Source organism: Haemaphysalis longicornis, unplaced genomic scaffold (genome assembly GCF_048455015.1).
Source record: "Haemaphysalis longicornis isolate Haplotype H1 unplaced genomic scaffold, Haemaphysalis longicornis Haplotype H1 scaffold_2, whole genome shotgun sequence".
Taxonomy (NCBI): domain Eukaryota; kingdom Metazoa; phylum Arthropoda; class Arachnida; order Ixodida; family Ixodidae; genus Haemaphysalis; species Haemaphysalis longicornis.
Genome location: NW_027526295.1, coordinates 84,106,337 through 84,237,089, shown reverse-complemented (window position 1 = coordinate 84,237,089; position 130,753 = coordinate 84,106,337). Strand labels below are relative to the sequence as shown.

At 47.9% G+C, this 130,753-nt stretch overlaps 2 protein-coding genes and 96 non-coding genes across 98 annotated transcripts; all 98 read left to right on the top strand.

The window, feature by feature from the left end:
* The first annotated feature begins 34,396 nt into the window (after positions 1-34,396).
* Trnan-guu (transfer RNA asparagine (anticodon GUU)) lies at positions 34,397-34,470 on the top strand. The gene has a single exon. It is a non-coding gene; the product is annotated as a tRNA-Asn (tRNA).
* Positions 34,471-35,586: 1,116 nt separating this feature from the next.
* On the top strand, positions 35,587-35,660 carry Trnan-guu (transfer RNA asparagine (anticodon GUU)). Its single transcript has one exon. It is a non-coding gene; the product is annotated as a tRNA-Asn (tRNA).
* Positions 35,661-35,897: 237 nt separating this feature from the next.
* On the top strand, positions 35,898-35,971 carry Trnan-guu (transfer RNA asparagine (anticodon GUU)). Its single transcript has one exon. It is a non-coding gene; the product is annotated as a tRNA-Asn (tRNA).
* Positions 35,972-36,255: 284 nt separating this feature from the next.
* LOC144168122 (uncharacterized) lies at positions 36,256-37,425 on the top strand. The gene has a single exon (XM_077697179.1). The coding sequence runs from the start codon at positions 36,259-36,261 to the stop codon at positions 37,423-37,425; it is 1,167 nt and encodes a 388-aa protein (XP_077553305.1). The 5' UTR covers positions 36,256-36,258.
* Positions 37,426-41,051: 3,626 nt separating this feature from the next.
* Trnan-guu (transfer RNA asparagine (anticodon GUU)) lies at positions 41,052-41,125 on the top strand. The gene has a single exon. It is a non-coding gene; the product is annotated as a tRNA-Asn (tRNA).
* A 235-nt stretch (positions 41,126-41,360) lies between these two features.
* Positions 41,361-41,434, top strand: Trnan-guu (transfer RNA asparagine (anticodon GUU)). Its single transcript has one exon. It is a non-coding gene; the product is annotated as a tRNA-Asn (tRNA).
* Positions 41,435-41,674: 240 nt separating this feature from the next.
* On the top strand, positions 41,675-41,748 carry Trnan-guu (transfer RNA asparagine (anticodon GUU)). The gene has a single exon. It is a non-coding gene; the product is annotated as a tRNA-Asn (tRNA).
* A 5,123-nt stretch (positions 41,749-46,871) lies between these two features.
* Positions 46,872-46,945, top strand: Trnan-guu (transfer RNA asparagine (anticodon GUU)). The gene has a single exon. It is a non-coding gene; the product is annotated as a tRNA-Asn (tRNA).
* Positions 46,946-47,182: 237 nt separating this feature from the next.
* On the top strand, positions 47,183-47,256 carry Trnan-guu (transfer RNA asparagine (anticodon GUU)). The gene has a single exon. It is a non-coding gene; the product is annotated as a tRNA-Asn (tRNA).
* Positions 47,257-47,495: 239 nt separating this feature from the next.
* On the top strand, positions 47,496-47,569 carry Trnan-guu (transfer RNA asparagine (anticodon GUU)). The gene has a single exon. It is a non-coding gene; the product is annotated as a tRNA-Asn (tRNA).
* A 237-nt stretch (positions 47,570-47,806) lies between these two features.
* Trnan-guu (transfer RNA asparagine (anticodon GUU)) lies at positions 47,807-47,880 on the top strand. Its single transcript has one exon. It is a non-coding gene; the product is annotated as a tRNA-Asn (tRNA).
* A 237-nt stretch (positions 47,881-48,117) lies between these two features.
* On the top strand, positions 48,118-48,191 carry Trnan-guu (transfer RNA asparagine (anticodon GUU)). The gene has a single exon. It is a non-coding gene; the product is annotated as a tRNA-Asn (tRNA).
* A 7,103-nt stretch (positions 48,192-55,294) lies between these two features.
* Trnan-guu (transfer RNA asparagine (anticodon GUU)) lies at positions 55,295-55,368 on the top strand. Its single transcript has one exon. It is a non-coding gene; the product is annotated as a tRNA-Asn (tRNA).
* Positions 55,369-55,605: 237 nt separating this feature from the next.
* On the top strand, positions 55,606-55,679 carry Trnan-guu (transfer RNA asparagine (anticodon GUU)). Its single transcript has one exon. It is a non-coding gene; the product is annotated as a tRNA-Asn (tRNA).
* A 237-nt stretch (positions 55,680-55,916) lies between these two features.
* Positions 55,917-55,990, top strand: Trnan-guu (transfer RNA asparagine (anticodon GUU)). The gene has a single exon. It is a non-coding gene; the product is annotated as a tRNA-Asn (tRNA).
* Positions 55,991-56,226: 236 nt separating this feature from the next.
* Positions 56,227-56,300, top strand: Trnan-guu (transfer RNA asparagine (anticodon GUU)). Its single transcript has one exon. It is a non-coding gene; the product is annotated as a tRNA-Asn (tRNA).
* A 237-nt stretch (positions 56,301-56,537) lies between these two features.
* On the top strand, positions 56,538-56,611 carry Trnan-guu (transfer RNA asparagine (anticodon GUU)). Its single transcript has one exon. It is a non-coding gene; the product is annotated as a tRNA-Asn (tRNA).
* A 237-nt stretch (positions 56,612-56,848) lies between these two features.
* On the top strand, positions 56,849-56,922 carry Trnan-guu (transfer RNA asparagine (anticodon GUU)). Its single transcript has one exon. It is a non-coding gene; the product is annotated as a tRNA-Asn (tRNA).
* A 236-nt stretch (positions 56,923-57,158) lies between these two features.
* Positions 57,159-57,232, top strand: Trnan-guu (transfer RNA asparagine (anticodon GUU)). Its single transcript has one exon. It is a non-coding gene; the product is annotated as a tRNA-Asn (tRNA).
* A 236-nt stretch (positions 57,233-57,468) lies between these two features.
* On the top strand, positions 57,469-57,543 carry Trnan-guu (transfer RNA asparagine (anticodon GUU)). Its single transcript has one exon. It is a non-coding gene; the product is annotated as a tRNA-Asn (tRNA).
* Positions 57,544-57,779: 236 nt separating this feature from the next.
* On the top strand, positions 57,780-57,853 carry Trnan-guu (transfer RNA asparagine (anticodon GUU)). The gene has a single exon. It is a non-coding gene; the product is annotated as a tRNA-Asn (tRNA).
* Positions 57,854-58,090: 237 nt separating this feature from the next.
* Positions 58,091-58,164, top strand: Trnan-guu (transfer RNA asparagine (anticodon GUU)). The gene has a single exon. It is a non-coding gene; the product is annotated as a tRNA-Asn (tRNA).
* Positions 58,165-58,401: 237 nt separating this feature from the next.
* On the top strand, positions 58,402-58,475 carry Trnan-guu (transfer RNA asparagine (anticodon GUU)). Its single transcript has one exon. It is a non-coding gene; the product is annotated as a tRNA-Asn (tRNA).
* A 237-nt stretch (positions 58,476-58,712) lies between these two features.
* Trnan-guu (transfer RNA asparagine (anticodon GUU)) lies at positions 58,713-58,786 on the top strand. The gene has a single exon. It is a non-coding gene; the product is annotated as a tRNA-Asn (tRNA).
* A 237-nt stretch (positions 58,787-59,023) lies between these two features.
* Positions 59,024-59,097, top strand: Trnan-guu (transfer RNA asparagine (anticodon GUU)). The gene has a single exon. It is a non-coding gene; the product is annotated as a tRNA-Asn (tRNA).
* A 237-nt stretch (positions 59,098-59,334) lies between these two features.
* On the top strand, positions 59,335-59,408 carry Trnan-guu (transfer RNA asparagine (anticodon GUU)). Its single transcript has one exon. It is a non-coding gene; the product is annotated as a tRNA-Asn (tRNA).
* A 237-nt stretch (positions 59,409-59,645) lies between these two features.
* Trnan-guu (transfer RNA asparagine (anticodon GUU)) lies at positions 59,646-59,719 on the top strand. The gene has a single exon. It is a non-coding gene; the product is annotated as a tRNA-Asn (tRNA).
* A 237-nt stretch (positions 59,720-59,956) lies between these two features.
* Trnan-guu (transfer RNA asparagine (anticodon GUU)) lies at positions 59,957-60,030 on the top strand. The gene has a single exon. It is a non-coding gene; the product is annotated as a tRNA-Asn (tRNA).
* A 237-nt stretch (positions 60,031-60,267) lies between these two features.
* On the top strand, positions 60,268-60,341 carry Trnan-guu (transfer RNA asparagine (anticodon GUU)). Its single transcript has one exon. It is a non-coding gene; the product is annotated as a tRNA-Asn (tRNA).
* Positions 60,342-60,578: 237 nt separating this feature from the next.
* Trnan-guu (transfer RNA asparagine (anticodon GUU)) lies at positions 60,579-60,652 on the top strand. The gene has a single exon. It is a non-coding gene; the product is annotated as a tRNA-Asn (tRNA).
* Positions 60,653-60,889: 237 nt separating this feature from the next.
* Positions 60,890-60,963, top strand: Trnan-guu (transfer RNA asparagine (anticodon GUU)). Its single transcript has one exon. It is a non-coding gene; the product is annotated as a tRNA-Asn (tRNA).
* Positions 60,964-61,201: 238 nt separating this feature from the next.
* Positions 61,202-61,275, top strand: Trnan-guu (transfer RNA asparagine (anticodon GUU)). Its single transcript has one exon. It is a non-coding gene; the product is annotated as a tRNA-Asn (tRNA).
* Positions 61,276-61,512: 237 nt separating this feature from the next.
* Trnan-guu (transfer RNA asparagine (anticodon GUU)) lies at positions 61,513-61,586 on the top strand. The gene has a single exon. It is a non-coding gene; the product is annotated as a tRNA-Asn (tRNA).
* A 237-nt stretch (positions 61,587-61,823) lies between these two features.
* On the top strand, positions 61,824-61,897 carry Trnan-guu (transfer RNA asparagine (anticodon GUU)). The gene has a single exon. It is a non-coding gene; the product is annotated as a tRNA-Asn (tRNA).
* Positions 61,898-62,133: 236 nt separating this feature from the next.
* On the top strand, positions 62,134-62,207 carry Trnan-guu (transfer RNA asparagine (anticodon GUU)). The gene has a single exon. It is a non-coding gene; the product is annotated as a tRNA-Asn (tRNA).
* A 237-nt stretch (positions 62,208-62,444) lies between these two features.
* Trnan-guu (transfer RNA asparagine (anticodon GUU)) lies at positions 62,445-62,518 on the top strand. Its single transcript has one exon. It is a non-coding gene; the product is annotated as a tRNA-Asn (tRNA).
* A 236-nt stretch (positions 62,519-62,754) lies between these two features.
* Positions 62,755-62,828, top strand: Trnan-guu (transfer RNA asparagine (anticodon GUU)). Its single transcript has one exon. It is a non-coding gene; the product is annotated as a tRNA-Asn (tRNA).
* A 237-nt stretch (positions 62,829-63,065) lies between these two features.
* On the top strand, positions 63,066-63,139 carry Trnan-guu (transfer RNA asparagine (anticodon GUU)). Its single transcript has one exon. It is a non-coding gene; the product is annotated as a tRNA-Asn (tRNA).
* Positions 63,140-63,376: 237 nt separating this feature from the next.
* Positions 63,377-63,450, top strand: Trnan-guu (transfer RNA asparagine (anticodon GUU)). The gene has a single exon. It is a non-coding gene; the product is annotated as a tRNA-Asn (tRNA).
* Positions 63,451-63,688: 238 nt separating this feature from the next.
* Trnan-guu (transfer RNA asparagine (anticodon GUU)) lies at positions 63,689-63,762 on the top strand. Its single transcript has one exon. It is a non-coding gene; the product is annotated as a tRNA-Asn (tRNA).
* Positions 63,763-63,999: 237 nt separating this feature from the next.
* Trnan-guu (transfer RNA asparagine (anticodon GUU)) lies at positions 64,000-64,073 on the top strand. Its single transcript has one exon. It is a non-coding gene; the product is annotated as a tRNA-Asn (tRNA).
* A 237-nt stretch (positions 64,074-64,310) lies between these two features.
* On the top strand, positions 64,311-64,384 carry Trnan-guu (transfer RNA asparagine (anticodon GUU)). Its single transcript has one exon. It is a non-coding gene; the product is annotated as a tRNA-Asn (tRNA).
* A 237-nt stretch (positions 64,385-64,621) lies between these two features.
* Positions 64,622-64,695, top strand: Trnan-guu (transfer RNA asparagine (anticodon GUU)). Its single transcript has one exon. It is a non-coding gene; the product is annotated as a tRNA-Asn (tRNA).
* Positions 64,696-64,933: 238 nt separating this feature from the next.
* On the top strand, positions 64,934-65,007 carry Trnan-guu (transfer RNA asparagine (anticodon GUU)). Its single transcript has one exon. It is a non-coding gene; the product is annotated as a tRNA-Asn (tRNA).
* Positions 65,008-65,244: 237 nt separating this feature from the next.
* On the top strand, positions 65,245-65,318 carry Trnan-guu (transfer RNA asparagine (anticodon GUU)). Its single transcript has one exon. It is a non-coding gene; the product is annotated as a tRNA-Asn (tRNA).
* Positions 65,319-65,555: 237 nt separating this feature from the next.
* On the top strand, positions 65,556-65,629 carry Trnan-guu (transfer RNA asparagine (anticodon GUU)). The gene has a single exon. It is a non-coding gene; the product is annotated as a tRNA-Asn (tRNA).
* A 236-nt stretch (positions 65,630-65,865) lies between these two features.
* On the top strand, positions 65,866-65,939 carry Trnan-guu (transfer RNA asparagine (anticodon GUU)). The gene has a single exon. It is a non-coding gene; the product is annotated as a tRNA-Asn (tRNA).
* A 237-nt stretch (positions 65,940-66,176) lies between these two features.
* Trnan-guu (transfer RNA asparagine (anticodon GUU)) lies at positions 66,177-66,250 on the top strand. The gene has a single exon. It is a non-coding gene; the product is annotated as a tRNA-Asn (tRNA).
* A 236-nt stretch (positions 66,251-66,486) lies between these two features.
* Trnan-guu (transfer RNA asparagine (anticodon GUU)) lies at positions 66,487-66,560 on the top strand. The gene has a single exon. It is a non-coding gene; the product is annotated as a tRNA-Asn (tRNA).
* Positions 66,561-66,797: 237 nt separating this feature from the next.
* Trnan-guu (transfer RNA asparagine (anticodon GUU)) lies at positions 66,798-66,871 on the top strand. Its single transcript has one exon. It is a non-coding gene; the product is annotated as a tRNA-Asn (tRNA).
* A 237-nt stretch (positions 66,872-67,108) lies between these two features.
* Positions 67,109-67,182, top strand: Trnan-guu (transfer RNA asparagine (anticodon GUU)). Its single transcript has one exon. It is a non-coding gene; the product is annotated as a tRNA-Asn (tRNA).
* A 237-nt stretch (positions 67,183-67,419) lies between these two features.
* Positions 67,420-67,493, top strand: Trnan-guu (transfer RNA asparagine (anticodon GUU)). Its single transcript has one exon. It is a non-coding gene; the product is annotated as a tRNA-Asn (tRNA).
* A 237-nt stretch (positions 67,494-67,730) lies between these two features.
* On the top strand, positions 67,731-67,804 carry Trnan-guu (transfer RNA asparagine (anticodon GUU)). The gene has a single exon. It is a non-coding gene; the product is annotated as a tRNA-Asn (tRNA).
* Positions 67,805-68,041: 237 nt separating this feature from the next.
* Positions 68,042-68,115, top strand: Trnan-guu (transfer RNA asparagine (anticodon GUU)). The gene has a single exon. It is a non-coding gene; the product is annotated as a tRNA-Asn (tRNA).
* Positions 68,116-72,113: 3,998 nt separating this feature from the next.
* On the top strand, positions 72,114-72,187 carry Trnan-guu (transfer RNA asparagine (anticodon GUU)). Its single transcript has one exon. It is a non-coding gene; the product is annotated as a tRNA-Asn (tRNA).
* A 237-nt stretch (positions 72,188-72,424) lies between these two features.
* Trnan-guu (transfer RNA asparagine (anticodon GUU)) lies at positions 72,425-72,498 on the top strand. The gene has a single exon. It is a non-coding gene; the product is annotated as a tRNA-Asn (tRNA).
* A 237-nt stretch (positions 72,499-72,735) lies between these two features.
* On the top strand, positions 72,736-72,809 carry Trnan-guu (transfer RNA asparagine (anticodon GUU)). The gene has a single exon. It is a non-coding gene; the product is annotated as a tRNA-Asn (tRNA).
* Positions 72,810-73,046: 237 nt separating this feature from the next.
* Trnan-guu (transfer RNA asparagine (anticodon GUU)) lies at positions 73,047-73,120 on the top strand. The gene has a single exon. It is a non-coding gene; the product is annotated as a tRNA-Asn (tRNA).
* Positions 73,121-73,357: 237 nt separating this feature from the next.
* Trnan-guu (transfer RNA asparagine (anticodon GUU)) lies at positions 73,358-73,431 on the top strand. The gene has a single exon. It is a non-coding gene; the product is annotated as a tRNA-Asn (tRNA).
* Positions 73,432-73,668: 237 nt separating this feature from the next.
* On the top strand, positions 73,669-73,742 carry Trnan-guu (transfer RNA asparagine (anticodon GUU)). The gene has a single exon. It is a non-coding gene; the product is annotated as a tRNA-Asn (tRNA).
* Positions 73,743-73,978: 236 nt separating this feature from the next.
* On the top strand, positions 73,979-74,052 carry Trnan-guu (transfer RNA asparagine (anticodon GUU)). Its single transcript has one exon. It is a non-coding gene; the product is annotated as a tRNA-Asn (tRNA).
* Positions 74,053-74,289: 237 nt separating this feature from the next.
* Trnan-guu (transfer RNA asparagine (anticodon GUU)) lies at positions 74,290-74,363 on the top strand. Its single transcript has one exon. It is a non-coding gene; the product is annotated as a tRNA-Asn (tRNA).
* Positions 74,364-74,600: 237 nt separating this feature from the next.
* On the top strand, positions 74,601-74,674 carry Trnan-guu (transfer RNA asparagine (anticodon GUU)). Its single transcript has one exon. It is a non-coding gene; the product is annotated as a tRNA-Asn (tRNA).
* Positions 74,675-74,911: 237 nt separating this feature from the next.
* Positions 74,912-74,985, top strand: Trnan-guu (transfer RNA asparagine (anticodon GUU)). The gene has a single exon. It is a non-coding gene; the product is annotated as a tRNA-Asn (tRNA).
* Positions 74,986-75,222: 237 nt separating this feature from the next.
* On the top strand, positions 75,223-75,296 carry Trnan-guu (transfer RNA asparagine (anticodon GUU)). Its single transcript has one exon. It is a non-coding gene; the product is annotated as a tRNA-Asn (tRNA).
* Positions 75,297-75,533: 237 nt separating this feature from the next.
* Positions 75,534-75,607, top strand: Trnan-guu (transfer RNA asparagine (anticodon GUU)). The gene has a single exon. It is a non-coding gene; the product is annotated as a tRNA-Asn (tRNA).
* A 236-nt stretch (positions 75,608-75,843) lies between these two features.
* Positions 75,844-75,917, top strand: Trnan-guu (transfer RNA asparagine (anticodon GUU)). The gene has a single exon. It is a non-coding gene; the product is annotated as a tRNA-Asn (tRNA).
* Positions 75,918-76,153: 236 nt separating this feature from the next.
* Trnan-guu (transfer RNA asparagine (anticodon GUU)) lies at positions 76,154-76,227 on the top strand. Its single transcript has one exon. It is a non-coding gene; the product is annotated as a tRNA-Asn (tRNA).
* A 236-nt stretch (positions 76,228-76,463) lies between these two features.
* On the top strand, positions 76,464-76,537 carry Trnan-guu (transfer RNA asparagine (anticodon GUU)). Its single transcript has one exon. It is a non-coding gene; the product is annotated as a tRNA-Asn (tRNA).
* Positions 76,538-76,775: 238 nt separating this feature from the next.
* Positions 76,776-76,849, top strand: Trnan-guu (transfer RNA asparagine (anticodon GUU)). The gene has a single exon. It is a non-coding gene; the product is annotated as a tRNA-Asn (tRNA).
* A 237-nt stretch (positions 76,850-77,086) lies between these two features.
* Positions 77,087-77,160, top strand: Trnan-guu (transfer RNA asparagine (anticodon GUU)). Its single transcript has one exon. It is a non-coding gene; the product is annotated as a tRNA-Asn (tRNA).
* Positions 77,161-77,397: 237 nt separating this feature from the next.
* On the top strand, positions 77,398-77,471 carry Trnan-guu (transfer RNA asparagine (anticodon GUU)). The gene has a single exon. It is a non-coding gene; the product is annotated as a tRNA-Asn (tRNA).
* A 234-nt stretch (positions 77,472-77,705) lies between these two features.
* Trnan-guu (transfer RNA asparagine (anticodon GUU)) lies at positions 77,706-77,782 on the top strand. The gene has a single exon. It is a non-coding gene; the product is annotated as a tRNA-Asn (tRNA).
* Positions 77,783-78,018: 236 nt separating this feature from the next.
* Positions 78,019-78,092, top strand: Trnan-guu (transfer RNA asparagine (anticodon GUU)). Its single transcript has one exon. It is a non-coding gene; the product is annotated as a tRNA-Asn (tRNA).
* Positions 78,093-78,628: 536 nt separating this feature from the next.
* On the top strand, positions 78,629-78,702 carry Trnan-guu (transfer RNA asparagine (anticodon GUU)). Its single transcript has one exon. It is a non-coding gene; the product is annotated as a tRNA-Asn (tRNA).
* Positions 78,703-78,937: 235 nt separating this feature from the next.
* Trnan-guu (transfer RNA asparagine (anticodon GUU)) lies at positions 78,938-79,011 on the top strand. The gene has a single exon. It is a non-coding gene; the product is annotated as a tRNA-Asn (tRNA).
* Positions 79,012-79,248: 237 nt separating this feature from the next.
* Positions 79,249-79,322, top strand: Trnan-guu (transfer RNA asparagine (anticodon GUU)). Its single transcript has one exon. It is a non-coding gene; the product is annotated as a tRNA-Asn (tRNA).
* Positions 79,323-79,558: 236 nt separating this feature from the next.
* On the top strand, positions 79,559-79,632 carry Trnan-guu (transfer RNA asparagine (anticodon GUU)). The gene has a single exon. It is a non-coding gene; the product is annotated as a tRNA-Asn (tRNA).
* Positions 79,633-79,869: 237 nt separating this feature from the next.
* On the top strand, positions 79,870-79,943 carry Trnan-guu (transfer RNA asparagine (anticodon GUU)). The gene has a single exon. It is a non-coding gene; the product is annotated as a tRNA-Asn (tRNA).
* Positions 79,944-80,180: 237 nt separating this feature from the next.
* Positions 80,181-80,254, top strand: Trnan-guu (transfer RNA asparagine (anticodon GUU)). The gene has a single exon. It is a non-coding gene; the product is annotated as a tRNA-Asn (tRNA).
* Positions 80,255-80,493: 239 nt separating this feature from the next.
* On the top strand, positions 80,494-80,567 carry Trnan-guu (transfer RNA asparagine (anticodon GUU)). Its single transcript has one exon. It is a non-coding gene; the product is annotated as a tRNA-Asn (tRNA).
* A 238-nt stretch (positions 80,568-80,805) lies between these two features.
* On the top strand, positions 80,806-80,879 carry Trnan-guu (transfer RNA asparagine (anticodon GUU)). Its single transcript has one exon. It is a non-coding gene; the product is annotated as a tRNA-Asn (tRNA).
* A 237-nt stretch (positions 80,880-81,116) lies between these two features.
* On the top strand, positions 81,117-81,190 carry Trnan-guu (transfer RNA asparagine (anticodon GUU)). Its single transcript has one exon. It is a non-coding gene; the product is annotated as a tRNA-Asn (tRNA).
* Positions 81,191-81,427: 237 nt separating this feature from the next.
* On the top strand, positions 81,428-81,501 carry Trnan-guu (transfer RNA asparagine (anticodon GUU)). Its single transcript has one exon. It is a non-coding gene; the product is annotated as a tRNA-Asn (tRNA).
* Positions 81,502-81,738: 237 nt separating this feature from the next.
* On the top strand, positions 81,739-81,812 carry Trnan-guu (transfer RNA asparagine (anticodon GUU)). The gene has a single exon. It is a non-coding gene; the product is annotated as a tRNA-Asn (tRNA).
* A 234-nt stretch (positions 81,813-82,046) lies between these two features.
* Trnan-guu (transfer RNA asparagine (anticodon GUU)) lies at positions 82,047-82,123 on the top strand. Its single transcript has one exon. It is a non-coding gene; the product is annotated as a tRNA-Asn (tRNA).
* Positions 82,124-82,359: 236 nt separating this feature from the next.
* On the top strand, positions 82,360-82,433 carry Trnan-guu (transfer RNA asparagine (anticodon GUU)). The gene has a single exon. It is a non-coding gene; the product is annotated as a tRNA-Asn (tRNA).
* A 535-nt stretch (positions 82,434-82,968) lies between these two features.
* Trnan-guu (transfer RNA asparagine (anticodon GUU)) lies at positions 82,969-83,042 on the top strand. Its single transcript has one exon. It is a non-coding gene; the product is annotated as a tRNA-Asn (tRNA).
* Positions 83,043-83,277: 235 nt separating this feature from the next.
* Positions 83,278-83,351, top strand: Trnan-guu (transfer RNA asparagine (anticodon GUU)). Its single transcript has one exon. It is a non-coding gene; the product is annotated as a tRNA-Asn (tRNA).
* A 237-nt stretch (positions 83,352-83,588) lies between these two features.
* On the top strand, positions 83,589-83,662 carry Trnan-guu (transfer RNA asparagine (anticodon GUU)). The gene has a single exon. It is a non-coding gene; the product is annotated as a tRNA-Asn (tRNA).
* Positions 83,663-83,898: 236 nt separating this feature from the next.
* On the top strand, positions 83,899-83,972 carry Trnan-guu (transfer RNA asparagine (anticodon GUU)). The gene has a single exon. It is a non-coding gene; the product is annotated as a tRNA-Asn (tRNA).
* Positions 83,973-84,209: 237 nt separating this feature from the next.
* Trnan-guu (transfer RNA asparagine (anticodon GUU)) lies at positions 84,210-84,283 on the top strand. The gene has a single exon. It is a non-coding gene; the product is annotated as a tRNA-Asn (tRNA).
* A 237-nt stretch (positions 84,284-84,520) lies between these two features.
* On the top strand, positions 84,521-84,594 carry Trnan-guu (transfer RNA asparagine (anticodon GUU)). Its single transcript has one exon. It is a non-coding gene; the product is annotated as a tRNA-Asn (tRNA).
* Positions 84,595-84,833: 239 nt separating this feature from the next.
* Positions 84,834-84,907, top strand: Trnan-guu (transfer RNA asparagine (anticodon GUU)). Its single transcript has one exon. It is a non-coding gene; the product is annotated as a tRNA-Asn (tRNA).
* Positions 84,908-85,145: 238 nt separating this feature from the next.
* Positions 85,146-85,219, top strand: Trnan-guu (transfer RNA asparagine (anticodon GUU)). The gene has a single exon. It is a non-coding gene; the product is annotated as a tRNA-Asn (tRNA).
* A 237-nt stretch (positions 85,220-85,456) lies between these two features.
* On the top strand, positions 85,457-85,530 carry Trnan-guu (transfer RNA asparagine (anticodon GUU)). Its single transcript has one exon. It is a non-coding gene; the product is annotated as a tRNA-Asn (tRNA).
* A 548-nt stretch (positions 85,531-86,078) lies between these two features.
* On the top strand, positions 86,079-86,152 carry Trnan-guu (transfer RNA asparagine (anticodon GUU)). Its single transcript has one exon. It is a non-coding gene; the product is annotated as a tRNA-Asn (tRNA).
* Positions 86,153-114,450: 28,298 nt separating this feature from the next.
* Positions 114,451-116,565, top strand: LOC144168121 (uncharacterized). Its single transcript, XM_077697178.1, has 3 exons — positions 114,451-114,595; positions 115,525-115,677; positions 116,185-116,565. Exons 1-3 carry the CDS (start codon positions 114,578-114,580, stop codon positions 116,563-116,565), a joined length of 552 nt encoding a protein of 183 aa, XP_077553304.1. The 5' UTR covers positions 114,451-114,577.
* Positions 116,566-130,753: the final 14,188 nt, after the last annotated feature.

The window sequence follows — 130,753 nt, the reverse complement described above, 5'->3', positions numbered from 1 at the left end:
CATAACATTTTGTCAAAAAACTTGCTCCAAATATTTTTCTCTCTTTCTTCGTCGTTACATTCTTTGTGTGTTTGAATAGTATCATTTGAACGACGTCGCGGTTAGTAAACGGAATATTTTTAATTGCAGCGATTCACGTTTTTGATGAGTATTTAAAAATCACAGCAGAAGGAATGGAGAAGCTGGAAGGCGTCTGAGCTGCGGCGACAACATCGAGCCGTTCCGGTGAGTGCCGGAGATGACTGCAGGCTGACTCCTGGCGTACTTTTTTCTTTACAAGACGAGCACCAGGGGTTGATCCGCTGCAGAATGAGCACGTGGTATGCCACGGTCTTGGTAACACCCACCGTCGCCCGTCGTGAATCTGGACGCCCAGACAGATGTGCAGTGTAACATGTTGCTTGATATTTCGGTTGGTGCAATTTGAAGGTAACTTAACGTTAAACGTACCTCAGTGAGACAATGAAACGTTGAGCCTAATATTAGAGCCCTGCGTTTAATGTCATGTTTTAAGGTTTAACATGAAGAAGTGCCAATTCTACTGGGCGTGCTTTGGGTTTATGCAATAGTCACGCTGCTCCGGCAAATGCACGACAGTTGCTGCGGTTAAGCCCCCAAAAGAACAAACACTTACCCAGCCACACCTGTTACTACAGACAGGGCTCTGGAATGCTGCAGATGCTCACCGAATTAAGCGATATTAATCAAGTACTTACCGATGAAGAATTACAGTGCCGACCAAAACAAACCTCCGCTCAAAATCTGAATCTTTTATGCTTGCTCTAGAGCACAGCGAAGCAACCATCGGGACAGAACAGCTGATACCTAACTACAAATGGTGCTGGACAGCACTTAAGAAGCAGGAATGTACACTGTCTGTGTGTAGTGCATCAAAGCACGTGCGAAGCATTCTACAGGCTTAGGCGTAGCTGACGACCACTGATTTAATAATCACTAAAAGATTATTCTTAGCTTTGGTGAGAGGCATCGATATACATAAAGTGGACAACCGTTCCACGAAGGGGTCGTGACACGTTACATGTAGTACTGCATAAACCGCTACTAGTACTTTATAAATATAATTCTAAACCCGTGACCTTTTTTAAGTGCAGAGCAATATATGGCCGCTCGCCTTGTCGTCGTAGCTCGCTTACGCTCGATGTCAAGCGACTGCCGGACACATGCGCCGCAGCGAGATAACCGACCCAAGTAGAGGCTGTTGTACCGTCGTCAGGTAGTCACGCTGAGGCTTCGAAAATTACGCGGTGTAAATGGTCATAACCATTCGAACCTCGTGAACCACTGGCCCTTGTCATACTTCTCACCGTTGTTTACTGCAAAGAAAACTGCGGGTACAGTTCAGGCAAAATCTGTGTATATAAGCGGCAGCCCCCGCGTCGATCACTTAGTGAGGAACGGTTCTTGGGTTGGTTTTCACGACAGTAAGCGAAACTGCGGCCGCGTAAGAAAAAAAGGGCGCGTTCGAAATGACACAAAAACGCTCCAGCCGCACAAGAAAAAAATTACGTGTACGAAATGACGCAAAACAGCTACAGCATACAAACTTAAAGCAAGCTCAAAAAGAACAAGACTCCCGTTGGCGCAGTTTCAAGTTGGGGGCGCCCGAGCACTGCGAAGGCGGGAAATCGGAATTGAATATTCATCAAGGGAGGAGTGAGACAGGGCGGCGAAGAGCGTGATGGGTGGCAGCAGAGAGCCTATAACGGCTGCACCACCCATTACGGCGAATCACTGCTCTGCACTTCCGACAGCTTTCACATTGAGTGGAAGTGCTTTAATTTTTCAAAACGTCGACATTTTCCCGTAAAAAAATTGCCAGTGCCTCTCAACAGATCCATGGCTTGTACATACTAACATGGGAATAAATCGAATTTAAATTCTCACATTATTCCTGCCTCCTCAGCCCTACAGCTTGGGAACACACTGGCGAGTTAGGCAACCGGCTGTTCCAAAGAGAGGAGGATGACGCGAGCAACGCCATTACCGCAGGGACACGTATTTCCGAACGCTTCCCTGCACAGCGCCCAACGTGACATCTCTCTTGGGGCAAGGCAAAACTTTAATTCAGCGTAATCGTATTCCGTGCCAGGAAACTCAAGCAACCGAGAGGATGCAAAATCACCATTTTAACAAGGACAACCCGAACAATTAGGTTTACAGAAAGAAATTTTCAATAAACATACAAAAAAAAAAAACAACCGCTTCGGTTTGAATCTAGGCCATCATCGTCAGTACCATGAGCTCTACCTCGACGCCACAGAGTCCTAAAGGCGGGCTCCTTTTAGCAGGAGATCAATAAATAACGCGCGCGCAGTGATATCACACAAGTCAGGTGGGGGTGCTGTGCAGCGGTAAGATGATACGTCATCACCCAATTTCGAAAGAAATGCCAGCAGAAATAATTCCATCATTTGTAAACACGCTACCGGGACGCTAACGACCTCTTTCGCGCCCCTCAACCGAACCTCGTCCAGTGTAGCTCACGCTGCAAAAATCTGTCTGTCTGTCTGTCTGTCTGTCTGTATGTCTGTATGTCTGTCTATCTGTCTGTCTGTCTTCTGTCTGATTGTCTGTCTGTCTGTCTGTCTGTCTATCTGTCTGTCTGTCTGTCTGTCTGTCTGTCTGTCTGTCTGTCTTCTGTCTGTTTGTCTGCCTGTCTTCTGTCTGTCTGTCTGTCTGCCTATCTGTCTGTCTGTCTGTCTGTCTGTCTGTCTGTCTGTCTGTCTGTTTTTACAGGCAGCTTTCCAAAAGTTGATATAGTTCTACATAAAGCAGCTTATATAGACAGAACCATTCCAAACTATTAAAGCGTCAGGCGTAATTATGCATATCTCCATCATTTATCGAAAGGACCCCATAGGCATATATGATGCAAGATGTAAGGGCGTAATTGGCAGTGTCCGTGTGGTTTTATTTCAGAATATACATCACGTGTATTACACTGGCATACCTTACAAAGAACAGTTAAAAAGTAGTTGCCTCTAACGCCACTTCGTTTTTGGTACTTTCCGGTAGCAAGTAAAAAGTGCCACACCTTGTGACATGTTTATACTACCTGCACTCCAAAGTGTGTGGAAGACCAGGATGGCTTGGAAAAACGCACATGTGAACGCCCGCCCTATGCGCAAAAACTTCATTGGGAGGATTGCGCATATCCGCTATGTTTCTTTGACTCAAGTGAAGCCGCTTAAGTTGAGAAAAAGTTTGGATTTCGTCGGTCTGACAAACGTTTGATGTGAAGAATAAGCCGAAGATAAGCTGAAGGGTTCGAGTTGAATTTCTATATTTAGTCGCAAGCAATAAAAAAGACTCCGTGGAGCAAACGGCTAGCGCGGTCGGCTCTTAACCGAAAGGATCGAGGTTCAAGCCATCGCGAGGGCGACAACAAGGCTACTTGCCAGAATGTTTCCTTTTTCTGTGATTCCTCTCACCCTTTTTCTGAAAAAGAAAATATTTGGTTAATTCATTTCTCGGTATCACACTCCAGGTGATTATGGAAGCCGCTCGTCCTGTCACCCTTGTCTTCATCCTCGTCTTTCACACAGTATTATTCCTTTGTATGTTGTCAACCAACTACCCAGCATCTTAGTCCTATAATATATTTTTCCAGTTGGCCGTCCCGTGCCGCCGCCATGACGCAATCGGCTAGAGCGTTCGGCTGTTAACCGATAGGTTGGACTGTCGAGACCTCCCGGGGGCGAAAAGAAGGCTGCTGGACAGCGTGTTTTCGTTTTTTCATAAATATTCCCACGATATTTCTAAAAATATATTTTATGAATTGATTTCTCGGTATCAGACTGCACGTGAGTATCCAAGCAACTCGTCCGGTCACCCTCTGTCTTTTCACCCCTGTCACCACTTTCCCGCAATGTTTTTCTTTTGTATGTTGTCAGCCAACTAGCCAGCAGCTTAGTACCATTAGGTATTTTTACAGTTAGTCGTCCCGTGCTGCCTCCGTGGCGCAAAGGATTGCACTTATGGCGACCATATCTGACGCACGTGGTATGTGAACCTCCGCAATGGGGTCGTATTTGCGACCCAGCAGGGCCATGGTAACAGGGTAATGGAAAATTCTAACCAGAATATTCAGGTTCTTTTGCCATCGCTGCCATCAGGTATGGCTGTGTTGAACACCGTATTTGTACGTACCGACAATAAATCCAGGTCATATAGAGTCGAACATTTCAGGGACGCGCTCGTTAATTTGGAAGTGTTCCAAGACGTCCTCGCCCTTGCGGCTTGCCACATAAACCACGTTTGAGCTGTAACTTTCAAGGACGCTAAAGGAAAGAAGAAGATCATCTCTGCTGTGGTTGACCCGTGGTTGACCCGTGCTGTGGTTGACCTTGTGGTTGACCCGTGCAACCAGGAGACCCGCCTGAAGTTACACTGGGTGCTGCACAACATTCCCGACGACGAGGTGCGTGCGGCTGTAGCTCCTTATGGGAAGGTTACGGAGCTAACAAGGGAAAAGTGGGGAGCTCAGAACAGCCCCGAGAAACTGTCAACCACCCGCTCCATATCCCTGAAGCTCAAAGCGGGCCTAACTGTGGACGACCTCCCGCACCAGCTGCGAATAGGCCCAGACTTGGCGCTCTTGGCGGTGCCAGGGAAGGCGCTGCTCTGTTTGCGCTGCCATGGCACCGGAGATATTTGGCTAGAATGTAGGATCGCGCGTGGCGCACATTGCCGACGGCTAGGTCATGAAGGAATCAGTATGTCAGGACTTACGCCATCGCTTCAGGCCCCACCTTGCGCGAGGATATCAGCGATCACATCATGGATGAAGCCGACACCGGGGAAACGGTGGCAATGGGAGACAGCCGGGCTGCCGATGAGGCAACACCGGTAGTGGCCACGCCTATGGTCGCTCCCACCAACCAGGCCGAAAGAGCAGCAAAAAGTTTAAGGGGCTTCACCGCAGCAGCGAACGAGCGGAGATAAGCCACAGGACGACGTCATTCCCACCACACTTAGCGAAACTCCTGTTTCGGTTCCCGTCAAGGCGGCCGAGAGCATGGAGCCGCTCCATGCTCTCCGTCGGATTTATCGAAAGAGCTCTTCGTCAGATTCGTCCGCTCCCTTGGAGCGGACAAATCCGATGGGGGTACAGCTACGGTTAAGAGGACAAGAAAACCAAACTATAAGGACGCAATGCCAGCGAGACCAACGGGAAGGAAACGCCCCCCAAGGCGGTCCAATCGCGGCTGCCCTTGTTCAAACCAAAGACCAACATACCCCCGGAGCGCACCCCAAGCATGACGCCGCCCACCTAGCGTTGAAGGCAGGATTCTGCTGGACGTGCATCTCACTTGTGCGAGTCTGTTGTGAAACGAGAGACGCTTTCGCCGGGAAAGAAAAACTCGCTTGGGCCCTGTCAACGTGGATTGCACTGATACAGTGAGTTGGTCACATTATGTTATGAGAGGGTTGGCAAGTGGCATTGTGCACTGAGACGTAAATGGCAGAAAACTTACAAAGAGCTCTTCTTATTGCCACGCTGCATGTGAGAGGCCTTTCGGCTAAACGACAGCAGTATCAACTAAGTCGGTTGTTTTTGGAAAATGATGTGGACATAGCAGCAAACAGGAAACAACGATAGAAAGTCAAGAACAAACCCATGGTATGGTGCAACCTTTTGCGTCCAGGTGTAATGTGCTGTTCAGTCATGCTGTGTGAACATACGAAATTCCATTGGAATTGTAGAACAGAGTGTCATCGTGAGTGAAATGAGTCAGGTAGCCACCTGTGACTTTTCCTTTTTTGAAACGCGATGGAGGATTGTGTGTGTTTATGCGCCACATAGAGATAACGAGCGCGCCGTCTTTTTTGAACAGATTGAATCACCCATGAAAACCGACAGATACATCATTCCGCTTGGAGATTTTAGTTGCGTCTCTAATGTAGAAGATAGGTATAAAAACTTACCTGTACGACAACTCAGTTCAAATACTTTGAGCGACATTACGCAGGATTACCATTTAGACGATGTTGGAAAGGCTTTATCAGACGGCAACTGCCCTCAGTTCATTCACTTTCAGCATGATAGCCACGCTAGGTTAGGCAGAATACACGTTTCGATGAAACGTATTTCGACGTGCAAGAGCTACGAAGAGAAGCCAGTATCGTTCAGTGACCACAGCTTAGTTTTATGCACGCCAGGAAACAAGAAGACGAAACCACCCTTCAACTGGGATCTCTGGAAGTTCAGCACCTAACTGCTTGGTGGAAAACTTTTTGTTAATAATGCAAGATAATGCGTGAAAACACTGCTTACTTCCGACAATGAAACTGATATTGAAACGTGGGAGCAGTTCAAACAACAAATAAAAATGACTGCTATCGAAAGGGCATGCGGCTTACGGAGGGCAGAAAGAGCAAAAGAAAGGGAACTGATTGGTCAGCTCCAGTTTTAGTTCACAGTAGATAGCGCCACCAGGAACGTTCGCGAAACAAAAGAGGACGTGAAGGGTGAACTAGAGACGATGGGCGAGCAATGTATAGAGGGGCAGGCGTAGGCGCGCGCAATGAGCACATTTGGTGCGGTGAAAAACCTAATAAGCGTGCACTGGGAGACGTGAAAAGATATGCATCGAGGAACAAATAAAGCAAATTAGGTATGGCAATGCCATCTCAGGCGACGCGAAAGTAATAGAACGGAAATTTTTGTAATACTATAGCGCACTGTTCGGACATAAAAGCCCAGCACAGGTAGGGTACGACAGCGACCTCTTGGCACATATGACAAGGTTAGAAGAAGTCAAAGGCAGTCTCGAAGCACCGATAACAGTAACAGAGAATGCAATCGATGAACTTAGCGTGGGGAAGACCCCGGGGCCCGATGGTATTGTTGCAGCCTTCTACAAAACCTTTAAACGAGGAGTAGCGGAGGCCTTGCACAGGGTTATCGCACGAGGGTATCGGTCAAAGCATGCCCCTCCTTCTTTCAGGCAAACACACATAGGTGTAATACCGAAACTGACGATCCTATTAACTGGATATTGCCGTGAACCATGCATTGGGTTTGTTTATTTAGGTTTGGCTTTTACCGCCCGGCTGGGCCGGTCTGTGTTATCTATTTTATCTGCGTGCCAAGGCAAGCGCGTGTTCAATTCTTTCTTTCTATACCGCATGCGTTATCTCTTCTGATAGGGGGAGCGTTCCGATCTAACGTGAACAGCCTAGAATAATCTTTTTTGGTCTGGATGTAATATGGTAGCGCCATCTGGGGGGACTGACGGTAAGCAAGGCTGCAGAGCCTAATGGTGCACTGGAAGTTCGTTTGAACACTCGACCTTGTGTCTTCATGGCCGACGATAGGTTCGCGCCACGCGAGAGAAGATATGCTGACGATGATTGGGTAAAGAGCGCGCCAAGGAAAAACTGTTTTATGAAGGCGAAGGGATACTAAATATAAAGAATTTACTATAAAGCGCGAAATGAGATAAAAGACAATAAAGATGACTGGTGTAAAGGGCAAGGTTGTCAGCATGCAGGGTAAGTTGTACGTGTTTTGTATTGGCGCAAGGGGGACTTTGCCAAAAAGCGCCAAATACCAGGGTTTTGTATATTCCTTTGGGGGTGTATTTCGTAGGTAAAATGATTAAAAAACGGTGTGGGGGGCCATTTCAATAAGAGGAACCTGGTCGTGTAGATGAGCGTACTGCTAAGAAGTAGAAGTAGAGAATAGAAATGCAGTTCAGCTTTCAGCGATTGATGATGATGATGGCTTGATTTTTGTGGGGCAATGCCAGCTACGGCAAAGAGCACCACATCAGTGGGTACCATCACGGTCACACTTAGTGGGAACACGGGAGCACGTGGCCCGAGCTACTACTAGAGCTTCCTAACAGCGCCGCGCGGAAACAGCACGCATGCGCGTTGTGAGGGTCCAGAGAGTACACAGCACATCGCGCGCATCGCGTCACCGGGCGGCAGCGCTCCGTCTGCTACGAGCTGCCGGCGCTAAACGAGCAGCATGTGTTGCCAGCGGCCGTGAAACGCAGTAATAAACAACTGCAGATGTCTAGTTTTTTTTTTGCAGATAAGAATTGTCCCCGCGAGCTCCGCAATATTTATTTATTTATTTATTTATTATACCCTCAAGGCCATGGGCATTGAAGAGGGGAGTGGGTATAACAAGATGTACAAATCATAAAAGCAGTGCATGTGTTCAAATACAAAAACATAGATTATCCTGATTATACAATGCTAGCTAATGCTAGATGAAACAGATGATTATCGCGTATGGAAACAATATCGGCGGGAAGGTGGTTCCAGTCTCGGGATGTTTTGGGAATGAAAGACTCAGCAAAATATTTTGTGTTAGATGAATCAACTCCAACTTTATGATTATGGTCAATTCGACATGATATGTACTGAGGCTGTGAAAGCAGTTCAGCATGGAGAGAAGAATGGTAATAAACTTTATGAAACAAAGTTAGGCGAAAAACGTGACGTCGTGACGCCAAAGATGGGAGGCCAATACTACTTTTCATTGTCGTTACACTTGCAGTCCTGTTATAATTTGATAGAATGAAACGGGCTGAATTATTCTGAACAAGTTCAAGTGCGGTAAGTAAATTGTCATGACACGGATCCCATACTGGCGTGGCGTACTCTAGTTTTCATCTGATTAGTGTTTCGTATAGAAGAAGTTTTAAAGAAGACGGGGCTGAGGAAAAGTTCCGCCGCAAATAGCCTGGCATACGGTTTGCCTTGTTAATAATGTATTCGATGTGTTGCGTCCAAGTTAAATTTTTAGTAATATGAACACCTAGGTACTTATAAGAGGAAACGATTTTAAGTGGTATTTTGTTCAGGTAGTATACAGGCATACTACTAGTAGTTCTTGAAACACGCATTACTTTACATTTAGTGGCAGTAAGTTCCATTAACCATTCTTTGCACCAGTTACTGACGCTAGTTCGATCTGATTGGAGATAGTAGGAGTCGTAGTCAGTTGTTATTTCCCGAAAAATAACGCAGTCGTTGGCAAACAAATGAACATTAGAGGATATAAGAGAAGGCAGGTCGTTAATGCAAATAAGGAACAAAAGAGGGCCAAGAACAGATCTTTGGGGGACCGCAGAGGAAACCTGGCTGAGTGAAGAGTTATGATTATTGGCTGAAACAAATTGCGAGCGATTATTGAGGAAAAATTCAATCCACTTCATAATGATGTCATCAAGTTGCAGTTTGCTTAGTTTGTGCAGTAGCAGTTTGTGGCACACCTTGTCAAAGGCTTTGGAAAAGTCTAAATAAACACAGTCAGCTTTTGATGATTGGTCTAAAATGCGATGTAACTTGTGAGTAAATGATATTAACTGTGTTTCGCATGACAGTGATTTGCGAAAACCGTGCTGCGCGGATGTAAAAAGCGAATTTGATTCAAGGAAACTGACTAAATTTGTGAAAATGATATGTTCCAGTAATTTACAGCAGGTACTAGTTAAATAAATCGGGCGGTAATTGGCGGGTGATGTTTTTTAGGCCAAATTTAAAGAGTGGAACCACCTTCCCTATTTTCCATTGTAGAGGTAGCGTAGATGTGTTAAGTGATTGCTGGAATATTTTTATTAAAATAATAGAACTAAACGAAATTGTATTCTTCAAAAACTTAGAGTCTATTAAATCGTAACCTGGAGAAGTGTGGTATTTAAGTCCAGCAATTAACTTAGCCACACCTGGCGCTTCAATAACGATTGAGGACATTGCAGGAAAATTGTATATTTGTGCACAAGGAGCATTAATTGTGGAAGCAACAGAAAAGTTTTTCGTGAATGCATCATTCAGCACAGCCGCACAATCACTTGAAGGAATGGAATTACCCGATGCGTCTTCTAAGTAGATACTGTTATCATGTGACGGATTAATTACTTTCCAAAACTTTCTAACGTTATATAGGCAGAACCACAACTTTGCGAACTTTGTTTGAAGGTAAAATACATTTTGTATGCTTTTCAATGTGAAAATGTATCAGCGACGGGCTTATCGCTTACGCGAGCACGCAAATTATTAACAAATTAAAAAGTAACAAATGTGCTGCAAAGTAAATGGCCGAGAGAAACACTTTATTTAAAGCTTTTCTAATAAAAGACGGTGGTCTGGGCCATTAAACAATAATAATGAACCAGTTGAGACCCCCTTCTAGTGCGTCATGTGGCCGTTGACTTCCACGACAGCAGACATTTCTGACGGGTGCGATTCGTAGAGCGCTGTCACAAGTGAGGTGTCGCTTGCCAGCCGCTGCCATTCGGCGAGCACTGCGCCCCACAGCTCGTCCTCAGTGGCCGAAGGCATGGGGGTCCGGTTCAGCGCCACTTTCACGCGACCCCAAACATTCCCGATGATGTTGAGGTCGGCTTCCTTCGGCAACCATGCCAGCTGCTTGATGCCGGTCTGGTGAAGGTCGTATGGGCGGGGGCCAGGCCAAACCCCGGGCAGTGTGGCCTCGAGGTGCGTCCCGGGTTCGGCCTTCGTAGCGGTATGCTTGGACAATCCTATTCACCGTATGCAGGGGCCTACACAGGAGTTCCCTGATTAGTCGCTGGCAGTAGCCCTTCTTCGACAATTCGCCGATCCGGCACCTGTCTTGTTCACGAACTCTTGATATGTTGAGATGCTAGGGCCCTTCCGTCACTGGTGCGATTGTGCGCGCATTTTATAGCGTCTCTTAACCCAAAGAACTTCCAGAAAGCAGTGGCAGTTTGTTGATGAAGTAAAAACATCCACAAAAGAGATATTTGCGCAGATCCCTACATCACTGTCGTAAAACGAATTTCAACATGACCGGCGTTTCGGGCATATTTACGCCCGCAAAGACAAAAGTTTCCTTAAAGATGACACCCCCACAGACGATGCGGGCAGTGGCCGCGCATAGCCAGTGTGGTCACGCATCAAACATTCATCAGCTCGCAGTGACAATTCTTGTTTGTGAACGCCAAGGCGGCAGAATAGCGGTGCGCATCTGAGGAACGAACCGCGATGTGATCTTGATTTCCAGCAACAAATTGCTGCGTATCTGCAAATGCGGTTCACGGCCGCTGGCAACGTCTGATTAAGGGCCCGGGACCTTACGTCTGCTGCTCGTTTAGCGACGGCAGCTCGCATGTAGCAGATGACGTGCTGCCGCCCGGTGACGCGATGCGCGAGATGAGCTCTGTACTCTCCGGACCCTCACAACGCGCATGCGTGCTGTTTCCGCGCGGCGCCGTTAGGAAGCTCTAGTAGCAGCTCGGGTGGTGGGAACACGCGCTCCCGTGTTCCCACTAAGTGTGACCGCGATACTACGTATGAGGAGTGAAGATGTAACTATTCAAATCGTTCAATAAGGCCAAGAGTAAAAAAACGAAGTTTCCCTCACTCCTTCGAAGCATCAAACAAACTTCAGGACAGCAACGTACATGCGAGAACTTTAATGCAAGACCGCGGCATCTCCCTGTACTGTATTGGCTTCTAAAAAATCCCCCTCGCGAGGGGCACGATCAAATGCAGAGCATTTCCGGGGGTGCACGACGTTAAGTAGTTTGCGTTACGTTAATGTTGTTGCACTTGTTGCTGTTGGTTGTTTTATTGTAATTAAATGAGGAGACGTAATTACGTGGTCACGTGACATCATTTATTAGCAGGTGGGTACGATTATTATTCTTCTCTTCTCTCTCTTTTCTTCTGTGGCTGTTGTTGTTGCGTCGCCGACGTCTAGATGCCTCAGGTTGATTTAGTCCCCCCATTCGAGGGAGTCGATGGGAGACGTCATTGTTGAAGTTGTTCTTGTTCTTGCTGCTGCTGTATCAGCAGCTTCTTGACGTAGTTTGAATGAGTCAAGGATATAAGGCGCGTTCGTGGCCCTCCATTCTGTGTCGGCTTTGTGGCGCAGTGGTTAGAGCACCATGTACCTTGCATTCCACCCGCAGAGTCGTGGGATCGCAACCAGGCGCCGATAAGTATTATTTTTTTATATAGTGTAGGGGGAGGGGTGCGGACTACTACGGACAAGTAGAACAGGTGACATCGTGAGTTAAAGAAATGCTCTGAATTTAAAACAGTTGAAGACAATGGTGGTGGCTGGCGTATTGAGCTCGCATATCATGTGTAATTTTGATTACACATGATAGGAAATGAGGGTTAAAAACTTTATATCTCACAAATACTTAGAAACACATTTGACAGTGGCCATGGCATCGTCACCCAAAACACCGATGGGTGGAGTGGAATGTGTTGTCTATAGAGTTTGGGAAAGTGCTTGTGTCGTGCTCTGTCAAGTGCCTTGCATTGAATGAGTATGTGGACTACGGATAGGGCCTCTCCGCACCTGCTGCACAGGGGTATTGAAGATCCCGTGAACAGACACGACTGTGTTGCATTTGTGTCCCCTATCCATAGCCCAGCCAAAACGACTTCTGTGTATCTGTTGCGTGTGTCGGTGGTGTATGGTCTCAAGTGTGGTTTAATTACGTGTAACGTATTGTCTGTCTGTTCACTACAGTCTGCTTGCCATGTTTTACGAAGTGGTCTGATTTGTAGCTTCATGTCAGTATACGGTACTGTTGTTATAACAACTGTGGCTTGTAGTACAGTACCGGCAGCCATTACATCATCAACCTCATTCCCGACGATCCCACAATGGCCTTAAACCCAGCCTATAGTTATATCAAGGTTTGCGGTAGATGCGGATAAACTAGCCTTAAAAATAAGAATAACTGTATAGTTTTTAGACTGTTTGTCAGAGGTGAGCGCACGTACAACTCTGAGGGAGTCTGTGTACACGATGAACTTTAGAAGTTTGTGTTGGACACTGTGATTTAAATGCATTAGGATGCCGTATGCTTAAGCCGTAAAAATACTGTTCAGGACATTCATCGTTTGACAGGCACGAAAGTTCTCTCCGTGCGCCGCAAAAGACACAACGGTAGCAATCTTTGACGCATCACTACAAAATTCTGCACACCGGTATTTATTTTGCAGAAACAAGAAATGCTGCAGAATCGCAATTCTTGGTGCCCTGTTCTTGTCAAGCTGCGTAAAAGACAGGTCACAGAACACAGGGTGCCGGTTCCATGGTGGTGTAAAATCAGTGATGGATGTCTTGTGAATGTCTAAAAAGGGGACTTTGAGCTCAGAGGCTTCCTCTCTTACCCTAAGTGAAAGAGGAAAAGAAATGGCTGGAATGAAGCTCACAGATGGACACATTGCATGATTTAAGAGATACCTGGACGTCGTCTACCTACATTGAATGAGAAATTGCAGGCGGCAATACCCTCCCAAGAGAGTTCATCTTTGCTGTGAACAGAGTGCAGCTTCGAATCCACCTTGCGAACGCTTTTTTCTTGCACATGAACGGTTGAGAGTGCGGTACCAACTCTGACACGAAATAGTCTTTCGGAAAAATAACTAGCAACAGTGTTCATCATGTTGCCTGGGACACCAAATGACTTCAGGTCACTGAGGTTCCCGTAGCGCCAAGGGGTGTCATAGGCCTTCTCAAGATCAGAAAACTGTTTATGAATAAAAGTATCCTTCATGTAAGACTCAAGCGCGACGAGTTGATCGTTCGTGGATCGCCCTGCCCTCAGGCCTGCCTGGCAGCTCTCGAGAAGACCATTGTACTGAAGAAATAAACGAGTCTCCTGTTTATCATCTTCCCGAGAAGCTTGCCAATCAGCTTGTCAAAGAAACGCGTCGATAACTAGAAGGAGAGGAAGGCTCGTTCCCTTCCTTCAGGAAAGCCACTACTATGGCCTCCCTCCAAGAGCGTGGAATGTGCCACGAAAGCCATATTTTATTGTACAAATGTATAAATGTTTCAAGGGTGTCTGAGCGTAGGGGTTGTATCATGGCGCATGTAATTTTGTTTGCACCTGGAGATGAAGGCTTACATTACGTCAGAGCAGCCTTCAGGTCATGAATTGAAAACGAATAATTGCAGGAACTGTGCCACTTGTTGCTATCACGTAGGGGCTTGTTTCGTGGCGATGTTTTGTGTTTTATGAAATTGTGCAGTGTGCTGAACTGGACACGTGTCCGAAGTGTTGTGGGAGTGTGTTAGCCTGGTCTTCGAGGGTGTCCCCTGTTGTACTAACCAGAGGCAGGCTGTGTGTTTTTTGTCCTTTGAGCTTGCGTATGTGTCCAGACTTCGTGTGTATCCGTACATGAGTTTATGGATGTAAGGAAGGCACGCCCACTCTCCCTCCTTGCGCACGGCGCATGCGCCTCCCACGGGCCTTCGCCAGTTTGAAAGATATCACGTTGTCTGAAGCGGGGCATCGACGAAGGATACCCCACGCCTTGTTCTGCGGATCTCGTGCCTGTAAACAGTCCTGGTTCCACCAGGGCCTCCTTTGGTTTCGAGGTACACGGGAGGCCTAGGGAATGGACCTTTCAGTGGCGTCAAGAACGTGCGCCGTGACCAGTTGGGTTGCCTCCTCTACTGGTAGGTGTGCGATGGACGTGTAGTGTAGTTTAGATGTTTCTGTGAATGTATTCAAACTAGCTCTCGCTGCATTGAACTTTTTCTAAAAAGGGGAACTGTTTTGGCCTATATATGATAATGACGTAAGGATGTGGTCACTGCCATACTGGTTCGTGTCCACCTCCCATTCCAGAGAGGGAAGAGAACTGCTGAGCCAATAGCTACGTCTAGGTGTGAGAAAGTGTTGCGTGCTACGTTATGGTAAGTAGGCTGTTTCTTGTTAAATAGGCATGCTCCTGATGAGGTTAAGAAGCTTTCAATGAGGCGACCCCGCGCATCTGTGCGAGAAGTGCCCCAAATTGAGTTGTGTGCATTCAGGTCAGCTAAGAATATGTATGGTTCAGGTAACTGATCTATCAGTCTTTGAAAATCAGACTTGTTCGCCGATAACCAGGAGGGTTGTATATGGAGCATGTTGCCGCGAACCATGCACGGGCTTGTTGATTTATTGTGTCTTTTTACTTCCCGGCCGCGCCTGGCTGTGTTAATTGTGTCCCAAGCGAAGTGCGTGTTGCATTCTTTATTTTTGAGCTGCACGGGCTATCTCATTCAGTTTTAAGGAGACTGTTTCGCTCTAGCGTCACTAGTCTGGAATAATCTTCTTTGATCTACAATGTTCTGGATACAAATCGACGGTTCGAGAACCACGCGCGCCGAAAGATAAAAAGCCCGCAGAGCAGACGCCGCGGTATTCGACTCACCGACGCTCGCTTGCATGTAACTTTGCTAACTGTTACTTCGCGGCCTGTGTATTCTTTGAGTTATGGGAGCGCAAGTTCGGTCGGATAAACTTGTTTTCCTTGAAGACAACTGCTTCGTCTTTGACTTCATGACATCTGGTAAGGTACTGGGTACATGCAGCCTAAACCCTCTGCATGTTGCCAAGCAAGTCCCACTTGTACCAGCCGCCGACAGCAATTCCTCCCACCCGAGCTCGGTGTACTACCGGAGAAAGTGAAGAAAGAAGACGTCGTGACCAGCGCCATGGTCAACCGAGCCAATCCTCCCGTCGTTCTGCAGCAGCCTTGGGATCAACCACCATTCCGAGGATCCCCTGGTGAAGACCCGGAAGAGTGCCTCGAGAAGCTGGAGCGCGTCCGAAGTTTCAACCGAAGGGGTGATGAAGAAGCCCAGAGGCAAGTGTTTTCCTACCTCGGAGACTCGGCTCAAGTCTCGTTTGAAAATCACGAGAGCTCGCTAACATCTTGGAGCATGTTCAAAGCGGAATTTTTGTAAACGTTCACAACTGTCGTGCGGAAAGAACGAGCTGAGATGTTGTTGCAGACGCGAATCCAACACCCCAACGAAGGTTTTGTAGTGTTCGTTGAGGAGATGAAGATGCTGTTCTGACGAGTGGACCCCGAAATGGCAGAAGAGGAGAAGTTGCGCGTTATGATGCGGGTGTTCAACAAGGGCTCTTCGCTGGACTCATTCGAAACCCCCCAAACCGTCGCTGAGTTCGTGACCGCAGCTTCGATGATCGACAGGACCCTGGACATGCTTTCGAGGCAGTATGATCGACCACTCGACGCGTTTTTGGTGAACCCCGTCAACGCCCCTGCATTTGCGACGGAAGACTTACGGGAAACAATCCGTGCCGTCGTTCGCGAAGAACTGAGGAAGTTGGTTCCAACCACGCCGCAACACCATGTCGCCTCCCTGACCGACGTGATCCGCGAAGTCCAACACGCACTGGGGAATTCTACGCCGTCAGGAGTACGCTGTGAACAAGCGATGACCTACTCCGCGTCTGTTTGTCGCCCCCGCCCTGCTCCAACCTGTCATCCCGAGGCCCCGCCGTACCGCCGCCCAATGTAGCCCGCCCGACCCCCTATGGTCCAAAATCAGACGCCTAGGAAGACGGACGTATGGAGTACTCCCGATAATCGTCCTCTGTGCTACCACTGTGGAGGCGCCGACCACATCTACCCTGGCTGCCCCTACAGGAGGCTTGGTGTAGGAGGGGTCTGAGTCGACGCACGCCGCCCCCGACCCGGGCAGCGCCCATCGGATATCGAAGAATACCTGTCCAATACCAGCCGTATACCAGCCCGTTTCGACCGATCGCCGTCGCCCTACTCATACCAGTCGCGCAACCACCGTAGCAATGCTGATTTCGCACGTGGAAGGTCCCCCAGCCCACGAGGAGGAAACTAAAAGCAGCAACTTCTGGAGGTAAAGTTGCACGACCGCGGAAAAAGGAAAACCATCCAACGACGCAACGACTAGCGGAAGATGATGATTCCCGACATGCCCTTAGGCCGACGAACCGATTTCACCCGGACGTAACTCGTGAACACGACGACACCAAAACGGCGCGACGCGTACCTGACATCACCGAACCTGCCGCTGATAATACGACGAACACAACGACGCATACTGCCCGACCGTCAACACGTACAAGCCGAGATACGACGCCCCGACGCACCAGAAACTCGAGGAAAGCGGCGTCCGATGTCCAGTGTTCCATCGACGGCTTTGACGTAGTCGCCCTCATCGATACGGGAGCCGACTACTCGGTAATGAGCGGCTCATTCGCGTCTAAGGTGAAAAAAGTTACGACAAGATGGGACGGTCCGCATGTATGCACAGCAAGAGGTTATCTCGTAACGCCAAGTGGAACGTGCACATCACGCGTCAACATAGGCGGCACCACGTACCCTGCTGAGTTCGTCATTTCGCCTAACTGCTCCCGCGACGTAATTCTCAGAATGGACTTTTTGACGGACAATGTCGCAATAACTGATCTGTAGACCAAATCGATAACTTTTTCTTCCGAGCCCTCCAAGACGCCGCAGCCGAACACCGATCACCGTGCTGCTGTAAGGATCGTCGACGATCACGTCACCCTGCCACCCCGCGCAAGCTTCATGATCGCCGTCTACTGTGAGGATGCTACTCCTGAAATCGACGTTATCATAGACAGTGACCAGGTGTTCCTTCTCAACCGCGGTGTTTCCGTATCAAGAGGCTTTATGCGCTTTAAGGAATGCAAATCCAACGTTTAAGTCACCAATTTCGCCGAGGAGTGCCAGCATCTAAACTAGGGCGCCGCAACTGCGTTCCTCGAAGAAACACAAGAAGCAGGTCAAGGGGTCGCGGCCGCCAACTTTAAATGCGGATCCGCAGATGCATGAAGATGCCGCATCCTTTCGACGTGAACCTGGCGCTGCCGCAAGAACATCGGGACACATTATTGGATTTGCTGGGTCAGTACAGCGAGTGTTTTTCAAGTTCAAAATTACGTCAAACACCCCTAGCGAAGCACCGAATTATAACCGGAGATGGAGCCCCACATACCCGACTGTCACCTTAGCGCGTCTCTTCACACGAGCGGGAAGCCATCTGAACTCAATTCGACGACATGCTCAGCGCCGACATTATACAGCCATCGAAAAGCCCTTGGGCTGCGCCAGTCGTACTCGTAAAGAAAAAAGACGGCACATTAAGGTTCTACGTTGACTACCGGCGATTGAACAAGATAACAAAAAAGGACGTGTTCCCCTTGCCACGAGTCGACGACGCCCTCGACCACCTCTGCCATGCTAAGTACAGTCGGTAAAAGTCTTGTCTATAACTCTCGAGCGGCGTGCGCCGGACTGCGCGGGAGACATCTAGTGATAGCGCCTGGTTTGAGACCAGGGAGTGTGAGCATGCGCGACCCGCATCAGCGCGATGGCCGTGTCTCTGCTCGCTGTGCCCGTCCCCTTGTCTTCCGCACCTTCTTTCGCCGTTGGAAGGGCTGCCTGCGGGGCCGTGCCGGGAAAGCATATCGGAGATCACTTGCGTTGAGCGCGCCGCGTTAGTTTCCCGTCTGCATTAGCTTTGGCGCACAGTTTGCCATTGCGTCATTGTTCAGCCAATGCGGTGCGTGGTATCGCGTGCACCATTGTCGGGTATCGGCGCTCGGCTCTGCGCGTCACCGCCGATAGTCCAACCTCAAAAAAACTCGAGGGAGTGGGCAAGCTGTCGTTGACCGATTTCCAGACACTGAAAAACACCGTCATCGAGTCGTTTTGGCAATTTTTGCTTGTTTTTCACACCTAGAAACTGTCAGAGCATACTGAATTTAGTTATTTATTCAGAACCAAACAACTTCTCGGAATATGGTAGCATAAAGAACATTGAAAAATAATGTAGGCTCGCACAAAGAAAATAAGGACCGGATGATTCCGCCCTGTGGGTTCTAGTTGCTAAACGTCACACTGTTAGCCTAACCCCCAAGGCTGATCAAATTAACTATAGGTTCAAGCTTTCAACTTTGATAAAAAACCTAAATGCAGTCTGAATATTTCTGCAAGGTCCTGAGCTGACGTCAGCGCTCTGAAGAAGCGGGGGTAGTCGACTGGCTGATGTCTGCGATGACTTGGGTTATACAGTCCATGCACCCGCTTGCAATACAAGTGCTCAGGACGTCGCGCTAGGCATGGCGGTGATACGAAAAACTTAGTGCCTTGTTTGTGCTACACGAGCCAGCTTTACGCTCTGAATCCTTCCGGGAAGAGAGTCGTAGAACGCGTCCACGAAACTCGGGTCAGTGCGGCGACGCTCCCAATCTCTCTCAATGGAGATCCACAGCTCGTCGGAGTCTGAGGTTTATTGGCCAGGTTGTTTACACAAATTGTTTACACAAATTGGTTTTGGCGTTGGCCTATCGGCCAACGCCAAAAAAACTCGAGGCAGTGTGCAAGCTGTCATTGACCGATGTCCAGACAATGAAAAACACCATCAGCGAAGCGTTTTCGACAATTTTTTAAATGCAGAGCATTTCTTAGCCTCGCCTCTTCCTGCGTCGGACGGCGTCCACAGCTTCGCGTCCGCAGCAGTGCTCCTCTCCTCCATCCCCCCTCTCTCTCAACAGCAGCGTCGTAGTCAGCCCGTTCGCTCCGTCACGGTCTCGGCGTAACAGGTGCGTGATAGCAGCGCGGTGGGGCGTGGAAGGGCGCGCGCTGCTTGCGCATGCGCGCTGTCCCCCCCCCCGTACTGCTCTCCCTCTACTGCGCGCGCTGCAAATATAAAGTGGCTAGCGGTCGCTCCTGCTTCAGTCACTGCCAGGCCAGGCAAGCTTGGACGTTCCCTGGTTTCCCTACCTATAGGCGGCGTAAAAATCGACGTTCCACGTCACCAACCTACAGCGTAGTTTTCGACCATCAATTCCACCAGACGGCGCCAGCGAAAGGTTACTTTTGGTATAGAATACAAAACATTCATTGCGTGACTCAAAGAGCCAACACAGTTCGCTTACAATGTGTTGTTTAAAAAAATTATTAACAAGTTCTGCATCAGACATTCGTTGAGCAAAAATGTACGCAACTTTTTACGAACAGCCGACTGGTGCACCACCTCCTTTCTGAATTCGCAACCACAAAGCCGCCAATTCAAATTGAAACTGCTGCAACGGCCCACCGGTTCTATGTGCGCGGAGAACTGGTTTCGTGACTGTTATTGCTGTTATGTGCTTTTGCGTCCACCAGTTGTTGAGAGGACTGGCAAAACACTGGAATTGAGTGCTTGTGGAGTGACAAATGTGGGAAATTCCGCATCGGGAGACAGCTGTCGAGGGCAGAATATTTTATTCTTTCTACAGAAGGTGAGTGTTATCCACTCCTCTAGAAAGACGGTGCAAACGAAACCCTTGTCGCCGTCAATACCTCATTTGTGCCCTTCGTTCGAATTCTTAGCGCAAGTGAACGAGTTATGGCAGAAAACAAATGTTGTCACGAAAGCGATCGAAATGAAATGATGTCCTCGCCTCTGTAACATTGCGGATGTCAATAAACGATTTGTTCTCACTTGCTGCTCACTGTGGTCTGTGCCAGTCGAGGCCATCTGGTCAGCTGGGGTAACATCACTTCACTGGCGCGAGGCAAGTAAACACGCGGCCAGCGTGCCAGCCAGGAACCAGCCGGAGCAGCCACGGCCGGACTCGACGCTCCTTTCGCGCGCGGGAGGAGGAGAGTCGAGTCCGGCCGTAGACCAGCGAGCCAGCGGCCGCCGTGCGAAGGCAGCCATGTTGTTAAGGAGCTCAAGCGGCCTGTGCAAAAAGCATCTGCCATGTTTACAAAGCCGTATTTACAGCGCCATCAAGCGGGCGTGTTCGGTAATTCACGACGCAGCCACAACGCTTTTTTTGGCACTACTGGCAAAGCTAGACCTTTGCTTCTCTAAAATCCTCCCTGTTCTGTGCCACTGCGTTGCTCCTTCCTTCCTTCGTTGACGCTCGCTCCCACGTTTACTCGTGTCTGCTACTCCAGCATCACGGAAGACGCGATAGAAACAACACTGCCTTCAACCAGTACTGAGGCACGAGCCAACATCAGCGTCCCAGCAATAATAATAATGAATGATGCATTCAGCCCTATATACACTCTCGTCTCGCTCTCCTCTCTCTACCCCAAAACAACACCAACGCAACTACGACCCAACTACCCAATCTAACCCGACTTTACTCTCCTCTCTCTACCCCAAACCAAAACCAACGCAACTACGACCCAACTACCCACCCTAACGCGATTTTACGCGGCGTGAACGACCCCCAATGCTCTGCATTTACTCGTGTTCCTCTCGCGGGAAGGCGCGGGAATTTTCCTCGCCTCCTCGCATACAGAAAAAAACTCTCCTGTATAAATTGCGTTTTAAACCTCGCTGCTATGTACCCCGGAACACGATTGCAAACTAAATGCGATTAAATAGAGTAGAACACAAACTGAAGTTTTGAATGATTTTTTTTATAATTTAGGGAGAAACTGACATCAAAAATTACAAATGAACTGTTTGTGGGCTACAACCTTTTCGTCCGAAGACGACAGGTTTCGTTCCTACTTCAGTTGCTAAGAGTTAAAAAGCGGCTGCTCATGCAGTATTCCTTCCGGCCATAGCGAGATGGGGGTTTAAACACTGCGCTCCCCCGTGATTAGGAGCGCCAATAAAACTGACGAAACCTGTGCCGACAAAATTTTGAAGCGGTACGAGTTTTGAGAGAGCATGAGGATGGAAGCCTCCTCGCGGCATTGACGAAGGATTTTTAGAGGGGGGAGAGAGAGAGAGATGAAACGTTTATTATTAGGAAAAAAGCAGGTGGCGCGATTGTCTTTAGGGGTGGTGCCCTCCTTCCAGGGCTCCAGACTCTTCTGCTCCTCGCCGGGCTCGAAGAATTAAGTCCTTCTGAATCCCGAAGTCGGAGCTGGCCAGAGCTGCCTCCCATAGCGCGACCGTATTTGTGGGGTTGTTTCTTGAAGGCCAGATGATAGGGCAGGCCCATGTTGCGTGAAATAAGTTGGAAGGGTTTCCGCATTTATTGCATGCTTCTGTGTGTGTTTGAGGGAACATTTTGGATAGCCGGGATTTGTTAGGATAAGTGTTCGTCTGGATTTGCCTCAGCGTTTGAGCTTCTGCGCCAGAGAGGTTCTTGTCCGGGTTGGGGAAAAGGGCTCGTTCACCTCTTTGGATAGTGAGGCGTTCGCCAAAGCCACTTGGGAGGGGCTGCAGAAGGCTAGGACTGTTAGCCGCGCGGTTTGTAAGATCGCGCGCAGCCTGGTCGGCCCTCTCGTTTCCCTCCAGCTCCTTGTGTCCCGGAGTCCAGACAATGCGGTGGAATTGATTCGACATTTTCGGGTCTAATTTTTTAAGTCGCTTGTGAATTCTTCCATTGATAAGGTTTTGCGTGGCCTTTTTGGAATCTGTGACTATTTGGAGGTTTTGGTTCTGATGCTGCCCATACCTGATTGCCAGGAGGAGAGCACCAGTTTCGGCTTCGTCGGCAGTGGTATCTTTTAGCGTGAGGCAATCCTTGATGGCTTCTTCGTGATCAATTATAACTATGGAGGCATTTTTCCCGCTGTAGAAAGCAGCGTCGGTGTAGATGACATTTTTTTTTGTTTTCAAGTTGTTTCCGTAGGAAGGCTACTCGTGCTATTCTTCTCTCTTTGTGCAGGCAGGGGTCCATGTTTCGAGGTAGGGGGAGCACTTTCAGTCGTGTTCGTACTTCTCTGCTCATGTCCACTTTGTCAATAATCGAGTGTACGTCCGCGGGGGACCCCACTCTTTGCAGGATAGCCCTGCCAGCTTTTGTTTTTTCCAGGCGTTGTTTTTGCGAGATGAGAAGTGCCTCTCTGATTTCTTCAAAGGTGTTGGATACACCCAAGCTCATCAGCTTTTCATTTGATGTATAGTTTGGGAGACCGAGGGCTGCTTTGTAAGCCGTGCGGAGTATGACATTGGCTTGATCAGTCTCTTGTCTGTTAAGGCAGTGGAAAGGCAAGCTATATGCCAGGCGGCTGACTACCAAGGCCTGCATAATGCGCAGAGTTTCTTCTTCCTTGAGGCCGGCTCTGTTTTTAGTTATTCTTCTCACTATTCTTGCAATTTGCACAGTTGACTTCTTTATCCTTTCTATGGTGAAGTTTGCCTTGCCATTACTTTGTATAAACATCCCTAGGACTCGTATTTGATCTTTTTCGGGTATTGGGGTATTGTGTAATCTCCAAGCTTAATGTTTATTGGCCCTGGGCTTACATAGCGGGTGCCGTGGATTCGGATAACTTCGGATTTTTCTGGTGCGCATTGTAACCCATTTTGTGCAGCCAGGTTTTCCACCAAATTTGTAGCCTCTTGAAGTACCTCTTCTTTTGCAGCCAGTGATCCTTTAGTAGCCCAGATTGTTATATCGTCGGCGTAAAGGGTAAAGCCTATGTCGGGAATGGTTTGCAGTTTTTTTGCGATTTTGATCATGGTAATGTTAAAAAGCAGGGGGGAGATTACGGAGCCCTGCGGCGTCCCTTTGTTGGGCATAGGAAAGGGATTGGATCGAATGTCTCCTTTTCCTATGGACGCGGTGCGATCCGATAGGAAGGCTTTTACATAATTGTATGCTCGCTCCCCACAGTGCAGTTCATTTAGTGCCTCCAAGATGGCCTGGTGTGAGACATGATCGAAGGCACCTTTCAGATCTAAGGCTAGAACGAGGTGTTCGCCTCCCTTGGGGATGTTTTGCAGCACTTCCTCTCGGAGTATTAGGAAGGCGTCTTGTGTGGAAAGTCCAGTCCTAAAGCCCAGCATGCTAGGCGGTATCATGTTGTTATCCTCTAGATAGTTGACTAGTCTGTTCGCGACGATCCTTTCAAACACCTTCCCCAAGCAGGACGTAAGGGATATGGGCCTGAGAGCATCAATTCCTGGTGGTTTTCCTTGTTTCGGAATTGTGACTACGTCCGAATGTTTCCATTCCGGCGGGACTTCGCCCTTTGTCCATAATTGCTCGTTGAGGTACTCAGTCAGCTCCTCCACCTGGCGATCGCCGAGATTTCGGATCATTGAGTTTGTTATGCCATCAAAACCTGGTGTCGTGTTCTTCTTCGCTGCTAACATTGCACTGTAGACCTCTTCCTTTGATATTGCCTTATCTAGAGGGGGATTCACGGGCCTTGTATTTAAATTTAGGCTACACTGATGTCATCTTATCGGAAATCAAAATACCCTTCTTCACCATATCCAGTAGGAAAATTATAAGATTCGCCTTTTCGAGGTTTAATAATATTAACAATAATACAAGTATTCCATTCATTCATTTCAATCAAGATATTGTGCCTTGTATATATCGCACCGACATCCGCGCGTTGTGGTGACTCATGTGGAGCGATATGTCTTGAACATTATTGTCAGGACAGCACTTATTTTGAAAACATTCTTTACCCCAATTGAGGCATAAAATGCAATATTGCCCACCTAAAAAGTAGCGAAGTAAGATGGAACTACGAGCATTTAAGCATTTATTGAATGGAACGACACAGTCGGGGCAAGCAGGCACAGAACAATTTCAACAAAATGGCGGTAAATGTCTTTTCGAAACACGTCCGGTCACAAAGAATGTTTGCTCAGGTAAAGATTTGAATAACCTGGAAAACAGGCAGTATCTGTTGGCTTATTACGTCCAAGTTCACACTTGATCCGCAACTCTGCCGCTCTTCGCGCTGGGCAGATAATCTGGCGCTGGAGGTCACCGATCCTGGTAACTGCACTTGGGGCTGTGAAGTTCTGCGATGCGCAGAAGTTGAAGGCGCTCCCAGCGAATCCTTTATATATACCACGCTATTGAATCTGTGCTGCAGTGAGTGTTCCGACGATGGCACCACGCATAACTATTCCGGAAAGAAAAGCCATCGCTTTGATGGGACGCACGATGTCCCAAAGAGCCATATCTGCGGCAACAGGGCGCCCATTGCCAAATGTCAATACAATTGTTAAGGCTTTCACTAAAGAAGGACGACTTACCGATGCTCCCGTTTTAGGCCCCCTAGAACGACGACCCACGAGGAGGATAGGCTGATAGTAGAAACGGCAGTAGACAACCCTTTCCTCAGCGCTAGCGAAATTCGAGACCTGCTAGGGTTGGACATTTCAGCCCACCTCATCCGGTCGAGACTTCACGAAGCCGATAGAAAAGCAAGGATGGCTGCACAAAATGCCCAACTGGAAGCAAAGCACCGGTACCAGCGGATGGAGTTAGCTTCTGTTGTAGAAGACTGGACCGCGGATAACTTTCAGTGATGAGGCAGCATTTTGCACCCCCTGGGACCAGCAAAAATGGGTGTGGCGTCCTGATAAATGCCGGTAAGAATACATTTTGCCTACTGATATAATTGGCCAATTGGGAGGTTTAACTCGCCGAAGATTCTAAGGCGATGGGGCGCGCCGTAGTAGAGCGCTCCTATGGATTAATTTTGACCACCTTAAAGGTGATCTTTAACGTGCGCCGAAAAAAAAAGTTCCTGCATTTTTGCAGCCGTCCCTTTCCATAGGGGCAATTTCCCGTGCAAGCAGGGTGAACTTCTAAAGCGTTGTAGTCCCACACTAGGGCCGGGCGCCACGCCGGGGAGCCGCTTGTACGTATTTTACCGGTAGGTGCATGGCGCCACCAAGGAACCCGAATTCACATGGTGCCTTCCACAGCCACGGTGGAAGCTCAACTCGCAACCGCCGGTGGCAGGAGATGCCGCCAGACTCTTTCACCCCCGGCAATGGCGCAACGCGGCATGATTTCCGGGGGCCCCGCCAGACGGACAAGGGTCAGCGGCCCCTGAATAGAGTAAAGGCAGCTTTTCAGGCGTGGATTCCTCTTTCAAGGGTCCGCACTCGACCAGGGACGCCTGTACCCATTAAAGAAACCGGTGGGTGCCCGGCGGCACCAGGATTTGAGCCCAGTACCTTCCGCATATGAGGCGAGTGCTGCACCTCTGAGCCACCGTTGCGGTGGTTGACCGACGGCGATGGTCGAGTGGTAAAACACTCGTATCATAATCGGGAGGTACCAGGTTAGAATCCTAGGCCGCCGGATACCCACCGGTTTCTTTAAAGGGTACAAGCGTCCCCGTACCGTAGCTTGTCTCGACGGTGGAAGAAACGCTTGGAGCTTGACCACCAGCAGCCATGGGAAGTCATGTGCTAGGTCCCTTGAACCCCTTCGGGCGGGGTCTGGGACCTCTGGGCACCCACCAGTTCAAAGGGCACAAGCGCCCCCTGTCTCGGCGGGGGATGAAGGGCTTGGACACGCACTACCGCTGCGGCAGACGTGGTAGGCTCCTCTGGAGCCGCTCGTCACCCACCAGAATAAAAATGTGGACAGGCGCCCCCCGTAGGGGGGATCCAGTGTAGTGGAAACCGTTCCACCACGTCGCTTTGTACCATGGGGTACGAGACCGTGGCAGGTACTTCGCTACCGCTGGGCACCAACCAGTAAAAAATTGGTACAAGCACCCCCTGCCCAGGGGATCTAGTGCTTGGGAAGTTACCCGACTTTGTCGGGAAATGCCCCGGTGGAAGGGGTCGTAACTTTTGGACCGCAGCGGTGGCTCAGAGGTACAGCACTCGCCTCGTATGCGGAAGGTGCTGGGTTCGAAGCCTGGTGCCGCCAGGCACCCACCGGTTTCTTTGATGGGTACAGGCGTCCCTGGTCGAGTGCGGACCCTTGAAAGGGGAATCCACGTCTGGAAAGCTGCCTTTACTCTATCGAGGGGCCCCTGACACTTGTCCATCTGTCGGGGCCCCCGGCCATCATGCCGCGTTGCGCCATTGCCGGGGGTAAAAGAGTCTGGCGGCATGTCCTGCCACAGGCGGTTGCGAGTTGAGCGTCCATCGTGTCTATGGAAGGCACCATGCAAATTCGTGTTCCTTGGTGGCGCCGGGAACCTACCAGTAAAATAGGTACAAGCGACTCCCCGGCCTGGCGCTGGGCTCTTGTGTGGGACTTCAACGCTTTGGAAGTTCACCCGGCTTGCACAGGAAATCGCCCCAGTGAAAAGGGGCGGCTCCAAAAACGCAAGAACTTTTTTTCCAAGTGAAAAGAGCAGTCCCAAGTGAAAAGAGCAATCAATAAAAAGAAACGTCTTTATTCTAAAGCAAAGTTGTCGAACTCGCATCGTGATTGGCAGCGCTATCATGAACAATCGCACAAATGCAAAGCGGACATTGAAGCGTCTAAAGACAAGTTTTTTAATGGTGACATATGTTAATTAGCAATCCAAAAAAGTTTTGGAAAGTAGTAAATCCCAAACACGCTTCGCCATCAACAGTTCCAATAGTCAATAACGGTGTGCTGCTCTCACCATCTGAAGCTGCGACGGAATTAAACTCATTTTTCATCTCTCTATTCACAAAAGAAAACCTATTACCGCATGATCTTGTGTTTCCATCGATTAACTCATCTATGAATGACGTCATAATCACACCGAAGAGTATAGAACGTGCCATTGATCGTCTTTTAAACAACTCAGCACCCGGTCCAGATGGCACCTGTCTAAAAATACTTAAAATGACAAAGCCTGAAATATAAATCATACTAGCCGCACTCTTTCAGCAGTCACTCGATACAGGAATCGTACCAGACGACTGGAAGATTGCTCGCATTACTCCTATACACAAATCAGGTGACCGATAGCTGCCCTCAAATTACAGACCAATTTCCTTGACTAGCATTCCTGGTAAATTACTTGAACAAATAATATGTTCTTCAGTTATGGAATATTTAGATCAGCATAATTTTTTTATTAATCAATATGGATTTCAACGGGGACGTTCTCGTGAAACACAATTATTTGAACTCGTTACAGACCTTCACCAAGCTATTCACGACTCGGTAAGTATTGATGACATGTTTATTGACTTCAAAAAAGTGTTCGATAAAGTTCCTCACACTCGCCAACTGATGAAACTTAGTCGGCTCAACTTACATAGCAAAATTATTAACTGGGTTTCAAGTTTTAAATGCAGAGCATTTCTTTAACTCACGATGTCACCCGTTCTTGGCGTCCGTAGTTGCCCGCATCGCTCGCCTCGACATGCCCGGCCCAGACGTTTCGCCATCGGCGTGATCAACATTCGATAGCGCGCCCAGGCACGTTTCAAGGACGCTCACTCCCCTCTCTCGGACTCAACGTGCGCCGAGGCTGCCAATTTTACTGCTGACGAGCGCTCTCTCGTCAGCAGTTGCCACATGTGCAACAACATTAACGTAACGCAAACTACTTAACGTCGTGCGCCCCCGTAAATGCTCTGCATTTGATCGTGCCCCTCGCGAGGGGGATGTTTCACTGCGTCGCCATGCGAACAGTTTGCCACGCTTTAGTTTCAGTTCCGTATCTCCCCGCCGCGGCCGTGGAGAGAAGGCGGCCGGCCGCGACTCTTGCCACCGCGGCGCTGCGGTTGGGAGTTGCGCTAGGAAAGCGAGCGTCGTCTGCTAGCGGGGAGCGGAACGCGTTCCGCTCGGCATCTCCGGTCTTCTCCTCTTCTGGCTATTTATCTTTTGGCGCGAGTGTTTCTGGAACCGTCGATTCACATCCAGATCATTGTAGATCACAGACGATTTTTTAATCAATCGCTACCAGTTCGTTTCCGTAAAGAACCAGTATTCCGCCTTAGCACAAGTTAAATCTGGTGTTCCGCAGGGTTCCAAACTCGGACCAATTTTATTCCTTATTTAAATTAATGATGTCAGTACCAACCTACATTCAACAGTTAGATTGTTTGCGGACGATTGCGCTCTCTACAGACAAATTATTCTTCCTCAAGATACTAACATTTTGCAGGCAGATCTAAACAAAATTTTCCTTTGATGTGAGCAATGGCAGATGGACATAAACCTTTCGAAAACTAAAACGATGTCATTTACTAGAGCTAGCAACGTTCAACTCAGCTCATATTATACAAACAACATGTGCATAGAAAATGTGCCTACATTAAAGTATTTGGGCCTTCACCTATCCTCTTACCTTACATGGAATGACCATATTGACGATGTAATGTCAAAAGCAAGTAGAACACTTGGCTTCATTAAACGACATTTGTATTTAGCAAATCAATCGACCAAACTTTTAGCTTACACAGCCTTAGTTCGTTTGAAGATGGAATATGCCTCTTTAATTTGGAATCGAAATCAGACGCACCTAATAAACAAACTGGAATGCTTACAGAACAAAGCAGCACGCTTTGTCACTAAAAATTACTCCACGGCCTCCAGCATCACAGCTATCAAATCATCCCTCCAATTACCCTCTTTAGAAAAACGACGACTGCTGGCACTGCTCTCTCACTTCCACACATTGTATCACACCCAATCATCCTTTACAGCATCCCATATCAAGCCCGCGAATCTCATTTTTCCTCGACTCGATCATCCGTTCAAAGTCCGCCCCATGTCTGCACGCACAAATCTTCTACAGTCGCCGCTATTTCTTGCCATTTATCATTGGAATAAGCTGCCGCAACAAATTGCATGTATTAAAGGTCACGACTCGTTTGTCAACCATTTGAAGGGCAATTTAAACATGCTTGTTTAGGAACGTAGTGTTGTGCTTTTTTTGACAAGATGCACTATGTGCTTTGTATTGGGTGATTTTTCATTCTTGTATTTCGTTTGTTAGTGTTTGGTAACTCCCACTCGGTGTTCAAATTTACGCTTGCTGTTTATTTTGAGCAACTGTGTTGAAATTTTTGAGCTGTTTTGTAACCCCCCCCCCCCCCCTATGTAATGCCTGCAAGGGCCTTTAGGGTATTTGAATAAAAAAAAATCTCAAACACACGGGCGTTCTCGCTTCTATTGATATACGATCGCTCTTTCCTGAACTTAATGTTCAAATGCTAGACATGCATACCAGTTCTTGCTGGTATAATAGGCTTTTTACCACCATCACGCAGGTATGACGACAAATATGTCTGGAAGGTGCGCTCCAGCGGGCGGACAACAGTCACCGTGGAGGGGGGGGGGGATGCATCAGCTACAGAGGCCTAGGACCGCTCCACAGGGTCACAGGACGGATGACGGCAGCAGGCTCCGCCGACATAATTTAGACTGTCTTTGTGCCATACGTGCTGGATGGACCGTTCCCGGATGGGCTGTATCATTTCCAACAAGATGTCGCGCCAGTTCACACCGCCAAAGCAATTCAAGATCTCTTCGAAAGCCTTGGAATAACAAACTTGCCATGGCCTACCAGAAGCCCGGATTTGAACATAATAGAAAACGTGTGGGGGTTGATGAAAACCAATTTGTGTAAACAACCTGGCCAATAAACCTCAGACTCCGACGAGCTGTGGATCGCCATTGAGAGAGATTGGGAGCGTCTCCGCACTGAATCGAGTTGCGTGGACGCGCTCTACGACTCCCTTCCCGGAAGGATTCAGAGCGTAAATCTGGCTCGTGTAGCACAAACAAGGCACTAGGTTTTTCGTATCACCGTCATGCCTAGCGCAACGTCTTGAGCACCTGCATGTCAAGCGGGTGCACGGACTGTATAACCCAAGTCATCGCAGACATCAGCCAGTCGACTACCCCCGCTTCTTCAGAACGCTGATGTCAGCACAGGACCTTGCAGAAATATTGAGACTGCATTTAGGTTTTTCATCAAAGTTGAAAGCTTGAACATATTGTTCATTTGATCAGCCTTGGGGGTTGGGCTAACAGTGTGACGTTTAGCAACTAGAACCCACAGGGCGGAATCATCCGGTCCTTATTGTCTTTGTGCGAGCCTACATTATTTTTCAATGTTCTTTATGCTACCATTTTCCGAGATGTTGTTTGGTTCTGAATAAATAACTAAATTCAGTATGCTCTGACAGTTTCTAGGTGTGAAAAACAAGCAAAAATTGCCAAAACGACTCGATGACGGTGTTTTTCAGTGTCTGGAAATCGGTCAATGACAGCTTGCCCACTCCCTCGAGTTTTTTTGACGTTGGACTGTCGGCAGTGACGCGCAAAGCCGAGCGCCGATATCCGACAATGGTGCACGCGATACCCACGCACCGCATTGGAAGAACGATGACGCAATGCACAACGGTACGCCAAAGCTAATGCAGACGGGAAACTAACGCGGCGCGCTCTAACGCAAGTGATCTCCGATGTGCTTTCGCGGCCCGGTCCCGCAGGCAGCACTTCCAACGGCCAAAGAAGCTGCGGAAGCTAAGGCGACGGGCACAGCGAGCAGGGACACGGCCATCGCGCTGATATGGATCGCGCATGCTCACACTCCGCTGGTCTCAAACTAGGCGCTAACACTAGATGCCTCCCGCGCAGTCCGGAGCACGCCGCTCGAGCGTTATAGAGAAGCCTTTTACCGACTGTAGAGTGTTACACCCGTGACGTTCAGCGACCATTGCCTAGTGTCGTTCTCGATTGCCATGAGCAAAGATAAGAATAAGTTCAACTCGGACTTATGGAAAATGAATAGCTTGTTGTTGAAGGATGAAGAAATCTAAAAAGAAGTTAAAAAAAAGATTACGAACCTTCAACAGCACACATGTGACTGGGCCTCTGAGCGGGAGAACTTCAAAGCAGAAATCAAAATGGCAGCAATGAAAAGGTCGACCACTGTAAAGCATGATAAAAGAAAAAATGAAGCCGTGCTTAGAGGGAACCTGGAGACGCTTTCTGCGCTAGAGTGCCAGTCACCTGGACTGTTCAAGGACAACATCAAAATTTTGAAACATCGGATAGAGGCTACAGAACAAGGTAAATATCATGGCGCGATAGTGCGAGCCCGCGAGGAAAAGTTCATCTTAGGGGACGCCCCTACAAAGAGAGCATTTAGATCCGAGAAGAGATACGCTACCCGCAACTCGATTGCGGAAATAGAATACAAAGGGCAGGTCCTCGGCGAACAAGAAGCAATTAGCAAAGCTTTTTGTGAGTTATATGATGGTTTGTTTTCCTACCAACCTGTTAACTTGGAATGGTTTAAGGACAACTTTTTAAGATTCTGGTCTGCGATAGATGATGAGACAAGAGAAAATTTCCGGGAAAGTCTAGAGGGCCGGACGGGTTGTGCAGGGCGTTATACAAAGCATTCCGCAATGACTTAAGCCCAGTATTGTGTGGCCTGTACAAAGAAGCCTACACGCAGGAAAGACTGCCGCCCTCGTTCTCACAATCGCACACTGTTCTCATACCGAATACAGACGTAAGTGAAGAGCTAAGAAAATTTACTGCGTATAGGCCAATATCTTTAACGAGTGTTAATTATAAAATTTAATGAAAGTTTTAACAAAGACATTACAGAGTGTGATAACGAACATAGTGGGTGAACACCAAACATGTGGTATAAAGGTTGATTGATTGATTGTGGGGTTTAACGCGCCGACGCAACGTAGGCGATGAGGCGCGCCGTAGTGGAGGGCTCCGGATTAATTTTGACCACCTGGGGATCTTTATCGTGCGCCGAAATCTCGTACACACGGGCGTTTTTGCTTTTCGCCTCCATCAGAAAAGCGGCCGCCGCGGCCGGGAATCGAACCCGCGACCATGTGGTATAAAGGGAAGATCTATCACAAGCAATATACACATACCATGGAGCATTCTCGAATGTTGTGATCGCATGAATGACGTCGTAGCCATGCTACAAATAGACCTGTAAAAGGCCTTTGATAAGGTCTCGCATGAGCTACTCTATACTATTTTGGAAAAAGTAAACCTCCGGAAAGTAATAATGGAGGGCGTGAGACTGGCGTATAAAAATTGTTCGACAAGGCTGGTAATAAATCGGTCAGTGAGCCGACCAATAAATGTCACCCATTCAGTACGGCAAGGATGCCAGCTGTCCCCTTTACTGTTTGGTTTGTAATTCGAGACATTTTGTGCTAGCATCATAGACAGCAACATTATACATGGTTTCTAGTTGCAAGCATGTGAGCTACGTGTATTAGCATATGCGGATGACATTACTTTATTTTGTAGTGACAGAAAAAGCATCAGTGTTGCAGTTGCGTTGCTTAGAATATTCTGCGAGTATACTTGGAGCTCTGTAAATTGGAGCAATTGCTTGGGTCTTTGGCACGGCAACTGGGGCGTAACCGCTAGTGTGTTTGAAGGTATGAACTGGCAGGTTATGCCGGCCAAATACTTAGGCGTTCCACTGGAAATCTACCGAGATAGCGACCCGTACTGGCGAAGCCAGACGACGGCGCTGCGTGATAAAGCGGAAAAGTGGGAAGGCAAACGGCGTGTGCTGTTGATGTTTGCGAGCGTGACAGTGTGAAACATGTTTTTGTTTACAAAACTTTGGTACGTTTTGCAAGTGATCCACTGTTCTCGCGCCAATGTTCAGCGACTACACCGCGTTTGTGCTATTTTTGTTTGGGGCTCGTCTTGGGAAAGGACGAGTAGGACGAATCTTTTCCGAAGAGTACGCGAAGGTTGGTTATCGGTCCCGCATCTTTTTTTGAGACAAGTTGTGAATCGTTTTTATTTCTTGCGCGAGGTAAAGGACCCCTTCCTGCGCACTGCTCTTCAAGTCAGGTTAGGCCGACTATTTCCCCAATTCATTGTTACGTCATGTCGAAGCTAAGACGGAGGAGTTCACGGGTATTTAAAAGAAGTTGTACAAGCGACACAAATTCTTTGCGTACGGTTCTCGATGGAGTACTTGAGTGCCGTGTCGAAGAAAAAGTTGTATAAAGACCTTGCTGATATCTGTTTTCCGGTTCCTTTATACCTATCCATGTTTCCGGTGGGCCCCGGTCAGAACGTTTTGAAACGGGTAAAAGCTATGGCCATTCCCCCTGGTGTAAAAACTTTTTTCCTTAACCTCCATGCTGGAGTGTTACCATTTAAAACATGGATGTCGGAGAAGGGTCTGTTTGTGCCATGGGGTGTAGACTGTTCTTTGTGCAAAAATCCCGAGACGGTGGAACATTTCTTTTTGGATTGTTCGGATGGAGCTTTTTTGAGTGACGTTCTTCATCGAACCATAAAAAAAGGAGTTTCCATTGAGCCCTTATGACATCCGGTTTTTAGCGGTGGAAAACGATAATGGCGTGCCTTATGACCTAATGATGTTGCTCGTCCTCTATGGAATATGGAGGTCACGAATGGCGGCTCGGTGCTGTGACATTGATGGAAAGCCGGCAAGGCAGTATTTCTGCGAGTGTGTTCAACGTATTGTAGAAATCTGGAAGAGTCAACAAAGTACTCCTGAATGGTTGCATGAATTCGGAAAGGTATTATCTATGCCCCGTTTTTAGTCACGTTACGCTCGCTTGAGTGAAGTCAGCGCTTTTAATATATGTACCGCTGTTTCTGGATTATGTCTGAAACCGACAATAAAGAAAAAAAGCCTCCGTGGTGCACTCGGCTAGCGCGTTGAGCTGTTAACCCAAAGGTTGGAGGTTCGAGCCCTCTCGGGGCCGAAGAGGAGTCTGCCAAGATTTCTTTTTTTCGTGTTCTTCGCACCCTTTTTTCCATAAACATGTTTCATGAATTCCTTTCTCGGTATCACCGTCCAGGTGAGTATCCAAGCAGCTCGTCCGGTCACCGTGTGTCTTCATCCTCGTTCTTCACGCAGTGTTAATCCTTTGTTTAGTTGTCAACCAACGAGCCAGCAGCTTAGTCATACTAGGTATGTGTAAAGTTAGCCGTCTCGTGCCGCCTCCGTGGCGCAATCGGCTAGCGCGTTCGGCTGTTAACCGAAAGGTTGGAGGTTCGAGCCCTCCCGGGGGCGAAAAGGAGTCTGCCAAGATTGCTTTTTTTCGTGTTCTTCCCACCCTTTGTTCCATAAACATGTTTCAGGAATTCCTTTCTCGGTATCACCGTCCAGGTGAGTATCCAAGCAGCTCGTCCGGTAACCGTGTTTCTTCATCCTCGTTCTTCACGCAGTCTTATTCCTTTGTTTAGTTGTCAACCAACGAGCCAGCAGCTTAGTCCTATAAGGTATATTGAAAGTCAGCCGTCCCGTGCCGCCTCCGTGGCGCAACTGATGAAAGCGATCCTTTTTTGCGCCATGTTATTCAGACAAGACTATCACACACTCTCCCTGAGTTTGTTGTGTCAACTAGTGATGCAAGACCAGTGTCTGGGAGAGGGTTTTTGAGTGAAGTTGTGCGTGCCGTCAAACTCCTCAAAGTGGGATTTTCGACAGAATACCTGAGTGTTGTAACGCGTAAACGTCTGTAAAAAGATCTTATTGATGTATGCCTGCCCGTGCCAATATACCGGTCGCTGTACCCAACTGGAAAATGCAAAGATGTTCTTCAAAGAATTAAGAAAATGCCAGTTAGAGCGCTCTGCAAAACGTTCTTTTTCCAGTTGCATAGTGGCACTCTTCCTGTGAATCCTTGGTTGGAAGAAAAGGGGTTATTTGTCTACGGGTCCGTATACTGTCGTTTGTGCAAAAAAATAGAAACAGTTGAACACATCTTCCTGGATTGCTGGGACGCAGTATTTCATTGGGATATTCTGCAGAGGACTTTGAAAAAGGACCTGCCACTTACTCCTTATGGCATTAGGTACCTTCCAAGGGAAAATGAAGGGGGAGTGCCCTATGACATGATCATGCTCCTTTCTCTACATAGTTTGTGGAGAGTTCGTATGGCGGTCAGGCATGCTGATGCCAATGCTTGACCCGTCAGGGAATACTTTATTGAATGTATAACGTACATCAGGGAAGTTTACCGAGCGCAAGTAGACCCACCTGAGTGGATCACAACATTAGATAGCCTGGCATCATTGAAAACATTTTAGTTCTTGACGCAGCATAAGAGAGGCTGCTGTTTCACATCCATCCACCAAGCGTTGTCTGTCGATTGTATCATGTCACAAGCAGGCAACAAAAAAAAAAGCCTCCGTGGCGCAATCGGCCAGCGCGTTCGGCTGTTAACCGAAAGGTTGGAGGTTTGAGCCCTCCCGGGGGCGAAGAGGAGTCTGCCAAGATTTCTTTTTTTTGTGTTCTTCCCACCTTTTTTTCCATAAACATGTTTCATGAATTCCTTTCTCGGTATCACCGTCCAGGTGAGTATCCAAGCAGCTCGTCCGGTCACCGTGTGTCTTTATCCTCGTTCTTCACGCAGTGTTATTCCTTTGTTTAGTTGTCAACCAACGAGCCAGCAGCTTAGTCCTATTAGGTATGTTTAAAGTTAGCCGTCTCGTGCCGCCTCCGTGGCGCAATCTGCTAGCGCGTTCGGCTGTTAACTGAAAGGTTGGAGGTTCGAGCCCTCCCGGGGGCGAAGAGGAGTCTGCCAAGATTTCTTTTTTTCGTGTTCTTCCCACCCTTTTTTCCATAAACATGTTTCATAAATTCCTTTCTCGGTATCACCGTCCAGGTGAGTATCCAAGCAGCTCGTCCGGTCACCGTGTGTCTTCATCCTCGTTCTTCACGCAGTGTTGTTCCTTTGTTTAGTTGTCAACCAACGAGCCAGCAGCTTAGTCCTATTAGGTATGTTTAAAGTTAGCCGTCTCGTGCCGCCTCCGTGGCGCGATTCTGTTTCCGGCTGCCGATAGGAGCGGACGCAGGATGGATGGCTCCGTGCAAGCTGCGATAACGGCCGATGCCGGCCGTGGTGAACCGGTTTCTTCGTTGCCCAAGGATTACCGTGTTGTTCTGCCCCCCCTGCCCACCGGAGAAGCGATGAATCGTGTGGTTGTTCTGCACTGCGACGTCGGCGGTCGACCGTACAGAATTGACGACTTCAGGCAGCCGTTGAAGGACACTGGAGTGATACAGGAAGTTTGTGGCATAGGGGCCTACCAGATGTCCCACGTCTGGCTGATAAATTTTCGGACGAACGGAGCGAAGAAAAAACTGCTGGAAAGCGGCCCGTTGAGCGTGAAAGGACGGCCATGGCTTGTAGTCGACCCCGTAAGGCACGAACTTCGGGTGAAGCTGCACTGGGTTGCCTTCAACGTTACCAACGAGACTATAAGGAAGATATTCGCCAAGTACGGCGACGTGAAGGAGGTGACGAGTGACAAGTGGCGTGTTCAGGACTTTGAGAGCTCCGAATCGACAACCCGGATTGTGCGCCTAGTTTTGCATGAAGGTGTCACGCCGGACAGGCTTCCCCACCAGCTGCGGTTAGGCCCCGGCACGGCGCTCGTCGCGGTGCCTGGGCGATCCCCACTGTGCCTCAGGTGCCGCAGAGCCGGGCACATTCGCCGAGAATGCCGGGCCCCCAGGTGCTCGGAATGCCACGCCTTTGGGCACGAGAAGGCGGACTGCACCCGCTCGTACGCTCGGGCTATGGGTCGAGGCCTGGAAAGTGACAACAGCGAACTCGTTATGGACGAGGAAGAAGCAGAGGGAGCAGCGGCACCCGCAGCACCTGAACCCAGGACCCACCACCACCCCGAGCCGGAAACGGACGTGGATACCACAAGAAAGGACGAGAGCAAGCCACTGACGGCGGAGGGGCGTAGCGCGCCAGCAGACGATCAGCCTCGGCAGGCCACCGCTCAAGACGGGGACAGTGCTGGAACCACCAAGGACGAGAGCGAGAGGATGGACCTCGAGGTTCAGCCGAGCAAGCGTCGGCACGAAGATGGCCCGGAGACTGCGGACGAACCAAACCAGCGAAAGCCAGAACCGCCGTGGCAGGCTGGTCGGGGAAAGAAGAATCAGCGAGCCGCCACTACTAAGCCAGGGGTGGCGTCGCCGGGAAAAGGCGGCACGAAAATCACCTGACCACATGTAGGACCGGGCACACTGTATGGCGCGAGATAAAGGTACGCACTTTACACTTGGTCTGGTCCCTCCAAAATGACGGCCCTCTGTAAGCCCTTTCGAATAGCTACCCTCAATGCACAAGGACTTTCAGTTAAGCGAAAGCAGAATCAGCTGTACCGCATGGTTACGGAGCGAGACCTAGACGTCGTCGCCATACAGGAGACGAAAGTCGAAAGTGAGGATCAGACCGACTGTATGGTGCGTCCCTTTACAGCACACTATTATGCATGTGTTAGTCACGCGGTTGGAATGTCGGCGGGGTGTGTTCTCTTGATTCGCAAATCGTTAGGGGTGGTAGTCCAAAATGTCACAGTGTGCCTAACGGACGTTTCGTAGTTTGTGACTTTGCTTTTTCAACAATTAAGTGGCGAGCTTTTTCAACAATTAAGCCAGTGGCGAGTGATTTGTGTTTATGCACCAACAAGAGTCCAAGAAAGACGCTATTTTTTCGAGGAAATCAGAAAATACTGCAGTGGTGATCGATACACAGTGTTATTGGGCGACTTTAACTGTGTATGCTCCGCACGAGACAAAACCAGCTGTACACCCTATCGTGACGTAAGCACAACTTTATTATCTGAAATGGTGAACGATCTTGGTTTAGAGGACGTGGGAGAGTGTGTTAGCAGTGGAAGAGATGTACATTATACGCATTTCCAAGGGGCTAGTCACGCCCGCTTGGATAGGGCGTATATTTCAGCTGAGCTGCTGCCATGGTGTTGTGACTACAACGTGCGCTCGGTTTCGTTCTCCGACCACTGCTTAGTATCGTTTTGTCTGGGAAGTAAAAACGAAAACAGAAGTAAATTTACATGGGATCTATGGAAATTTAACGATAAACTGTTAGAGGACGATCTTTTTATGCAGCAAGTAAGAGCAACTGTAGAAAATATTGGTAATAGTAGCAGCGAAAAATTAGGAGTTCAATGGGAGCACTTTAAGCAAGAAACAAAAATGCAAGCAATCGAAAGAGGAACCGCTATTAAGAAGGAAAGACAAAAGCAAGAAAGCGTCTTGCGAACTTGTTTGCAGGCAATGTTGGAAGAAGAAAGCCAAGTCCCGGGGTCGTGTAAAGATGAGATAAAGGCCACAAAAGCAAAACTTGAGCTGATAGACGCCGAACTTTATCACGCAGCGCTCGTCAGAGCGAGAGCGGAAAAATTGATAGCGGGCGAAATGCCCACCAAGAGAGCACTGGGGACAGAAAAAAGATACGCTCGCCGCAACGAAATAACAGAAATTGAGTACAACGGCGTAGTCAGCGGCGAAAACATAGACATAGAACGTGCTTTTTTTGAGCACTACAGTACCTTGCTTTCGCGAAGCGCTGTTCAACTTGAGAAGTTTGAACGTGAATTTGTGTCTCTGCTGCCAAAAATCGATGACGAAACAAGGTTACTATTAGAATCCCCCATCACGGTAGAGGAAGTGAAAGAAGCGATTAATAACCTAAACCTGGGAAAGTCACCAGGTCCTGATGGCTTGAGCGCGGCTTTTTATAAGTTCCTTAAACATGAGATATCCCCTGTGTTAACGGCAGTATTTAGAGAAGCTTTTACGTTAGGGGTGCTGCCACCGTCGTTTTCGGCTGCGCACACCATTTTAATTCCTAAAACAGAAGACACTGCCAAACTTCGTCAGGTGACGTCGTACCGCCCAATAAGCTTAACTAACGTTGACTACAAAATACTCATGAAAATACTGGCTAAAAGGTTACAGACTGTTATTGGCATCATAGTGGGACCGCATCAAACATGTGGGATAAAATGACGATCAATTGTCACGAACATACACAAGGCTCGGAGTGTACTCGAGAGCTGTGATGTGATGCATACCGGTGTAGCAATGCTACAAGTGGACCTCGATAAAGCGTTCGACCGCGTGCCACACGATGGGCTTATGGCAGTATTAGAGCACGTTAACATCGGCTCTGTTATCCTAGAAGGTGTTCGCATGGCCTACAACAAGTGTACGACCAGAATAATTGTTAACAAGGTGTTGGGAAGGCGCATAGAAGTGCAGAGGTCGGTGAGGCAGGGGTGTCCTCTGTCACCTCTCCTCTTCTGCATATACATTGAATCCTTGTGTTTAGCCATAATGAGAAATGAAACTGTCAAGGGATTTCAACTTCATGCGGCGGAGGTACGAGTTTTAGCTTACGCAGACGATATTGCTATTTTGTGCGCAGGTCAAGAAAGCGTCTCTCAAGTCGTTAACTTAGTGAAATGGTTTTGTCATGTGAGTGGATGCGCCGTGAACTGGGACAAGTGCCTGGGAATATGGCATGGAGAGTGGAGTACAACACCGGTGGTATTTAAGAATATCAAGTGGGTAACGACGCCCGTGAAGTACCTAGGCGTGCCGCTAGAGTATTATACCGATAGTGACCCTTATTGGAGGAAACAAGCTGTGGAGCTACGAGAAAAGGCAGAGAAGTGGAAGGGCACAAATTTGTCCATCTTTGCTCGAGCGACGGTTTGCAACCTATTCATGGTGAGCAAACTTTGGTGTGTATTGCAAGTACTCCATTGTTCACGGGCAAATGTTCAAAAGCTGCACCGTGTTTTTGCAGTATTTATTTGGGGTTCGTCCTGGGAACGAACCAGTCGTACAAACCTCTTTCGGTGCGTTCGTGATGGGGGTTTAGGGTTAACGCATCTCTTTTTACGTCAGTTGGTAAACCGTTTTCTTTTTTTGCGGGATGTTAAAGACCCGTTTTTGCGCACGGTTTGTCAAATTAGATTAGGCAGGGTTCTGCCAGAGTTTATAGTTACGACATTATGTTTGCCGGGAGGTATACGTGGCTACCTAAAAGAAGTTGTTGAGTCATTTCGTTTTCTAGCTGTGCGATTTTCGTTGGATTATCTCAGTGCAGTTTCAAGAAAGCGACTGTATGGTGATCTTTGTGATACAGTTCTCCCGGTTCCGTTGCACAGAATAACGTACTCAGCAGGCCCTGGTCGAGATGTGTTAAAGCGGGTCAAGAAAATGCCAGTTGCACCAGGGATTAAAACGTTTTTCTTTAAATTACATACCGGAACACTCCTTGTTAAGACATGGATGCAAAAAAAGGGCCTCTTTATGCCATGGGGGGAACAGTGTTGGTTGTGCAAGAAACCGGAAACCATTGAACATGTCTTCATCGACTGTTGGGATGGTGTATTCTTTTGGGATGTGCTGCAGCGTACGTTGAAAAAAGATATGCCAGTCGATGTCTGTGGAATCCGGTATTTGTCCGTTGAACATGATAAGGAGGGTGTACCGCTAGATCTAATAATGTTATTGGGCTTGCACAGCATATGGAGGTGTCGGCGGGCAGTCCGTCACTCGGACATTGACGCGCGCCCAGTCAGAGAGTATTTTCAGGAGGCTATTGTTTCGTTTGTTGAATTGAAAAAGGCCCAACAAAGTGTTCCGGAATGGCTGTCACAAGTTGAAAGGCTAACAAAGATAAAGATATTTTAGCCACCAGCGCTGCATCCCAGAGCGGGAGCAGCGATTTTATGTTTTAGTATGGGTTTGTTGTGACACTGATGTTTATGTTTGTAAAAGCGGTGCTTGTTTGGAAATAAAGAAAAAAAAAAGCCTCCGTGGCGCAATCGGCTAGCGCGTTCGGCTGTTAACCGAAAGGTTGGAGGTTCGAGCCCTCCCGGGGGCGAAGAGGAGTCTGCCAAGATTTCTTTTTTGTGTGTTCTTCCCACCTTTTTTTCCATAAATGTTTCATGAATTCCTTTCTCGGTATCACCGTCCAGGTGAGCATCCAAGCAGCTCGTCCGGTCACCGTGTGTCTTAATCCTCGTTCTTCACGCAGTGTTATTCCTTTGTTTAGTTGTCAACCAACGAGCCAGCAGCTTAGTCCTATTAGGTATGTTTAAAGTTAGCCGCCTCGTGCCGCCTCCGTGGCGCAATCCGCTAGCGCGTTCGGCTGTTAACTGAAAGGTTGGAGGTTCGAGCCCTCCCGGGGGCGAAGAGGAGTCTGCCAAGATTTCTTTTTTTTTTCGTGTTCTTCCCATCCTTTTTTCCATAAACATGTTTCATGAATTCCTTTCTCGGTATCACCGTCCAGGTGAGTATCCAAGCAGCTCGTCCGGTCACCGTGTGTCTTCATCCTCGTTCTTCACGCAGTGTTATTCCTTTGTTTAGTTGTCAACCAACGAGCCAGCAGCTTAGTCCTATTAGGTATGTTTAAAGTTAGCCGTCTCGTGCCGCCTCCGTGGCGCAATCGGCTAGCGCGTTCGGCTGTTAACCGAAAGGTTGGAGGTTCGAGCCCTCCCGGGGGCGAAGAGGAGTCTGCCAAGATTTCTTTTTTTCGTTTCTTCCCACCCTTTTTTCCATAAACATGTTTCATGAAATCCTTTCTCGGTATCACCGTCCAGGTGAGTATCCAAGCAGCTCGTCCGGTCACCGTGTGTCTTCATCCTCGTTCTTCACGCAGTGTTATTCCTTTGTTTAGTTGTCAACCAACGAGCCAGCAGCTTAGTCCTATTAGGTATGTTTAAAGTTAGCCGTCTCGTGCCGCCTCCGTGGCGCAATGGACATTCCACTTCCGGCTTCCGAGCGGAGCGGTTGTGTGATGGCTGGCTCCGAGCCAGGTGTTGCAGCGGCTATATCCAGCCGCGGTGCCCGGTTTGCTGGTGCGCCTTCGGGATACCGGTTTCTTCTACCGTCGATACCGTCCGAAGACTCGATGAGGGCGTGCCTAATTTTGCACTGCGACCTTGGCGGACGGCCTTACCGGATTGACGACTTTCGCACGCCGTTCCTTCTGTTGGGCGTGCTGAAGGACATCGCCGGAATTGGGCCTTTTCAAATGGGTCATGTCTGGCTCATTCCCGAGGCTCGTCAACGACTTTTGGACTCGGGCGGACTTCAAGTAAAGGGGCGGTACTGCGCAGTCATCGACCCGATACAACAAGAAGTTACAGTGAAGGTTCATTGGGTGCCTTTCTACGTCGCCGACGCTGCCTTAGCGAGAGTGTTCGCTGACTTCGGCGAAGTGAGAGACGTCCGACAAGACACCTGGGGTGCGGCCGGTTTTGAAGCCGCCGAGTCGACTACGCGCCTCGTACGTATGATGTTGCGTGAGGACTTTACACCGGACGACCTCCCGCACATGCTCCGTTTTTACGGAGGTTCCATCCTGGTCGTCGTGCCCGGTCGGGCGCCTCAGTGCCTTCGCTGCCGACGTACCGGCCACATTCGTAAGGACTGTCGCACCCCGCGGTGCTCAAAATGCAAAACGTTCGGCCACCTGACTGAAGAATGCGTACGCACCTACGCGAAAGTGACTGGCAATCCTGAAGAAGCTGATTTCCTCCCCGAAGTCATGGACGACGAACAGGCTGAGCTTGCTGCTTCGGCAGCTACCGGTACGACGAAGCCTCTTGCCAAGGAAGATGACGAGGCGGTAGGCGGAAACGCCCCCTTCGACGCCCCACCAAACACCAAGGACGTCGCCATCAACGAGGCAGCAGGAGCAACCAAGACGATACACGGCGAAGGCAACGGCGCCGAAGAAAAAGAAGGCAACCACTCCACCCAGAAACTGCTGCACTCCAACGATGACGAAGACCAGGCTACTCCACGAGCCGCAACCTCGAAGGACACGCAACAGAGCGACAGTCTTCCAGCGGTGGCGGCTACCGCTGGCGACGACTCCACCACGTCACAGGCTACCACTGCTGCCGCAGCTGCAAAGCGGCCGCGAGAATCACCGGGGCTCAACGACGAACAACGCCTGAAGCAGCTCGAACGTGAGTGGTCTGCAGTGGCCAGCAAAAACAAAAAAAGCAAACTACCGGCGCAGCAGAATCGCTCTGCTAGCGTATCCCGCCCATTTAGAATGTAGATGTAGCCTCGAATGTAAACGCCTTGGTGTCTGTGTGAGTGACTCCCCTTTTTTAAATGCCCCTCCATGTAGCAACTCTTAACGTCAGAGGATTAGGCTCGAAGAAGCGACAAATGCAGCTGCGAAATTTACTGCACCAAAAGCAAATTAATGTTCTGGCAGTCCAAGAAACAAAGGTTGAGGGAGAGGAACACACAGATACCCTGGTGCAGCCATTTATTGAAGGGTATTACGTTTGCGTAAGTCATGCGGTTGGTACAGCTGGCGGTTGTGTTATATTTGTTAAAAAAGAACCGACATGTGTCGTTGAAAGTGTGACATCATGGTTAGGGGGGCGTTTTTGTTTGCTGCGATTTTCGTCATGGGGAGCAGCCGTATAGAGCGGTTTGTGTGTATGCGCCTACTGTGCCTAAGCAGAGACGCATGTTTTTTGAAAGTGTCCTTCAGATGCTGGAATGTGACCGGCCGATTTTCTTCATGGGTGACTTCAATTGTGTCTGCAGCCAGGATGACCGATCTAATGAAAACGCTCCTTTTGACCCCAGTGCACTCTTTTTAAATGATGCCTTGAGCAGCTTGTGTTTGGAAGATGCTGCGTCTCTAGTTGATACTTCGAGTAATACGAAATTCACCCACTATCAAGGAAAAAGCCATGCTCGCCTTGATAGAATATATGTGTCGTCGCAGCTTGCTCCGGTTTGCAACAATTATGTGGTAGAACCCGTTTCCTATTCTGACCACTGCCTGGTATCTGTGTGGGTGGGGGAAGAACAAGATAGCCGTGTTAAATTTAACTGGGAACTCTGGAAGCTGAACGATAAACTTCTGAATGACAACACTTTTTGCGACTCGGTAGCAACCATGAAGGGCGATTTAGATAAGGCCGATGACAGTAACTGTACCGAACGTTGGGAGCGATTTAAACAAGATGTAAAGTTGTTAGCTATCGAGCGGTCAACAGAAATAAAGCTTAAAGAAAGGAAGGAGGAAAAAGAACTTCGAAATTTATTACTGTTGCTCACGGCTGAGGAGGAAAAGGCGCCAGGATTGTTTTGTGATGATATCCGTGATGTCAAATTGAAACTGGAAAGCATAGAGGTAGAAAAATATAAAGGCGCTGCAATAAGGGCCCGTACAGAAAGACTGTTAGCTGGGGAGGCGCCCACGAAACGGTCTTGGGCGGATGAAAAGCGCCATGCTAAAAAAAGAAATTTCTCGGATTGTCTACGAGGGCGTTGAAATACAGGAACAGTCAGATATTTAAAAGGCTTTTGTAAAGCACTACCAGAGCCTCTTTGCCTACAATCACCCAAGGGAGGGATTCGAACGGTCCTTCCTTAATTTGTTACCCCGTCTCGATGAGGACATAACAGAGCACTTGGAAAGCCCCATTAGCTTAAAGGAAGTTAATGAAGCAATAGATAGCTTAAGTAATGGTAAATCGCCGGGGCCAGACGGGCTCGGCTCGGCCTTTTATAAAATGTTTAAAGTTGTTCTGGCACCTGTCTTGCACAATCTTTTCAGAGTATCTTTCCAAAAAGGGGCCCTTCCCCCATCTTTCTCGAAAGCGCACACGATTCTCATACCCAAGAGCGACGACACTGAACTGCTTGCTAGAGTCACGGGGTACAGACCAATTACCTTAACTAACACTGACTACAAGATCTTCATGAAGGTTTTAGCTAAGAGGTTACAAGCTGTCATAAAGAATATCGTGGGACCTCACCAAACATGCGGTATTAGGGGAAGGAGTATTTTTACTAACATCCACATAGCACGCAGTATCTTAGAAACATGTGATATGGATTTCAGAAAGGTAGCCATGTTGCAGGTAGACTTTGAAAAGGCATTCGACAAGGTGTCTCATGACGTCCTTTTCAAAATACTGGAACATGTAGGAATAGGCAAAACAATTCTAGACGGGGTAAAAATGGCCTACCAACAGTGCACGACTAAATTCATTATTAATGGGAACCTGTGCCGCCCTGTCGATGTGCATGCTTCAGTGCGTCAGGGCTGTGCCCTGTCGTCACTGCTCTTTGCGCTTTACCTTGAGCCTTTGTGTGTAAAAATTATTCAAAGTCCTCTCGTGCAAGGTTTTTGTCTTGAATCCTGTGAGACTAAAGTAATGGCTTACGCCGATGATGTTGCCTTTTTTTTTAATAACCAAGAGAGTGTCACTAATGCAATGAGAATCACGCAAGAATATTGCGATATGACGTAGCGCAGTCAATCTTAAAAAATGTGTTGGGCTTTGGCATGGTGAGTGGGTCGAAACCCCACGTATCTTCAACAGCATCTCATGGTCAACAGAACCGACCACTTATCTCGGAGTACCCTTAGGCAACTATCGAGATAGTAACGGGTACTGGGCTGAAAGAGCTCAGACAATGCGCGCGCAAACGGCCAACTGGGAGGGCCGCAGCCTTTCTATCTTTGCGCGCGCAACAGTTTGTAACGTGTTTCTGGTATCAAAACTTTAATATATCATGCAAGGTCTCGCTTGTGCACGATTAAAAGTTCAAAAGTTCAACCCCATTTTTGCAGTCTTTGTCTGGCAATCAACTTTTGAGAGAACGAGTAGAAGCAACTTGTTTAGGAAAGTTCAACGGGGAGGGCTTTCACTCCCACATCTATTTGTTAGACAACTTGTTTCCCATTTCTTATTCTTGAGAGATCAGGGCGATCCGTTTATACGTACCTTCTTGCAGCACACGCTTGCAAGTGCTTTACCCAACTTCGTAGTGTCGTCAGCGAATGTGACCCGTTACTCAGTTAGTCTCTTTTTGAGAGAAGTCGTTTCCTCTTGCCGTTTTTTATTGACCCGTTTTTCTATGGAATTTTTGTCTGCTGTGAACGGTAAAAAACTGTTCTGCGACCTTATCGATTGTCTGTTCCCTGAGCCGATGTATAGATCATTGTATAAGGTTGGCTCCGGACAAGACGTGCTACGAAGAGTAAAGAAAATGCCAGTGACTGGTGCTGTTAAAACATTCTTTTTTAAACTGCATACGAATACACTCCCCGTTAAAACATGGATGTTGGAGAGGAGTTTATTTGTGCCATGGGGTACTGAATGTTCATTGTGTAAAAAACCAGAAAGTGTTGAACACGTATTTCTCGACTGTTGGGACGCCGTTTTCTTTTGGGACGTCTTGCAACGTACCCTAAAAAAAGACCTTCCAATCACTGCACGTGGAATCCGCTTCCTTGATGTGAAAAATGATGTTTTACCATACGATTTGTTGTTTATTTTGGGTCTACATAGCATTTGGAGAAGCAGAATGGATGTAAGAAATGCAGACGTTAATGCAAAATCGGTGGGTAACCATTTTATAGAGCAAGTGTGTAAACTGCGCGACGTATTTGTTAAGCTGGAGTATGATGATGATGTGATCACTGTTATGAACGAACTATCTGTATTAAAAGTTCACAAAAACGTAACCGCTAGCTAAAAGCGCGGCGGTTTTGATGTATCTTCCTTTTTTTTCTCAGCCCTAAAGGCTGATTGTGTAGTACTTGTTTTGTTGTGCCCAGACGGCAATAAAAAAAAAAAGCCTCCGTGGCGCAATCGGCTAGCGCGTTCGGCTGTTAACCGAAAGGTTGGAGGTTCGAGCCCTCCCGGGGGCGAAGAGGAGTCTTCCAAGATTTCTTTTTTTCGTGTTCTTCCCACCCTTTTTTCCATAAACATGTTTCATGAATTCCTTTCTCGGTATCACCGTGCAGGTGAGTATCCAAGCAGCTCGTCCGGTCACCGTGTGTCTTCAACCTCGTTCTTCACGCAGTGTTATTCCTTTGTTTAGTTGTCAACCAACGAGCCAGAAGCTTAGTCCTATTAGGTATGTTTAAAGTTAGCCGTCTCGAGCCGCCTCCGTGGCGCAATCCGCTAGCGCGTTCGGCTGTTAACCGAAAGGTTGGAGGTTCGAGCCCTCCCGGGGGCGAAGAGGAGTCTGCCAAGATTTCTTTTTTTTCGTGCTCTTCCCACCCTTTTTTCCATAAACATGTTTCATGAATTCCTTTCTCGGTATCACCGTCCAGGTGAGTATCCAAGCAGCTCGTCTGGCAACCGTGTGTCTTCATCCTCGTTCTTCACGCAGTGTTATTCCTTTGTTTAGTTGTCAACCAACGAGCCAGCAGCTTAGTCCTAATCAGGTATGTTTAAAGTTAGCCGTCTCGTGCCGCCTCCGTGGCGCAATCGGCTAGCGCGTTCGGCTGTTAACCGAAAGGTTGGAGGTTCGAGCCCTCCCGGGGGCGAAGAGGAGTCTGCCAAGATTTCTTTTTTTCGTGTTCTTCCCACCCTTTTTTCCATAAACATGTTTCATGAATTCCTTTCTCGGTATCACCGTGCAGGTGAGTATCCAAGCAGCTCGTCCGGTCACCGTGTGTCTTCATCCTCGTTCTTCACGCAGTGTTATTCCTTTGTTTAGTTGTCAACCAACGAGCCAGCAGCTTAGTCCTATTAGGTATGTTTAAAGTTAGCCGTCTCGTGCCGCCTCCGTGGCGCAATCGGCTAGCGCGTTCGGCTGTTAACCGAAAGGTTGGATGTTCGAGCCCTCCCGGGGGCGAAGAGGAGTCTGCCAAGATTTCTTTTTTTCGTGTTCTTCCCACCCTTTTTTCCATAAACATGTTTCATGAATTCCTTTCTCGGTATCACCGTCCAGGTGAATATCCAAGCAGCTCGTCCGGTCACCGTGTGTCTTCATCCTCGTTCTTCACGCAGTGTTATTCCTTTGTTTAGTTGTCAACCAACGAGCCAGCAGCTTATTCCTATTAGGTATGTTTAAAGTTAGCCGTCTCGTGCCGCCTCCGTGGCGCAATCGGATGGCGCGTTCGGCTGTTAACCGAAAGGTTGGAGGTTCGAGCCCTCCCGGGGGCGAAGAGGAGTCTGCCGAGATTTCTTTTTTTCGTGTTCTTCCCACCCTTTTTTCCATAAACATGTTTCATGAATTCCTTTCTCGGTATCACCGTTGTTAGGATCGGCCAACACAGGAATTCCTCGCAAGCCCTAGAGCAAAGTGTGCGTGGATGAATCACCCAGAGGCACGAGGAGGCAAGAAACCCTGGCGCCAGCGGCGGCGGCGGTTTCAAGTGGCGGCTTCTATATCCTGGGTTCATCGGACGCTGCGGGCCACTTCTTTTCTTCATACACGTATGAAAGAAGGGTCCACCGAAAGGAAGCTGCAGTTTCAAGTGTCCAAGCTCTTCGGTTTCCAACCATCGGCGAGAGCAGGAAGTCGCTTGTCTTTACGTGCTGGGAGCCGTGTTGAAATTCCGTTCTCACGGGGCCTCCAAAATGAAGACTTGCGCAAAGTGGTGCAACTCCGGCACGGGACACGATCCATGACGTGGATATTCACCCTTTCCATCGACCGAGTGGTTCGTGTGCATCAGCCACGCCTCATGTCGTGGGCGGTACATCAAGTGTCGTCCACTGCCCACCTGATTGGACAACCTGTGTGAAGTTAAATTCCCTAGCCAGGGATCTGGGGAATACGAACTCTATTTAAACGGCTGTATTCGTGTTATTCTTGTTCTCCTGTCTCGACTGTCATCATGTAGAATAAACCTCCTGTACAGTTTCCTCCTAAGCAGTCATCTCGAGTCTTTAGTCCGACACCATGGCGAGCCGGGACCTGCGGGCCTGAACGAGTCAGACAACCCAAGGGCCCCTCATCTCTAACACTGGTTGGCAGCAGCTGGGATGGACCGTGCCTCATCGTGCTGTCTCTGCGGGTGAGCGTTTGGCTTTTGCTATGGGATTCGCCAGGCTTCAGATTTTGAGAGAATAATCTTGCACTGGGAATCAAGCGCTTGTCAATTGAGAAGGGTTAATCTCACGACATTGCTTGGAAGCAGAGCCAAAGCAAAGCAGAGAAAGCGGGGTCATGGACCTAATGAAATTGCCAAAGTCGGACTTGCTCTTGTTATGCGAGGAACTGTCAGTAGAAGTTCCAAGCAAAATAACGAAAAAAGAGCTGTGCAAGATCATTCCTAAAAGCGTCGAGAATAACGACGAGCTTGTACATGCATGGAACTTAGTTCGAGAAGCTAAAGAGAAAGCGGAACAGGAACAGAAACGACTTCAGGAGGAGTCTGAACGAGAGTGGGAGAAAGAGAAGGAACGGCAAAAGTGGGAAGCTGAAAAAGCGGAAAGAGAGCTAAAGCGACTGGAGCTTGAAAAGGAAAGACGAAAAGATGGCGGTAGCGCGAGAGCCGAGACTCCTGAAAGAACATGCGAGGCAGTATCGTATCGGATGGATAAGTACATGCATCCATATGAAACTGGACGGGACATAGGATTGTACCTAGGAAATTTTGAGAGAACTTGTGAACGGGAGAACTTTGCTCGCGGTACTTGGACACAACGGCTTCTGACACTCTTGCCATGTGAAGTAGCTGAAGTGATAGCGAGACTTAGTACGGAGGATGCGGCGGATTACGAGAAAGTGAAAGCTAGCCTGCTGAAGAGATACAGGCTTTCAGCTGAAGCTTTCCGCCAACGTTTTAGAAGCTCAAGCAAAGGCGACAGCGAGGGCTATCCGGATTTCGCGTATGGCCTTAAGACTAACCTTTTGGAGTGGCTTAAGGGAGCAGGGGCCTATGAAAGCCGCGATGGAGTTGTCGAATGCATTTGCCTTGAGCAATTTTATCGAAGCATCCCCCAAGCGGTGAAGCTGTGGGTTCAAGACTGGGAAAATGTCGGCACAGTTGAAAGAGCCGCAGAGCTAGCGGAAGAGTACGCTACTCGCAGAAGGTTGAGCACAGATGAGAGTGCATCACACGCTAGAAACGTGACGCGGAGTCATGTTCCCAGCAAAAAGAACCTTTCTTCGAAAAGTTCCGTGCAGGCGGAGGCGCGAAAAAGAATGGGGGAAAAGCGGGAAGATCAGTCGAAGAGAGAGGGTGCAGACAAAGCAGGAAAAAAAGAGTTTGAGGCTAGTAGGCCACTTCGCTGCTACAACTGCAATGGTGTCGGGCACTTTGCAGCCAAATGCACCAAACCTAGGGTAGTGTTCAAGTGCGTCGATGAAAGCGGCGAAAATCTAGAGCTCCTTAGGCCATACTTGCACAAACTGCAAGTCAATGGAAAACCTTGCAACGTGCTTCGGGATAGCGCCGCAACGATGGATGTTGTCCATCCGTCCTACGTTGCAGCAGACGATTTCACGGGGGAAGTCGCATGGATAAAACAGGCGGTGGAGGAACACAGTGTATGCCTGCCAATGGCTCGGGTGAGGATTTGCGGGCCGTTTGGGGAGCTGATCACTGAAGCCGCAGTCTCGAAGGCCCTGCCACTTCAATACCCTTACCTCTTCTCAAATCGATCGGATCGATTGCTTAACGAGGGAGGCCAGAAACTCGGAGAGGGAGTGGTGCAAGCTCTGACAAGGTCTAAGACTCGCCAGCTCGCCTCTCAGTTAAGTCAGATTCCTGAACCTAAGGTAGCCAGAGAGGCACGTGCCAACCTACCATTGGAACCACTTGAGGAGGAAGAAGTGACGGGTTGTCAAAGGCAGACAGATGCACAAGGCTATGACCGAACAGGGACGATCACTGAGGCAGCAAATGAAGCAGAGAGCTCTGAAGGGGCAGTGTTATCTCCAGCTTCACGCAACTTTGATCGCCTTCTTAAGGTTAACCGGGAGTCACTAATAAACGAACAGAGAGAGGACCCCACTTTGGAGAGATTGCACGTTACGGCCAAAGAAGGCATTGCTCGACGCAATATAACTGTGCATGAGAAAGGAGGCTTACTGTATCGCCACTACCAGGACAAAAAAGGCAAAACACTCGATCAGTTAGTCGTGCCTGAAAGGTACAGAGCGGACATTTTGAGTCTGTGCCACGGGAATGGCTGGTCAGGACATCTTGGGATAAATAAAACAAAAGAGCGGCTGCTAATGGAATATTATTGGCCAGGATGTTTCAAAGACGTGGAGCGCTATGTGAAATCATGCGATGCGTGCCAGCGTGTGGGCAAATCGGGGGAGACATGGAAGGCTCCACTGAAAATTGTGCCACTAATTTCGGAACCTTTCCGTCGGCTTGTAATAGACACAGTAGGCCCTTTGCCCAGGACTAAGTCAGGCTACAAGTACCTGCTTACCATGCTGTGTCCAGCCACAAAATTTCCCGTAGCCATTCCGTTGAAAGAACTGAGCTCCTCAGAGATAGTTGACGCTCTTCTATCGGTGTTTGCGCGTATAGGATTTCCGGCCGAAATCCAGACGGATCAGGCAACAGTTTTTACGAGCGCTTTGACTACCACGTTCCTAGAGAGGTGCGGAGTAAAGCTGCTACACAGCTCAGTGTATCATCCGCAGTCTAACAGTGTGGAGAAATGGCATTCGGTTCTAAAGCGGGTGCTACGTGCTCTGTGCTATGAGCACAAAGAGGACTGGGAGGACTGTCTGCCAGCCACATTATTCGCTTTGCGTACGGTTCCCCACGAAGCTACGGGTTTCACCCCAGCGGAACTTGTGTACGGAAGAGCCCTGCGCTCCCCCCTCCGAATGCTGTGAGAAATGTGGGAGGGCACAGGAGAGAACCAGACAGTGGTAGAGTACGTGCTTCAACTACTGGACCGCCTTAACAGTACGAGGGAGATAGTAAACCGCAATATGAAAGCTTCCCAGGAGGCTTCCAAAGTCTACTATGACAAAAACGCCCGCCTTCGAACTTTCCGCGTGGGCGATCGCGTCATGATTCTTCGGCCATCGAGGAAAAATAAGCTGGAAGTTCACTGGGACGGTCCTGTAGAAGTTATGCAGAAACTTTCTGAGACGAATTATGCGCTAAAGATTCCAGGAAGAGGGAAGCAGGTGAGAATTTATCACTGCAATCTCATGAAGCCGTACATGGAACGCAGCGGGATCGTAAATCTAATGCTAAACGAACCCGAGGAGCTCGATAGCGAGATTTTAGATTGGAAGGAGAACGCAGGAGATAGCGTCAGCGTGGAGAAAATCGTGGCTCTTTCTGTAAATACAGAATCTCTGAGTTCGGGCCAGATTAACGCTCTAAAGCGGCTGTTAAGCGAATTCGCTGATCGATTCAGCAGCCGTCCAGGAAAGACACACCTCCTGACGCACGAAATAGAGCTCACGTCTGACGAGCCGATACGGTCAAAACCATACAGGGTATCACCTCGGCAGAAGGAGATAATGGAAGCTGAAATACAGCGCATGCTTAACTTGGGGGTAATAGAGCCGCGCTGAGAGTGACTACACCTCACCGCTGATTTTAGTTGAGGCACCAGGCAAAGAGCCTCGTCCCTGTGTAGACTACCGAAAGCTGAATGCTATTACCAGGGACCAACTATACCCGATTCCGAACATAGAAGAAAGACTAGAAAGAGTGAGCGGCGCAAAATTCATTTCCACCCTCGATCTCGTGCGCGGATATTGGCAAGTACCGCTCTCAGAAAGTGCGAGCAGGTATGCCGCTTTTATCTCGCCGGTTGGCACCTTTCGACCCTTAATGCTTAGTTTTGGGCTGAAGAATGCCCCCTTCAGTTTCTCGAAACTCATGGACATCGTACTCAGGGATATGCAGGGCTTTGCTCTCCCTTATTTGGACGACGTCGCTATATTTTCAGAAACGTGGGAAGAGCATCTAGAACACCTTAAGAGCGTGTTTTCTAGGTTGCGAGAGGCCGGACTAACTATGAAGGCGGAAAAGTGTAGGTTTGGTTGGGCTCACGTGGCTTACTTGGGCCATGTTGTCGGCCAGGGAACTAGGAGTCCATCAGAGCTAAAAATTGCTCCGATCGTGGCATTTCCCCAGCCTCGAACTAAGACGGACATTCGATCCTTTTTGGGACTGGTCGGATATTACCAGCGGTATATCCCGAACTATTCACAGCTGGCAAGCCCCTTAACTGACGCGTTACGAAAGGGAGCACCCACTAAAGTACCCTGGGATGCCGAAAAAGAAAACGCATTCAAGAGTCTCAAGGCAGCGCTTATGTGCCGACCTCTGCTCCGAGCCCCTGACTATTCTAAAGAGTTTATAGTCCAGTGTGACGCCAGTGATAGAGGAATGGGTGTTGTCTTAAGTCAAGTGGGCGACGACCGCGAAGAACACCCGATTCTGTACGTCAGCCGTAAGCTGACCTGTAGAGAGGAAACGTACAGCGCTTCGGAAAAAGAGTGCGCCTGTTTAGTATGGGCGTCGCAGAAGTTGTCGTGTTACTTGTATGGAGCAAAGTTCATCTTTGAGACCGACCATTGCCCTCTCACGTGGTTGAGGCAAATGTCCCCCAAAAATGGTCGCTTGCTCAGATGGAGTCTAGCTCTCCAGGAGTATAATTTCTCTGTACGCTACAAGAAGGGAAAACTGCATGCGAATGCTGATGGCTTAAGCCGACTGTTATGAAGTAACTCAGTTGGATCGCCTCCGGGGTTTCTTTTTATTTTAACCTAGTTTAGGGCAGTCGGCCAGTGGCGTTTTCTGCGGGACCTATACCCTTGCTTTGGCGGCACCAAAATTCAGCCAAAATCAAATAGCTTCTGTGGTAAAGTGTTTCTTTATCGGTGCAGGAAGCCTGGTGGGTCTTTGGCGAATTCTGAACGCTTGCGTGTGGGGCGGTGCAGTGTTGCATGGGATAGCCCACTGGTGCTTTCCTTTGTTAATTGTTCAAGATCGTATGTTCCTTGGTGGAAGACGGCCCCTACACCCAGTTCCAGGCTCATCTCTTCCTGCCCAGCGGTCGTCAACGCTGGCCATACGAGATTTTTCGGGCCGCGGAGGAGCTGTTAGGATCGGCCAACACAGGAATTCCTCGCAAGCCCTAGAGCAAAGTGTGCGTGGATGAATCACCCAGAGGCACGAGGAGGCAAGAAACCCTGGCGCCAGCGGCGGCGGCGGTTTCAAGTGGCGGCTTCTATATCCTGGGTTCATCGGACGCTGCGGGCCACTTCTTTTCTTCATACACGTATGAAAGAAGGGTCCACCGAAAGGAAGCTGCAGTTTCAAGTGTCCAAGCTCTTCGGTTTCCAACCATCGGCGAGAGCAGGAAGTCGCTTGTCTTTACGTGCTGGGAGCCGTGTTGAAATTCCGTTCTCACGGGGCCTCCAAAATGAAGACTTGCGCAAAGTGGTGCAACTCCGGCACGGGACACGATCCATGACGTGGATATTCACCCTTTCCATCGACCGAGTGGTTCGTGTGCATCAGCCACGCCTCATGTCGTGGGCGGTACATCAAGTGTCGTCCACTGCCCACCTGATTGGACAACCTGTGTGAAGTTAAATTCCCTAGCCAGGGATCTGGGGAATACGAACTCTATTTAAACGGCTGTATTCGTGTTATTCTTGTTCTCCTGTCTCGACTGTCATCATGTAGAATAAACCTCCTGTACAGTTTCCTCCTAAGCAGTCATCTCGAGTCTTTAGTCCGACACCATGGCGAGCCGGGACCTGCGGGCCTGAACGAGTCAGACAACCCAAGGGCCCCTCATCTCTAACACCGTCCAGGTGAATATCCAAGCAGCTCGTCCGGTCACCGTGGGTCTTCATCCTAGTTCTTCACGCAGTGTTATTCCTTTGTTTAGTTGTCAACCAACGAGCCAGCAGGTTAGTCCTATTAGGTATGTTTAAAGTTAGCCGTCCCGTGCCGCCTCCGGGGCGCAGTCCCCTTATGGCATCCGGTTTCTGGCAGTGCAAAACGATAATGGAGTGCCTTACGACCTAGTGATGGTGCTGGTCCTCCACGGAATATGGAGGTCTCGAATGGCGTTTCGGCACTGTGACGTAGACGGAAGGACAGCAAGGCAGTATTTCTGTGAGAGTGCCCAACGTATTGTAGAAATGTGGAAGAGTCGGAACTGTACTCCTGAATGGTTGCATGAATTTGAAAAGGTATTGTCTATGCCCCGTTTTTAGTTATGTAGCGCTGGCTTGAGTGAAGTCAGCGATTTTATCATATGTAACGTTGTTTCTGGATTTTGTTTGAAACCGGCAATAAAGAAAAAAAAAAGCCTCCGTGGCGCAGTCGGCTAGCCCGTTCGGCTGTTAACCGAAAGGTTGGAGGTTCGAGCCCTCCCGGGGGCGAAGAGGAGTCTGCCATGATATCTTTTTTTCGTGTTCTTCCCACCCTTTTTTCCATAAACATGTTTCATGAATTCCTTTCTCGGTATCACCGTCCAGGTGAATATCCAAGCAGCTCGTCCGGTCACCGTGGGTCTTCATCCTAGTTCTTCACGCAGTGTTATTCCTTTGTTTAGTTGTCAACCAACGAGCCAGCAGGTTAGTCCTATTAGGTATGTTTAAAGTTAGCCGTCCCGTGCCGCCTCCATGGCGCAGTCGGCTAGCGCGTTCGGCTGTTAACCGAAAGGTTGGAGGTTCGAGCCCTCCCGGGGGCGAAGAGGAGTCTGCCATGATATCTTTTTTTCGTGTTATTCCCACCCTTTTTTCCTTAAAAATGTTTCATGAATTCCTTTCTCGGTATCACCGTCCAGCTGAATATCCAAGCGGCTCGTCCGGTCACCGTGGGTCTTCATCCTCGTTCTTCACGCAGTGTTATTCCTTTGTTTAGTTGTCAACCAACGAGCCAGCAGCTTAGTCCTATTAGGTATGTTTAAAGTTAGCCGTCTCGTGCCGCCTCCGTTGCGCAATCGGCTAGCGCGTTCGGCTGTTAACCGAAAGGTTGGAGGTTCCAGCCCTCCCGGGGGCGAAGAGGAGTCTGCCAAGATTTCTTTTTTTCGTGTTCTTCCCACCCTTTTTTCCATAAACATGTTTCATGAATTCCTTTCTCGGTATCACCGTCCAGGTGAATATCCAAGCAGCTCGTCCGGTCACCGTGTGTCTTCATCCTCGTTCTTCACGCAGTGTTATTCCTTTGTTTAGTTGTCAACCAACGAGCCAGCAACTTAGTCCTATTAGGTATATTTAAAGTTACCGTCTCGTGCCGCCTCCGTGGCGCAATCGGCTAGCGCGTTCGGCTGTTAACCGAAAGGTTGGAGGTTCGAGCCCTCCCGGGGGCGAAGAGGAGTCTGCCAAGATTTGTTTTTTTCGTGTTCTTCCCACCCTTTTTTCCATAACCATGTTTCATGAATTCCTTTCTCGGTATCACCGTCCAGGTGAATATCCAAGCAGCTCGTCCAGTCACCGTGGGTCTTCATCCTCGTTCTTCACGCAGTGTTATTCCTTTGTTTAGTTGTCAACCAACGAGCCAGCAGCTTAGTCCTATTAGGTATGTTTAAAGTTAGCCGTCTCGTGCCGCCTCCGTGGCGCAATCGGCTAGCGCGTTCGGCTGTTAACCGAAAGGTTGGAGGTTCGAGCCCTCCCGGGGGCGAAGAGGAGTCTGCCATGATATCTTTTTTTCGTGTTCTTCCCACCCTTTTTTCCATAAACATGTTTCATGAATTCCTTTCTCGGTATCACCGTCCAGGTGAATATCCAAGCAGCTCGTCCGGTCACCGTGGGTCTTCATCCTCGTTCTTCACGCAGTGTTATTCCTTTGTTTAGTTGTCAAACAACGAGCCAGCAGCTTAGTCCTATTAGGTATGTTTAAAGTTAGCCGTCTCGTGCCGCCTCCGTTGCGCAATCGGCTAGCGCGCTCGGCTGTTAACCGAAAGGTTGGAGGTTCCAGCCCTCCCGGGGGCGAAGAGGAGTCTGCCAAGATTTCTTTTTTTCGTGTTCTTCCCACCCTTTTTTCCATAAACATGTTTCATGAATTCCATTCTCGGTATCACCGTCCAGGTGAATATCCAAGCAGCTCGTCCGGTCACCGTGTGTCTTCATCCTCGTTCTTCACGCAGTGTTATTCCTTTGTTTAGTTGTCAACCAACGAGCCAGCAGCTTAGGCCTATTAGGTATGTTTAAAGTTACAGTCTCGTGCCGCCTCCGTGGCGCAATCGGCTAGCGCGTTCGGCTGTTAACCGAAAGGTTGGAGGTTCGAGCCCTCCCGGGGGCGAAGAGGAGTCTGCCAAGATTTCTTTTTTTCGTGTTCTTCCCACCCTTTTTTCCAAAAACATGTTTCATGAATTCCTTTCTCGGTATCACCTTCCAGGTGAATATCCAAGCAGCTCGTCCGGTCACCGTGGGTCTTCATCCTCGTTCTTCACGCAGTGTTATTCCTTTGTTTAGTTGTCAACCAACGAGCCCGCAGCTTAGTCCTACTAGGTATGTTTAAAGTTAGCCGTCTCGTGCCGCCTCCGTGGCGCAATCGGCTAGCGCGTTCGGCTGTTAACCGAAAGGTTGGAGGTTCGAGCCCTCCCGGGGCGAAGAGGAGTCTGCCATGATATCTTTTTTTTGTGTTTTTTCCACCCTTTTTTCCATAAACATGTTTCATGAATTCCTTTCTCGGTATCACCGTCCAGGTGAGTATCCAAGCAGCTCGTCCGGTCACCGTGTGTCTTCATCCTCGTTCTTCACGCAGTGTTATTCCTTTGTTTAGTTGTCAACCAACGAGCCAGCAGCTTAGTCCTATTAGGTATGTTTAAAGTTTGCCGTCTCGTGCCACCTCCGTGGCGCAATCGGCTAGCGCGTTCGGCTGTTAACCGAAAGGTTGGAGGTTCGAGCCCTCCCGGGGGCGAAGAGGAGTCTGCCAAGATTTGTTTTTTTCCTGTTCTTCCCACCCTTTTTTCCATAAACATGTTTCATGAATTCCTTTCTCGGTATCACCGTCCAGGTGAATATCCAAGCAGCTCGTCAAGTCACCGTGGGTCTTCATCCTCGTTCTTCACGCAGTGTTATTCCTTTGTTTAGTTGTCAACCAACGAGCCAGCAGCTTAGTCCTATTAGGTATGTTTAAAGTTAGCCGTCTCGTGCCGCCTCCGTGGCGCAATCGGCTAGCGCGTTCGGCTGTTAACCGAAAGGTTGGAGGTTCGAGCCCTCCCGGGGGCGAAGAGGAGTCTGCCAAGATTTGTTTTTATCGTGTTCTTCCCACCCTTTTTTCCATAAACATGTTTCATGAATTCCTTTCTCGGTATCACCGTCCAGGTGAATATCCAAGCAGCTCGTCCGGTCACCGTGGGTCTTCATCCTCGTTCTTCACGCAGTGTTATTCCTTTGTTTAGTTGTCAACCAACGAGCCAGCAGCTTAGTCCTATTAGGTATGTTTAAAGTTAGCCGTCTCGTGCCGCCTCCGTGGCGCAATCGGCTAGCGCGTTCGGCTGTTAACCGAAAGGTTGGAGGTTCGAGCCCTCCCGGGGGCGAAGAGGAGTCTGCCATGATATCTTTTTTTTGTGTTTTCCCCACCCTTTTTTCCATAAACATGTTTCATGAATTTCTTTCTCGGTATCACCGTCCAGGTGAGTATCCAAGCAGCTCGTCCGGTCACCGTGTGTCTTCATCCTCGTTCTTGCCGCAGTGTTGTTCCTTTGTTTAGTTGTCAACCAACGAGCCAGCAGCTTAGTCCTATTAGGTATGTTTAAAGTTAGCCGTCTCGTGCCGCCTCCGTGGCGCAATCGGCTAGCGCGTTCGGCTGTTAACCGAAAGGTTGGAGGTTCGAGCCCTCCCGGGGGCGAAGGGGAGTCTGCCAAGATTTCTTTTTTTCGTGTTCTTCCCACCCTTTTTTCCATAAACATGTTTCATGAATTCCTTTCTCGGTATCACCGTCCAGGTGAATATCCAAGCAGCTCGTCCGGTCACCGTGTGTCTTCATCCTCGTTCTTCACGCAGTGTTATTCCTTTGTTTAGTTGTCAACCAACGAGCCAGCAGCTTAGTACTATTAGGTATGTTTAAAGTTAGCCGTCTCGTGCCGCCTCCGTGGCGCAATCGGCTAGGGCGTTCGGCTGTTAACCGAAAGGTTGGAGGTTCGAGCCCTCCCGGGGGCGAAGAGGAGTCTGCCAAGATTTCTTTTTTTCGTGTTCTTCCCACCCTTTTTTCCAAAAACATGTTTCATGAATTCCTTTCTCGGTATCACCTTCCAGGTGAATATCCAAGCAGCTCGTCCGGTCACCGTGGGTCTTCATCCTCGTTCTTCACGCAGTGTTATTCCTTTGTTTAGTTGTCAACCAACGAGCCAGCAGCTTAGTCCTATTAGGTATGTTTAAAGTTAGCCGTCGCGTGCCGCCTCCGTGGCGCAATCGGCTAGCGCGTTCGGCTGTTAACCGAAAGGTTGGAGGTTCGAGCCCTCCCGGGGGCGAAGAGGAGTCTGCCATGATATCTTTTTTTTTGTGTTTTTCCCACCCTTTTTTCCATAAACATGTTTCATGAATTCCTTTCTCGGTATCACCGTCCAGGTGAGTATCCAAGCAGCTCGTCCGGTCACCGTGTGTCTTCATCCTCGTTCTTCACGCAGTGTTATTCCTTTGTTTAGTTGTCAACCAATGAGCCAGCAGCTTAGTCCTATTAGGTATGTTTAAAGTTACTGTCTCGTGCCGCCTCCGTGGCGCAATCGGCTAGCGCGTTCGGCTGTTAACCGAAAGGTTGGAGGTTCGAGCCCTCCCGGGGGCGAAGAGGAGTCTGCCAAGATTTATTTTTTTCCTGTTCTTCCCACCCTTTTTTCCATAAACATGTTTCATGAATTCCTTTCTCGGTATCACCGTCCAGGTGAATATCCAAGCAGCTCGTCCAGTCACCGTGGGTCTTCATCCTCGTTCTTCACGCAGTGTTATTCCTTTGTTTAGTTGTCAACCAACGAGCCAGCAGCTTAGTCCTATTAGGTATGTTTAAAGTTAGCCGTCTCGTGCCGCCTCCGTGGCGCAATCGGCTAGCGCGTTCGGCTGTTAACCGAAAGGTTGGAGGTTCGAGCCCTCCCGGGGGCGAAGAGGAGTCTGCCAAGATTTCTTTTTTTCGTGTTCTTCCCACCCTTTTTTCCATAAACATGTTTCATGAATTCCTTTCTCGGTATCACCTTCCAGGTGAATATCCAAGCAGCTCGTCCGGTCACCGTGGGTCTTCATCCTCGTTCTTCACGCAGTGTTATTCCTTTGTTTAGTTGTCAACCAACGAGCCAGCAGCTTAGTCCTATTAGGTATGTTTAAAGTTAGCCGTCTCGTGCCGCCTCCGTGGCGCAATCGGCTAGCGCGTTCGGCTGTTAACCGAAAGGTTGGAGGTTCGAGCCCTCCCGGGGGCGAAGAGGAGTCTGCCATGATATCTTTTTTTTTGTGTTTTTCACACCCTTTTTTCCATAAACATGTTTCATGAATTCCTTTCTCGGTATCACCGTCCAGGTGAGTATCCAAGCAGCTCGTCCGGTCACCGTGTGTCTTCATCCTCGTTCTTCACGCAGTGTTATTCCTTTGTTTAGTTGTCAACCAACGAGCCAGCAGCTTAGTCCTATTAGGTATGTTTAAAGTTACCGTCTCGTGCCGCCTCCATGGCGCAATCGGCTAGCGCGTTCGGCTGTTAACCGAAAGGTTGGAGGTTCGAGCCCTCCCGGGGGCGAAGAGGGGTCTGCCAAGATTTGTTTTTTTCGTGTTCTTCCCACCCTTTTTTCCATAAACATGTTTCATGAATTCCTTTCTCGGTATCACCGTCCAGGTGAATATCCAAGCAGCTCGTCCAGTCACCGTGGGTCTTCATCCTCGTTCTTCACGCAGTGTTATTCCTTTGTTTAGTTGTCAACCAACGAGCCAGCAGCTTAGTCCTATTAGGTATGTTTAAAGTTAGCCGTCTCGAGCCGCCTCCGTGGCGCAATCGGCTAGCGCGTTCGGCTGTTAACCGAAAGGTTGGAGGTTCGAGCCCTCCCGGGGGCGAAGAGGAGTCTGCCGTGATATCTTTTTTTTTGTGTTTTTCCCACCCTTTTTTCCGTAAACATGTTTCATGAATTCCTTTCTTGGTATCACCGTCCAGGTGAGTATCCAAGCAGCTCGTCCGGTCACCGTGTGTCTTCATCCTCGTTCTTCACGCAGTGTTATTCCTTTGTTTAGTTGTCAACCAACGAGCCAGCAGCTTAGTCCTATTAGGTATGTTTAAAGTTTGCCGTCTCGTGCCGCCTCCGTGGCGCAATCGGCTAGCGCGTTCGGCTGTTAACCGAAAGGTTGGAGGTTCGAGCCCTCCCGGGGGCGAAGAGGAGTCTGCCGAGATTTGTTTTTTTCCTGTTCTTCCCACCCTTTTTTCCATAAACATGTTTCATGAATTCCTTTCTCGGTATCACCGTCCAGGTGAATATCCAAGCAGCTCGTCCAGTCACCGTGGGTCTTCATCCTCGTTCTTCACGCAGTGTTATTCCTTTGTTTAGTTGTCAACCAACGAGCCAGCAGCTTAGTCCTATTAGGTATGTTTAAAGTTAGCCGTCTCGTGCCGCCTCCGTGGCGCAATCGGCTAGCGCGTTCGGCAGTTAACCGAAAGGTTGGAGGTTCGAGCCCTCCCGGGGGCGAAGAGGAGTCTGCCAAGATTTCTTTTTTTCGTGTTCTTCCCACCCTTTTTTCCATAAACATGTTTCATGAATTCCTTTCTCGGTATCACCTTCCAGGTGAATATCCAAGCAGCTCGTCCGGTCACCGTGGGTCTTCATCCTCGTTCTTCACGCAGTGTTATTCCTTTGTTTAGTTGTCAACCAACGAGCCAGCAGCTTAGTCCTATTAGGTATGTTTAAAGTTAGCCGTCTCGTGCCGCCTCCGTGGCGCAATCGGCTAGCGCGTTCGGCTGTTAACCGAAAGGTTGGAGGTTCGATCCCTCCCGGGGGCAAAGAGGAGTCTGCCATGATATCTTTTTTTTGTGTTTTTCACACCCTTTTTTCCATAAACATGTTTCATGAATTCCTTTCTCGGTATCACCGTCCAGGTGAGTATCCAAGCAGCTCGTCCGGTCACCGTGTGTCTTCATCCTCGTTCTTCACGCAGTGTTATTCCTTTGTTTAGTTGTCAACCAACGAGCCAGCAGCTTAGTCCTATTAGGTATGTTTAAAGTTACCGTCTCGTGCCGCCTCCATGGCGCAATCGGCTAGCGCGTTCGGCTGTTAACCGAAAGGTTGGAGGTTCGAGCCCTCCCGGGGGCGAAGAGGAGTCTGCCAAGATTTGTTTTTTTCGTGTTCTTCCCACCCTTTTTTCCATAAACATGTTTCATGAATTCCTTTCTCGGTATCACCGTCCAGGTGAATATCCAAGCAGCTCGTCCAGTCACCGTGGGTCTTCATCCTCGTTCTTCACGCAGTGTTATTCCTTTGTTTAGTTGTCAACCAACGAGCCAGCAGCTTAGTCCTATTAGGTATGTTTAAAGTTAGCCGTCTCGTGCCGCCTCCGTGGCGCAATCGGCTAGCGCGTTCGGCTGTTAACCGAAAGGTTGGAGGTTCGAGCCCTCCCGGGGGCGAAGAGGAGTCTGCCATGATATCTTTTTTTTGTGTTTTTCCCACCCTTTTTTCCATAAACATGTTTCATGAATTCCTTTCTCGGTATCACCGTCCAGGTGAGTATCCAAGCAGCTCGTCCGGTCACCGTGTGTCTTAATCCTCGTTCTTCACGCAGTGTTATTCCTTTGTTTAGTTGTCAACCAACGAGCCAGCAGCTTAGTCCTATTAGGTATGTTTAAAGTTACCGTCTCGTGCCGCCTCCGTGGCGCAATCGGCTAGCGCGTTCGGCTGTTAACCGAAAGGTTGGAGGTTCGAGCCCTCCCGGGGGCGAAGAGGAGTCTGCCAAGATTTGTTTTTTTCGTGTTCTTCCCACCCTTTTTTCCATAAACATGTTTCATGAATTCCTTTCTCGGTATCACCGTCCAGGTGAGTATCCAAGCAGCTCGTCCAGTCACCGTGGGTCTTCATCCTCGTTCTTCACGCAGTGTTATTCCTTTGTTTAGTTGTCAACCAACGAGCCCGCAGCTTAGTCCTATTAGGTATGTTTAAAGTTAGCCGTCTCGTGCCGCCTCCGTGGCGCAATCGGCTAGCGCGTTCGGCTGTTAACCGAAAGGTTGGAGGTTCGAGCCCTCCCGGGGGCGAAGAGGAGTCTGCCAAGATTTGTTTTTTTCGTGTTCTTCCCACCCTTTTTTCCATAAACATGTTTCATGAATTCCTTTCTCGGTATCACCGTCCAGGTGAGTATCCAAGCAGCTCGTCCGGTCACCGTGTGTCTTCATCCTCGTTCTTGACGCAGTGTTATTCCTTTGTTTAGTTGTCAACCAACGAGCCAGCAGCTTAGTCCTATTAGGTATGTTTAAAGTTAGCCGTCTCGTGCCGCCTCCGTGGCGCAATCGGCTAGCGCGTTCGGCTGTTAACCGAAAGGTTGGAGGTTCGAGCCCTCCCGGGGGCGAAGAGGAGTCTGCCATGATATCTTTTTTTTTGTGTTTTTCCCACCCTTTTTTCCATAAACAAGTTTCATGAATTCCTTTCTCGGTATCACCGTCCAGGTGAGTATCCAAGCAGCTCGTCCGGTCACCGTGTGTCTTCATCCTCGTTCTTCACGCAGTGTTATTCCTTTGTTTAGTTGTCAACCAACGAGCCAGCAGCTTAGTCCTATTAGGTATGTTTAAAGTTAGCCGTCTCGTGCCGCCTCCGTGGCGCAATCGGCTAGCGCGTTCGGCTGTTAACCGAAAGGTTGGAGGTTCGAGCCCTCCCGGGGGCGAAGAGGAGTCTGCCAAGATTTCTTTTTTTCGTGTTCTTCCCACCCTTTTTTCCATAAACATGTTTCATGAATTCCTTTCTCGGTATCACCTTCCAGGTGAATATCCAAGCAGCTCGTCCGGTCACCGTGGGTCTTCATCCTCGTTCTTCACGCAGTGTTATTCCTTTGTTTAGTTGTCAACCAACGAGCCAGCAGCTTAGTCCTATTAGGTATGTTTAAAGTTAGCCGTCTCGTGCCGCCTCCGTGGCGCAATCGGCTAGCGCGTTCGGCTGTTAACCGAAAGGTTGGAGGTTCGAGCCCTCCCGGGGGCGAAGAGGAGTCTGCCATGATATCTTTTTTTTTGTGTTTTTCACACCCTTTTTTCCATAAACATGTTTCATGAATTCCTTTCTCGGTATCACCGTCCAGGTGAGTATCCAAGCAGCTCGTCCGGTCACCGTGTGTCTTCATCCTCGTTCTTCACGCAGTGTTATTCCTTTGTTTAGTTGTCAACCAACGAGCCAGCAGCTTAGTCCTATTAGGTATGTTTAAAGTTACCGTCTCGTGCCGCCTCCATGGCGCAATCGGCTAGCGCGTTCGGCTGTTAACCGAAAGGTTGGAGGTTCGAGCCCTCCCGGGGGCGAAGAGGGGTCTGCCAAGATTTGTTTTTTTCGTGTTCTTCCCACCCTTTTTTCCATAAACATGTTTCATGAATTCCTTTCTCGGTATCACCGTCCAGGTGAATATCCAAGCAGCTCGTCCAGTCACCGTGGGTCTTCATCCTCGTTCTTCACGCAGTGTTATTCCTTTGTTTAGTTGTCAACCAACGAGCCAGCAGCTTAGTCCTATTAGGTATGTTTAAAGTTAGCCGTCTCGAGCCGCCTCCGTGGCGCAATCGGCTAGCGCGTTCGGCTGTTAACCGAAAGGTTGGAGGTTCGAGCCCTCCCGGGGGCGAAGAGGAGTCTGCCGTGATATCTTTTTTTTTGTGTTTTTCCCACCCTTTTTTCCGTAAACATGTTTCATGAATTCCTTTCTTGGTATCACCGTCCAGGTGAGTATCCAAGCAGCTCGTCCGGTCACCGTGTGTCTTCATCCTCGTTCTTCACGCAGTGTTATTCCTTTGTTTAGTTGTCAACCAACGAGCCAGCAGCTTAGTCCTATTAGGTATGTTTAAAGTTTGCCGTCTCGTGCCGCCTCCGTGGCGCAATCGGCTAGCGCGTTCGGCTGTTAACCGAAAGGTTGGAGGTTCGAGCCCTCCCGGGGGCGAAGAGGAGTCTGCCGAGATTTGTTTTTTTCCTGTTCTTCCCACCCTTTTTTCCATAAACATGTTTCATGAATTCCTTTCTCGGTATCACCGTCCAGGTGAATATCCAAGCAGCTCGTCCAGTCACCGTGGGTCTTCATCCTCGTTCTTCACGCAGTGTTATTCCTTTGTTTAGTTGTCAACCAACGAGCCAGCAGCTTAGTCCTATTAGGTATGTTTAAAGTTAGCCGTCTCGTGCCGCCTCCGTGGCGCAATCGGCTAGCGCGTTCGGCAGTTAACCGAAAGGTTGGAGGTTCGAGCCCTCCCGGGGGCGAAGAGGAGTCTGCCAAGATTTCTTTTTTTCGTGTTCTTCCCACCCTTTTTTCCATAAACATGTTTCATGAATTCCTTTCTCGGTATCACCTTCCAGGTGAATATCCAAGCAGCTCGTCCGGTCACCGTGGGTCTTCATCCTCGTTCTTCACGCAGTGTTATTCCTTTGTTTAGTTGTCAACCAACGAGCCAGCAGCTTAGTCCTATTAGGTATGTTTAAAGTTAGCCGTCTCGTGCCGCCTCCGTGGCGCAATCGGCTAGCGCGTTCGGCTGTTAACCGAAAGGTTGGAGGTTCGATCCCTCCCGGGGGCAAAGAGGAGTCTGCCATGATATCTTTTTTTTGTGTTTTTCACACCCTTTTTTCCATAAACATGTTTCATGAATTCCTTTCTCGGTATCACCGTCCAGGTGAGTATCCAAGCAGCTCGTCCGGTCACCGTGTGTCTTCATCCTCGTTCTTCACGCAGTGTTATTCCTTTGTTTAGTTGTCAACCAACGAGCCAGCAGCTTAGTCCTATTAGGTATGTTTAAAGTTACCGTCTCGTGCCGCCTCCATGGCGCAATCGGCTAGCGCGTTCGGCTGTTAACCGAAAGGTTGGAGGTTCGAGCCCTCCCGGGGGCGAAGAGGAGTCTGCCAAGATTTGTTTTTTTCGTGTTCTTCCCACCCTTTTTTCCATAAACATGTTTCATGAATTCCTTTCTCGGTATCACCGTCCAGGTGAATATCCAAGCAGCTCGTCCAGTCACCGTGGGTCTTCATCCTCGTTCTTCACGCAGTGTTATTCCTTTGTTTAGTTGTCAACCAACGAGCCAGCAGCTTAGTCCTATTAGGTATGTTTAAAGTTAGCCGTCTCGTGCCGCCTCCGTGGCGCAATCGGCTAGCGCGTTCGGCTGTTAACCGAAAGGTTGGAGGTTCGAGCCCTCCCGGGGGCGAAGAGGAGTCTGCCATGATATCTTTTTTTTGTGTTTTTCCCACCCTTTTTTCCATAAACATGTTTCATGAATTCCTTTCTCGGTATCACCGTCCAGGTGAGTATCCAAGCAGCTCGTCCGGTCACCGTGTGTCTTAATCCTCGTTCTTCACGCAGTGTTATTCCTTTGTTTAGTTGTCAACCAACGAGCCAGCAGCTTAGTCCTATTAGGTATGTTTAAAGTTACCGTCTCGTGCCGCCTCCGTGGCGCAATCGGCTAGCGCGTTCGGCTGTTAACCGAAAGGTTGGAGGTTCGAGCCCTCCCGGGGGCGAAGAGGAGTCTGCCAAGATTTGTTTTTTTCGTGTTCTTCCCACCCTTTTTTCCATAAACATGTTTCATGAATTCCTTTCTCGGTATCACCGTCCAGGTGAGTATCCAAGCAGCTCGTCCAGTCACCGTGGGTCTTCATCCTCGTTCTTCACGCAGTGTTATTCCTTTGTTTAGTTGTCAACCAACGAGCCCGCAGCTTAGTCCTATTAGGTATGTTTAAAGTTAGCCGTCTCGTGCCGCCTCCGTGGCGCAATCGGCTAGCGCGTTCGGCTGTTAACCGAAAGGTTGGAGGTTCGAGCCCTCCCGGGGGCGAAGAGGAGTCTGCCAAGATTTGTTTTTTTCGTGTTCTTCCCACCCTTTTTTCCATAAACATGTTTCATGAATTCCTTTCTCGGTATCACCGTCCAGGTGAGTATCCAAGCAGCTCGTCCGGTCACCGTGTGTCTTCATCCTCGTTCTTGACGCAGTGTTATTCCTTTGTTTAGTTGTCAACCAACGAGCCAGCAGCTTAGTCCTATTAGGTATGTTTAAAGTTAGCCGTCTCGTGCCGCCTCCGTGGCGCAATCGGCTAGCGCGTTCGGCTGTTAACCGAAAGGTTGGAGGTTCGAGCCCTCCCGGGGGCGAAGAGGAGTCTGCCATGATATCTTTTTTTTTGTGTTTTTCCCACCCTTTTTTCCATAAACAAGTTTCATGAATTCCTTTCTCGGTATCACCGTCCAGGTGAGTATCCAAGCAGCTCGTCCGGTCACCGTGTGTCTTCATCCTCGTTCTTCACGCAGTGTTATTCCTTTGTTTAGTTGTCAACCAACGAGCCAGCAGCTTAGTCCTATTAGGTATGTTTAATGTTACCGTCTCGTGCCGCCTCCGTGGCGCAATCGGCTAGCGCGTTCGGCTGTTAACCGAAAGGTTGGAGGTTCGAGCCCTCCCGAGGGCGAAGAGGAGTCTGCCAAGATTTGTTTTTTTCGTGTTCTTCCCACCCTTTTTTCCATAAACATATTTCATGAATTCCTTTCTCGGTATCACCGTCCAGGTGAACATCCAAGCAGCTCGTCCAGTCACCGTGGGTCTTCATCCTCGTTCTTCACGCAGTGTTATTCCTTTGTTTAGTTGTCAACCAACGAGCCAGAAGCTTAGTCCTATTAGGTATGTTTAAAGTTAGCCGTCTCGTGCCGCCTCCGTGGCGCAATCGGCTAGCGCGTTCGGCTGTTAACCGAAAGGTTGGAGGTTCGAGCCCTCCCGGGGGCGAAGAGGAGTCTGCCATGATATCTTTTTTTTGTGTTTTTCCCACCCTTTTTTCCATAAACATGTTTCATGAATTCCTTTCTCGGTATCACCGTCCAGGTGAGTATCCAAGCAGCTCGTCCGGTCACCGTGTGTCTTCATCCTCGTTCTTAACGCAGTGTTATTCCTTTGTTTAGTTGTCAACCAACGAGCCAGCAGCTTAGTCCTATTAGGTATGTTTAAAGTTAGCCGTCTCGTGCCGCCTCCGTGGCGCAATCGGCTAGCGCGTTCGGCTGTTAACCGAAAGGTTGGAGGTTCGAGCCCTCCCGGGGGCGAAGAGGAGTCTGCCAAGATTTCTTTTTTTCGTGTTCTTCCCACCCTTTTTTCCATAAACATGTTTCATGAATTCCTTTCTCGGTATCACCTTCCAGGTGAATATCCAAGCAGCTCGTCCGGTCACCGTGGGTCTTCATCCTCGTTCTTCACGCAGTGTTATTCCTTTGTTTAGTTGTCAACCAACGAGCCAGCAGCTTAGTCCTATTAGGTATGTTTAAAGTCAGCCGTCTCGTGCCGCCTCCGTGGCGCAATCGATTCCACTTCCGGCCACCGAGGTGAGCGGACGTGTGAACATGAGCTCTCCTAGAGCGGATACAGCATCCCGTCAGGGTTGCGGAAACAGGAATGCTGTTAACGAAGACCAGGATTATCAAGTCATGCTGCCAAGTATCCCATCAGGTCGTTCGGTAAATAATACTGTGTTTTTGCACGCAGACCTCAGGGCCCGGCCTTATCGTGTAGAAGATTTCCGGGACACTTTGATTCATCTGAAGCTGCTCCCAGATGTGCTCGCGCTGGGGGCGTATCAGATGAATCACGTTTGGGCGATAACGTTCAGCAGCGCAGACGCAACAAGGAAAATGGTGCAAGCCAAGGAAGTCACCGTGAAAGGACACCGCTGCGTCGTTGTCGACCCCAGCAACCAGGATGTGCGGTTTAAGTTGCATTGGCTGCTGTACAACGTCCCGGACGACGACGTGCGTGTTGCCCTTGCCGCGTACGGCAAGGTTGTCAGCGTGACGAGGGACCGCTGGCGTGTTCACGGCGTCGTCGATAAAGGTTCGACGACTCGCTGGGTGACGCTTCAGCTCAAGCCAGGTGTCAAGGCCGACGACCTACCGCATCAGCTTCGCGTCGCCGGTGACCAAGCCCTGCTTGTGGTGCCTGGACGGGCGCCCATGTGTTTGCGTTGCCACTGCTCCGGTCACGTACGACGTGAGTGCCGTGTACCGCGCTGTGGTGTTTGTCGTCGGCTTGGCCACGACGATACCCAGTGCGTGAAAACGTACGCGAATGTGGCAGGGCCCGTCACGAACGAGGAAGACTCCGAACTCGTCATGGACGAGGCGGAGGCGGAAGCTGCTGCGGGAGGTGGAGGGGAAACGCCGCCCACCGAACCACCTGTAACACAGGTGGACCCCGCAACGAAGGAACCGGCCCTACAATGCAGTCCTGGTGCTGACGGCGTCACCGGAGAGAAAATCAATGACGGCGACCCAATGGACGAGTCGGGGACGCTGAAAATCAACTCACGCGGCGAAAGTGACAACGACGAAGACAAGTTGGAAGCAGTGGTTAAAAGACCGCGCAAGGAGGACAGCAGCAGCGGTGAGAAGCCTTCGGCTACCACGTCTGCGGAACCGGCAAGGGAAACGTTCGCGCGACGATCTTCCTTCAAGCCGAAACCCAACGTCACAAAGGACCGTGCGGCGGCGGCAACGCCCCCACATTAGCGGGCAACGGCTACGAGTGTTGTGTGTTGAGGCGCTGAACCATTCGACGCGGAAAGGCGAGCCCCGAACATGAAGTGCAACAAATTGGTAAGGTCAAGCATGACTGCAAATATTACTACGGTCATTACGCTAAGTGTTCTTGGGGAAAATGTGTCTAGTACCGGTACACATTATTGGTTGATAAAGTGTTTTGTGCGCCCCTAACCTACTGTCCATGGCCGATAAAAGTCATGCATTGTGTGTGGGCACGCTAAATGTTCGCGGGTTGTCGGCCAGGCGCAGGCAGTACCAGCTTAGTCGACTGCTTCTCGACGAAGGTTTAGATTTGGTGGCCGTTCAGGAGACCAAAGTCGAGAAAGACGAAGTCAGGCAGAGCTTGGAGCAAGTTATAAGCGTGGAAGAGATAAAGGACGCAATCGATGCACTCGCCCCTGGAAAATCGCCCGGACCAGACGGTTTGGGGGCGGGATTTTATAAGGCCTTCAAGCACATGATAGCTCCAATCTTGCACGCCGTTATTGAGGAGTCGTATTCATTAAAGCGTGTGCCCCGGTCTTTCACAACAGCCAATATGGTTTTGATTCCAAAAACGGATGACCCAGAAAAACTCATATCGGTGGGGTGTTATCGTCCGATAAGCCTCACCAATGTAGATTACAAGATCTATATGAAGGTACTAGCAAAAAGAATGCAAACAATCATAAGAGAAGTAGTTGGCCCCCACCAGACGTGCGGTATTAAAGGACGGAATATTGCGACGAATGTGCACGTTGCGCGGAGTGTGCTAGAATGCTGCGACGCGTTTGAGAGCCGAGTAGCTATGATGCAGATAGATTTAGCTAAGGCATTCGACAGGGTATCGCATGAAATATTATTTGATGTGTTAAAGCACGTGAATGTCGGAAGTGTTATTCTAGAAGGGGTAAAAATGGTGTATAACGAATGTACTACCCGCATTGTTATAAATAGGAATCTTACGGAAAGCATACCTGTTCGATCGTCCGTAAGGCAGGGCTGCCCGTTAAGTCCGTTATTATTTGCAATTTATTTGGAGCCTTTCTGTTTAAGTGTCATTAACGATGAAAGTGTAAGGGGCTTTCAACTACATACCAAGGAAGTTAAAATTCTTGCATACGCAGACGACATAGCGGTGTTTTGCACAGACAGTGAAAGTGTATTGAAGGTTGAGGAAAACGTCAGAAAGTACTGCACGCAGACTGGGAGTGCAATAAATTGGGAGAAGAGCGCTGGTTTCTGGCACGGTTGCTGGCAGAGCCTGCCCGAGTACTTTGCAAACATGCGGTGGACAACGCTGCCGACGGCGTACTTGGGAGTGCCACTGGAATGTTACAAAGAAAGTACGGAATATTGGGCAGGGGAAACGAAAAAAATGAACGAGAAGGTGCAGGCGTGGCAGGGACGAGATTTTTCCATGTTTGCGCGTGCGTTTGTTTGCAATGTGTTTTTAGTTGCTAAAGTTTGGTATGTGTTACAAGTGCTATTCATGTCTCGCGTCAGTGTTCAAAAAATACACAGAGTGTTCGCAACGTTTATTTGGGGATCTAGTTGGGAGCGAACGAGCCGAACCAACTTATTTCGATCTGTGCGGTGCGGAGGGCTTGGCCTTGCCCACCTATTTATTAGGCAACTCGTTTCACGCTTTATTTTCTTGCGTGATCAAAGTGACCCTTTCCTGCGTACTGTTATACAGGTGCGTCTTCAAAGCCACCTGCCTGAATTCATTGTATCATCTACTCAGTGCATGGGATGGTCCGTAACAGGGTACTTGCGTGAAGTTATTTCGTCGTATCGTTTTTTAATAGTTCGATTTTCGAGAGAGTATCTGACCACAATTACAAGAAAAAAGTTGTACAGTGATTTGGTGGACACATTGTTGCCTGTTCCCCTTTACCGTGCAAACTACATTGGCAAGGAAGGCCAGGATGTGTTGAAACGGGTGAAAAAAATGCCAGTTAAACCATCAGTTAAGACTTTCTTTTTCAAGCTGCATACAAACACATTGTCAGTTAAAACGTGGTTGCATGAAAAGGGCCTTTTTGTTCCATGGAGCACGGACTGTCGCCTTTGCAAAACACCAGAAACCGTGGAACATGTATTCATTGATTGTTGGGACGCCGTGTTTCACTGGGATGTCTTGAAGAGAACCCTAAAGAAAGAATTGCCTATCAGTGCACACGGTATCCGCTACTTACCGGTTGATAATACAGAAATTCCAGTCGACCTGATAATGCTATTGAGCCTCCACGCAATGTGGAAAACGAGAACAGCGGTAGATAATGCAGATTTGCATGCACGCCCGGTACGGCAAAACTTCATTGAAAGTGTGTGTTATATACGTGATGTTTTTCAAGCCCAAAACGACCCCCCTGAGTGGACAAAAGTTCTGGATGAATTGGCGTGCCTAAAACAATTCTAGGCACTACATTCCGGCCAGTGTGTGGCTGCTGTGTTTGGTGTGTCTGATGTGTATTTCTATTTTGTTCTGGAGAGTGAACAGGCAATAAAGAAAAAAAAAAAAAAAAGCCTCCGTGGCGCAATCGGCTAGCGCGTTCGGCTGTTAACCGAAAGGTTGGAGGTTCGAGCCCTCCCGGGGGCGAAGAGGTGTCTGCCATGATATCTTTTTTTTTGTGTTTTTCCCACCCTTTTTTCCATAAACATGTTTCATGAATTCCTTTCTCGGTATCACCGTCCAGGTGAGTATCCAAGCAGCTCGTCCGGTCACCGTGTGTCTTCATCCTCGTTCTTCACGCAGTGTTATTCCTTTGTTTAGTTGTCAACCAACGAGCCAGCAGCTTAGTCCTATTAGGTATGTTTAAAGTTACCGTCTCGTGCCGCCTCCGTGGCGCAATCGGCTAGCGCGTTCGGCTGTTAACCGAAAGGTTGGAGGTTCGAGCCCTCCCGGGGGCGAAGAGGAGTCTGCCATGATATTTTTTTTTTGTGTTTTTCCCACCCTTTTTTCCATAAACATGTTTCATGAATTCCTTTCTCGGTATCACCGTCCAGGTGAGTATCCAAGCAGCTCGTCCGGTCACCGTGTGTCTTCATCCTCGTTCTTGACGCAGTGTTATTCCTTTGTTTAGTTGTCAACCAACGAGCCAGCAGCTTAGTCCTATTAGGTATGTTTAAAGTTAGCCGTCTCGTGCCGCCTCCGTGGCGCAATCGGCTAGCGCGTTCGGCTGTTAACCGAAAGGTTGGAGGTTCGAGCCCTCCCGAGGGCGAAGAGGAGTCTGCCAAGATTTGTTTTTTTCGTGTTCTTCCCACCCTTTTTTCCATAAACATATTTCATGAATTCCTTTCTCGGTATCACCGTCCAGGTGAATATCCAAGCAGCTCGTCCAGTCACCGTGGGTCTTCATCCTCGTTCTTCACGCAGTGTTATTCCTTTGTTTAGTTGTCAACCAACGAGCCAGAAGCTTAGTCCTATTAGGTATGTTTAAAGTTAGCCGTCTCGTGCCGCCTCCGTGGCGCAATCGGCTAGCGCGTTCGGCTGTTAACCGAAAGGTTGGAGGTTCGAGCCCTCCCGGGGGCGAAGAGGAGTCTGCTATGATATCTTTTTTTTGTGTTTTTCCCACCCTTTTTTCCATAAACATGTTTCATGAATTCCTTTCTCGGTATCACCGTCCAGGTGAGTATCCATGCAGCTCGTCCGGTCACCGTGTGTCTTCATCCTCGTTCTTGACGCAGTGTTATTCCTTTGTTTAGTTGTCAACCAACGAGCCAGCAGCTTAGTCCTATTAGGTATGTTTAAAGTTAGCCGTCTCGTGCCGCCTCCGTGGCGCAATCGGCTAGCGCGTTCGGCTGTTAACCGAAAGGTTGGAGGATCGAGCCCTCCCGGGGGCGAAGAGGAGTCTGCCAAGATTTCTTTTTTTCGTGTTCTTCGCACCCTTTTTTTCATAAACATGTTTCATGAATTCCTTTCTTGGTATCACCTTCCAGGTGAATATCCAAGCGGCTCGTCCGGTCAGCGTGGGTCTTCATCCTCGTTCTTCACGCAGTGTTATTCCTTTGTTTAGTTGTCAACCAACGAGCCAGCAGCTTAGTCCTATTAGGTATGTTTAAAGTTAGCCGTCTCGTGCCGCCTCCGTGGCGCAATCGGCTAGCGCGTTCGGCTGTTAACCGAAAGGTTGGAGGTTCGAGCCCTCCCGGGGGCGAAGAGGAGTCTGCCATGATATCTTTTTTTGTGTTTTTCCCACCCTTTTTTCCATAAACATGTTTCATGAATTCCTTTCTCGGTATCACCGTCCAGGTGAGTATCCAAGCAGCTCGTCCGGTCACCGTGTGTCTTCATCCTCGTTCTTCACGCAGTGTTATTCCTTTGTTTAGTTGTCAACCAACGAGACAGCAGCTTAGTCCTATTAGGTATGTTTAAAGTTAGCCGTCTCGTGCCGCCTCCGTGGCGCAATCGGCTAGCGCGTTCGGCTGTTAACCGAAAGGTTGGAGGTTCGAGCCCTCCCGGGGGCGAAGAGGTGTCTGCCATGATATCTTTTTTTTTGTGTTTTTCCCACCCTTTTTTCCATAAACATGTTTCATGAATTCCTTTCTCGGTATCACCGTCCAGGTGAGTATCCAAGCAGCTCGTCCGGTCACCGTGTGTCTTCATCCTCGTTCTTCACGCAGTGTTATTCCTTTGTTTAGTTGTCAACCAACGAGCCAGCAGCTTAGTCCTATTAGGTATGTTTAAAGTTACCGTCTCGTGCCGCCTCCGTGGCGCAATCGGCTAGCGCGTTCGGCTGTTAACCGAAAGGTTGGAGGTTCGAGCCCTCCCGGGGGCGAAGAGGAGTCTGCCATGATATTTTTTTTTTGTGTTTTTCCCACCCTTTTTTCCATAAACATGTTTCATGAATTCCTTTCTCGGTATCACCGTCCAGGTGAGTATCCAAGCAGCTCGTCCGGTCACCGTGTGTCTTCATCCTCGTTCTTGACGCAGTGTTATTCCTTTGTTTAGTTGTCAACCAACGAGCCAGCAGCTTAGTCCTATTAGGTATGTTTAAAGTTAGCCGTCTCGTGCCGCCTCCGTGGCGCAATCGGCTAGCGCGTTCGGCTGTTAACCGAAAGGTTGGAGGTTCGAGCCCTCCCGAGGGCGAAGAGGAGTCTGCCAAGATTTGTTTTTTTCGTGTTCTTCCCACCCTTTTTTCCATAAACATATTTCATGAATTCCTTTCTCGGTATCACCGTCCAGGTGAATATCCAAGCAGCTCGTCCAGTCACCGTGGGTCTTCATCCTCGTTCTTCACGCAGTGTTATTCCTTTGTTTAGTTGTCAACCAACGAGCCAGAAGCTTAGTCCTATTAGGTATGTTTAAAGTTAGCCGTCTCGTGCCGCCTCCGTGGCGCAATCGGCTAGCGCGTTCGGCTGTTAACCGAAAGGTTGGAGGTTCGAGCCCTCCCGGGGGCGAAGAGGAGTCTGCTATGATATCTTTTTTTTGTGTTTTTCCCACCCTTTTTTCCATAAACATGTTTCATGAATTCCTTTCTCGGTATCACCGTCCAGGTGAGTATCCATGCAGCTCGTCCGGTCACCGTGTGTCTTCATCCTCGTTCTTGACGCAGTGTTATTCCTTTGTTTAGTTGTCAACCAACGAGCCAGCAGCTTAGTCCTATTAGGTATGTTTAAAGTTAGCCGTCTCGTGCCGCCTCCGTGGCGCAATCGGCTAGCGCGTTCGGCTGTTAACCGAAAGGTTGGAGGATCGAGCCCTCCCGGGGGCGAAGAGGAGTCTGCCAAGATTTCTTTTTTTCGTGTTCTTCGCACCCTTTTTTTCATAAACATGTTTCATGAATTCCTTTCTCGGTATCACCTTCCAGGTGAATATCCAAGCGGCTCGTCCGGTCAGCGTGGGTCTTCATCCTCGTTCTTCACGCAGTGTTATTCCTTTGTTTAGTTGTCAACCAACGAGCCAGCAGCTTAGTCCTATTAGGTATGTTTAAAGTTAGCCGTCTCGTGCCGCCTCCGTGGCGCAATCGGCTAGCGCGTTCGGCTGTTAACCGAAAGGTTGGAGGTTCGAGCCCTCCCGGGGGCGAAGAGGAGTCTGCCATGATATCTTTTTTTGTGTTTTTCCCACCCTTTTTTCCATAAACATGTTTCATGAATTCCTTTCTCGGTATCACCGTCCAGGTGAGTATCCAAGCAGCTCGTCCGGTCACCGTGTGTCTTCATCCTCGTTCTTCACGCAGTGTTATTCCTTTGTTTAGTTGTCAACCAACGAGACAGCAGCTTAGTCCTATTAGGTATGTTTAAAGTTAGCCGTCTCGTGCCGCCTCCGTGGCGCAATCGGCTAGCGCGTTCGGCTGTTAACCGAAAGGTTGGAGGTTCGAGCCCTCCCGGGGGCGAAGAGGAGTCTGCCAAGATTTCTTTTTTTTGTGTTCTTCCCACCCTTTTTTCCATAAACATGTTTCATGAATTCCTTTCTCGGTATCACCTTCCAGGTGAATATCCAAGCAGCTCGTCCGGTCACCGTGTGTCTTCATCCTCGTTCTTCACGCAGTGTTATTCCTTTGTTTAGTTGTCAACCAACGAGCCAGCAGCTTAGTCCTATTAGGTATGTTTAAAGTTACCGTCTCGTGCCGCCTCCGTGGCGCAATCGGCTAGCGCGTTCGGCTGTTAACCGAAAGGTTGGAGGTTCGAGCCCTCCCGAGGGCGAAGAGGAGTCTGCCAAGATTTGCTTTTTTCGTGTTCTTCCCACCCTTTTTTCCATAAACATATTTCATGAATTCCTTTCTCGGTATCACCGTCCAGGTGAATATCCAAGCAGCTCGTCCAGTCACCGTGGGTCTTCATCCTCGTTCTTCACGCAGTGTTATTCCTTTGTTTAGTTGTCAACCAACGAGCCAGCAGCTTAGTCCTATTAGGTATGTTTAAAGTTACCGTCTCGTGCCGCCTCCGTGGCGCAATCGGCTAGCGCGTTCGGCTGTTAACCGAAAGGTTGGAGGTTCGAGCCCTCCCGGGGGCGAAGAGGAGTCTGCCATGATATTTTTTTTTTTGTGTTTTTCCCACCCTTTTTTCCATAAACATGTTTCATGAATTCCTTTCTCGGTATCACCGTCCAGGTGAGTATCCAAGCAGCTCGTCCGGTCACCGTGTGTCTTCATCCTCGTTCTTGACGCAGTGTTATTCCTTTGTTTAGTTGTCAACCAACGAGCCAGCAGCTTAGTCCTATTAGGTATGTTTAAAGTTAGCCGTCTCGTGCCGCCTCCGTGGCGCAATCGGCTAGCGCGTTCGGCTGTTAACCGAAAGGTTGGAGGTTCGAGCCCTCCCGAGGGCGAAGAGGAGTCTGCCAAGATTTGTTTTTTTCGTGTTCTTCCCACCCTTTTTTCCATAAACATATTTCATGAATTCCTTTCTCGGTATCACCGTCCAGGTGAATATCCAAGCAGCTCGTCCAGTCACCGTGGGTCTTCATCCTCGTTCTTCACGCAGTGTTATTCCTTTGTTTAGTTGTCAACCAACGAGCCAGAAGCTTAGTCCTATTAGGTATGTTTAAAGTTAGCCGTCTCGTGCCGCCTCCGTGGCGCAATCGGCTAGCGCGTTCGGCTGTTAACCGAAAGGTTGGAGGTTCGAGCCCTCCCGGGGGCGAAGAGGAGTCTGCCATGATATCTTTTTTTTGTGTTTTTCCCACCCTTTTTTCCATAAACATGTTTCATGAATTCCTTTCTCGGTATCACCGTCCAGGTGAGTATCCAAGCAGCTCGTCCGGTCACCGTGTGTCTTCATCCTCGTTCTTGACGCAGTGTTATTCCTTTGTTTAGTTGTCAACCAACGAGCCAGCAGCTTAGTCCTATTAGGTATGTTTAAAGTTAGCCGTCTCGTGCCGCCTCCGTTGCGCAATCGGCTAGCGCGTTCGGCTGTTAACCGAAAGGTTGGGGGTTCGAGCCCTCCCGGGGGCGAAGAGGAGTCTGCCAAGATTTCTTTTTTTCGTGTTCTTCCCACCCTCTTTTCCATAAACATGTTTCATGAATTCCTTTCTCGGTATCACCTTCCAGGTGAATATCCAAGCAGCTCGTCCGGTCACCGTGGGTCTTCATCCTCGTTCTTCACGCAGTGTTATTCCTTTGTTTAGTTGTCAACCAACGAGCCAGCAGCTTAGTCCTATTAGGTATGTTTAAAGTTAGCCGTCTCGTGCCTCCTCCGTGGCGCAATCGGCTAGCGCGTTCGGCTGTTAACCGAAAGGTTGGAGGTTCGAGCCCTCCCGGGGGCGAAGAGGAGTCTGCCATGATATCTTTTTTTTGTGTTTTTCCCACCCTTTTTTCCATAAACATGTTTCATGAATTCCTTTCTCGGTATCACCGTCCAGGTAAGTATCCAAGCAGCTCGTCCGGTCACCGTGTGTCTTCATCCTCGTTCTTCACGCAGTGTTATTCCTTTGTTTAGTTGTCAACCAACGAGCCAGCAGCTTAGTCCTATTAGGTATGTTTAAAGTTACCGTCTCGTGCCGCCTCCGTGGCGCAATCGGCTAGCGCGTTCGGCTGTTAACCGAAAGGTTGGAGGTTCGAGCCCTCCCGGGGGCGAAGAGGAGTCTGCCAAGATTTGTTTTTTTCGTGTTCTTCCCACCCTTTTTTCCATAAACATGTTTCATGAATTCCTTTCTCGGTATCACCGTCCAGGTGAATATCCAAGCAGCTCGTCCAGTCACCGTGGGTCTTCATCCTCGTTCTTCACGCAGTGTTATTCCTTTGTTTAGTTGTCAACCAACGAGCCAGCAGCTTAGTCCTATTAGGTATGTTTAAAGTTAGCCGTCTCGTGCCGCCTCCGTGGCGCAATCGGCTGTTAACCGAAAGGTTGGAGGTTCGAGCCCTCCCGGGGGCGAAGAGGAGTCTGCCATGATATCTTTTTTTTTTTGTTTTTCCCACCCTTTTTTCTATAAACATGTTTCATGAATTCCTTTCTCGGTATCACCGTCCAGGTGAGTATCCAAGCAGCTCGTCCGGTCACCGTGTGTCTTCATCCTCGTTCTTGACGCAGTGTTATTCCTTTGTTTAGTTGTCAACCAACGAGCCAGCAGCTTAGTCCTATTAGGTATGTTTAAAGTTAGCCGTCTCGTGCCGCCTCCGTGGCGCAATCGGCTAGCGCGTTCGGCTGTTAACCGAAAGGTTGGAGGTTCGAGCCCTCCCGGTGGCGAAGAGGAGTCTGCCATGATATCTTTTTTTGTGTTTTTCCCACCCTTTTTTCCATAAACATGTTTCATGAATTCCTTTCTCGGTATCACCGTCCAGGTGAGTATCCAAGCAGCTCGTCCGGTCACCGTGTGTCTTCATCCTCGTTCTTCACGCAGTGTTATTCCTTTGTTTAGTTGTCAACCAACGAGCCAGCAGCTTAGTCCTATTAGGTATGTTTAAAGTTACCGTCTCGTGCCGCCTCCGTGGCGCAATCGGCTAGCGCGTTCGGCTGTTAACCGAAAGGTTGGAGGTTCGAGCCCTCCTGGGGGCGAAGAGGAGTCTGCCAAGATTTGTTTTTTTCGTGTTCTTCCCACCCTTTTTTCCATAAACATGTTTTATGAATTCCTTTCTCGGTATCACCGTCCAGGTGAATATCCAAGCAGCTCGTCCAGTCACCGTGGGTCTTCATCCTCGTTCTTCACGCAGTGTTATTCCTTTGTTTAGTTGTCAACCAACGAGCCAGCAGCTTAGTCCTATTAGGTATGTTTAAAGTTAGCCGTCTCGTGCCGCCTCCGTGGCGCAATGGGCTAGCGCGTTCGGCTGTTAACCGAAAGGTTGGAGGTTCGAGCCCTCCCGGGGGCGAAGAGGAGTCTGCCATGATATCTTTTTTTGTGTTTTTCCCACCCTTTTTTCCATAAACATGTTTCATGAATTCCTTTCTCGGTATCACCGTCCAGGTGAGTATCCAAGCAGCTCGTCCGGTCACCGTGTGTCTTCATCCTCGTTCTTGACGCAGTGTTATTCCTTTGTTTAGTTGTCAACCAACGAGCCAGCAGCTTAGTCCTATTAGGTATGTTTAAAGTTAGCCGTCTCGTGCCGCCTCCGTGGCGCAATCGGCTAGCGCGTTCGGCTGTTAACCGAAAAGTTGGATGTTCGAGCCCTCCCGGGGGCGAAGAGGAGTCTGCCAAGATTTGTTTTTTTCGTGTTCTTCCCACCCTTTTTGCCATAAACATATTTCATGAATTCCTTTCTCGGTATCACCGTCCAGGTGAATATCCAAGCAGCTCGTCCAGTCACCGTGGGTCTTCATCCTCGTTCTTCACGCAGTGTTATTCCTTTGTTTAGTTGTCAACCAACGAGCCAGCAGCGTAGTCCTATTAGGTATGTTTAAAGTTAGCCGTCTCGTGCCGCCTCCGTGGCGCATTCGGCTAGCGCGTTCGGCTGTTAACCGAAAGGTTGGAGGTTCGAGCCCTCCCGGGGGCGAAGAGGAGTCTGCCATGATATCTTTTTTTTGTGTTTTTCCCACCCTTTTTTCCATAAACATGTTTCATGAATTCCTTTCTCAGTATCACCTTCCAGGTGAATATCCAAGCAGCTCGTCCGGTCACCGTGGGTCTTCATCCTCGTTCTTCACGCAGTGTTATTCCTTTGTTTAGTTGTCAACCAACGAGCCAGCAGCTTAGTCCTATTAGGTATGTTTAAAGTTAGCCGTCTCGTGCCGCCTCCGTGGCGCAATCGGCTAGCGCGTTCGGCTGTTAACCGAAAGGTTGGAGGTTCGAGCCCTCCTGGGGGCGAAGAGGAGTCTGCCCTGATATCTTTTTTTTTTGTGTTTTTCCCACCCTTTTTTCCATAAACATGTTTCATGAATTCCTTTCTCGGTATCACCGTCCAGGTGAGTATCCAAGCAGCTCGTCCGGTCACCGTGTGTCTTCATCCTCGTTCTTCACGCAGTGTTATTCCTTTGTTTAGTTGTCAACCAACGAGCCAGCAGCTTAGTCCTATTAGGTATGTTTAAAGTTAGCCGTCTCGTGCCGCCTCCGTGGCGCAATCGGCTAGCGCGTTCGGCTGTTAACCGAAAGGTTGGAGGTTCGAGCCCTCCTGGGGGCGAAGAGGAGTCTGCCCTGATATCTTTTTTTTTGTGTTTTTCCCACCCTTTTTTCCATAAACATGTGTAATGAATTCCTTTCTCGGTATCACCGTCCAGGTGAATATCCAAGCAGCTCGTCCGGTCACCGTGTGTCTTCATCCTCGTTCTTGACGCAGTGTTATTCCTTTGTTTAGTTGTCAACCAACGAGCCAGCAGCTTAGTCCTATTAGGTATGTTTAAAGTTAGCCGTCTCGTGCCGCCTCCGTGGCGCAATCGGCTAGCGCGTTCGGCTGTTAACCGAAAGGTTGGAGGTTCGAGCCCTCCCGGGGGCGAAGAGGAGTCTGCCAAGATTTCTTTTTTTCGTGTTCTTCCCACCCTTTTTTCCATAAACATGTTTCATGAATTCCTTTCTCGGTATCACCGTCCAGGTGAATATCCAAGCAGCTCGTCCGGTCACCGTGTGTCTTCATCCTCGTTCTTCCCGCAGTGTTATTCCTTTGTTTAGTTGTCAACCAACGAGCCAGCAGCTTAGTCCTATTAGGTATGTTTATAGTTAGCCGTCTCGTGCCGCCTCCGTGGCGCAATCGGCTAGCGCGTTCGGCTGTTAACCGAAAGGTTGGAGGTTCGAGCCCTCCCGGGGGCGAAGAGGAGTCTGCCAAGATTTCTTTTTTTCGTGTTCTTCGCACCCTTTTTTCCATAAACATGTTTCATGAATTCCTTTCTCGGTATCACCTTCTAGGTGAATATCCAAGCAGTTCGTCCAGTCACCGTGGGTCTTCATCCTCGTTCTTCACGCAGTGTTATTCCTTTGTTTAGTTGTCAACCAACGAGCCAGAAGCTTAGTCCTATTAGGTATGTTTAAAGTTAGCCGTCTCGTGCCGCCTCCGTGGCGCAATCGGCTAGCGCGTTCGGCTGTTAACCGAAAGGTTGGAGGTTCGAGCCCTCCCGGGGGCGAAGAGGAGTCTGCCATGATATCTTTTTTTTGTGTTTTTCCCACCCTTTTTTCCATAAACATGTTTCATGAATTCCTTTCTCGGTATCACCGTCCAGGTGAGTATCCAAGCAGCTCGTCCGGTCACCGTGTGTCTTCATCCTCGTTCTTGACGCAGTGTTATTCCTTTGTTTAGTTGTCAACCAACGAGCCAGCAGCTTAGTCCTATTAGGTATGTTTAAAGTTAGCCGTCTCGTGCCGCCTCCGTTGCGCAATCGGCTAGCGCGTTCGGCTGTTAACCGAAAGGTTGGAGGTTCGAGCCCTCCCGGGGGCGAAGAGGAGTCTGCCAAGATTTCTTTTTTTCGTGTTCTTCCCACCCTCTTTTCCATAAACATGTTTCATGAATTCCTTTCTCGGTATCACCTTCCAGGTGAATATCCAAGCAGCTCGTCCGGTCACCGTGGGTCTTCATCCTCGTTCTTCACGCAGTGTTATTCCTTTGTTTAGTTGTCAACCAACGAGCCAGCAGCTTAGTCCTATTAAGTATGTTTAAAGTTAGCCGTCTCGTGCCTCCTCCGTGGCGCAATCGGCTAGCGCGTTCGGCTGTTAACCGAAAGGTTGGAGGTTCGAGCCCTCCCGGGGGCGAAGAGGAGTCTGCCATGATATCTTTTTTTTGTGTTTTTCCCACCCTTTTTTCCATAAACATGTTTCATGAATTCCTTTCTCGGTATCACCGTCCAGGTAAGTATCCAAGCAGCTCGTCCGGTCACCGTGTGTCTTCATCCTCGTTCTTCACGCAGTGTTATTCCTTTGTTTAGTTGTCAACCAACGAGCCAGCAGCTTAGTCCTATTAGGTATGTTTAAAGTTACCGTCTCGTGCCGCCTCCGTGGCGCAATCGGCTAGCGCGTTCGGCTGTTAACCGAAAGGTTGGAGGTTCGAGCCCTCCCGGGGGCGAAGAGGAGTCTGCCAAGATTTGTTTTTTTCGTGTTCTTCCCACCCTTTTTTCCATAAACATGTTTCATGAATTCCTTTCTCGGTATCACCGTCCAGGTGAATATCCAAGCAGCTCGTCCAGTCACCGTGGGTCTTCATCCTCGTTCTTCACGCAGTGTTATTCCTTTGTTTAGTTGTCAACCAACGAGCCAGCAGCTTAGTCCTATTAGGTATGTTTAAAGTTAGCCGTCTCGTGCCGCCTCCGTGGCGCAATCGGCTGTTAACCGAAAGGTTGGAGGTTCGAGCCCTCCCGGGGGCGAAGAGGAGTCTGCCATGATATCTTTTTTTTTTGTTTTTCCCACCCTTTTTTCTATAAACATGTTTCATGAATTCCTTTCTCGGTATCACCGTCCAGGTGAGTATCCAAGCAGCTCGTCCGGTCACCGTGTGTCTTCATCCTCGTTCTTGACGCAGTGTTATTCCTTTGTTTAGTTGTCAACCAACGAGCCAGCAGCTTAGTCCTATTAGGTATGTTTAAAGTTAGCCGTCTCGTGCCGCCTCCGTGGCGCAATCGGCTAGCGCGTTCGGCTGTTAACCGAAAGGTTGGAGGTTCGAGCCCTCCCGGGGGCGAAGAGGAGTCTGCCATGATATCTTTTTTTGTGTTTTTCCCACCCTTTTTTCCATAAACATGTTTCATGAATTCCTTTCTCGGTATCACCGTCCAGGTGAGTATCCAAGCAGCTCGTCCGGTCACCGTGTGTCTTCATCCTCGTTCTTCACGCAGTGTTATTCCTTTGTTTAGTTGTCAACCAACGAGCCAGCAGCTTAGTCCTATTAGGTATGTTTAAAGTTACCGTCTCGTGCCGCCTCCGTGGCGCAATCGGCTAGCGCGTTCGGCTGTTAACCGAAAGGTTGGAGGTTCGAGCACTCCTGGGGGCGAAGAGGAGTCTGCCAAGATTTGTTTTTTTCGTGTTCTTCCCACCCTTTTTTCCATAAACATGTTTTATGAATTCCTTTCTCGGTATCACCGTCCAGGTGAATATCCAAGCAGCTCGTCCAGTCACCGTGGGTCTTCATCCTCGTTCTTCACGCAGTGTTATTCCTTTGTTTAGTTGTCAACCAACGAGCCAGCAGCTTAGTCCTATTAGGTATGTTTAAAGTTAGCCGTCTCGTGCCGCCTCCGTGGCGCAATGGGCTAGCGCGTTCGGCTGTTAACCGAAAGGTTGGAGGTTCGAGCCCTCCCGGGGGCGAAGAGGAGTCTGCCATGATATCTTTTTTTGTGTTTTTCCCACCCTTTTTTCCATAAACATGTTTCATGAATTCCTTTCTCGGTATCACCGTCCAGGTGAGTATCCAAGCAGCTCGTCCGGTCACCGTGTGTCTTCATCCTCGTTCTTGACGCAGTGTTATTCCTTTGTTTAGTTGTCAACCAACGAGCCAGCAGCTTAGTCCTATTAGGTATGTTTAAAGTTAGCCGTCTCGTGCCGCCTCCGTGGCGCAATCGGCTAGCGCGTTCGGCTGTTAACCGAAAAGTTGGATGTTCGAGCCCTCCCGGGGGCGAAGAGGAGTCTGCCAAGATTTGTTTTTTTCGTGTTCTTCCCACCCTTTTTGCCATAAACATATTTCATGAATTCCTTTCTCGGTATCACCGTCCAGGTGAATATCCAAGCAGCTCGTCCAGTCACCGTGGGTCTTCATCCTCGTTCTTCACGCAGTGTTATTCCTTTGTTTAGTTGTCAACCAACGAGCCAGCAGCGTAGTCCTATTAGGTATGTTTAAAGTTAGCCGTCTCGTGCCGCCTCCGTGGCGCATTCGGCTAGCGCGTTCGGCTGTTAACCGAAAGGTTGGAGGTTCGAGCCCTCCCGGGGGCGAAGAGGAGTCTGCCATGATATCTTTTTTTTGTGTTTTTCCCACCCTTTTTTCCATAAACATGTTTCATGAATTCCTTTCTCAGTATCACCTTCCAGGTGAATATCCAAGCAGCTCGTCCGGTCACCGTGGGTCTTCATCCTCGTTCTTCACGCAGTGTTATTCCTTTGTTTAGTTGTCAACCAACGAGCCAGCAGCTTAGTCCTATTAGGTATGTTTAAAGTTAGCCGTCTCGTGCCGCCTCCGTGGCGCAATCGGCTAGCGCGTTCGGCTGTTAACCGAAAGGTTGGAGGTTCGAGCCCTCCTGGGGGCGAAGAGGAGTCTGCCCTGATATCTTTTTTTTGTGTGTTTTTCCCACCCTTTTTTCCATAAACATGTTTCATGAATTCCTTTCTCGGTATCACCGTCCAGGTGAGTATCCAAGCAGCTCGTCCGGTCACCGTGTGTCTTCATCCTCGTTCTTCACGCAGTGTTATTCCTTTGTTTAGTTGTCAACCAACGAGCCAGCAGCTTAGTCCTATTAGGTATGTTTAAAGTTAGCCGTCTCGTGCCGCCTCCGTGGCGCAATCGGCTAGCGCGTTCGGCTGTTAACCGAAAGGTTGGAGGTTCGAGCCCTCCTGGGGGCGAAGAGGAGTCTGCCCTGATATCTTTTTTTTTGTGTTTTTCCCACCCTTTTTTCCATAAACATGTGTAATGAATTCCTTTCTCGGTATCACCGTCCAGGTGAATATCCAAGCAGCTCGTCCGGTCACCGTGTGTCTTCATCCTCGTTCTTGACGCAGTGTTATTCCTTTGTTTAGTTGTCAACCAACGAGCCAGCAGCTTAGTCCTATTAGGTATGTTTAAAGTTAGCCGTCTCGTGCCGCCTCCGTGGCGCAATCGGCTAGCGCGTTCGGCTGTTAACCGAAAGGTTGGAGGTTCGAGCCCTCCCGGGGGCGAAGAGGAGTCTGCCAAGATTTCTTTTTTTCGTGTTCTTCGCACCCTTTTTTCCATAAACATGTTTCATGAATTCCTTTCTCGGTATCACCTTCTAGGTGAATATCCAAGCAGTTCGTCCGGTCACCGTGGGTCTTCATCCTCGTTCTTCACGCAGTGTTATTCCTTTGTTTAGTTGTCAACCAACGAGCCAGCAGCTTAGTCCTATTAGGAATGTTTAAAGTTAGCCGTCCCGTGCCGCCTCCGTGGCGCAATCGGCTAGCGCGTTCGGCTGTTCACCGAAAGGTTGGAGGTTCGAGCCCTCCCGGGGGCGAAGATGAGTCTGCCAAGATTTCTTTTTTTCGTGTTCTTCCCACCCTTTTTTCCATAAACATGTTTCATGAATTCCTTTCTCGGTATCACCGTCCAGGTGAGTATCCAAGCAGCTCGTCCGGTCACCGTGTGTCTTCATCCTCGTTCTTCACGCAGTGTTATTCCTTTGTTTAGTTGTCAATCAACGAGCCAGCAGCTTAGTCCTATTAGGTATGTTTAAAGTTAGCCGTCCCGTGCCGCCTCCGTGGCGCCATCGGCTAGCGCGTTCGGTTGTTAACCGAATGGTTGGAGGTTCGAGCCCTCCCGGTTGCGAAGAGGAGTCTGCCAAGATTTCTTTTTTTCGTGTTCTTCCCACCCTTTTTTCCATAGACATATTTCATGAATTCCTTTCTCGGTATCACCGTCCAGGTGAGTATCCAAGCAGCTCGTCCGGTCACCGTGTGTCTTCATCCTGGTTCTTCACGCAGTGTTTTTTCTTTGTTTAGTTGTCATCCAACGAGCCAGCAGCTTAGTCCTATTAGGTATTTTGAAAGTTAGCCGTCCCGTGCCGCCTCCGTGGCGCAGTCGGCTAGCGCGTTCGGCTGTTAACCGAAAGGTTGGAGGTTCGAGCCCTCCCGGGGGCGGAGAGGAGTCTGCCAATGTTTCTTTTTTAAATGCGCAGCATTTCTTAGGCTCACCTGGTCCTCCGTCGTTGAAGGCGGCGCCGTCCACACTCACACTGCGCATACGCAACTCTCCTCCTTACACCCACAGCTCCGCGATACTACACTATAAAAAAAAAGAAATAGATAGCGGCGCCCGGTTTCGACACCACGCCTCTATGGACGCAAAGGGAGGTACGCGGAGCTCTTCCCACTACGCTACAAATCCGGGACAGGAGCAAGTGCTACGAACGCGCCTTATGTCCTTGAATCATTCAAACTCCGTCAAGAAGCTAATGATACAACGAAAGCACGCGAAGCTGAACGTCAACAGAAACGACGAACTGAAAACTTTAGAGGGGGATGCTGAATTTCCCGTGGGAAAGCTGTGCGGGAATCGCCACGCGCCTTGCAGCTCAACCAGCCCCGTCCGCAGTGCCCCTGATGCTGATTGTGGCAGGATGCCCCTAGGGATTGGCCAACCAAAGAATCCATCACGAGATAGGTTCGCGTTCAACCACCGTCGTCAGCTTCCCGTAGGGAAACCGCCGAAGAAGAAGAAGAACGAGAAGACAAAGCTGCGAAGAGGAGGGCATGTACATTGCTCTCAGCCGGTGCACTAATGCCAACAACCTTTACTCACCAAAGCTGACGGGTACTACCGATTCTACCACAGAGACAACATCGACAAGAACATGATGGACGAGTTTCGACACCTCGAGAACCGCCGCCTACTCACCGTAACACAACAGCACTTGCGTGCCTTTGCCACCGGTGTGGACATGGACGCGGAATTCCTTCTGGCGCTAGTAAAAACCAGATCTTTCAACATAACGGCAAAGCAATGGAACCACACGCAACCGCCACGATGCTTCGCATCCTCATCAGGGTTCCCCACGGGAAGATGGTGTAATTTTTTTTAAGATTCTTGTTGTTGACAGACGATGAGACAAAATAAAATTTAGAAGTACCAATTACAGTGGAGGAGGTAAAGAAGGCTATCGACGAGCTAAGTCCGGGAAAGTATCCAGGCCCAGACAAGTTGTGCACGGCGTTCTACAAAGCCTTCCGCAATGACTTAAGTCCAGTGTTGTGTGGCCTGTACAAAGAAGCCTACAAGCAGGAAAGACTGCCGCCCTCGTTCTCACAATCGCACACTGTCCTCATAGCGAAAACAGACGTAAGCGAAGTGCTCAGAAAAGTTACTGCGCATACGCCAATATCTTTAACGAATGCTGATTATACAAGTTTAATGAAAGTTGTAGCAAAGAGAATACAGAGTGTGATAACGAACATAGTGGGTGAACACCAAACTTGTGGTATAAAGGAAAGGTCTATCACAAGTAATATACACATAGCACGGAGCATTCTCGAATGTTGTGATAGCATGAATGACGTTGGAGCCATGCTACAAATAGACCTGGAAAAGCCTTTTATAAGGTCTCGCATGAGCTACCCTATACTATTTTGGAAAAAGTAAACCTCGGGAAAGTAATAATGGAGGGCGTAAGACTGGCGTATAAAGATTGTTCTACAAGGCTGGTAATAAATCGGTCAGTAAGCCGACCAATAAATGTCACGCGTTCAGTACGGCAAGGATGCCCGCTGTCCCCTTAACTGTTTTGTTTGTACATCAAGACGTTTTGTTCTAGCATCATGAACAGCCACATTATACATGGTTTCCAGTTGCAAGCATGCGAGGTACGTGTATTGGCATATGCGGAGGACATTGCTTTTTTTTGTCGTGACTGAAAAACATCAGTTTTGCACTTGCGTTGCTTAAAATATTGTGCGAGTATACTGGGAACTCTGTAAATTGGAGCAAGTGCTTGGGTTTTTGGCATGGCAACTGGGACGTGACCGCTAGTGTGTTTGAAGGTATGAACTGGCCGGTTATGCCTGCCAAATACTTGGGTGTTTCACAGGAAAACTATCGAGATTGCGACCAGTACTGGCGAAGCCAGACGACTGCGATGCGTGATAAAGCGGAAAAGTGGGAAGGGAAGGGGCGTGCGCTGTCGATGCTTGCGCGCGAAACGGTGTGCAATATGTTTCTGTTTGCTAAACTTTGGTACGTTTTGCAAGTGATCCACTGTTCTCGCGCCAATGTTCAGCCGCTGCACCGCATTTGTGCTGTTTTTGTTTGGGGCTCGTCCTGGGAAAGGACAAGTAGGACGAATCTTTTTCGAAGAGTACGCGAAGGCGGTCCATCGATCTCGCATCTTTTTTAAGATAAGTGGTGAATCGTTTTTATTTCTTGCGTGAGGTAAAGGACCCCTTCCTGCCCACTTTCATTCAAGTCGGGTTAGGTAGACTGCTGCCCCAATTCATTATTACATCATGTCAAAGCTACAGCTGAGTACACGGGTATTTAAAGGAAGTTGTGCAAGCGACTGAATTTCTGTGTGTACGCTTCTCGATGGAGAATTTGAGCTCTGTGTGTTTTCCGCGAAAGCCACGCTGACAGTTACGACGCGGGATGTGCTCGTAACCTGCGCCTCCATCAAGACGTCTTTTCCGGAGGTGGCAGAAGAGGCCGCAATAGCGCTGGCGCTCGCGCAGCCGAACGTAGGAAGAATTGTCACCGACTCCCAAAAGGCGTATAACAGCTATAGAAAAGGGTGGGTGTCTCTTGCGGCACTAGGTATTCTCAACAGTAAATGCGACATATCTGAAAGTAAAGTTGAATTGATATGGACTCCGGCTCACTCTGGGCTGGAGGGCAACGAACTTGCCTTTCAGTTCGCCCGAGAGATGGAACACCAGGTAGAAGAAGGTGAGCCACAGTCCATAATCAGTTATAAGGACATTACGAACCACTACAGGACGGAGAGGCAACGTTACCCCGATCCTCACAAATGGCTTAGCAGAGAACAGCAAGCGATTTACAGGCAGATGCAAGCAGGATCCTTCCCACATCCTTACCTTCGAAACAAGATGTACCCGGAAAGGAACGACAAGGAATGCAATTTTTGCAAGATTCAGTTAAGCACGCGCCAACACGTCATTGGAGTATGCGATTTCTACAAGCCAATCCCCCCACCTCTTACCTTTCCCACTACCCCCCCCCCCATCCATCATCCACCCTTACCAAGCGATGGGAGACCTTTTAAGTGCGAATGCACTTCTTTGCTTAAGCGACCCTGAATCACGCGTCCACCGCCGTCCGTCCATCCGCACCACATACCCACTTAGGGCGATTGGCCAAGAAGAGTTCCTAATTTGTTTAGCACATACCCACTTAGGGCGATTGGCCAAGATCTTTCGCATCACCCGTGCATTCCCACTTCCCCATCGACGACTGCTGCTTCGCCAGGAGCGGAAGTCGGGGCGAGTACTGCGGCGTCTACCTCGTCGGTCACGTCTACGCGAACCTCGTGTCGCACGCCGTGTCCACCTCGCCGGTCAGGGACGAGTCGCCGTACAGTGCCGTCTACACCGACGCGTACTCGGGCGACGGAATCGTGGTCGTCACCCTCTACCTCGCGCCAAACATCTCGCGCGACGACGTCGTCGAATACGTGGACGCGGCGATGGAGAGTGTGGCCAGGCGCGTAAAGCCCTCGGACCCGGTCGTGGTTGTTAGGGACTTTAACGTGGACGTGCGAAAGGGCGGCGAGTGGTTGATGGAATACATGCTCGCCAACCACTCCATGACGTGCCTACCGCTAGAGGCTCCCACCACCATCAACGGCAGCTACATCGACCTGGCCTTTGCGAGGAACTGTCTGATACGCGCGGTCTTGCAACAACTCTTGACCGTACATTTCAGTGACCACAAGGCGGTCATAATGACCGTCAACTACAACGACAACACCAACAAGTGCTGAATAAAGAATACTGTCGTTTCACTTTACTTGCGTGTGTGTGTGATCTCCTCGAACATACACTTTAATTCACCATGATTTCCAGAGAACGACTAACGCGGTGTGTGAATCCCCACTTGATCACGCGGGGGTGTTAAATGCAACTAACGGGCGAATGCCAACACAGTTCAACATAACTCCCCTTCATAGCATCACCCCTGCATTCGCACTTCCCCATGCTCCCCTTCGGGGAAATGCGGGTGAATTTTTTACTAGCCCCGCCCTGGAAGACCAGCTCGTCCTGATCTCCAGGGGCCAGGCGGCTAGAGAAGCATATGGGTCCCGTGAAGAGGGAACCACTCCCATCGACGGCGTCTAAGAAGACGTCGTAGTAGCTCGGCTCAATTAAAGTTGTTTCTCTCGAAGAAGAAGAAGAAGAAGAAGAAAAAGCTGTACAGAGATCTTGCTGAAATTTGTTTTCCGGTTCCTCTATACCGATCCATGTTTCCAGTGGTCCCCGGGAAAACGTTTTGAAACGTGTAAAAGCCATGGCCATTCCTCCTGGTGTTAAAACATTTTTCTTTAAACTGCACTCCGGAGTATTGCCAGTTAAAACATGGATGTTGGAGAAGGGTCTGTATGTGCAATGGGGAATGGACTGTTCTTTGTGTAAAAAGCCCGAGACGGTGGAACATGTTTTTTTATTATTGGGATGGGGTGTTTTTGTTGGACGTTCTTCAGCGAACTTTAAAAAAGGAGTTTCCATTGAGCCCTTATGGTGTCCGGTTTTTAGCGGTGGAAAACGATAATGGAGTGCCTTATGACCTAGTGATGTTGCTTGTCCTCCACGGAATATGAAGGTCACGAATGGCTGCTCGGCACTGTGACGTTGATGGAAAGGTGGCAAGGCAGTATTTCTGCGAGCGTGCTCAACGTATTTCAGAAATGTGGAAGAGTCAACGAAGTACTCCTGAATGGTCGCATAAATTTGAAAAGGTATTTTCTATGCCCCGTTTTTAGACATGTCGCGCTGGCTTAAGTGAAGTCAGCGCTTTATTATATGTACCGCTGTTTCTGGATAATGCCTTAAACCAGCAATAAAGACAAAAAAAACCTCCGTTGAGCAATCGGCTAGCGCGTTCGGCGGTTAACCGAAAGGTTCGAGGTTCGAGCCCTCCCGGGGGCGACAACAAGCCTTCTTGAAGGCGCGTTTTTTTTCTTGGCGATTATTCCCACGGTCTTTTCTGAAATAAAGTTCAATGGTTTCATTTTTTTATAACTGACTTTAGTTGGCATCCCACCAGTATTCGTGCGTTGTTTTGCAGTCAGCCTCTTTGTCCCGCGTCCGTGGCGCTATCGGCTAGCGCGTTCGGCTGTTAACCGAACGGTTGGAGGTTCTAGCCCGGCCGGGGACAAAACGAAGGCTGTTTGTCAGCATGTCTTCGGTTTTGTTAACTCTTCCCATTCGTGTTTGGAAAAGAAACTCTAATGAATTCGTTTCGCGGCACCCATTTTCAGGTAAGCATCCAGCCAACGTATGTGCGTCTCTTGCAGTTGACTGCTTCGAGAAGCCTCGTTTTCGGACGACTTTGGTAAAGTGTGTATCTACTGTACGATGTTTTATATATTGGTAAAGTTGACTGGAAATGTAAGATATGCTCAGACACCTAAAAGTATTCCCCACGAGGTTATCTCGAACGTTGCAAACTTTTAAGATGATTAGTGTACAGAGACTTTGCTCCGGGTATGTAATAAGGAAAGGCGCGCCCGCATTTACCTGGCTGAAGTAGTCATATATCGCGTAGCTTGTTCCTGTTCCGATGATCATTTTTTCTGGAGCTTACTGTGCATTCTTTGATACCGGATTCCGGGGCTCTAGTCAATTCACGGCCATTACAAAGGCCGACTCTGGTTTAGGGCGGACATCTGGACGGTGCGATTCCCACACAGACGCTTTCATCGAAGTAAACTAGAGCGATAGACGCTGGCTGCAAGATTCAGGGGAATACAGACACGTCGCCCACAATGGCAATGGACTATACATAGGCTACGATGAAATTTTAATTGATGGCTCTTATCGGACCTGCTAGAAACCTGGCATTTATGCGTCATCCTTTTTGCAGCCGTATCATCAATATAAAAAGCACTGACGGAATAGGAAGAATGTTGTATAAAGACCGCCAGAAAAAAACTAGGAAACGAATATTATGGTAAAACAAAAACACCAAAATATGTGAATACAATTTTTTACTGATACAAGCGTTGAAAATAATAACCTGAACAACGCCACTTTTACTAATTTTTTCGCGATCCAAATGGCGAAACTCCTGACGTGCTACATTCCATTCGTACATAAAAAATACTTGGCCGATGTTTTTTTATTTAAAAACATTTAGACATTTCGACATGTAAAGCCATCACACACTTCTGTATTTTAATTTTTAATTTAGCTTTTTGTGCTGACAGATAAAAAATGACAACCTTAATGTGCTCCGATAGTAACGTTATGCGCTGAACACAATTAAAGCAGTAAAAGTGAGCGAAAGTCTTCTGGTCTGGTATCACGCATAAAATATCGCCGCACTCGGGCCCCTTTCCTGTACTTTCATGCCAACATTACCGCACTGCTCTAAATGTTCAGTTCTTATACGTAACTCCTATTCCATAAAGAGGGTTATAAAATCATACATTACACTGCCTCACGCTTCTAGGTTTGCATACTGGGAATACTTTTGTCGTTTCCAAGCCCTCACCAAATTATTGAGTCATTTACTGCAGTAACCGTTGTCCTACGTAGATGCAAACAAATGTCCTTATCATAGAAACTGTTGCAGAGCTTCCCGCATCTGAATAGACAACTCTCTTTTCCGGAAAGAATGTGCGCTAAAGTCCTTTTTATCTACATTCTGCCCCTGAACAGGCTTACGGCTTTGCGAACGACAACATCGACGAGTACCGGACGATGCTGTTCCATGACGAGCAAGGCGACGACAGAAATGCTAAGAAGGGATGGCATGGTTACAGGTAAGCGAACGTGCTGCTCCGCACGTTGACTTACGAGGTCTACGAAGGCGGCTTTCGGGCGCCTGTCGACACCTACCCGGGCACATTGCCAGCTGCGCTGACGCCACGTTCAGCGCGAATCTATTTGTCCTCCCAGCCGCTGTGCAAGTTTCCCCGGGATCAGCAGTGTCAGCCGGGCCTTCAGGGGAAGCCCTTTGTTCGGCGCCTACCGCTTCCACGCGCGTTGGGATGGCTGATCAGGCATCCCAGTTGGTTTCATTCCTTTCTGCTGAGCTCAAACCAAAGCGACACAACTCAAAGTCGTTCACCTGGCCGAAGCTGCCGCTCGCAAACAAGGGCCCCGTGACTCAATGTAAGGACGTGGAATCCCGTCTGTCTCGTGCTTACTGTTCTTCTTTTCACCCAGTTTTGGACAAACGTTTATTATCAGCACTGCATATGCATGAATCTGTAAGTATATGAGACGTGGTGGCGCGCTCATTTTCGTGAAAATTTGCATAAGATGAAAATGGGACATCATATCAGCCGTGGTTTGAAACACATAATTCAAACCTACGATATTTAAGCGAAAAATGTGGTTCTTCTCGACAGCACTCAGAATAAATGTCGTATCAGGGAAATTGGAGATACAAGCTTGAAAGTAACAACATATTTATTTCACTTTTCCATTGTCTTAATCAGCCATGGCGTGTGCGATAAGCATAATTGGTGTCGCAAGGGCGATTCGCGAGACACCCTACCTTTTAAAGACACAGCTCTCCATACCATACAATACGCGGTGCTTTTATGGGTGGCCGTTTTAATCTCTCACTCGGCGGTTGTGTGTCACCGTGAGTGCGTTGTCGTGATGGTAACACTGGTACGACCACGATACGCTTAAAAGCACAATGTTCAAAAGCACTATTATTTTGACCATTTGTGGGAACGTGATGAGGAGCATTAGCTCTTTTGTAGGGCTTTACTTTTTATGTGCTCTAAGAACTCGTGTTTAGCGTGGTTTGGATGCTGTGTGTTTTACAATATATGGCCCTATGATTAGCTCTGCTTTGTTTCGTTATCTCACTGTGCCGCCTGATTCCGGCAGTCGTTTGACATTGACCGCTAGAGCAAGCTACGACGACAAGGCGAGCCCTTTAAAAGTTTTATACTAAACTTCGCGAGTGCTTCGGGTTTTCCTCTTGGGCACATAAAATATAGTGTAGTGCAAGCATTTCGCCGAAAATGTCATTCTTAAAGAGATTCGCAAAATGTTCAATAGTTTTTGCATCGGAAACGTACAAAATTTATGAACGGTCAATATGCGAGAAATAGAAGCAACACGCTGTCCCTTTTCAGTCGCCGCTTCCGTGCCAAACAATTTATTTATGTGATTTTGCAAGCAAAGTAATTACAAAGTCATCTTTCGTTTTGGGTGTGAGGAAACATTTTTATTGGTCATGACATAACACTGATAACACCGCATTTCATTTTCATATCACCGCATTCTTTATACCCTGACATATGGTTCTGGTGGCACCAAAAAAGTGAAAAATCACTTGGTTCAGCGGAATCAAACTTTTCTTGCAAAATGTAGCGCCTCAACTGAACATCAAGATCGAGGTTTCTTTGTACCACCGATAGCAAGGTCGCCTGTTCGATTGCCCGAAGACGAGAAGTTTTTTTCTGGCGGGTACCGGGAACAAACATTCTTTGAGCTGAAACTTTCCGGAATTTTCAGCGTGTTCATTGTGTCTAACGTATTCCGCATCCCTCTACCATGCTGCAGCTGTAGCCGAGCTGTTGCTTCATGTCTGAATCCCCATTCCAATCAGGCGTTAGTAATACGACTTCCTATTATGGCGGCGAGTATTTTCTCTGCGCTTGAATGACCCCAAATTATGCGTTTATTGGGGCCATCAAGGAATATCTGCATTCTCTTTTGTATAGATAACAATTAAAAGAAACTTTAAAACTAAACTTCAGGGCTTAGCACCCGGGCTATGATGCACGGCGTAGTGGAGGGCTCCGTATTTGTTTAGACACCATGCGTATGTTCAAGATGTGCCTAAATATCAACACCAGGGCGCTTTAGCTTTCGCGTCCATCTGAAACGCAGACAGCGCCCCCAGGATAGAACCCGCCTATTTGAGCTCCACAGGATGCCTTTTCCTTTGAGCCACCGCCTTCGGTACGTGAGAAACCTATTGCTAGTAGCAGTATTTCTAACAAAGTACAAGGCCAACAATACGAGCTGTGGCTAGTTTCATTGTCATACAAAAGGCAACGTCTAAACCCTAGAAGTGCCCGCGGATTTGTTGTTTTCCTTTACTTATGAGAGCAATTTGAGCCAATTCAAACACAAAAAAAATTGGCAATATCAAATGCCAGGAACAACATTCGTGAACAGGTAGAAAGAGTCACTGCACTCGATACGTGAGAAATGTATTGCTAGTAGCAGCATTTCTAACAAATTACAAGGCCAATAATACGAACTCTACCTATTTTCATTGTCATACAAGAGGCCACACTTAAACCCTACAAGTAGCCAAAGCATGTGGTGTGGCGCTTAAATTGTGAGAAGAATTTGATCCAAGCCAAGAAAACAAAAATTGGCAGCCTAAAATGTCAGGAACAAAATTTGCGCACAGGTAGACCTCCTTGTAGATAGACTTCGAAAGTGAAAATAATGGAAAAACTTCAGTCGCTTAAACGACTGTAGTTGTGTGGTCGTGACAAAGTCATCAGGGGCAGAAGCTCACCCTGAGTACCCTCGTTGAAAAACGATTTTGGCTACGACAAACAAAAATACCTTCACAACGTTGACCCCGAAGCGCAGGGTCAACGGGTATGACCTGACTGAGTCACCTTCGGTGGGGACCCAGTCGCTTAAAACAACGGAAAGCCTTGATTCTTCCGCCTGTGGGGCTTTTGCTAGTACGCAGTAAGTGCGGAACTTTGAGGCTGAGCATTTAAACATAATTTTAATCAGCATTTTCGCTAAAGATCTAGTAATGTATACACCATGTGAAAGTATTTATTGTATTCCTCTGATGAAATTCTTAACCGGTTTTAGCCTTATGAAGGCAATCATCTTCATCATCATCTGCACCAGCCTATCTACGCCCATTGCAGCGCAAAGGCCTCTCCCATTAATCTCCGATTACCTCGGTCCTGTGCTAATTGAGACCAATTTATGCTAGCAAACTTCTTGATCTCATCTGCCCATCTAACTTTTTGCCGCTCCCTGCAACGCTTGCCTTCTCTAGGGATTCACTCTGTTACCCTTAATGACCAACGGTTATCTTGCCTTGGCTATACATGCCCTGCCCACGTCCATTTCTTCTTAATAATTTCTACTAATATGTCCTTAATACGCGTTTGTTCCCAGAGCCACTCCGCTCTCTTCTTGTCCCATAATGTTACACCTATCATCTTCCTTTGTTCTTCTTATCATCTTTCTACCTTCATTATGAAGGTAGAAAACGTTTACGCTGAATCGTACTTTCTTTCTTTCTTTCTTTCATCGGGATTTCTTTTGAGCACCTAAAAGTAATAAATTTTTCATTGATAGATTTTAAATAAATTAGCCTGTCTATAAGGACTTGCAAAATTGTGTATGAACTCCTGAATGGCCAATAAGCAGATTTTGAAATCGCAGCGATTGAGGTAACGCGAGGATACCCTAGTGTGACAAACGTTTATCCACACACAGACGGACGCATCAACTGATGACTGGAAACATGAATGAATTCTTGGTAGCGAGGAGAATTGGCGAATGTTTGCAACGCCGTTCAACATCTTCTCTGTTATTTAATTGATAAGTTACAATGGATACGTGATACAGCAACCATATGCGTAAAATTTTGCCGTAGCGGAAATAATCACTACAGAAGTCAAGTGTAAATGACAACGAGGGAGTGAGACAACGGCTTTGAAGCAGCGAGTTATTCTTGAGGGAAAAAAATCTGTACACACCTAACCCATAGGAGTTATTGATTGATTGATTGTGGGGTCTAACGCGCCGACGCAACGCAGGCGATGAGGCGCGCCGTAGTGGAGGGCTCCGGATTAATTTTGACCACCTGGGGATCTTTATCGTGCGCCGAAATCTCGTACACACGGGCGTTTTCGCTTTTCGCCTCCATCATAAAAGCGGCCGCCGCGGCCGGGAATCGAACCCGCGACCTCGTGCTCAGCAGCCATAGGGGTTATGGCTGCGCAAGTATTGACCTTCAATTATCCACCGGATACGTTTTGATTGTGGGCCCTGCCATGTTCATTGACTCCGAGAAAAGCAGAAGCTGAACCGCTGGCTTACCCGTACTGCGTGCGCCACGCAACCTAACATGTATCGCAAGTGACCGCAGTGGCGCTCTGCAAGGCAGTGACATGACTGTAAAGCTCGGAGCTGTGTGCTCTTCAAGGCCGGTGCTCTGTAATCACGGATCCTCTCAATTCATCTTCAACTTAAGGTTTTTTTTTTCTTCTTTCTATTTCCCTGACTAGGAGCCGCCCTGGCCAATCGCACTTGCTAGGCTTGTATTGAGAAGTTACGTTTGCAAGCCTCTAAGTTTAGCCAAATGGCATACCAAGCAAGTTTAAACTCATCGTAAATCCCCCCACGGTACCAGTTCCCGTTTTGGACTTGAAACTGCAATGGTGAGCATATTTTATAAGGAAGGGCGCATACCTGCTTCCCGCTCCCGCTGCTGCTGTAGGAGTTCGGCTCGTTCCGTCATTTTGCGTACTACGATGCACCAAAGTGTGCGTCGACCTCCGGTGCCGGTTGACGATGAGAAACTTCGAGGTGGGTAGGTGCCTTCGTCACGTCACGCCGTAACCTCGAGGAGGCGCATACCCCCTCTCTAACCCTCCCCGCCCCCCATAACCAATGTTTACCGTCAACCAGTGATGTGGTTTGGCCTAAACGTGAAAGGCGCCCTGCAAAATGGTAGTCAGAAACCCTTCAAATTGGAAGAGAAAAACGTATGCAGAAATATCACACTAGGAGCCCTGCAACAAGAAAACACTCTACACTAGTTCGTGTGCTCGCAAAATTTCCAATCGACGACTATTTATAAATGCACTCTACACGTTGAAACCGAGGCACACAAAACTTCGCTGTAAAATAGGTGCCCCCTCAGTGGCCTCTACAGTGTAGGGGAAACTAAAACCGTTGCTGCTACTGTAACCCTCTCGGCAGACATTCAGTGCATGGATGGTGAATGCAGCTCCAGCGTTACAAGGCACTGTCTTGACGAGGAACTCACGCTTTCGCGCCTTGTACTTTATTACATGAGCCGATGTCCATTGCACCTGTCTAGGTATAACGCCATTATACCTATTTTTAAAGTAACCGAGTTAACACAGCACCTTTAAATGCTGGCTGGCTATGACGAATATTATGGAAGAATTAAGAATTTTTTTCCTTGGTGGGTTAATGAACTAAGAAGAATTCATCATCGTTTCGAATTAAGCCGGAACTGGGGAACCGTCCCCACGAGAAGCTCATTTTTCTCGGAGAAAGGTTTTGGTACAACTAATAATGATATAATCATAAAGCAATGGTTTGTGTTACTAAAAAGGCACTGATGCTGTTGAGTGCGAAGGTGTACATATTCGTCCCGGCGTCCGGGTTTCACGTTTTACAAGTTCTAAACAATTGATTCTTGGAAACAGTTTCCCACAAGGGTTCATTCTTGTGTTTGTGCAGTTCTTCGGTGCACTTGTTTCAGAAAATAGCATTGACGTCTTTAGTTCAAGGTTTACATATTAATTTTTATTCACCACTTGTGCCAAATGAGTAAGTAAGCGTGGGCATCACGAATACGCCGAGGCCCTACAAAATTTATAACATCACCATGCCCAAGTTGTATTGAATTAAATTAGGAAAACCTGAAAAGCAGTAACCATTTTGTTTTTAGCGGTTCGGAATTTTTGCAGACAGTACGCCATTTGAAAGAATTATATGGTTGGTAGCAATTCGTGCACCAACAGCAACGCCAAACCTGAATAACTGTAAAAGCACAATCATGCACCCCCCGTTGAACGATGATGATGGTTGAACACGAAGATTCGTCGGGATGGATTGTTTGGTTGGCCAATTTCCGGACAATTGCCGGTCATATAAATGCCGGTAGCCATGCAAGGATGTCCGCCTCATTACATACATACATACATACATACATACATACATACATACATACATACATACATACATACATACATACATACATACATACATACATACATACATACATACATACATACATACATACATACATACATACATACATACATACATACATACAATAACGATTCTCGCAAGCAGAACACAAAGGCACATGAAACATTTATAACATAAAAAAGCAGTTATCTCTCTGCTTGTTCCAAGTCTGCGACGCGCTTGCTGAATCGGTAAGGCCTCGGGCTGCTGAGAACACAGAAACGAGGGTGAAACGAGCGGTCAACGAACCACGACATCACCGACTACGAAGAATCCCGAGACAGCTGCAACGAAGAGGGCGCGCAGGCCGAACCTGCAGGTGCGACAGCGAGAGGCTGATGAAAAAAGCATCAGCAATAGTAGGAATGTAAAGCAAGGTGTCCCGGTATCGTACCGCATCTTGTGGTGTTCGCGTAAATAAACCTAGCGACGCATCCAGTTCAGGGAAATCTGGGCAGCGAGGAGGAAGTGCTTTACTAAGAGGGATCTAGTTTTTTTAAAACTGCACAAAAACTCAAAAAGGGAGAAACACAAACAAGTGTTTTCGTCTACTTTGCTCGCTGTTACCCGCCATGGAATAGTACCAACTAGCCCAGCTAAAGTTTCCCCATTTTACCACGACGCGTGTTATTGATCTTGCAATTCTTATTGTGTTTGCAACCCACGGTTGGTATTTCTGTATGTTATGATTGTTGTATTTTTTCGTCGTGAAGCTGCCTAAAACTCAATGTTTTCCAGCATGCTTTAGATTTTCTCGCGCTATTGTTCTTACTTTCGATTCTGTTTTAGTAAGTTGAAAATTTATAATTTGGTTGTTCAGTGCTATGTGTATATTTTTTATGTTCAATCACTAACTGTTATTCGCTGTTGTTGCTGGTCACGCTCACAAGTGACCCGTGTACACTTATGCGGCTGAATGGTGTACCTGTATATATAGAGTAAATTGAGTGTTACTTTTTATAGCACCGACATTCTGCCACCTGAGCCACATAAATGCCTCTCTTCCCTACCCCGCCCACCTTTGAAGCGCTTCCCATTCTTTTCTTTTCTTCCACAATGAGGATGTGTGATAAATCAATTGAAGTTTCCCGCGTTCCGCTGCTCGAGCCATTCCCTGGAATATTTTGTTCTGGTGGACATGGAACATGGCCACGAGGTTGAGGCTCACGCCAGATTCTTTAGTATTTTGTGTCAAAACATTGTTTTCAAGGCGTATTTCTTGAGTTGCTGTCGCAAGTATCAAGCGCATATTTATTTTCAATTAAACTAACACTGCGAGTACATGTTGTGGATTGACCTATTGCCTCATATGCCTAATACTTTCTTTTGGGGGACTAATGTTGACAACTTTGAAGTATGTTTTCCTATTTAGTTGTCCGGGAAGGCTTTGGCTACATAAACTTCTCAATAATGAATTGTTCTAAATTTTGGCGGTGAGGGTAGGTGAATCGAGGCATAGGCAGACAGGCAAGGAAGACCCACCAAAATGTGTGGTTTCAGGGTGCCAAAGACCGACTGTGCTATTTTAAAAGCGGGTATGGGTCCGCATTACCGTCGCTTGTTTTTGCCTGTTCAGGATGTTCAGTTGCAGGCGTCTCGTTACAGAACATAGACCTGATGGGTAGGCTCGGTTGCTGCTCTAGATTTTGCCTCTGCATTGCTTAATGGAGAATTCTGCAATGACTGGGAGTGTGGGAGTGTCGAGCGTATGAGGCCTTACAGGTGGGGTGCACTTCGGGCGTAGTGGTTGCAGATTATGTGCTGGCAATACTACTATCTCAACTTGGGTACAGCCAACCCTTTCCCAGCGTATTAATCCTCCTGTCTGCTCTGCGTACATAGCTAAGCTTTTTTGACCAAGGCGTGCTTGGTGTTCCTCGAGCACGCTGCGCCAGAAATTTAGGACAGAACGTTCTTGTTTAGTTGATGATAATGGTTCTATTTTCTTTTTTATCTAGTCATAGCGCCTAAACACACGCAATTAGCACGTATTTCTTGGCATTTGTTATTTATCTCTTTATATGTGCGCGTTATACCCACATTGTGTGATCGCGCTCTAAGCACTTTTTTTATGACGCATTAACGCCATGCGGATAACGTAGCTCCACGCACAATGATTTCCACGCGTTTGCGGACCTTTCAATACAAAGTCCCTTCCAGGGTGGTGTGTTCACTCAGGCATTGATTTAGACTTCAGCCTATATGCACGTTTCCTTTTATTCAACTATCTCTTCACCAAAAATTTCCCTTGGTAAAGCGGCACCGACACTATTGCCAAAATGGCACATTTTGAGTACAGGGAACAACTACCAGCCATACTAAACAAAAAAACAACTTTGTATCATAAAATTTTGTCGCCGTCAATTACCCCTGAAGAACGCCGTCTTCTATATTTCACATAAAACTCACAAACGTCACTGATGTACGGAGCTAGTTCACGCCCTCCCACTATTTCGCAGCTAAAGCGCGACGCAAAGAAAGGCGCTTCTAACTCCTATTTTAAATAAATAACGACAATCGATATTTATTTTCCCGTCCAATGCTTCGCCCTAAGCGACGCGGCTTCACTGTGTGCTCTCGCAACGTCAATCAGCCGTTTTTTTATGGCAACTGAATTGCAATTAAATTTCTGTCCGTTTTTCTACAGGTTCCTGAGAAACCCTTTGTAGCTAAAAGTTCTTGTACATAGCTTGAAAATACAACAACCTAAGGTTATACGACTACAAATGCGGCAAACGGGTGACGAGTAAACGTTTATTATAGGAGAAAGGGTAAGGGAATAGGGTGTGCTTAGCCTCCTATATCCAGGAGGAAGCGATAGGACGCCCTCGTCACCAGCCTGTCCACCAGAGTAGCCTGATCTTCACTGTCGGAGCTGGCAAGCAGCCTGTTGCATTGCTCAGAGAAACGGTTGGGGCTAGTAGAGAAGGAAGGGGTGAATTGTGCGGGAATTCAGTGACAGGGTGGAAAGTGTCTAGTTTGGTATTACATCGTTCGCAGGCGTGGAGGTAGAGCGTGGGTGCGGTGTGGTCAAGTCAAGTCGTGTACAGCATTTATTAGCAGCCGCCGCCAGGTGTACGCTTGTGTGGGCGTGCGAGAGGGTAGTGATGGGGAATATTTCCAGCGCAAGTGCTTGTGGTGGGTGAGGGTGGCTTCATCGGTGTTCAGGGGTTGCTGGTGGTGTCTTGCATGGTTGAAAATTCTGAGAGCTGCAGCATGGGCTGCCTTATTCCCCACTGGACCAGTGGGAGCAGGGGTTCATATTATTGTGATGCATAGTTGAGGAGAAAGATTTTGTAGAAGTTTATTGGCTGCATCGGGAGCTTGTTCAAGACGGTAGAGTACGCCGGAGTGGAGAGAGTCAACAATCTTGTCTGGGTGTTGACTGCGGTGTGCGGTAGCGGCGTGAGCTATGGTAATGAATTCAGCGGTAGTAGCGGCGGTTCCACGATACGTGGCAGCGGTCATCGTGGTACCTGTGGAGGAGAGAGTCACAATTGTGGGGATAATGTCACGTTGAGGGCGCGAAATATGTGCATATCTGACGTGTAGATTTTTCTTAAGTTTTCTTTGTAGCGTTCGGACACGAGCTTGCCTTCTGCCCCTATTGTGAGTTGGGTGCATGTGTGTCGGGAAAACGGTGATGTGAATTCTTTCACGTACCTAAATGGGGATCGGGTAGGACGATTTTTGAGCTCTTGAGGTGTCTATTCCCAAAAAACCGAGCAGGTGTCGTCCTTTTGGTGCAAGTTGAAGGCGATGCGTATGATTCCTGCGTTGTGCGTCGAACAGCTCAGCTACGGTGTTATGAATGCCCAGTTAGGGAAGCTTAAGTAAGGGCGTATATGCGAGCAGGTGAACAGCCGTTTTGCATGCTTAACGTAATAATATGCGAAGGTTTCACAATTTGGCCGGTTTGCGTGCGCCATGCGGGGTACCATAGGTAATCCTAATAAGTACCAGGGCTCGTGTCAGCTCGCAAGATGCATTTTCCCCGAGCCCTGCGTATTGTTTGTCTTAGCCACTGGAATAAATGAGTAAGCTGGACGCACAGTTTTTAATTTTTAGATGCAGAGCATCCGATTCACTCGCCTCTCCTCTCCGATAGCGAACACTCTCTCGCGAGGGGCATCGGATTGGATTCGATTGGATTGGCTTGGATTGGCTTGGCTTGGATTGGATTGGCTTGGATTGGATTGGGTTGGATTGGATTGGATTGGGTTGGATTGGATTTGAATTGGATTGGATTAAAGTGGATTGTGTTGGATTGTGTTGCGTCATAGCCGCGGCACGTTGCGTCATTCCCGCGGCAGACGCTCTGGGGCCGGCGCATGTGCAGTACTCTCTCTTGCGCGGTTTCCTCTCCTTCGGGCGCGCTGCGCATATAACCGGTGTGCCGTTCTCCGGCGAAGCAACATCCACGCTTGGCTCAAACACCTACAGTCCACGCCGCTTTACAAGTACGCCAACGTCGTCATCGACTGGGACCGGCTTACGCAGTCCCCTCAACGTTATGCGCGCTATAAAACGCGGTCCCTTCGCCGCTCCGCCTATGCGTCGCATCTACACAGGCGTTCCCGCGAGGGGAGGTGGGAGTTTTTTTTTTAATTGTCATTCCATTTATTTTGCGTGCTTCGGTTTTTCTTCCGTTTTTTTTCTTTTGTAGTTTTTGCTTCCGTATTCTTTCTCTTCCTTCTTTCGGACCTTCATTATTCGCTGTCCCTAGGAGGAATCCTGCGTAAGCTACCGCGCACAACGGGCAGTAATGGCCATGTCGCTACACCACATAATAGCACTCCCACTTCACTTGTTAAAGAATTACCCACCGCGGTGGCTCAGTGGCTAAGGCGTTGCGCTGCCGAGCACAAGGTCGCGGGTTCGATTCCCGGCCGAGGCGGCCGCTATTCTGATGGAGGCGAAAAGCAAAAACGCCCGTGTGCGTGATTTCGGCGCACGTTAAAGATCCCCAGGTGGTCAAAATTAATCCGGAGCCCTCCACTACGGCGCGCCTCATCGCCTGCGTTTCGTCGGCGCGTTAAACCCTACAATCAATCATCAATCAATTGTTAAAGAATTGAGCTCGATGCATGACTTTCGTTATATTAACATACACGACACATTCAAATTGTAGTTTCGGCATCAGCACAATGTGCAAGATTGAAATTATTCTCTACCTTGAGTATTGAGATGAATTTCCGACATTACATTCTCCAGGGATATTCTGTTTAAGCAGGCTAATTCACCCGTCGTTTGATAGGAGGTCACATAGTCTACAGCTTTGGGACCTTCCTCTGTACTCAACACTGGATAATGTTTTTACGACCTAATAAACATTGTGAATTTGGAGGCAAACTAGAGGACCTGTTTTAAACTTCATCGTGCTAATAAAACCACATCGACATCATTACGAGAAATCACTTCAGAAAGCTTTCATAGCGTGTTTTGTCGGTGACGACTGGTATTAAAACTACAGGGGAATAAAATTTCTCCAGCCGCTTCCATAAGTAACCTAAGAACCCTCCTTCATTTTTTTTTGAAGGGGACGAATGGCTCGACATTCAAAGTGGCAATTAGGCGGTGGAAACACTATAAATCACCCTCTCTGAATCTGCTGTTTTACTGCTGCCTTTTTAAGTGGCCTCTGTTTGCTCTCAGTAAAACATTTTACAGCTTTTTTCCGTTTTCAGATATCGATATATGTTTACTGACACCGTTTTCAAAACATTTTTTAAATATATCCCACGCCTATCAAAGGCCAACTTCTCGGGGTTTTATAGTTGTTTTGTAGGCTGGTATAATGTAGAGGCGGGCGAAACAAATCGTACATTGCTTTGTGCATTACGTGGAAAGGGAAAATCTTAGCGGCAACCAATGGCAAACCGTTGCTTTGGAGTGCTTCCTGCTTCCCCATTGTGTGGAAAATGAGAAATTAAACTACCTTTCGGAACGGGATTTCCGAATGCATCAAATAACTTTAGTTCATGTAATATACCTAGAAATACCCTCTAGATTTCACGTTATAACATGGCTGCTTTAGAAGTGGGTTAAATAAAAAAATATTTCTGGCTGCAAGGGACGCAAGAATATCCCCTTTGACGACAATTTGCGCTCCTAAAGTGGAGCGTTTGTGGAGTGATCCTCGTTGGAGCTTTTCATTTCTGTATAGCAGGACCATTAGAAATAAAATTTTCAGTTCTGGGCTTCCGCACACTAACTAAATATCCAGTCGAAAAATAAGAGAAGTCTGCGCCAATGCAGATTCTAAACAAGAGAGGAGCCCCATGCTCATGCTGTAGATATTAAAAAAACAGTACAAAAATTGGCTACAATCTAGGCTTTTCAGGTGTTTGGAAAGCAAAGCTGTAGAAGACACTCACTAGAATTTCCATTCGAAGTCACTTGAATTCACTCACATGGCTCTACAAAAAGTGAAACCGGAGATTTTTCCAGCCGTTACCTGGGATTCGCGGGGGCGGCATCCCGAACGCAGCAGCGTTGTGCACGGTCTGGCTAGAGCGGCGGACGCCGCCGCTGCAGAAAACAGAGAAGAAAACACAGAAAGAAAACGGAGAGGAGCGTCTTTTTATAGGTCAGAGAGTGGAACCTCGTCATCCTGATTTGCTATCTAGGGGCTTCACCAACGCGTGACACAAGCACTGGTACCGGAATGTGGGCTCAGTGATTCCCATTTAAACCGATTTAAAATAGTTGGTTTAGTAAGTTTGATAATCGAGAGAAATCTGTAGGAACTTTTGTAATCGCTATTTATTACAACCAGCTGCTTCTTCTTTCGCGTTGTGTAATACCTTTAAAAACACAACCGAATTGGTATTCACCAATTGAGAAAACGGAGTTCCATTCATGGCAAGCAGTGCGCAAAAGGTAGCGTTTCTCTGGCGGCAGATGTCTATATATGATCTCTACATTTTGTTTTCCCACCCTGCAAACCAATCCTTAACGTATCTTTGCCGTATGGCCAGGTACTTCCGTCGAGTACCGGTTACCCTGGAGGTTCTGTGGAACAAGCTAATCAAACCGTGCGCAGGAAGAGCGCAATGGACGCGATGCTGCGCCGAAACCGGCCCAGAACAGCCATCGCTACAGCTGACGATAAAGCCGACGGAATGGGTGTTGCCACACCGCCCGCCGGGGTGGGCAGGCTCCGGCGCGCGGGGAACGCTGAGTAGTAGCGCCCATTCGCCCCGCCATCTACACTGTGCTCCGCGAGTGAGGGACATTAACGGCCCGTCGGAGAGAGCGAGGTCGGTACGTTTCTTTATCTTACGCCATGGTGGCCTGCAAAAAGCGCCCTTGTCCTCCCCAGCCACGTTGGGAGTGTCTTGTGGCACACACCATGACGAAACTGTTAGTTGGTATAGGTAGAAAACTTTGCTTTAAAATACAGCTTCCCGTTCAGTTTTACTATAGTAGAACGTACAATTGGGCTAGTTGGTAGCTGTTCATATTGAAGGTGGAATCACTCACAAAACAGGGACAAAAGTAGAAAACAGAAACGACACGGCGCTACTTTTCTACATTGTACATTGTTTTCTACTTTTGTCCTTGTTGTGTGAGCGCTTCCACATTCAAGATGAACAGTGTCACTATATACCGGTACCAGCAATAAATCAAGCGCCGGATCCGGCCAGTAGCAGTGCTGGGAAAATATTGTTACGTGGTGGAGAGGCAAAGATGAAACGAACCATGATTAAAAAAGATGAGCGCTCTATTTGAAAGACGGTCACGAAAGAGCACGTGCCGGCTGCGCACACACACCATCTTCGTCGTCCTCAATGGATGAGAGCACAGGTGTATGTTCGTGTGCCAACGTCTCTGACTTCTCGTGACATTATTCCTGCCTGAATGCGACTATCCCGGTCAAAGCCGCAACACAGTGACAAGTGCGACGAGGTTGAGCGATCTTTGACCGCAAACCATGAGTGCCTGTTCCCACCAATGATTATGATGCCGCTGGTGATGCCGAGTACCGCTACACTAGCGTCAAGGGTGCGACTAAATGTCCAATGTAGTTAGAACTACGTCGCATGACAGGGCTGGGGATACGGCGTCTTTTGTTGGACTTATCTGCTCACGGCCGGTTTTGATTGGCTGGTCACGTGCTGGGGACTCGGGGCGTAAATGTGGCTGAGCTGTGGCCGCGGTTGGGGCTGGAGCACTTCGACACGGCGCGCGTACCCTCAAAGACTGCGCCCGGGACAAGACTTCCTAAGCTAGGACAGGAATGGTGGTTATACCTTACCTCTTCCAAAGATGTTACGTGGCAGCAGGGCAATGATAATACGAACCATTATTAAAAATCATGAGCAATTGGTTTACACTCTTTACATGGCGGCCATAAAAGACCACGTGCAGGCTGCGCTCACGCACACCTTCTTTCTCCTCAATGGTTGAGAGCAGAAAGGTATGTTCTATTGCCATCGTATTTTTTTTTTCTCGTGATAATATTCTCAACTTCGGTGTAGCAAATGTACGCAATGTTTCCTGAAAGTATCCCACCGGTACACATACCAGGTAAAGGCACAAAACCGGGTCTGGAATCAGCAGTTTTGGCATTTAATTTCCACGCCAGATTGCATCAAATTTTCTGTGCCCTGCATCGCAGCGACTGGAACACGGTGACACTACATCGGGTGACTTACTATAATAAACATCATCAGTCCTCTGCAGTCAACGTCAAGAGATCAGGTATTTCATGGTGAATCTTTGGGCAAATCTTGGCCTTTTTTTATTTAAATAAGTTTGGTGCGTATCCCGACTGTTATTATTTTCTACGCTCACCAATTAGTGCGGGCTTCTGTCGGCTTCACAGGGCTGCTGCATTCCTATCCTACACTGCATCTTGCGTGCGCTGTCGTTCTCTCTGCGCGCAAATCCGCCAGTTTCTCATACTTCTTTTGTTTTCGAGATAAATCGTAAGGAAAGTTGCTATATACTGCACCATCGCCAACATTGTACGGATCTTGTTATTTTTTTGCGGAAGCCACATACCTGCATAAGATTCCATTATTTTCTTAAGTGCAAACGCCTTAGATATCCGTTTAAAGGAGCGCATGGGGTACAAAAAATTGTTGTGAGTTGTGAGGTAAACAGAATTGCGCAGAATATTTGAGTGCATGCCAAAGAACGGCTCTGCGAAAGAGCGACGGAGGGCTTGTGGAGAGACAGGCGGCAGCCGCACGTGCAATACGAGTCGTCTTGAGAGGTGATGATTCCGTTGGGGGCAAACAGGATACTTTTGCCAGTGACTAGTGAGCGGAAGGAGCTTCGATGGATGCTGTCCAGAAGGCTGGTCAAACGCTGACGGAAGCCGCCGAAAAGTTCAGCAGAAAGTTTAACAGCACTTCAACAGAAAATCTAACTAGGTTTTCGCTTTCGCATTCCTAAAAAGTTTTAGGCATCCCCTGTAAATATTTCAACATAATAACTCAGTTAGGCTTAAGGAATACCACGTGTTTTATGTCCGGAAGGACATGTGTTGGGGATCTGTAGACGACTTTGCGAATACAAATTGGTAAATCATCCATGATTTTATTTCTTTTGTATGTCAACGACATCGCGGACTCTGTGCATCCATCTATTGAAGTGAGATTATTCGCTGACGACTGTTTGCTGTTTTGTCGTGTAAGGAGTGTTCGGGATCAGGAACTGTTGAATGATCCTTTGAAAGTTGTGCATGATTGGTGTGTGCAGTGGAATATGCAGATAAATTATGGAAAAAGTGCTTGTATAACAGTTACACAGAAGAAGTCCCCTTTGAATTTTAACTATTCCATGAATGATACAGATATTAAGCGAACGAGTAAGCTAAAATACCTTGGTCTCACAATTGCTGCAAATTTGAATTGGAATGAACATACTGACAATATATGTGGTACTGCGCAAAAAAAGCTAGGTTTTCTGAGACGAAGGCTCAGAGATGCAACTGCGGAGATTAAGCTGATGGCATACAAAACGTTCGTGCGGCCAACTCTCGAATATGGAAGTATAATTTGGGACCCGTATCAGCAGTATCAAATAAATAAGCTTGAGCGAGTTCAACGAATAGCTGCCAGGTTTATTTATGCAGAATATCGCAGAAATCAGTCGGTGACGGCCTTACTTGCCAAAGCAGAACTTCTGTTACTGGCCTCGCGTAGAAAAATGGCAAGACTTAAATTCTTTCACGAACTGTTCAACGGCAAACTAAACTTACGTCCTGAGTTATATCTGCAAATTCCCACACGAGTCTCTCCTCGCATCAACCATCCGTATGCTGTTTTGCCTTATTCTCCAAGGGTTGACATTTTTAAGCATTCCTTTCTTGTCAAAACTATTGTAGACTGGAATAGCCTTGACCCGCGAGTGTTTGTGGAACCAAATACCACTGATAGCTTTGTGAAACACTTGGAAATATTGCTAAAATAATATGAGTTGTTTCTTGTCCTTCGTTTGCACTGTGACTTGAGCAGTTTTTGTGCGTGTGAGTATTGTTTATGATGTACTTGCCCACTCCTGTAACAGCCCGTAAGGGCTAACAGTATCTGAAATAAATGATCCTGTGACTTCAGCTGGCATCAGACTTGGTCGATCCGCTTTACTGAGTACGCGAGAATTGTGGGCGGGCGTGTTGAGCTGCAGCCAAACAGAAATTCGTGAACCGGTCTTGATGTGCTAACTGCAGTTTTCCCCATTATTCAGCCATTCTCTCGTGTTTCTACATTACAATGTTGTTAGGCTTCTAAACAGCCTTCACGTTTCTTAACAAAACATCAAGCCTATCATTGCGCCAAGCAACGTCAAACTCATTTTTTTTATGTATCGGGTATCGGGTTTGATGTTTAGACTTCAGTGCGCAACGTTAGGCGTATTGTCGGGCCATGGCGTAATCCATAAAGACGTCAATTTCCCGCATACCTGAGCTCGCAGCCACAGGAAGGGACGTAGCCCACGGAAACGTCAGCCCAGCGAGTACCCGCATTTACTCCCACAGGAGGCGTTTGAGGTTGGGTGTTTCGTGCTGTCTAATTATACTACATGCCGTGATACCGCAGCTAACGAATTTTCGTTGAATGGGCCATAAGGTGCTTTCGTGCCAAAACATACTTTCATTTCTCTTCGCTTCAGGCTGGAAGTAAAGCTGGAAGCTGGAAGCGAATTAAAATGGGGGATTTTAAATAAAAATTCTGACAACACCGCTGGTGTGGTTTGCTCAAAATTCATTTCACATCTCTTAAGATGCCCAGTATTAATATTCGCAATCGTTTGAAGTAAAGCAGCGTTTTGATTACTTGTCCGCGTCTCAACACTCTTGCGGGAGAAAAAACCGTTTCTACTGGACATGACAACTCCGAGTCACCTGGAAATTACGTTTTTGATGAGGCGCTCCTTTAAAGGCTCCAAATAATCCCAACACTGCAGTAAAACACGCTTCTTCAAGCTTCGCTGTCAATAGTTCTGTAGCAGCTCTGCTGATGTATTTTTGCGGATTTTGTGACGTTATACGATCTCAGAAATCAACCGAATAAAAGTTCCCCTGCTTCGTAGAGTCTTAGACTTCACAGTAATAAAAACCAGCAATAACGGAAGTTGGGTAAAATGCTAATATTGCGCGGAAGAGGGAATCTATCGTATCTCAATAACGGTATCAATATACGGTGACTGGTATCTTTTAATAGTGCGAGAGAAAAATCTCGTTTCGCTCAAGATGGCATGGTGTGTGATGTAGATACGGCACTTTGTTTTTGGGCATAATTGTTATTTGCATTGCAGCAAACATTGTATGGGAAATGCTGTTTCTGCAGTAAGATTAAAGCAACCGTGCACCCACAAATACTGCTAAAACGAAAGGGGCGTTGACACTTCCGCATCACCCCAACTTCTAAACAAAAATAATGAACAATCACGCCGAAACTCCTCCACGGACTTGGCTGCTGGCTAGTTGGTTCATAGCATATGAAGTAATGATACTGCGGGAGAAGATGAAGGCGAAACACGAGGTTGACAGGACGAGCGCAAACGAGCGTGGGCAAACGAGCAAACGAGCAGAAACTAGCGCAAACGAGCGATGGTCACAGAATGAGCGCCTTCGTGCTCGGTGTCATTCCGCCACGAGATTTTTTGAAATCCTTCATAATATAAAAGAAGCCACGCGCGATACCTGCACTCTAATCGCATGCGATAGATCTGAATTGCATCTCAACGGAGGGGATAACGCGTATTATGATGCAGCTCACGCTTCGGAATACTTTTCTCAGGCAGTTCTAGTTAAAATTGGCTTCCATTGCCATCTCTATTCAACGCCCTCAAATATAAACACGGCTGGCTTTCGTTATGCGAAGTGTCCAACCGATCGCTATTGTCAATGTGAGTTGGGGTGCCGTGGGTGCAGGTCCCAATTCATAGACTCCGGTAGCTAGCTAATCAGGGGTATCCCAGAAAATAAAAAAAATCTTTCAATAAAAAAATTGAGGCAGCTCCACTTCTGGCGCAACGCTGGAGAAACAGCAGAGCTGGCGTCTCCTTTCCCTTCGTAGGACACCCGGCCGTAGCACCTCCCATTTATTTCTGAACTTGCCGCTGAAAGTTCTCCATGACTGGCAGGTCCGGATCGTTTCTTCCGCAGGCTTCCACACCTCTCCCAAAGTAGGCCGCGTTAGCACGCGCAATAACCCGTAATCTCAATCAAAAGCCAGCTCCCGCGCTATGAACCCAAAGGAAATGCTGCGAACCCCAAAAAGCGATTATAGCTGAATCAGATTATACCTGCCGGTTTCATAATGTGAGGGACCAACCTTTAATTGCGACCATGGATAACGTTTTTTTTCTTCCCTATTGGCTGCACATGTTATCGTTCCCCCCTGCTGCTAACCCCGTACCCCTCAGGCCTTTGGGGTGGCCCAGTGGGTAGATGGCGAATGGGTAGGTTGCCAGAGATACAAGGTTCGATTCCCAGGAAATCTCTGACCACATGTTTTTCTTGAGCCGCTCACTCCCAAAACAGCTTCTCGTGGGCTCCTCGCCTCTTTCCCTCACACTTGTATTGTTTTTGGTGCGGCGGACGGATAATGCTGGGCGTAAACCGCTCCGCTGATAAAAGAACGAAAGGCGCTAAAATTTCAAAGAGGTAGGCTTCGGATGGTTCCACGTGCACACTAATACAAGCGGGGTGCTAGCGTCATTTTCATTAACAATCAAATTAAGGCTGCTAATGGCTTCAATTATCTGGTACACCAGGTGTTTCATAATTTGCAATTAAATATTACAACTCTCAATCAGGTGATATAAAAAGAGTGTAAAAACTGGCGAATGCTTTAGATCTTAGAATTGGCATTCATGTCTCATTCTTCATAACTGGGGCACTATTTGACAGTCACCTGGCTTAAAATAAATCAACATGTTCAAAAACAGCAAAACATTCTCGTTCCCGTAAAAAATCGCCGTTTCTACTCTCTGTTTCTCGTCGCTGGATTAGCCGTTCACAGACTGGAATAAACGTTGCATGCCATGCACCATCTCAGCAACGAAATCCTCGCGCCACGAAAGCACGTTACCATGGGAAACACAAATGTTCTGATAGCCATTTTTGTAATATTGAGAAGTTTATCTGGAGATCTTTCATTTATATTTATTGCCTCAATGGGATCGTCTACACACAAAACTGGCCAAAGAGGCAACATATGCGCTCTAATCTAGCCAAAGTACTGCACTAATGAGAATTTTGAAGTGTTATCGCAATAGATGCATGCCTGAAATGTATCAGACAATGATACTAAGCTGATTTCATCATTTTGGGGCTTCAACGCCCCATTATTTGATACGTACTGCTGTACACAATGAATTAAAATGACCTGCACACTATAGTATCAACTTTACTCTCAGGGACATGTTTGCCCCATACCGTGCCGTTACAATACGCACCATGTGCCGAGCCGTCTTCCGTTCTTTAAAGCCAGCTAATTTCGCCTAGCCAATTATAAATACGGGGATAAGCGACAGCTTCAGCCATTCAAATTCGCAGAGCAAGGAGTTGAAACCACGAAGAAAGAAAACGACAACACAAGCCCTTATTCTGTCATTTTTGTTTGTTATGGTACTTTTTTGTTTGTTGTTTACTTTCAAATGTTTAAAACAAGTTACTGAAGAATGCGTTTAGCGATTCTAAAGTCCTGCCGAGCCCGTGGACGCGGGTTGGATTCCCAGCCGCGGCGGATGCTTATCTGGTAGAGGCGAAAAGAAAAAACGCCGTGTGTACGAGATTTCGGCGCAGGTTAAAGATCCCCAGGTGGTCGAAATTAATCCGGAGCCGTCGTCTACGGGGCGCATCATCGCCTGCCTTGCGTCGGTGCGTTAAACCCTCCAATGAATCGCTCCTGAAGTCCAGAAAATGCTGTTGCTGCTATGGTATTCCTACTACAGTGCAAAAACAACCTTCTGTCAAACGGTGATGATAGTGGAAGGCGAAGCTTTCTCGTGGCAGATTTTTTGGTTCTCGTGTAAGTTTTACAAGCTGCTTCGAACACGTCGACCTGAAGCAATGGAATAGATGTCGGCTTCATAAGGCGAGGGACACAGGTCTGATTCCGCCCACCGGAAGTGTCTTCAGTTTCACTTCGGCGCTTCCGCGTTACAGACGCCATAAGAGAGAACACGAAAGCTTCGCTTTAAAAATAATCAATTTTTTAGCATGGTAAGGAACATGGCACAGCATGTCAAACCAGCTAAATGAAAGAACAAGTCCCCAGTAATGTATTCCCGTCCAACAAGAAGGCCGCACCTAAAATCCCTTGGGTGTGGTTTGCTTTTAACCGACCTGATGTTCGTATCGCATTACAATATTTCATTCCTACAAAGCAGAATTGGTCGCACTTCCGGTATAGTATCGTGGGAACGCTTTGGAGCGTTTCATCAGCCGCGCTCCCGAGAAGACTCGCCCGTGCTACTCGCCGATTTCACGCATTAGAAAACGAACGAAAGACGCTTAGGCGCTGCTGCCTAAGTCACGTTGTTTCCTGGTGTTTTTTTCGCTTCGGTGCCAGACAAGAGCGAAATTGTGTTGAAGCAACCGTGACCCTAACTTTCAAAGCGAACGTCTCGCGCACCCAAAGTGAAGCAAGACAGCCGAGGCGGAATCGCGTCGTGATGGGAGAAAGACACGATGTGTGTCGAGGACCACTGACCACGTGATCGCTGGGAGGGCTACTACGTCATGCCTCTACGTTGCTTACTGGCCGCCAGCAACGCAGGCAATATAAAAGCACCCTGCCGAACAACCGGAGGCAACCACAACTTCTCAGCCAACGTCAAAGCTAACTCAAGAGCTAGCCTTCCTCGCAGCCTTTGTTGTAGCCGCACAGCCACCTCGGATTTTACGCCATGAAGATCATCGCCAAGGTGCGTAGTTTCTGCCAGCAGCGAGAAAGCCATCTCCTTTGATATTTTCGCTTCTAAGATGCTCAGGTCTAAAATATTACTTTCCGATAAGCAAAAATGAAAAAACTGGTCAATTTTATAGTGAAAACCACCGATGGACACTAGTGACAGATAGCAAAGATCTCCTTCTGACTCTACTCAAAAAGCTATAATTTGTTGCTAAATGACAATGAGGCATCTAACATAAAATGCCACATTTTAGCTACTGCCATTATGTTTTAATCTTCAAATTTAGGCCTATCTTTGTTGGCTTTTATTTTAGGTTTATTTGGTCTTTATTTCTTTGTTATGATTAATCCTGATTAGCTTACACAGTTGTGCCTAAATGATATTTTAGTTACTTGGCGGGCATGATATTTCCGTTTAGCACAGCTATCCAGCTTGCTGAATGCACCTGTACAGCATGAATTGCGAGCAAACCTATGTATTTAGCTTAAAAAGCAAAACGACGGTAGATATGCAAGGCATTTAGAAAGAATGGCCGCCGTGACGCTCAAGTACATGCATAAAAATTGTAACGTTTAAAAAAGTAACAAGGCTAAGTAGAGTTGCGTTATATCCATTGCGCGATAATAACATGTAGCCGTTGTGCTACAAAGCATCATGCACGCTCAATACTTTCGATGCTGTACTATAGGAAGGCAAAAAAGTTATGCGTGTATAAAACGTTCAACCGTGAGAAATATGAGAGCGTGCACAGAACAAAAACCAGGAAGCAGGAATCCACAAAAGATACGAATGGCTGTGTTATGCTCGTATTAACGGTTCCTTTATTTTCACCAGCAAAAAAAAAAATGAATTCTTGCATACTGCATTGCTCTGGAAGTAATGTTTAGAAACGACGTGTAGGGTTTTAATTCATGCTCTTGTTTTTATTTTTGCGGATTTAGCTTCTGGTCGCCAGCATGGTCGCCGCCAGCGCCACGGCTGAAGGCCAATTCGGGTCCCAGCGAGGAGGATTCAGAGGAGGTTTCGGAGGAGGATTTGGAGGAGGCCGATTGCTGGCATCAGCGGCCACGCCCGGATACGCAGCAGCCGATGGGGTGCGAATCTTTCTTGCGTATTTTCATTCTTTCCAATGTAGCGTTACACTTGTGCGGCCGTTATTCCTTTTGCGAGAAGTGTGTTGCGGGTCATCTCGGATTGGAAAGTTCAGGTTGCTTCTAACGATTAAAGTTAGCTCGTAATCTCTGCGGGAGGCCGTCGTATTGGAGAGTTTCACGACCTCCATATAAGAGTTAGAAAAAATAAAGGGGAAATATAGCTGCATGCCCTTTCCATAGAGAAGATTTAGTGCTTAGGAACAAAGAAGACATGTTTTAACAGAAATATGACAGAAAGAAAGGCAACCCATTCAACCACAGCTAATGGCTTATTGGCATTTCGATGCATGCAGTACAATGGTGAATAGTGAAATCATTCTTCACTGCCGCCATGATTTCCGATTTTGCGAGGTGCGCTTGCAAACTGCGCTACCGTTTCAATACAAAGGTCATCATTACATGCCAGACAAACTATACCTAAAATTTCTTTTTTGGGCGGTATTTCAGCCCCCGCAGCCGTACAGCTTCGGCTACGACAACACCGATGAATTCGGCACTCAGCTGTTCCACAACGAGCAGGGCGACGCCAACAATGCCAAGACCGGCTCATACGGCTACCGCGACGCCAACGGCCTCTACCGCACTGTCAACTACGTTGCCGACGAAAATGGCTTCCGGGCCACCATCGACACCAACGAGCCTGGAACTCTCCCGGGACAAAGCGCTGATGCCGTGTTCAACGCAAACCCTGTCGCCGCTCCGGCCGTTCGAGGTGCCGCCTCAGCCCCCGTCGGAGCCTTCTACGCGAAACCCGGTGCTGGAGGCGCCTTTGGAGGCTTCGGTGGCGGCCGCTATGGAGCCAGGGGTGGTAGCTCGTGGTCCAAATGAGTTCTTGCACGTGAGGAAGTGCGCATACGCGTCGGGCATCAGGAGATAACCCAGAAGGGTTTCAACCGAATGCGGGAGCACACTGCAGTGGAAATGCGAGAGGGTGTACAACTCCACAGGCCCGTCGAGGCATTACTGAGGTTACCGTAGTACTGTGATGATCTGGTGTTTCTTGCTGAAGGCTGAAATAAATCGACAAGTTTGTTTTCAAAACACGATGTGTGAAGCATCAAGGGCTGCATTTCTTCGTCACAATATAGGCCTTGACTGCGACAATGCGCAAGTACCGCAATGTGATTCAATGAAAGTTCGCTGGCACGATTGCAGGAGCTTGCGTACAATTCGTTTAGCATTGCTTTCACCGTTCGCCTGCGTCCAGCATTTGAATGCCTTGTACGCGACTTATAATTGCATACAGGTCTCAAGGCGAGTACGCCCAAATGATTCTGCATCGTTAATGCACTTCCCTGAAGCCAAGGTACAGAACTCGCCCATAAAAAAAAAAAAATTACCATCCCTTCTCAAAAAAAAAAAAACGTGAAAATAAACGGGAAAGCTTAAAGTTGGTCCAACCTTCGCTTACAGTGCGTCCAATAGATCAACAAACCTTCAAAAATCTAAATCGTGAACGAAGAACGAACCAATGCGATAACTTTTCCCCCACTAATTAAGCTATCTAAGGACGATTGAAATGTAAAGTGATACGTGGTTTATGAGATAAAGGTATACCCGCCTTCGTGATCGATCCATGCATTGTCTTGTCTATAACCTTTTCTTATTCGTGATTTTTAACTAGCCATTTCGACACATCGGAAGCGAGGTTGCAAACACGGGCCTCATGTCCAGAATTAATATCAGAGTTTTCGGACGACCAACCGGTCTATGAAAAAATGCGTCCGTTTTTTTCTGACAGGACGCCGTCGGTCCTACAAAGAAAGCTTTCGCTTTAAAATTGCTACAATACTCCTCCAAAAAATTGCAAAGCTAGTACAAGCTGGCACACAAGCTGCTACTTTCAAACACCGTGTTATCGAGATATGAAACAATCGGGCAAGCTGACGAATACTGCAAAAGAGAAAATATAATTCGTAAAACTTTTCGGAAACCTGAAGTCGAAGAAAGGTGTTAAGGGTGGCATACGTTGGCAAGAAAGCATGACTACACTGATGAGGCACAAATAAAAGACGGTTGAACAGTGTACAGCAGGAACTAGTGTCGGACAGAAAACGTGAAGGACAGCCTCCGAGCGATTATAAAAGTAGACACAAAAAGTCAAACGGGAAGAAAGGTCCCAGAAATTTTGCGCTGTGTGGTAAGCCTTACAAGATGAGCGTGTTTTATGCAGTGTTTTTCCTACCGTCTCAACAAAAAACAATAATAAACTCGCATTCGCTGTGGTAAATTGACTTTGAAATTAGCTTGCTATTGCTGTTTCAAGATGCTTTCTTATTTGCAAATGTGCGATGTACTAACCGAAATTTAAGCTGAAGTTTGTTAAACGTAGTTTAATTATGAACCTTGCCAGCGGGAACGTATAAACGCCAGGAGGTCTTAGTTATTTACAGTGCCTGGGATGAGGGGAAACAAGTTTCACATGGTGCAAAAGCGTTTCCCCTCTTAGAAGAGATTTGAAACCATCCATGCAAAATAAACAGTCATATTATATCGATGAATAATTATTTAATGACTTAAAACACACTGTATTTTTATAACGTTCACCCATGTCTTGTATGTGCGCGTGCGTGCGTGTGTGTGTTTGAATTGCGCAAAACCGCCATTCAAACCAAAGATCACCAGTTCTAAAATGTTGCTTGAAATTCGTCGGGACTTTCGCACAGCAATAATTTTTCTCAAATGCAGACACTCAAGTACACCCAATAGTTCTGTTCAGGTGTGGCGTCAGCAACAAAAAAATCCAAACGTGCCCACGACACGTCCTTCCAATTAGATTACAGGGAGCGACCGAATGATTTGGGTGCGGCTTCAAATGCCGAAAGCAGCTTTTTATTCGCTGCTTTAAATGGAGCGCATTGAAATCCCGCTACCAAACAAGCACGAATAATAATGGCTACGATGGCCTAATTCTAAGGAATGACTGGGGGGATAATCAGCTACCGGCGCCTTGTTTACAACTGCACGACATCGACATTACTACTTCAATTTTACGACTTAAAGTTAACAAGGGATTAGATCCAACTACAGTAATCCCTCATTAACTCGAAGTCGTAAATTTCGCTGAATATTTTCAGTTAGGCGGAGTTTCGAGTTAAGCGAAATTCCGACATTTTGTGGGAAGATCACTGAAATAAGAGCTGGTGCGGGTATCAAAAGCTCCACTGTACAAGGAATTCTTAGTGCTTACAGGGAAAGTAATGAGCAGGACGAAAGAATTGCGGAAGAAAGATTTGCGCGATGCTCGTGTATTTCGTGTTTGCCTCTGGTCCCAGAAAAGCGTTCTCGAGCTGCTCCAAGCATCGAATTACTTGGTGGTCGCCACAGCTACATTCTGCCTTGTTGCGAACCAGGCGCAGCATGTTTCTTGTTAGTGCCATTGTAGGCACTTCTGGCGGCTACTAGACGTCATGATCAGCTGCGCCGTCCACAAATATATCAACAATGTAGGCGTCGTACAGCATTTCGGTAGGGAGGATATGGGCCGTGTAAAGCGCGTAATCCGCGTAAATTTGCCGTTCAACACCCCGTTCGGCGCGTATACAGTGAGAACTAAGCGTTCGAAGGGAGACATTATCAGCTGCGTGCAACGGAGTTTAGCTTGTATCCTCTCTCTCAACTTTTCAAATTATCTGTGATCCCCCGAAAAAAACGTTTCGGGATAAAGGGGGCAAATACATAGCGCCTATGGGGAGTAAATGAACGTCATGAACAAGTTTTGACTTAACCGATATTTCGAGATATGCGAGTTCGTATTAACGAGAGATTACTGTATACGCGCTATTCAACCACCGCCGTACTCCGTAGCGAACATTATGCGGTAACGCTTCACTGCGTTCGCATTCGTTGGCGCACCAATCTCGATGATCAACCGGGGCTGTGGATATAGAGGTCTTTCTTGAAGCCGACGTGCGGGATCCTTAAAAACGGGTCTTGGCATCCAACCTGCAGGGACAAAACCTGACAGCCTGTGAGGAGCGTCTGGCTCCGTCTGTATTCTTGACGTACGGTTGCAAAAAATTTCAGAACCGGCCTGTTCGGTACATGCCAGCGGCATCGCTTGCCGTGTGAGAAATTCCACGCCTGTATATCCGTAACCATCGTTAATACACGCATGTTCACCCGGACTTGGCGAGAGGATGGCGTGGCGATGTTATTTCTTTACTCCACAGCGCCGTCTGGGTCCTAGGCGTCTCGCACACCGGCTGAAACGCATTTCCCCTCAGCTGCATTTTAAAGGGAACCTTTATAAGGCTAGCTGAAAGCAAAATCTGGTGGTCCTGTGTACGCTGAAGCCTTCTTGGGAGCTACCCCAGCGCGTTTGCAGAAAACTCTCGTTGGAAACTATTGAGGCTGATGTTTTCTGTGTTTAGGTATTCTTCCGCCACCGCTGGTTCTATGCTGCGGATTTCCTCGTTGCTTACGGCCATATTGGGCACCTCATGCTGCTTATCTTCCCATCTTGTGCATCTCCTGTGGTATCTTGCCACAAATTGAGTCGCGAGTTTGTCTGTTCGCGAATTCTCAACCCCAAAAGCGCCGCACCGAATTTATCTACATACTCTCCGCTTCCCGCTTTTAGGTTGCTTCGTCATGTCAGTAATCCCGGATACAAACCGGAGCTGTCGGCTGTTCCCCTTATCGCAAAACACATGCCACATTTTATGCTACCCTCTTGTGCAGGGGAGACATCTCCTCTGCCAGGATATATACCGACGCCCGAATCGGTCGTACCGAGATGTAAGCGTGCATTTTCTGGAATATGAAGGGGGGATTAGAAAAAAAAGAACGTGTTACATAATACGTAAAAAAATTTAACAGAGCCAACTCTGATGAGCGTCGGGCCCGTATACTTGCTTTCAGCAAGTGGGAAATAGGTATTTTGGGCCATGTTTGAACACAGTGAGTTCCGTTTTACTACAGTGGTGCATTTTGCCTGGTATGTGGCGCGTCGCAGTGCTGCGTTCGCGTCTGGAAAACTGCCTTGTTCGCCACACAAACGAAGGCCTTTTTTTAACCTGCCTGCACCGTGTGCAACACATTGTGCTTACAGAAGAAGAAAAAATACAGACGGTAAGCCGCCAAGTGAAACTTCCTTGAAAGGCAATTACATCTAGGTTTCCCTGGTAAACAGGGTTAGGTAAACAACCATTCTCAAATAATATCATTTCTCCGTTAAGTGCAGATCAGAAAAGAAAAAAGCGGCTGTGATACCCCATGTGGCTTTTCGCGGCGTATTTGGTTCGTTCCATAGCGTATACGCGGTTGGGTATTATCAGACTCACAAGTGCTTTGTGTTAATTGAGTTCGTTTTACAAAAAAAACACGCTCTTCATTCCTGTCGGTAATGACTTCAGAGAAGATTATCTTTTAACAGAGGTAACACAACAGATTTTTTTGGCGCTTCCGCTCAGCGTTCGCCAGGTCCAATACATTGAAAGTTTTTAGTGTTGGAATTTTATCTATTTGGAAAGTCACGTCCTCTGGCTCTTATGTATGCGAGCACAAAATGCGTTAGTGACCGAATAAATAACGCCGCCGAACTCTAATTAAACTTTGAGGCACCTGCTTGAAAAATGTTTTTGCGACCCAGGGAGGAGCCTTACGAATTGTATTTGAAGCGCGGTTGCGTACAAAAGAAAGATTTTTTTTTTTTTTTTGAACACCGACAATTTTAAGACTCGCCATCATATATGCAGCGTGATCGAAAGTAAGTCGATAGGTTTTCTTTTAGATGTGACGCATCTCTTGCTCTGAGGCATGTCCCTCCTGCGTCGGCGTTGTCCAGCGTCCGCACGCCAGCTGCGCATGCGCGACTCTCCTCCCGTCTTCTCACCGACAGCTGTGCGCGCAACGCTCTCACTCCGCCTCATTATCATAAACAACAGCTGTGTGCGCGCACTTCGCTCGCTTCCCTCCGCTCCCGTCGCGCAAGCGTGCGCATGCGGGACTCTCCTCTTTTGTCTCCTCTCCTTGAGGCGCTGTGAATATAAAGCGGGTATCGCGCTGCGGCGGTTCAGTCAGCGCTCGCTCTCGTTCGAGTTCCCGTCACTTTGCTTGACGGCTGCGTGCTTTACTTGATTCTTCCGATGAAGACGTGATGGAAATGACGGTCCCCTCATGAAAAGTAAAATTGCGCCCATCTTCCCAACACGTTCACAACAAGTTTCACCCGATTTAGAGAATCAACCCAATGGAAACGCTAATTGAACCCCCCGATGCGTCGCATCACGCCAGGGTTCCCGCGCGGGAAGATAGGCGTAATTTTTAAATTAGACGCTTCCATGTGCGTGAAGATCACCTCTACAGTTCGGTTATGCGCCCAGGGGGACATTAAAGTATGTGATAATACTGATGTCGGCGGCCCAATTAACTAAAATTGAACAATTGACCTGAATAATTAGCTCTTTAGTGGCTGCTGTAAGTAGGCATGTTTCTATTAAAAATTAGCCGCAATCGCATTTTTACGCTGTATCATTTGACAGAATTCTTCTAGCGCATTCGTACTCCGAGATATCGACCTGCGAAGTTATTTTGCCGTCCGCGTGATTACGCATGCAAGAACGTGAGGACCAGCGCAAACCTCTTCCCTTTTGTTCGGTGTTTTGATATTGGTTCCGAGTACTGCATATTGCGATAATGCCAGTCAAGACTGAAAAGCTGTCAGTTATGACTTTAGCCTATGCCTCCATCCATTGTCTAACTAAACACAGTACACAGCAGGAACGTCACAAAATGGAGGAGCTTTGCGCCGCTCCTCACTGTCCCGCATGCGTAATCATGCGCACGGCAGTTAAACTTTTCAGTTCGATATCTCGTAGCACGGATGCGCTAGAATAATTCTGCCAAACTAAACTGCGTAGAAGAAGGATTTCGTCTAACTTTTCAATACAGACATGCCTGCTTACTGTAGCCACTGAAAAGTTATATTTTGAATTTTATTTAATTAGCCACTGACACCAATAACTACCAATAATTCTGTGTCCCCCTGGCGGATAACCTCACTCTTGAGGTGCTCTTCATGTACGTACATATAAGCGCCGAATTTAAAAAAGAAACACCTGTCGACTTAACTTTGATCACCCTGTATATAAGGTTGTGTGTCGTTATCAAGATGTATAAATAGAACTCCTCTCTGGTTATTTCTTTGAAATTTCGAAGGTGCATGCGCATCTATTGGAGACGATCCACTAAACGCCATGCCAATAGACCCCGAGGTCAAATGTATAATGCCCGGCTTTGTTCAACGGCCATGCCTGGAACTTTATGAGTGAGTCTTTGTCACGCCGTCCCGATTTCAGCGCTTCGTGACAGTACGCGTTATCGTTTTCCTTGAGAATCGTTGTGCAGAGAACCAAAGACGCATTCACGGCAGCACTGGACTCTCGCGTATATCCGTAAAATTGCGAAACTTCCTTGGTGGCAGAGGCCTATGTGCTGACCTGTAGATGCCCGTCGCGTGAGATTTCCCTCTTCCTTCCTCTCTATCTCACACCCTCCCCCCGCTTCCTCGTACATTTCCTTCCCCGAGTCATTCGTTGAGGTACCTGGTCTCATCTCAAAGGCCAAGTTCTTAAGATTACTGTATGCCTCCTCAAACACTCCAGACATCATCATTGCTTATTTATTTATTTAAATACTGCCGAACTTTGAAACAAGGTGCTTGGCAGTATTGAGTAATACAATATACAAATGACATCGCATAGATGAACATTGATTGATTGATTGATTGATTGTAGGGTTTAACGCACCGACGCAACTCAGGCGATGAGGCGCGCCGTAGTAGAGGGCTCCGGATTAATTTTGACCACCTGGGGATCTTTAACGTGCGCCGAAAGCCCGTGCACACGGGCGTTTTAGCTTTTCGCCTCCATCAGAAAAGCGGCCGCCGCGGCCAGGAATCGAACTCGCGACTTCGTGCTCAGCTGCGCAACACCTTAGCCACTGAGCCACCGTGGCGGGTGCATAGATGAACATGTAAATGAAATCAGTTCAATGGACACTGATTGCGAAGCATGCAGCACCTCATACAAAAATCAAGTCGACGAGCAGCAAATGTCGATAACAGGACTGCACAACACAAGAGATAAAGAAGAATAAATGAGCCGATGGCTTCTACGACGACATAACACATTGACCACATTATTCGCTTTTGGAACAGCAATTTTGCAACCGGCGTAGGGCGAGCAGTAGGCGTAACGACGCCGTGCGCGCACCACTTGGAAGCGCAGGAAAATGACAAAAAATGGGGCTGTATATTCAATATTTTTTTTAAAGCGGATAGAAAAAATTGAAGGGACGCACATTCCACAATGTCTGCTCTTAGCCTATTTCACTCACAAAATGTCCTCGAAAAAAAAAAGAATTTTTAAAGGCATTCGTTGTGAAAGATGTCTCAGGTTTTTTTTAGTCCTGTAAGCGTGTAGAACGCGCAACCACTGATTGCATATACGTATTTTTATTTATGTCTGTTTTGTCATAAAAAATTAGGTACAGAAGTTTCTGCCTGTCATAATACCATCTGGGCTGTGAAGTGTCTAATTGCGCGTTTTCTAAAAGCACACTGGGTGATATGCGCCAACTGTAACTGTTGTTGGTAAATCCGATGGGAAGTTCTTGTATGCTTTCTAATTTAGCGATATTGACCTGTATATGAGGATTCCAGACCACTGAGGCATATGCTAATATTGGTCTGACATAGGTTTTGTAGGCTACTAGTTTGACGTCTTTCGTAGTCGTTTTCAACGTTCCTCTGAGATACTCGAAGGTGCGGATGGCTTTGTTTTTTTAGTGATTGTAGGGTTTCACGCGCCGACGCAACGCAGGCGATGAGGCGCGCCGTAGTGGAGGGCTCCGGAATAATTTTGACCACCTGGGGATCTGTAACGCATGCCGAAATCTCGTACACACGATTTTTCAGCGCGGGTTAAAGGTCCCGATCATGTACATAATCGTGTACATGACATGATCGCTCACCGCAAATCTGAAGAACGTATTTGTAGTTACTTACGGGTGACAAATGGATATAAACTGAAGGATATAAACATAAAGTGTGTTTTGGTACCTCCACATGTGTAGTGCGCCTTCTGAAAATTGTTGCGGTATTTTTGTGTGCCTAAAACCCCAATTTGAGTTGAAACACCGTGAGGTGCGGGCGGGAAACCTACAACCACCAACCCGAACCCCATTTCCTCCAAAGCGACCAGAGCACCGTAGCGCAGTATTCACCTGAACTGTGGTCGAAATCCGGAATAACGGTCGCACCTTACCATACGCTTCTTTATAGCCGTGGTGAGTGTGAGATGGTCACGGAAGGACCTTTTAAAGACATTGGTAAGTCTCGGGCTACGTAAAAGCTAAACTGTTGGTCTGTGTGCACGTCGTTTTGTCCCTCAATTCAGCCTTTTGGCCAAAACTTCAAATAATTTCTCAAAAAGAAGTTTCTATAGGCCGAACAGTTCAAAACTGCTAAAACTGGTGGAATTAGTCATATATGTCGTTATCATATAGCGCGAAGGAAATCTCAGACATATGTCTAGCCAAATGTAAGTAGTTAACCGATAAGTACCGCATTCTTTTAGCTAAGCACATACATTCCTTTGGTTTTTATGGTAGCAAAGGTAAAAAAATGTTAGAAATGGCGCACGCAGGGTCCAGCTTGCGCGAGATAAAAGCAAACACAAAAAGAATAACGCTTCCGGTTATGTTGTTGCAGGCAGAAGAAGAAAGAAACGAAAATAGAAAAGATGAGGGTTGTCCCGACAGATGCCGTGCGAGCAGTCAGAACGCAGGAAAAGTTATTTGCATTGAAGAAGACTTCATTTCATTCCTTACGAGAGGTGCGAGAGGGGACAGGGAGGTCGCGGGAGTGGGAGCAGAGAGCTTAGAAGGTGTATACCTGGCAGTTTCAGCAGAAGACGACAGTTCCAGTGAAGCAAGCAGATTAGTGTCGAATTTTTTTAATCGCGAATAAAAGTTAGGTTCATTGCGCACTATATTCGAGCCGTGGGTTAAAGAGTCATTTTTGCAGTCACAGAACTGTCCTACGGGTATCATACAGAGGGAGGGCTAAAATGAGTCCGTTTAATGTCATTGCTATACTGGCGAGGCGCGGCTTTCGAGACTTACCTAGACATGCGAGAGATTGAAAATCAAGGCATCTTTCTTAGAAGAGCCATGAAGAGAAAATACAACCTTGTTTAATTTGAAAGAAATAGGATTCAGTACCTCGCACAGCCCCATTAGAGCCACAAAGGATTTTTTAACACAAAAAAAAGCAAGAAGTATAAAAAAAACTTTCAGATTTTACGCCACAGTGACGTGTTATGAGCAAGAATGACGTCATACGGGCCAACAACAAAACATAATTTTCAGTGCGTTACCTGCACGTTAGCATTCAAGGGATGCGGTCAAATGTTACTGGAGGCCCCATTACAGACGTCCAGTCGTGTGTCGTCGCGACAGGTCAGTTAGGCGGCCACCAATCGCACAAACAAGCCTCCCTGACGTCATAGAAAAGTTGCGAGAAATTGGCCAGGGGGTCGCCAATGCTTCACACGTTTTCTTTATTATCTCAGTTATTTGTTCGAAGATTGCGATGATATTGGTATCATTGTTATCAGGACTAAGCAGTCTTTCTAATAAACCCAACTTGTATTTTCTCTTCATGGCTTTTGTAAGAGAAAGATGACTAAAACGCGAAGCTTGCTCTTAAGCAACCCGAGTCAAATTCATGCTTCCAAATCCAAACTTGTTTTACCATGTCGGAAACGCGTAATCGGACAGACGTGGCATACCGCGAGGTACCAAGGTTCCGTTCCGACCCCGACAAGTGTCTTTTTCTTGAGGCGCTTGATGTACATTCGCTCATCATGATCCCCGTTTTGTATAGCACATTGCGCAAAGTTAGCTTTCCTGCAGTGCGCTTACGCTTGTCGCCGCCATCAGTGAAGCATAGACATCTTCGCTTTAAAAACCATTTCGACCTGCCGCTGTGGCTCAGTGGCTAAGGCGTTGCGTTGCTGAGCACGAGGTCGCGGGTTCGACTCCCGGCCGTGGCGGCCGCTTGTCTGATGGAGGCTAAAAACAAAAACGCACGTGTGTATGAAATTTCGGCGCACGTTAAGGATTCTCAGGTTGTCAAAGTTAACCCGAAGCCCTCCACTACGGCGCGCCTCATCGCCTGCGTTGCGTCGGCGCGTTAAACCCTATACAATAAATAAAAAACGACGTCGTAGTTAGACCCTTGGGGCTGTTAGCGTTCTCGGCTTTTTGAGGTTAAACAAATCGTAACCAACAGACCAGTAAAAGCTCGCTGCTGCTATTCCAAGGTGGCTCAATTTTCCACCGCAACGGAATGTTACTGCCGCAAATAGCGTACCACGGAAGCCACCAAGGTCATCCCAAGCTAATTAAAATGGCGATCCGCCATAACTCGAGAAATATGAAGTTGTAGGGCCCTAATGCCCTGTCTTTTAGGAAATCTAATAGTATACGAAAATTAAGACCGCATGACGTAATACCAAGGATAATCGCTGTGACGTTTTAGGCAGGTTCGATCAGTAGGCTTAGCTCATACTTATTCGTTTACATTCAACAAAATATTTATTGATTGTAGGGGTGAACGCACCGACGAAACGAAGGCGATGAGGCGGGCCCTAGTGCAGGGCTCCGGAATAATTTTGACCATCTGGGGATCTTTAACGTGCGCCGAAATCTCGTACGCACGGGCGTTTTTGCTTTTCGCCTCCATCAGAAAATCGGCCGCCGCTGCCGGGAACCGAACCCGAGACCTTGTGCTCAGCAGCGCAACGCCTTAGCCACATTCAACCAAATAAAACAGTCTGACATGCGCCTGTTAAAACCTCTGCAAGAGGTGTTGATGACAGACTCATCGTTGCTTTGCCACATTGTGTGCTTTGATTGGGGGGGTTTAACGCGCCGACGCACGCAGCTCAGGCCGTGAGGTGCGCCGTAGTGGAGCACTCCGGATTAATTTTGACCACCAGGGGATCTTTAACGTGCACCAAAATCGCGTACACACGGGCATTTTTGCTTTTTGCCTCCATCAGAAAAGCGGCTGCCGTGGCCGTGAATCGAACCCGCGACATCGTGTTCAGCAGCACAACGCCTTAGCCACTGAGCCACCGCGGCAGGTACATTGTGTGCTTTCGTAATGTAACCGTGTACGTAAGTAAATCTTCATACGTCTGAATAAATTAATTAGAATATTATATCTCGTTCCCAAAAACGCACACGATTGTCTTGGGGAGAAACACTTCACAAGCATAACTGAATTTATTTCTGCATGTTGAACAGTTCAGTGGGGTTGCGGACGCCATTTCGTGCAGTCTCTAAATAACGCAGAGCGGCCTCAGAGATTATTCAGCTTCCAAGTAGCTGATCAGGAAACAAAAACGCGCTCAAGCATTGGCGCGAACAATCGTACTGAGGTTCTATACTTTAAGCTGCGTATATAAACCGTATATGAAACATTTATACAGAATAGATATAATTGTATATATATTACTAATATACAGGGTGTCCCAGCTGTCATGCACCAAGATGTTCTAAAGAGCGCAATGGTGTTCCTCGAAAAAAACCAGTGCATAATGTTTCTAGTACCGTGGAGTAGCGGCCAGTACTCTTTTGTAATGAGATTTAATTAATTATTATAATTAATTATCTAACTTTAGGTGTACTGTCCCAATATTGAAATGGTCAATGAGACACTTGTAGGTACCCACGAGGGGAATATAATGACGGTATTTTAAGCGACGAATTACTTGCGTGCTCTTTTATTCGCACTGTAAAATAAAACCCGAGAAATATGAAACATACCACGGGACGGCGCTCCCACACACCTCTCAAAATATCGCCCTCAAACAGGCTGCCTCTGAGTTATCCAGAAAAAAATTCAGAGAAGAAAAAAAGATTAAACTGCGACTGAGTTTGGGCCTTACCTGCTCTTTCCGTGCATGCCATTATCAAGGTTATGCGCTTTGTGTGTGCTTCCCGCGTGTGACGGGCACCGCAGTTGCGTTTAATCAGGTCATTTGAGGGCACTGTTTCATAATTCGGAAGGGAGCGCTGTCACGGGGTATTTTTCATATTTCCAGGACTTTCTTTTTCAGTCAAAATAAGTGAGTACTCAATTATTTTTTCTCTGGAAGCACCGCAGTTAGATACCTCTCGTAGGTACCTACAAGTTCCTCATTGACACTTTAATGGTTGGGACAGTTTCTCTCGGGATAGAAAATTAATTACAATCACTCAATTAAATCGCATTACCAAAAACGTCACTTTCTGCAACTCCACTGTATTGGAAACATAATGCACTACGTTTTGTTCGAGTAACGCCATTGCTCTTTCTTAAAATCTTGCTGCATGATAGCTGGGACACCCTGTAGTTCCCTTTAGGCCCCTAAACATATATTTCATATTTTTCGAGGTGTTTTACTCAAAAACCGATGAACAATAAACGCGAATCGCAGTTTGTTATAAGCGCCCGAAACATTTTATTGCAATTGACTTTAGCACTACTGCCGGGACGGCTGATGTATAATTGGAAGAGATGCCCAGCAGCTATAAATACGAGTCAATAGAATATAATTATCTGTACCGCTGGTATGAAACATGCCCCAGAATGGCTTCATGACGTCGCTTGCTCGTTTGCGGTGCTCATAGACATAACTTCTGCATCACTCCTTACTTTTATAGCGCGTTTGCGTCAACACTTCCATATAAAGGCGGGAAAACTAGCATCTGGTTGGGGGGGGGGGTTAAAGAGAATTTATTAAAACCCACATATCATGGCGCAGCGACTAGTGATAACAGTGCTGCCCTAAGAACAGAAAATTATCCAATCAGTTTTCACGGTTGCCGCAGCTGCTGCAGCGGTGGATTCAAAGTCATCTTTGAGCAAGAGAAGGAAGTGGATGTAAAGTGCCAGTACAGCAAGGCGTAAAGAGTAGTGGCAGTGGCTTGGGATGCGATGTAGTCTTCGCAGTGCTTGTTCAGACGAGTGCAGCCGGTAAAAGGCTTGGCTATAACACAGCTTTCTTACTCTCAGTCACGTCCTGCCCCGCCGGAGCGGGATTTGAATAAAACTACTGCGGAATTCTGAAGTCTTAGCCCTTCGCTTTTGCCTCCGACATGTTTGGAACGAGTATGTTTCGTCAGTTTTCGGATGTCGCTGGTTGAAGTTGAAATCGCTGTTATAGACAAGCGTTTTACCGACTGTACTCCTTAACCAAGTTCTGCTGCCTAAGCTCATGTAATGCATAATTTTGTAAATACGTGTGTTTTGAAAGTTTTTCGGCGCAGAACTGAATTTATGCAGCAGTCTTTTACTTTGATGCATTTGTTTCACTTTTGCCTTACAAAAGGTGCCGAAGCTCTACTTTCGCTTTCCTGATTCTTCTGAGGGCTGTCCCAGGCAATACATAACATCTTTCAACTGTTACTCGTCGTCTCAATATGGATAAAATAACATTTATGTACTTTCCAGCACCACGTTACACGGTGATTTTGAGTCGCCCAAAGCTCCTCAATACCCGTGCTAAGCAATTGAAACTTTATTATTCCAGTTAGATTGCCGCCAAAGAAGCGCAAGTATGGGTGGTCAGGTGTGACAGAGATTTATACCATGAGCGCGCTTCATCAAACGGTGAAGGTGGTAGCCGCCTGACCAATAAACTCAGTACTTATACTCAGTGGGCCCCGCCATACTTAGAATGGCCACTGTTGGGTTTGGAAATGACGGGAGAATGACGTCTCGGCAGTAGTGGCTTACTATGCTTTATTCGACGAAGGCACTTGCCTTAGCATAAGATACAAGCTGAGTCCTTCGATACTTCTCTAGTCATGAAACTCCCGGCCAAGTTTCGTACGGGGACAAAGGCTACTGCGAGGGGCGCCACCGCACATTGGAGGGCATCGGGAGGCCGCCGCTGCTCTGTAGCCAGAGAGGCAGGCAGGAACGCAGTAGCAGCATGCCAGTTCGCACCGAATTTTT

Coding starts and splice junctions, on each gene's coding strand:
- LOC144168121 (XM_077697178.1), top strand. Junction 115,678..116,184: donor GATACGCAGCAGCCGATGGG/GTGCGAATCTTT, acceptor GCGGTATTTCAG/CCCCCGCAGCCGTACAGCTT.
- LOC144168122 (XM_077697179.1), top strand. CDS start 36,259: ATGGATGGCTCCGTGCAAGCTGCGATAACGGCCGATGCCGGCCGTGGT.